This window comes from Mobula hypostoma, chromosome 7 (assembly GCF_963921235.1).
Source record: "Mobula hypostoma chromosome 7, sMobHyp1.1, whole genome shotgun sequence".
NCBI classification, from domain to species: domain Eukaryota; kingdom Metazoa; phylum Chordata; class Chondrichthyes; order Myliobatiformes; family Myliobatidae; genus Mobula; species Mobula hypostoma.
Genome location: NC_086103.1, coordinates 117,958,170 through 118,102,348, shown reverse-complemented (window position 1 = coordinate 118,102,348; position 144,179 = coordinate 117,958,170). Strand labels below are relative to the sequence as shown.

At 41.1% G+C, this 144,179-nt stretch overlaps 1 protein-coding gene across 1 annotated transcript; it reads left to right on the top strand.

Annotated features, from left to right (window-relative positions):
- Window positions 1–44,790: 44,790 nt before the first annotated feature.
- Window positions 44,791–123,901, top strand: LOC134349940 (melatonin receptor type 1B-like). The gene is made up of 3 exons (XM_063054894.1): window positions 44,791–44,890; window positions 45,749–45,865; window positions 123,054–123,901. Exons 1-3 carry the CDS (start codon window positions 44,791–44,793, stop codon window positions 123,899–123,901), a joined length of 1,065 nt encoding a protein of 354 aa, XP_062910964.1.
- Window positions 123,902–144,179: the final 20,278 nt, after the last annotated feature.

Genomic DNA, 144,179 nt, shown 5'->3' with positions numbered 1-144,179 from the left:
ATAGAGGAGCCAATTGTTTGCTCCTGATCCCTTTGGAAAACCTTTTTTTTTGGTATATGAAAGGGTGAAACTAGGGCAGAGTTCTGAAAGAATCACTCAGCATAGTGATATCAGGGTTTCACATACGCAATAGAAACCAACCTCAAGTTTAACTGGTTCTCACAGAAATCAGATTTCAAAGACCTTAAAGCAATGTAAACAATTTTAAATTTGAAAGGCTTCTTCATAAATACTCCTAGTTTTGTCACTATATTGATGAATACAGTGAACATAACATATGTGAGATTTATGGCAATAACTTGAGAACTGGCATCTGATAATTCTTTCTTCCCCCAGTTTTATTTCAGAAAGCTGTTGTGTTCAAAAGGATGTTAAAAGAGTGGAGACTGTTTCAAATCATTTGGTTTCCGGATGTGAACTGCAAAGCAAGAACTGAAACCTGATCTAATTGCCTCCTGTACTTTTGAAATGGAGAACTTCAAGCCAGCCAGCTATGAAAGCTGTCTTTGGTGCTACTTTTGATGTTTGAACTTTAGAGGAATAAACTCCAAGCCCACTCATTTTGATTGACTTTTTCGATCAGATCCTCATGTTCAACACGTTCTAATTCTGCTCATCACATTTTCCTGTACAGCATTTTCTCCTGCTAGGAGCCAACATAAAATAGAGCTTCCTCCTTCCTAGACATTAATGTGTGCTTGTATGTCTTTGCTATACCAAGTCTCAGAAGCGATAATCTATGTGGCCATTTCACTTAGTGATTATCCTGTGATATTATCCCAATTCACCTTCAGATATGAACAACATCAATCTTTTTCTTTAATTACAATTACAGTTAATTGCCTCAAACGATTTTTTGTATTTATTTCTCCAATGTTTGGTAGTACTAATTTTTGGTAGGACTAATCAAAATAGGACATACATGGTAAATGGTAGGGCATTGAAGAATGCAGTAGAACAGAGGGATCTAGGAATAATGGTGCATAGTTCCCTGAAGGTGGAATCTCATGTGGTGAAGAAAGCTTTTGGTATGCTGGCCTTTATAAATCAGAGCATTGAGTATAGGATTTGGGATGTAATGTTGAAATTGTATAAGGCATTGGTGAGGCCAAATTTGGAGTATTGTGTACAGTTCTGGTCACCAAATTATAGGTAAGATGTCAATAGAATTGAGAGAGTACAGAGGAGATTTACTAAAATGTTGCCTGGGTTTCATCTCCTAAGTTACAGAGAAAGGTTGAACAAGTTAGGTCTTTATTCTTTGGAGCGTAGAAGGTTGAGGGGGGACTTGATAGAAGTATTTAAAATTATGAGGGGGATAGATAGAGTGGACGTGGATAGGCTTTTTCCATTGAAAGTGGGGGACAAGAGGACATGAGTTGAGAGTTAAAGGCAAAAGGTTAGGGGTAACATGAGGGGAACTTCTTTACTCAGAGAGTGGTGGCTGTGTGGAACAAGCTTCCAGCAGAAGTGGTTGAGACAGGTTCGATGTTGTCATTTAAAGTTAAGTTGGATAGATATATGGACAGGAAAGGAATGGAGGGTTATGGGCTGATTGCAGGTTGGTGGGACTAGGTGAGAGTAAGAGTTCAGCATGGACTAGAAGGGCCGAGATGGCCTGTTTCCGTGCTGTAATTGTTATATGGTTATATGATTGACAGAAAGTGCCCAGGTTTGCTTAGAAAAAGAATTGAACTATTTATTTTGAAGGACAATGGTCTCAAAGCTTTTCCTTAAAAATCTTTCTCAACATGTTAGTTGCTGTGGAACTGATGCTACATGCGAAATCAGTTTAATACATTTTATTCAGCCATGATTGACAGTTCTGGGCTTCTATTTACCTGCTGTGTAATAGCCTCAGCTTTCATTTCACCTTGTGGTGCAGCTTCTTCATCAGAGGACATTGGACTTCCGTCCTTTCTCCTTTTAGTTCATTGTGGTGATTTATGGTTTTCTCTTTTCCCTTCCTCCAATCTAATAGAACTTGCAGGCTTCTAAGGACCCTGATATACATATATATATACTTCAGTCAATATCATTAAACTATTTAGCTTATTACTATCTAATTGCTTTTTGACTGCAAAGTATTTTGGAAATTTCAGATTTATGAAAGATTTTGTATAAAGATTTATGTTTATTTTCACAATTATGTTAATGTAAAGATTTGGTTTGAAACTATTTGCAAACATTTGCTTTATTGTTGTTCAACTAATTCAGGGTTGTTGTCTTTTAACCTTCATGCAGAAACATTGATTGAGATGATGACACCTGTGAACATGTTAAAAGTTTTAAGAAAGCAGTAACAATCAGGATTTTATTCAATCAAATGATGGAAGATTGCAATCTTTTAATAAATACCTTCATTCCATTTGTGTTATCTATTAGAAGTTTATTTATCTAGAGAAGAAAATCATGTCCTTCTCTCATCTCCTGGCATAATGAACTGTTTTGGAACACTTTATCTGTCTGTTAGTAAGAACAGGATACAGTGGAACCATGATGGAAAAGCATAGGCATGTGATGAGATAGATGTGAGATGAGATAAATGTGACTGATGGTTTAATACAGGCTGTTAGGATGAAATGCAAAGGAATCGTTGTTCGTGAATGCTGTGGAAAACTGCATACTTATTGTCATTCCAGTTGGATGAATTGATAGAGATTAGGGATAAACCATGATACTCAGATCATGTGGCTGAGCTACAGTACATATATAAACTCCCTGTGGGATTGAGGATGTTTTGTTAATCGATAAAATCAAATCTTTTGTAATTTATTTCTACCATATGCAAGCTACCACCCCCTTATCATAGAGGGGTTGTATTCCTAGAAAACCATCTATACTCCGATTTTTCTGTAACATAAAACGTTCACATGGATTCTCTTGAGCTCCTTCCAAAATTAATAAAAAGTGGGCAGAGATCACAGAGAAACAGCAAGGGATGTTCAACCTGTTCGATAGGGTTTTCCTTGATCTTCCATGAAAATTTTGCCAGGAAATTGGGGGATGCACAACAATATATAAAAATCACTCTGCTGCTGTATCTCCAAATAAAAACATGTTCAATACCATCCTGTTAGCATTAATGCTTAGTTTGTCTTAATGATAAAATCAATAATTTTTATCCCACAGTTAACTACTGAGTTGTTGTTTCTTGTGCTGTATTACAGACCAAGAACACCTCATGCTAACTCTAAATGTACTAATTGTTGCTAAATTAGCAAACTTCAATGACTATGGTAAACAAATTTTAATAGATTTTGGATAAGAGAAGTGAAGAAATACAACATGATTATTGGCTATGTGTTCTGCAGGAAAATGTAAGTTTATGGACATTGCACATGCTAGATTTTACACTGGATGTGATTTTTTTTTTAACCACAGACTAAAAGCATTTCTGGGTCACTGTGGTGCCTTTGTGTCTTGTTATGTATATAACTGCTACAGTCAGAGACAAAGTGATGTCATTAAAATGCAAGCACCTCGTGTTGGAGTTAGAACACTCACCAGTCTTCTACCGGTCAGGATGGCGGCAGTGAACAACAGTTCCACGGGCGACACCTTCCAGATAGTCAATCTTTTCAGTTTTTCTATGTCTTCTACTTATTCTCTTTATCTTAATTTTGTTTCTGAAACTGTTGGAGCCTGGACTTATATTCTGCAGTTCAATCTAGCATTCTGCTGTCCCCAAGAAAACTGCAGGAGAGAAACACAAGCACGGGCTACCACAAGGAGAAGCTCAGAGACAAGCCGAGGGGCCATGAGTGACCACATTTCTTGCCAATTAAGGTGTCAAGGAAGACTGAAATATTGAGGCAAATGCAGAGGAGAGCGAGCAGTTTTTGGAGAAGCCGCTGGGCTCAAGTCGCTGCTCTTGGAAAGGCCGCTGATTCATGTCGCTGCCCTCGGAGGGGTCACTGGTTTGCGTCACTTTGCTTGGAGGTGCCTCAGTTATATGCCACTGTCTTCAGGGGGGCCGCTGGTTTGAGTCACTGACCGAGGGGTCGCTGATTTGAGTCGCTGCCCTCAGTAGGGCCACTGGTTCATGTTTCTGCCCTCAGAGGGGCCACTGGATTGAGTTGCTGCCCTCTGCGGGGCTGCTGGTTCAAGTCACTGTCCTCAGAGGGGCCGCTGGTTTGAGTCGCTGCCCTCTGCGGGGCCATTGGTTTGAGTCGCTGCCCTCTGCGGGGCTGCTGGTTTGAATCGCTGCCCTCGGAGGGGCTGCTGTTTGGAGTCGTTCCCCTCAAAGGGCTACTGGTTCATGTTGCTGCCCCAGTGGGGCCACTGGTTTGAGTCCCTGCCCTCAAAGGGCTACCGGTTCGTGTTGCTGCCCCTGGTGGGGGCCACTGATTCAAGCTGCTGCTATCAGAGTCGATGCTCTTGGAGATATTATGGATTGAGCTGTAGTTCAAACTAACTGTTGTTCATATCGACCTCTTTCAGTTCTGTGCTTTTTTTTCGTGTTCTAGTCCATTCTATCCTGTTACCGATTGGTGGGCTGGGGGTTGGTGGTTTGATGTTTTTGTTGTTATTTCTCCATGTGGGCGATCTGTTAGTTTTTGTGCGAGGAAGGGGTTAGGGGAGTTTTGGGGTTTGCGAGTTTTTGTTTCTTTTTCTTTTCGTGGTGGGGGGGGTGTGGTTTGGAATTGATGCCTTTCTTTTAACTACTTACAGGGTTTTCCGGCTATGGCTACCTGGGGAAGACAAATCTCAGAGTTGTATTCTGCATACGTACTTTGATAATGAAGTGAACCTTTGAACATACCATTGAACGAAGTTGCTGCATTTGGTAATTGTTTTTTTAAGTAGAGTTCCACCAGTACCTGATGGGCAGCTAAAAATACTTTGCAGTTGACAATGAGGATCTAAAAAGAATCTGGAAAAGTAGTAGAAAGAAAGACAATGTTGTGCCTTTAAGATCAGCATGATTACATTGTGGATACTGTGAAAATGCTTATGTAAGGAAAATTGTGACAGTGGTCCAAAATAGACCCTGTATCTTTGATCTCAGTATCACACACACACAATGAATGCATTCTACATCTGTTTTGTAGTCAGATGAAAGAGAAACAGGAAGAGCTCCTGGCTATTGCTTTTGACAGTGCAAAAGAGGCCATTTGGCCCATCAAAATCTCGGCAGAACCTAGAGGAGTAATCTCATTGGTTCTGTTCCTCATCTTTTTATTTTACTATACCTCTGCAAAGTATTCTATTTCACAACACACAACCAGCAACTCATTGTAATGTGCTGTAGATTTCTATGTTCTATGTACCCCAGAAGATTACAAGGCATTAGAGAAATTGATGAATACAGTTTAGCAAGCAATACATCTTTGGACAAGAAACCTAACAAAATCTCTTGTTCTGCAAATTAGTGTTTTTCTAAATACCGCTGTAGTCATCTGCTATAAGGAGGGAGAAGAAACGCACGCCCCCATACACCATGCCTCACATAATTTCACCCCAACAGAATATAAATTTAGTGCTTTAGAATGAAGTCTTATTATGATATTGCATACACTTATTACAGCAAGACCACTGCAAGGGGACAAACCAATTATTATACAAACAGAGTTTGCGACTTTAAAAAACAATAGCAAGTTACCAACAAATGATTGAAGAGCTACCATAACTAGATATGCGAAATAGCAAATACTTCTACAAGACAACACATTAAAGCGGGAATATGTTCTTGAGAGCTATGACTTAAAATCCTTACCTGTCATGTAAGATGCAAAACCACCTTCTCTACCTCATATAGCACAATTCTCAAATATGGTACTGTGATGGATCAGCAATTAAAATCCAGAAAGATGGGTCCACTCAATTATAATTCCTGCTCCTGACTGTAAAAGGAATATTTTTATATATCAGAAACTGAATTTGAACCTTATGAATCACGCAGTTCAATTTGCAGAGACTAAAGCCCTTGGATTATGCCCAAAGCAGGTAAATATAATGGAACCAGTCTTGACATGTACTGACCCTAATTGTCTTCGGAATGTGGCAAAAAGTGATCTTCCCATCTGGCCAACTACCCATCTGCTGTTTCCTTGGCGTGGTAAACCAGCTGGGAAAATGCATTCTAGATTTGGCAGAGAAAGCAAAGCCACTACCTGACCTCCTCTCTCAGAGAAGCGTTGGACCTGGGACGCATTACAGGAGAAGTCATTCTCATCATTAAAAGCATTGGCATTCTTTGATCCAAAGCAACCAAGGTCTCAGCAGATGCCTCTTTCTTTGGCCTGGGGTGGGGGGAGGGGGTACACATGCAGTGGTGTATAGAAACTGGTGGTATATGCTTCAAGGACACTGACTCCAACTGAACATCATTACACCCAAATTGAAAAGGAGTCGCTGGCTCTTGTATGGGCTTGAGAACGCTTTGACTGCTACTTGATAGGCACTAAATTCCTACTTGAAGCAGACCACAAGCCACTAGTCAGCCTTCTTAGATTGAAACACTTGGATGACTTGTGTCGACATTCAGAATGAAGCTTATGCGATACAGTTATGACATTGAACATGTCCCCAGCAAATCATTCACAACACCGGACACTCTGTCGAGGATGCCATGCAAAAGTGAGTGGACAGAAGCTGACTCCAACTTCATGGAAGATACCAACACCTACTTAGCTCAGGTATGTGAAAGTTTTCTTGCATCACTGAGTAATCTGGACAAAATTCACGCTGAGTTGAAAAAGAACCAAATCTGCAGCAAGGTCATGCAATACTGTGAGCTTGGATGGCCAGTTGTTCCAAAATGAACTCATGAAAGCTTGAAAGCAGCATGCTCACCTTTCTTGATGATTTGCTGCTAAAGGGCTCCAGTCTCATCATTCCTGCTTCTATGCATGCAAAATCGTCAGTCAAATCCACCAAGGACATCAAGGCATCGAAAAATGTCACCTAAGTGTGAGACAATCTGTGGGGTGGCCTGGTCTGAGCATGCAGCTGGGAAATTATGTAAAGCAATTGAAACATGCAGAAAACTACGCAAGAATCATGCTGAACCGCTCTGTCCTGCAGAATTCCCAGAATTTCCATGGCAAATTACAGGAACAGACACCTTTGGGCTGAGAAGAAACAAGTAGCTTCTCACTGCGTAATACTACTGATGGATTGTTGAGGTGTCTGAGCTGTCCTCTACATCCTCAGCAGCAGTCACATAGCACCCAAAAACTGTATTCGCTCACCATGGAATACCAGTGACACCTAGGTCAAACAATAGTCCGCAATTCAGCTGATCAAAATTCAAATCTTTTGCTAGGGGCAATGAGTTCAAGCACCAGACAAGCAGTCCACAGTACCCACAGGCAAATGGAAAAGTGGAAAGAGCAGATAAGCTGTAAGAGTCTCTACTGAAAGAAAAAAACTCTACAAAACATTGCTAGCTTATCGCTCCATGCTTCTTGAAAATGTCTACTGCCCATCAGAGCTGTCCATGGATCAGAGACTGAGAACAAGACTGCCCGTTTCTCTATCCGTTCTCCACGCTCACTTACCGGAGTTAGACAAAGTAAGAAATTTTGAGACAACACAGCGTGTGAAAATGAAGAGCATGCACGATCTCAGACACAGAGCAAAACCTTTGTTGCCATTCAGGAGTGGTGAAACTGTTTGGGATTCAGGTGAGTTCATTTAAGGAGCAATAACCTGGCAGCATGCACCGCGGTCATCAGCATGCACCGCATTATAAGGTGAAATCAGGCAGAACAGGCATGCACTCGTGCGCCTTCAAAGTCCATGAAAGGGAGAGAAAGAAATAGAGTGGCCTGGTCCTTATGTCCAGGACCACTTTCCTGAGGTGGATGCACCTGTTCGAGAATTTCTATCCATTCCAGCACTTCCAGGAACCTATATCAGATCCTACCACAGACAAACACCATAGCCTAATAACTTAAGGTGAATGACTAAAGAGGCAGAATAATCCTTTCACTTTGCTACAGGAGTGTTCAGGTAGACTACCCTGACCTCCATTATGTTTATTGTTTTTTAAAAAGAGACCTGACATTGAAAACATTTCACAAAATAAGACTGTTCTTACAGAAGAGAATTGGTTGAAAAAAGGTGGAAAACAAAGACAGAGAGAGAGAGAGAGAGAGAGAGAGAGAGAGAGAGAGAGAGAGAGAGAGATACCATTAAAATCAAAGAGAAAGACGGTTATAATGTTGGCAATTCTTTTCTATGTTTATGTGAGGAGCATAATTTACGTGCTATGTGTAGAGTGAACTGAATCACTCAATTCTAGTGGCTATAATTTCAGTGCAGTTCTATGGATAAGAAGAACATAACTAGTTTTTCTTTTTTTTCCAAGAAGGGGACATGTGGTGGCAGTTAATAGTGCTACTCAGTTAACCAATCCCACCTGGGAGGAGTTCACATACTGTACAAGCAGGGTTATCAATAAAGTTCAGTTGAATATCATGCACCTTGGCATCCTGGTGTGCTCTGTACAGTCCCTCAATAACGAACACGTCAGACTGTTTCAATGACTCTCTACTTTTTGCTCACTTTTTGCCACTTACACAATTTTTTTTCTTTGTGCATTGGTTGTTTGATGTTTTCATTGAATGGGTTCCATGGTTTTCTATGTTTTGTGGCTGTCTGTGGGAAGGCAAATCTCAGGATGAATACTGCATATATGTTTTGATAATAAATGTACTTTGAATCCTTGAACTTAGTTTCTGGTGAATTGGTACTACATTAAATCAGGTTAGAGATGTTTTTGCAGTTTTGCAATGGAGAATTCCCTTGATTATTGGAATCATTGAATTTGTACTGCTCTTTTTGTTGAGACGTTGAAGTCTACAAGGATGGAAGTTTGGTGACTTCTGCTTTTTTGTTTAATGGCTTCACTCCAAAGTCTTTGTTAGCTTCCATACCTAACCTGCATTACCTTGGGTTATATCTCGTATGACTGTTTTACTATCACCTACCTTGTACTCACTTCTCTACCTATTCCTCTGGTTTGTCCTTATCCACGGAAGAGTGAGGAGCATGGACTGCCCTGATCAATTTATCCTTGTTCCTCTCCTTTTCCTAGTCCTGATTGCCAACACTGCATACAGGTATGCATGTTTCTTGCCTCATCTTGAGGGGGCTTGGGACATGTCTGTCACAAATAATTGGTCTAATATCGCAATCCCACAGAAAGATGATTGACAAGCATTATTTTTTACTTACCTATTTGGATGTTGAGTATTTACTTTTTAACATAGTTGGCTTTTTAGATATATGGTTCTTAAGACCTTTTAATAAAATATTTTGAAAATATGTTGTTTATTGCTATTACTGGTAATGCTCTGTCATGATTTATACCCTTGAGTTTAAAAACTATCTCTCTTACTATAAATCATGTTTTATGGTAAAGGACTTATCAGGAAGAGTAAGATAGCCACCTCTGACTGTGGAATGCTATACTGCTGATAACCTTTTTTACCTATTCTGTTGTGATATCTTCAGAAATGGGGATGTAAACCTCAGACCTCTGAGGTCTACTAAGCATTATATTGTTATTAGGTAGAACAGATTAAATGTGTTTTACTCACTAATTGAGTATAAGTACATTTTGCATATGTGGTACTCCTACAATACAACAAGTAGGACCACTGAACCTTCTATTACTTCTATTTGTGTTATATTTATTGTTACAAGAGTAAGTTTTATATGTTTTTGATAAAATACCACAGTTTTACAGAATAGAAGGAGTAGCCCTTGCTCAGTTAAAGTTTTCCAGGAAAACACAAAAGTTTGCAATTAGGTCCAATCCTTAACTAAGTTAAGAGGGAAGACCTGAACAATTATATACAGAGACCAGAATCACAAACATAGAAGCAACTTACACAGATTGTATGGTTGGTATTTGTTAAGTTGCAGCACATAGGTGTTCACTTCCATGGGGGGATCGAAATCAACTCTTATGTTGTGACATTCTTTTCTGGGAGCTTAGAATTAAAGGTGTTGACATAATTCTCAAAAGGAGAACTGTACTGTTCCTTACTTTAGTGAAATTTTAAATGTATATTATTATATTGTGAAGTCATGTAGCTGATTTTCTGTAATTAAAATGTGAGATTACTAATCTTTAGGCACAATCAGTACCTTCTTTAGAAGATTTGTTTTCAGAGAACCTGAGTGAAGTCGTGTACAACATTGAAAGTAATGGGAACACCCCAAACTATCTTCATCTTATTGAAAGACATTGCCAGCTGAGCTGATGAGCTAGCACCAACAAAGACAGTGATTAGAACTTGCATCAAGGAAATAGCAAGAACTGCTTGTGGGGAAGAAGATTTTAAAGATAGATTAATATGGGCATTGATGCATTGTGGCCACATGTTAGTCAAAAATATTAATGGTAACGTTCCTTTGATATTTGAAAGGTGTGCACAGTAGAGATTGAGGTAATGAATACTGTAAAGAGAAAAGCACACAGGATGCCCTACAATGGGAGTGCTTTGAGCATCAGAGTGAAGGGTTTAAGATAGCGCTGGTGAACCTCTGTGACTTCTGGCCAGTGGCTAACGAAACAAGGATAGCAACCAAGTACCTTGTTGACCATACTTTTACTGATAAATGATCATTGCAAGTAATAGTCTGTAATTTCCCTTTGGAGTTGGAAGCAATCGAGGCAAGGCGAAGCGGTGGACCTATCACCTTGAGCGTGGAAAAGCATGAAAAGTCAGGCATAGACCAAACAAAAGCTAGAGCGTATCAATGTGACTGAACATGATGATCGGACGGAGATTTACAGGCTGAATCAACGCAGTGAAGTCTGGCATTTCCAAGTGGCAGAACCCATTGTTCAGATGGAGAGCTAAGCGCCAGGCCAGATTGAAACGATCAGGGTATCAGAGCCCAAGGTGAAGTACAGGCCGGTGAAGATCACTGCTATATGACATTTACTCAGCTCTTCGCTAAACTATGGGACTCTACTGTGGACCTCAGTTCAGAAATGCTTTTTGCTTGCAGTTATTGTTTGCATGATTTTTTCTTCATTGCACATTGGGTGTTCAATGGTCTTTTTTATGGGTTATTTTATTCCTTTATTTCTTATGAGTTATTTTTTTATGGTCATGATATAGTTTTTTATTGTCTGCACACTGGGTGTAACAGTCTTCTATATATATTTTTTGGGGTGTCTTTGTTTTATGGCTGCCTGTTAGGAGAAGAACTTCAAGGTTGTATACTGTATTCATACTTGGATAATAAATGTACTTTGAACTTTGAATTTAGCCTTTTCTAGCACTGGCAACCTACTGGAATGGATGAGGAGTGATAGTTTGTTCCCAAGAGGATTCTTGGTAGGAGCCTTGATCTCAAAGCTGATATCAGTAGGAAAAAGCTAGGTTTGAAATCTTTGCTTAGCAAACAGGTACTGTGATATATATTCATGCTTTGGTTATTTGCTAACCTTGCTTTCTAAACACACCATCTTGTAAGACGAAACAATTGTAAGTAAACTACCAACTAACAGTTTAACTTCTCGATGTAAATGGAAGTCAGTCTTCAGTTCTTAAAATGTGAATGAAAAGCACTCTTCATAGAACAGCTTTGCAAATAGGCTCTGTATTTGGAAGACGCTCTGTCTGTAAAGGGTCACTGTACCTGCCTTATTATTGCTTAAGAGTAGAGTATAAGAGAATGGGTTGTTTCAAACAGACAAGCCGATTCTTAAGTTGCTTAGTTCGAGAACAGATGGATAATATCATTTAGTATATCAATAGCTGATATGTTTATAGTTTGAAATGTTTATGTATTGGAAGAAGTTAGCTTTACAGCGTTAATGTTAGCTAGTTAAGGTCTATATCTCCAAAAGCCATTTGTGTTAAAAGAATATCTGAGGAAATGTCACCTGCTTGTGAAGTCACTCAAGTAGCTGAAAAGGGTATAAATGTAGACAGCAGTTGAGGCTTATTAGGAATGGGGTAAGCTACATCAAGAGACCCAGAAGGTATAGAATCCATTCCTCTAGCTTTGGTTTCTGTGATGGACAACTTGTTTGTCTGCATTTTAGGTATGTATTTTTAGTTTATAGGAATGGTATTTTGGAAATCCTTTGTCCTTTTTGCTTTATACGTTATCCTTTGTGTTTAAGGAATGCTTAATGCTTTATGTTTTGGAAATGGTTTGTAATTTGGAAATGTTCTATAATGTTTCACAATTGAAGATAATGATTCAATGGTTCAAGATAAGATAGAAATCTTCTGTGAGTTTTAAATGTGCTTTATGAGTGTGTTTGAATTTAAATATGTATCACTGAAAATAAATATACTGTGTCTTAAGCTACTTTCTAAACTGTAAGTATCTTCTCCTTGGTAGGGAGAGGGGAACCACCACTTGAATATTGGGTATTGGCAGCTGAACTTGCCATAGGGAATAAAGAAGGGAGTTGACAAATCTTCAAAGATTGGATTGTTACAGAATAATCTCCCTTTATTGAGTGGACTCATGGCTATTTATATCCAATAGCATTTAAAGTCTCCATTTGATTTTTGAACTTCACAGTCAGCAAACCCAATACCATCACAGAAGAATACTTCAACCTGCAGCCATTTCAGAGAACAAAGAGCTTTAACTTCAGTGCACATATGACTGTAAACTGGAGGATGTTAAGTTTCCAACTATAATCTTCTTTCAGCCAATTTCAGTAATGGCCACAATGTCATACCTCTTAATCTCTAACTGTGCTATAAGATCATCTACCTTATTCTGTACACTGCGTGCATTCAAACACAACACCTTCAGTCCTGTATTCACCACCCTTTTTGGTTTTTCTCCCATGTTACACTTCACCTCATCTTTCTGACTGCAATTTTTCCCCATCATCTACTTATCCTTAAAGTCTTGCTTCACACTGCATCAACTTGCATACCAGCTGCCCCATCCTCAGCCCTATCACTCCAGTTCCCAAACCCTCACAACTTAGTTTAAACTCTCTCAAACATCTCTTGCAAACCCGCCTGCAAGAATTTTAGTCCCTCCTCAGGTTCAAGTGTAACTCATCCTTTTAGTACAGGTCATACCTTCCCCTGTGTTGATCCCAATAATCTAGAAATCTGAAATCCTGGCCCTCTGCTCCATTTCTGCAGTCATTCATTCATTTGTTCTATCATCTTATTCCTGCCCCGACCAGCACATGGCACTGGGAGTAATCCAAAGTTTACTACCTTGGAGATCCTGCTCTTCAGTCTTTTCCATAACTTCCTATAATCACTTTGCAGGACCTCTTACCCTGCTTTTCATACGCCCTTGGTTTCAATGTGAACCACAACCTTTGACTGCTGACCCTCCCTCTGGAGAACCTTCTGCAGCCACTCTGAGACATCCTGGACCCTAGCACTGGGCTGGCAACGTGCCCTCCTGGCTTCCCTTCAGCGACCACAGGGTCTGCTGTCCATCCCCAGAACTACCGAGTCTCCTATCACTATCGCTCTGCCTGGCTTTATCCTTCCCTGCTGAGCCTCAGAGCCGGTCACAGTACCACTGGCCTGGCTGCTGCTGCTGTGTCCTGATAGTTCCTACGTCCCAGAAGTATACTTGTCGCTGAGGGGGCTTGCTACAGGGGAATCTTGCAATGACTAATTACTCCCTTTCTTCTCCTGATGGTCACCCGTTTACTATCTGAAACCTACATTCTGGGTGTGACCACCTCAGCAGAAGTCTCAACTATGAAGTTTTCAGACTGCCAGGTGGTTCTGAGCGCATCCAGCTCCTGCTCCAGTTCCTTGATCTTGCAGTCAGCAGCTGAAATTCAGTACATTTCCTGAAGGTGGCATCATCAGGGAGACCATTAGGTACCCTGAAATCCCATAGTTCACAGGAATAGCATTCTGCTGTCTAAATTACCAACCTGCCTACACTTGTTATGGCTCTAACTTCTCAAACTTAAGTTCTAGCCTGCGACTGTTCTTGTCCAAGCCTGGTGAGCCAAAGACTGACCCAGTCTAACACTGGCCCATTCACACAATAGCCACCCTGCTTACATCTCTCTTCTTTTTAATTGATCATTGCGAAGTTACTATTAACCCAAGAACCTCTTGCCCAGGTGCTGGGGTCCAGGATGCCTGAGAGCAGCTGCAGAAGATTCTCAAGAGGGAAGGTCCCTGCAGGCCCAGCTTGCTTTTTAAATGTGGCAGGTAAAGTCAACAGGGAGCTTTCTCCAATTCATTGCGCTATCTCCTGCTCTTCAGCTGCTGTGTTGCTTATGAATGTGTCCTCACTAGCAACAGTCATGAAGGAATGGAGAACAGCATGTTTTGTACCTGTGTTCAGAAAAGGAAATAGGGTTAATGAAGGTAATTAAAATCAGTGAAGTTACTGGAGAGGATGCTGAGGGATGGCATTTTATGTGCATTAGGGATAGTCAGCATGGTTGTGCCTTACAAATTAGATTGAGTTTTTTGAGGGAGTAACAAAGGAACTAGATGAGGGTAAGGCAGTGGATGTTATCTACATGGACTTTAGTAAGGCATTTGATAAGTACCTTGTGATATGTTGATAGAGAAGATAAAGGTGCATGGAATACAGGGTGAATTGCATTTATCTTGGGTGGCATGATATTGTAGTGGTTAGCACAACGCTCTATAGTACCAGCGACCTGGGTTCAATTCCCATCACTGTCCGTAAGGAGTCTGTATGTTCTCCCTGTGACTGCGTGGGAGTTTCCTCCCACAATCTAGAGAAGTACAGGTTGGTAGGTTAATGCGTCATTGTAAATTTTCCCATGGTTAGGCTAGGGTTAAATCAGGGGTTGCTAAGCTCTGGGCAGCACCCATTCGGAGAGATCAGAAAGCTGAGAAGGTGAAGTTCACTCAGATTCACCGATTGAGTAGTAAAGGCAGCAACTTATGGCAGTTTGGAGCTTTGAGTAGTAGTCAATTAGTGTTCAGATTTGATTGGCAGGAACAAATTAAAGTAAGGCAGGAGCAAGCGGAGTGGCCAACATTGGAATGGATAGAATTAGAGTAGGGATTTTGAGGTTTCAGCGAGGGATGGCTTAAGTTAGAGAAAGCAAAAAAGCTGTAGTTAGAGTTTTTGTTTCCTTCCACATTTTATTGTTCTTCTTTATATTTGCTCAGTTAGAACAGGAGAGGTGCCAGGCAGATTAGTGGAATGCTCCTCTTGCGGGATATGGGAAAGCAGGTAGACTGCCAGTGTCCATGACGATTACTCCTGTGAGAAGTGCATCCAGCTGCTACTTATAACACGCTACATTAAGGAATTGGAGCTGGAACTGGATGAACTCTAGATCATTCAGGAGGCTGAGGGGGTGGTAGACAGGACATATAGAGAGGTAGTTACACCCAAGGTGCAGGACACAGAAAACTGTGTGACAGTCAGGAAGGGAAACGGGATTAAGTAAGCAATGCACAGTATTCCAGTGGCTACCCCCATCAATAACAGATATATCATTTTGGATACTGTTGGGGAGATGACCTATTCGAGGAAAGTCACAGCAGTCAGGTCTCTGGCACTGAGTCTGACTCTGCCACTCAGAAGGGAAGGGGGAAGAAGAGGCACAATGTGGTGATAAGGAATTCATTCGTTAGGGGAACAGAAAAGAGGTTCTGTGGACAAGAACAAGATTCCTGGATGGTATATTGCCTCCTGGGTCTGGGACATCTCGGATTGAGTCCTCTGCTGGGAGGGTGAACAGTCAGAGGTCATGGTCCGTGTAGATACCAATGACACAGATAGGATGAGTGAGAGGTTCTGCAAGTGAGTTCAGGGAGTTGGGTGGTAAGTTAAAGGGCAGGAACTGCCTAGTTGTGATCTCAGGATTGCTACCCATGCCATGTGCTAGTGAGGACAGAAATAGGAAGATTATACAGTTTAACACATGGCTAAGGAGTTGGTGTAGGAGGGAGGGCATAAGATTTTTGCCTCATTGGGCTCTCTTCCAGGGAAGGTGGGACCTGTACAGAAGAGACGGTTTGCATCTGAACTGGAAGGGGACTATTATCCTAGCTGAACGTTTGCTAGTGCTGCATGGTGGGGTTTAAACTAGAGTTGCAGGGAGTTGGGAACCAGAGTGCCTGAACAGATAGTGGAGAGGTTGCGGAGACAGATGTTGGTAAGATCTCAAACAGAGTCAGGAATCAAAAAGTTGAGCATTGTGCGACTAGAGTCCTGAGCTGCTTATATTTCAATGCAGGAAGTATCATAGGAAAGGCAGATGAGCTCACGGCTTGGATCAACACCCGGAATTATGATATTGTAGCCATTAGTGAGACTTGGTTGCAGAAGGGGCGGGACTGGGAGATCAATATTCTGGGGTTCCGTTGTTTTAGTTGCAACAAAGTGGGAGGGATTAAAGGAGAATGGGTGGCATTACTAATCAGGCAAAATGCCATGGTGGTGTTCAGTTAGGACAGACAGGAGAACTTGTCCAGTGAGGTACTATGGGTGGAAATGAGAAATAAGAAAGGTATGACCATGTTAATGGAGCTATATTACAGACCACCCAACGGTCCCAGAGATTTAGAAGAACAAATTTACAGAGAGGTAGCAAGAAACATAAGGTTGTTAATAGTAGGCGATTTTAACTTTCCGCATATTGACTGGGACACCCAAACTGTAAAAGAACTAGATGGGATATAGCTTGTCAAATGTGTTCAGGGAAGTTTCCTTACTCAGTCTGTAGAAGTCAAAATGACAGAGTGTGCGATACTGGATCTGTTATCAGGGAATGAAATAGGGCAGCAATGTTCCCTCTAATTTGTAATGACCAGTGTGTGCAAAAATTTTGTGCTGTGCAGCCAGTGACAACTACATGTGTGCACGGAATTTTAGAGGTATTCATTTCAACAGCTAACAAAATGCTATCAATAGGAACTTTGATCTCCTCTGGGTTTGATCGTTTTTTTTGCTCTTGTTCATCTGCACTCATAAAACATATGTAGCAGGCCTATAGTGGGTAATGAAGGATCTTCTTGTCAGAACCTTTCCTCCCCATCCATTTGTGATTTGCTTGCTAAATGACGCTTTAAAATGTCAAGTTTCCTAATATCACTTCACTTCTTCTCACTTGCAAATTCTCCAGCAACTTTTGCATCACGAAAATACACACAGATAACATCAGTTTCTGCATTGTACATAAATATTGCTCGTAGCTACACATTCCTGACATCATGAGTTTTTAGTGTAGCAGTTTCTACTGTTTCATTAAGCCATTCTGCTTTTAATTAACCAGCAGTTCTTTTGCCCGTTGCTTCTTTGAAATTCAACATAGTGAATCAATAACTTCTTCAATAAAACCAGTATAAATAAGCTTTTCTAAAATCTGCTGACAAATCATTGCAAACTCCATGTTGTCAATACTATCCCCATCAGAAACTGGAAAAGGAAATGTGATTGTGCATGATCATGAAATATATTTAACATACTAACAAGGTGGAGAGCACAGTTTAAATTCTTTTGTGCGCTGGTAGCAGAAGATGTGTGCATGCGCACACGCAGACACCTTGGAGGGAATAGTGCAGGGCAGGTGACACAAGTTTGTGTAGAGGAACACATGCATCCAGTGATCACAATGCCATTAGTTTCAAAGTAAATATGCGAAGAGATAGACCTGGTCCGTGGGTTGAGATTCTAAGTTGGAGAAAGGCCAATCTTGATAGTATCAGAAAGGATCTGGCAAGTGTGGATTGGGATTGACAGGTGGTTTCTCCACGTTAACATGAGGAAATCTGCAGATGCTGGAATTTCAAGCAACACACATCAAAGTTGCTGGTGAACGCAGCAGGCCAGGCAGCATCTCTAGGCAGAGGTACGGTCGACGTTTCGGGCCGAATCCCTTGGTCAGGACTAACTGAAAGAAGAGCTAGTAAGAGATTTGAAAGTGGGAGGGGGAGGGGGAGATCCCAGATGATAGGAGAAGACAGGAGGGGGAGGGATGGAGCCAAGAGCTGGACAGTTGATTGGCAAAAGGGATATGAGAGGATCATGGGACAGGATGCCCAGGGAGAAGGAAAAAGTGGGAGGGGGGGAAAACCCAGAGGATGGGCAAGAGGTATAGTGAGAAGGACAGAGGAAGAAAAAGGAAAGAGAGAAAAAAGAATGTGTGTATATAAATAAATAATTAATGGATGGGGTACGAGGGGGAGGTGGGGCATTAGCGGAAGTTTGAGAAGTCAATGTTCATGCCATCAGGTAGGTTTCCTGGTTTTTCCATTGGACCCTTTAAGGGTCTGATTGATTTATTTTAGCTTGTAGCCATTAGGCAGTCCCACAAACCACAAAAACTAACAATGAAGAGAAACGGGTCACTAATGCCTGTCTTCCCTATATTTCTACAATTTCTGGAAGGATGCTGAAGAAATACCAGAGTTACAAAGTACACATGGACTAAGATGTTAACTGTCCTGTGCTATCACCAGTGGGATCATCAGTTGATCTGCCACCTGTCTTCAGGAGTTTCGGCCCGCTTATGATCAAGACTCCCTCGAGGTGGTGGGCCAGCAGTGCTAAAGCACCACCTCCCACTGGTGAGCTTAAAAACTTGGCATCTGCCTCTATCAGAGTTGTTGGTCACTTCCATCCAGCAGATAGTCTGCCCTTCAGGTGTCTATGCAACTACTGAAGGGTTTGCAAGCTATGTATACACTGTCTGACTATCTGCCCCTCTGGACATACTTGGTCCACACCCATGCTGACCCTTTCTCTGCTGCCTCAGCTACAGCCCTGCTGGTTGACTTGATCTCCCTTCTAGTGAAGCCAAGGTCACGCAGCCACTTCTGGAGAGTGAATGCAATGAACCCACCGCAGCCTACTTCGAATGGATAGCATGAGACCTTCCACGCTCTGTCTCTGCACTCTGATCTTATCTCTGCATATTTGGTTAACTTGCGCTCATGGGCTTCATCGATGTTGTCTTCCCAGGGTACTGTGAGTTCAACAATAACCGCTTCTCTACTGCTGTCGGACCATACGATTATATCTGGACGCAATATTGTGAAAGCTATTTGCTCCGGGAAACTGCCTTTCCCGTCCAGGTCAGCCTTGACACACCAATCATTGGCTGAAGAAAGTATGCTTGATCGTGAGCCTGTGCTGTACACCCTTGACTTGGAGCCTTCTTTCACAAATGATATGCGATGTTCTGTGCAGCATGGGGCATGAGATAAGTTGTGCTGCAGTACTCTCTGCTCAACTGCTTCTGTTACAACTTTGAGAACGTTGTTATGTCTCCAAGTGTACATGCCGCTGGAAAGATTGACTCTGCATGCACTCAAAATATGTTGAAGTGTTCCCTTCTCGCCACAAGCAGCACACCTGTCTGTCTTATCTTCATACCAGGTGCTGAGGTTGGCAGGTGTTGGGAGCAGATCGTACGCTGCTCTGCATAAAAAAGAAATGCGGAGCGGTTCCATCTGCCACAGAACATTCCAAGATAGGTGTCGTTGTCAAAACTTTCCCACCGGGTCCAAGCCCCTTTTTTGGCCAGGCCAGCTGTTTTAGTTAACCTCTTCTCCTCTTCTACCACTCGTATTTCTTGTGTTACAAGCTCACGGCGCTCCTTACCTGTAGAAAATGACCACCACTTGTGGGTTGTCCATCCAAGTCCCTGGTGGCCTAGCTGGATAGTCCTAACCGTCTCCTTGTGCTTCAATCTGGACTCTGCCTCATCAACTGCTACACGGGCTGACCACTTCCTGCCTGATCTCACATCTGGCTGGGTGTTCTTGATGACAGGGTCTTTTGAGTCTCGAAGCATCAAGAATGATCTTACGTTGGCTACCTTGAACTCCTCAATAAGGGATTGCACTGGGATTGTAAGCTTTGTCTGGCTACTGTGGATTGCAACATTGGTGAGACTGCTCGGTACTCCAAGCCACTTCTTCACATACTTGTTGATCTTCTGTTCCATTGCCTCAACATGGGACATTGCCACTTCATAGACAGTTAGTGGCCACATTATCCGTGGCATCAGTCCGTACTGCAAGCACCACAACTTCAACTTGCCAGGCAAGCCACACTTGTCAACAGACATCAGACCTCTGCTGATCTGTTCTGTTGTCTCTTGAACTCTCTTGGTGTCTCTCAGCTCCTCTGTGTACCATCGCCCGAGGCTCTTAACTGGTTAGTCCTGAATGGATGGAATCTCCTCTCCACAAAGGGTAAAATGAAAGTCAGCCATCCTTCCCCTCCTAAGAACAAGGCTCCTTGACTTCTTGGTCTTGAACTTCATTCTTCCCCAATCCATTAGCTCCTCGAGTCAACAGATTAATACCATCCACAAACCCGTAAGGAAGCTCAAATCACAGCTTATGCAGGTCAAAGATAACCTGGGACTCAGGATGGCTGGTGTTTACAGGATTCTCTGTGAATGTGGAGATATATTGGCCAAACAGGACACATGGTGGAAACCCACATCAAGGAGCACAGGAGGTATATCTGCTTGGGTTACTCAGAGAAATCATCGGTACCAGAACATTAAATTCACAATGGCCATAGGGTTGACTTCAACGGCACAAAACTATTGTGCTGCACTTCTGGGACTGCCTGGTGAAGGAAGCCATTGAAATAAAAACTAAAGATAAAGAATTTTAACAAAGAGTTCTGACTCTAAGTAAGAACTGGAATTTCATTGTAAACAAGGTGGGACAGCAGAAACCTGATTAGATGAGGACTAACCAATCAAGAAGGACAGATGACAATGATAGAGTAGAGGGATAGGTAAATATGGGTATAGACTAACAACAATGATCAACTAGTGATCAATTACCTTATGAGTACCTTATGTTACTGTTGCTGGTCAAGTCAGAAAGAAACCCTACCCAGCAACAGGTGACGTACTAGACATTGTTCTCTGAAAATGCTAGAACATCTCAAGGTATAACTAAATATGGGAAGGATAGCATAGGGGACAGAACGTTTGAGAGAAAGGGGAAGGTGTCAATATAAAGAACTGATGTTGTATCCAGACTAGCTTTGGCAGAAAATAATTATAACTAACCAATGTTGATTTTCATCTAATAGTATATTAGCATATGATCGAAACTATTAACATGTGATCGAAACTATTCTAAAACTGTCTTAACTCACATAATTGTAAGATTTCCTGTGTACGTGATGATCAATGTTATAAATTGTGAGGAATTGTGATTCAGCGGAAGGTAGTGTCCGGACTGGCTCTTTGGGAGATCAAATGGATCTTTGGGAGAGCATGCTATGAATAAAGAGTAAAGTTTGATAAAGTATTGCTTGTTTTATTGGGTTCGTGGAATTTGCGCCCTTGCATTGGGTCGATCCAGCTTGACAACAGGGGTATACATACCACTGGACTAGACATGTCTGGGCAGCATCCCTGATGAAGATGGCAAAGTTTGTCATCGAAACATCGGTTAAAATCAATACCTGTAACTGGCTGGAAGCCTGAGAAGAGCTTATTTGTCATATACACCAGGAAAGCACTTTTAAACACCTTTCTAAAATCTGTTTCCATTGAGCAGGAGGAGAAGATGGCAGTGCGACGCAGCGTGCGCAGCTCTCCGGTGAATGATATTGGTATTTGTAAGTAGGATGCCGTGCACAATTCTGATTTGATGGAGACAGACGTGAGAAGCACAGAGGAACACCTGGAGAAACTTCTGAAATGTCCGGTTCACTGCCACTGCTACTGTGCAATCAAGAATCTCTGGAGGGAAGGCCCCAAAATCCCCAGCTTTGCCTGCTGCTGGCGACCGAGGCTGAGATCAAAGCATTCGACAGAGATGGTGCTCAGTACTTGGTGTCGGAGGGCTGATTGGAGCTCGAAGTTTTCAGACGACTCAGAGTCAGACTGTGGTCAGGCATGGCAGGAAGAGTTTTCTTCCTTCTCCCGTCTGCAGGAGATGTGGGACTTTCGAGAGACTTTGAACTTTTTTACTGTGCCATGGACTGTTCTTCATCAAGTTATGGTATTGTTGCACTGTTGTAACTATAGGTTATAATTATGTGGTTTTTGTTAGTTTTTCAGTCTTGGTCTGTCCTGTGTTCCTGATATCACACTGGAGGAATATTGTATCATTTCTTAATGCATGCATTACTAAATGACAATAAAAGAGGACTGCGTGTCCTCATAATCTGATCTAATCTGAGGTTGCCTGACCTGCTGAGCATTTCTAGCATGTTCTGTTTTTATTTTAGATCTCTAGCATTTGCAGTTTTGTGATCTTCAGGGTTGTATTGGAGCTATAGCCAAATAACCAAACCTTCCTGGTTCTTGATCTTGCCCTGCCTTATGGGCTTGTGATAACTAGGGCTGAGAGCTCAGAGCTAGTGTGAGGCTGCTTAGAGGTGGGTGTGGGAGGGTCATGGATTGCATGTAGGGAGACCTATGGTTTGGGCAGCAGTCCAATAGTGAGGTTACCTGGCAGCTGTGCTTGCTCGTTGTACCTCAAGGAAGGAGCCAGGTGAGTGCAAGTGTGAGCACTTTCTTCACTGAGTACGATAAAGGTGGAGGCATCATTGATCTCCTTCCACATGGTGGACAGGCATTCATCACGCCTTCTGTTCAGTTGCTCAGCGATACTAACTTCCACTGCTCACAATACCTAGGACCATACTCCAGGTAAGGTTATGCTCCACTGGCCCTCTGATATCCACTTTCCCATCATCAGAACAAGGTGAGGAGGGTGTGGCAGAGAGTGGCCATCTCCCAGGATAGCAGACTTAAAGCTTTGTTGAGCACATAACTAGTTGCTCTCATATTTAGTTTGTCCATGCCTCTCTGCAAACTGTCCTCGAACATACTCGTCTTAACCCTGCAATATCTCCAGGTACTTCAGCCCTTCTACTGAGACACTATTCAGTCGCCTGCTCAGATTGCTGGGGATGCTCTGCTAAGATGATGGATTCTCCGTCGGTCAGCCTCGAATATAAATATTGCGTTCTAGCTATCTAGATACACAAGCCAGGGCACAATGATACGGAGAGCACGCTGTTGCCCATGGAGTAAGCTCCCCCTCTCCATGCATTATATGTACACAAAGGAACGGCAGAGGCCAATACAGTTTGGTACCAGCAGTGTCACAGGAGTTGCCTGTCGGCGTTGAACTCAGCTTAGGACTGCTTTACGGAACTCCAGCTCCAGAATTTTCCCTCTGGATTTACTCTTGAAGCCTTCCCCATGAGTGAGTATAGCCACAAGGCAGCAGAGGTTTGGGATCAGAGTTTTCCTTCTCCTAGATGAGCTGCCAACCACAGCTGATGAAGCCCATCTTCCTGAAGCAACTAGTTTTAAGGCGCTAGTAACCCACCTTTGCCCTTTCTCCTGTCAGTAGTAATGGTTCCAATGTGCTTAGTAGCTAAGCCAGAGGTGAAGGCCAGGAGTTGGACTTGGTTGTGGGAGGCTATTTGAGCCGCATACTATTGGGACCATTATCGTGGGGTTTAACCCCACTACCACTCCCGGTTATGACAACCTTAAGGAACAAAGAGGTGCTGAGGAAACCCAGCAGGTCGTCAAGCCACTCACTTCACCTAACCATTGCATCTTTCTTTACACTGAGGCTCCTGCCGACCAGCTATCTGGCCATTTCTTCAAATTCTAATAAGCCTTTAGAGATGGGCACTGTCACTATTGCTCTCTGAGCTGGTGGCTCAGCTGATCGTAGATAAACACAGAGAAGAGTAGCCTGTTCACATGGATTCTGACAACAAAGTACAGAAAGTAGGAAATCAATCACTAAGCATTAAGATTCATTCACCAAAGACAGTGATCTTTAAAAAACAATTGGGTGACAGTATAGGATATCCAATGGCAACATAGATGTATGACCCCAGTAGATCAGAATCAGAATCAGGTTTTATATCACTGACATATGTCATAAAATTTGCTGTTTTGCAGCAGCTCTACAGTATAATACATAAAGAACTATAAATTACAATAAGGAATATAGTAAAAAAAATTAAATAGTGCAAAAAGAGAGCACAAATTAGAGTTCATGCATTAGTTCGTTGTTCAGAAATCTGATGGCAGATGGGAAGAAGCTGCTCCCGGAACATTGAGTGTGTGTGCTCAGTCTCCTATACTTCCTCTTTAACGGTGGTAAGAAGAAGTGAGCGTGTCCTGGGTGATGGAGGGCCATTAATGATGGATGTCACCTTTTTGAAGCATTACCATTTGAGGATGTTCTCAATGATTGGATTTGGATCTGACTAGGTTCTCAGAATTCTGGCTACAGACCCTAGATAAGCAAATTGTTGGCCTTTCACTTCAACAATGAAGGTGTGAAGAGATCACAGCTCCTGAATGTTGAACCAGAGTACAAACACTGGCAGCAGATGTTAATTCATTTGTCTTCTTGGGGTGTTGCACAGAGCTGCTTGACCTAACAACTGTTACAACTTCTTTCAATGCAAACACTTCTGTTTTTCACATACCCCAAGGTCTTGTTTTTCTCAACTCACACAGTTTCAGCAGCAGATTCACATCCTCATCAATACAAACAAAATGCTAGAGGAACTCAGCAGGCCAGGCAGTATCTATGGATAAGAGTAGTGTCAACGTTTCGTCCGAGACACTGCTGCAGGTCAGCTATACTCTTTTCCATCGATGCTAACTGACCTGCTGAGCTCCTCCAGCATTTTGTGTGTGGTGCTTGGATTTCCAGCATCTGCAATTTTTCTCTTGTTTGTGATTGGGTCACATCCTCATCATTTAGGTAGAAAGTTTCAAAAGTCCGAGGGTTCATTTATTATCAAAGTATACAACTCTGAAATTCTTCAATTCTCCATGTAGCCATGAAACTAAGAAAAGAAAAAAAGGCAGCACAATGAACCACCAAAATCCCACCTCCTGCAAAAAAACAACAAAGGCAGAACAGGCACATCGACCCCCAACTCCCTCCTCCCACACAAAAAAGGAGCAAAAAGGCTCAAGCACATCGACCTCCAAATCCCTCTTCCCGCACAAAAAAACTCAGCAAACAAAATAGATCAAGCACATTAACCCCAAATTGCTCCTCCTGCAGAAAAAAACCTGAACAAAATGGATCAGGCACATCGACCCACAAATGTTCTCTTCCCGCACAAAAAAATGAACAAAACTGATTATGCACATCAACTCCCAAATCCCTCCTCCTGCACAAAACAGAATAAATTGTAGTTGAGTCCAATTCTGCTGCTGCTGATGGCCCACAGAACCTCACAGATGCCCAGTCTTGGGCTGCTTGATCCGTTCAAAGTCTATTCCATTTAGCACAGTAGTAGTGTCACACAATGCAGTGGATGGTTTCTTCAATGTGGAAGCAGGATCTAGTCTCCACAAGTACTGTGTGGAGGTCTCTTCTACCAGTGCTGTCATGGACAGATGCTTCCATGGAAAGCAAGTTGGCATGAATGAGGTGAGGTGTGTTTTTCCCTCTTGTTGGTTCCCTCACCACCTGCTGTAGTCCCAGTCTAGTAGCTATGTCCAGTAGGATCCAACCAGCTGGGTCTGTTGGTACTACCAAGCCACTCTTGGTGATGGACATTGAAGTCCTCCATCCCGAGTACATTCTGTGCCTTTTCCACCCTCAGTGCCTCCTCCAAGTGCTGCTCAACATGGAGAAGTCCTGGTTCATCAGCTAAGGGAGGCCGGTACGTGGTAATCAGCAGGAATTTTCCCTGCCCATGTTTAACCTGGTGCCATGAGACTTCATGGGGTCCAAAGTCGATATTGAGAGTTGCCAGGGCAACTCCCTCTCTACTGTATGCCATTGTGCTACCACCTCTGCTAGGTCTGTCCTGCCAATGAGACAGTACATTCCGGTGGAGTCCGGAATGTTAACTGTAAGGTGTGATTCTGTCAGTACAAGTATGTCAGGCTGTTGCTTGACTAGTCTGTGAGACAGCTCTCCCAACTTCGGCGCAAGTCCCCAGATGTTAGTAAGAAGGACTTTGCAGGGTCGACAGGGCTGGTTTTGCCATTGTCATTTCCAGTGTCTAGATCAATGCCAGGTAAGCATCTGGGATCCTTCCTTATTATTTTCTTTTTAATGGTTGGATACAACTGAATGTCTTGCTAGGCCATTTCAGAGGGCAGTTAAGAGTCAACCAGCTTGCTGTGGGTCTGGAGTCACACATAGGCCAGACCAGGTAAAGACGGCAGGATTCCTCCCCTAAAGGACATTTGTGAATCAGACGGGTTTTTATGACAATCGACAAAGCAATGCAACACTTCAGTTAAGCAAAATTTTTAATAAACGTGTTGTCACTCCTAAGTTTCTATCAGCAATAGAGAGAACTTTTTGAAGTCATAACCTAAGTGAAACTGTGAGTCCGTTCTGGAAAGCAACACATCCATTTTAAGCAGGACATGCAGCTATTTGCCTTAAATGGAGGGATGATAACTCCAACCAGGAAGCAGTAATGAAAGAAGCATATTGGTAAATATTTCCTTATGTTTATGTCACTGTAATCCAAGAAGCAACTGTTTTAATAGAAATGGCAGAGGTTCAAAGTATTTGCATGCATTCTCATTCTCCCTGAGCTCCATAATATCCAACAAGCGATGCAATAAATGCACATGTCACCTAGTACATATGCTGTATATTAGGCGGGATCTTTCTACTTGCATACTTTTAGAGTCACTGTGGACTCTATATTTACCTCCCACAGAACTCTGCTGCTGGATTGCGAAGTACTTGAATAACAAAGCACACTGATAAATAAAGCACAATCTATCCGTGAAGTCATACCAAACTTACATTATTTAATATAAAAGGTAAATTTCCTCCCCTTTGGCACATTGGGTGGCAACCTTGCTGTTTATTGCTTGTCCGTTTTACGAGGCCAAGTTGCTAGCTCGATGCTCAACCCAGCATGGATGGAAAGTGTGCAAGGAGCCAGCCAGATTCGAACCCAGGACTTCTTGTTTCTAAGTCGGGGTGTGGATACTACTACATCACTGGCACAGACACCTTTTAATATTCTTACTGTAAAACTAATTGTGCGTTGACATCACAGGCCATTTGTAAAATGCAAATCTAGGTGATAATGAGATATGCAGTGTTATTAATCACCAGTATTTGTTGAGTGATTTCCAATTCATCACCAGTTGGTTTGCATAAAAGCTTATTTTGAAGAACAGACTAATTGCTCTTTAAAGCTCAACACATAATGTAGTGTGACGATTAAGAGTGTAACAACCTTTAAAAAACATAATTGTCAATCCAATAACAATCAGCCTCCCTCATCCTGAAGTTTACAAACCGGAAAAACAACATGTCATAACATCAGATGGGAAGTTGTTATTAGGATTTTAAGGACTGTCATTCTTTTTCAAATTAAAAGTACTTTACTTTTTTTGCATTTTTTGTTTGGTTTCTCCCTTAATCCAAATTCATTTATTTTATCTTTGCATTGCAACTGACAGTATTCTGTGTCATTACTAAATGGATTGTACTTCACAAGTTGAAAAGCCAAACCAAATTTGAGGCTATCCACTTTGGAAGCAGAAGAGGACAACAGAAAGATTTCGTTCTTAAATGGTGAGAGATTGAAAAGCACTAGCATTCAGAGAGCAATGGGTATCCTTGTACACAAATCATTTAAAGTTAACTTGCAGGTATAGCAAGCAGTTTGGAAACCAAACAAAATGCATGCTTTTATTGCAAGAGGATTTAGGTATGAACATAAAATCATCTTTCTGATCTGAAGAGACCACAACAAGAATATTGTGTACATGCTGATCTCACTTCTTAGCAAAGGTCTACCCAAATAATAACCCAGCTGATCACTGGAATGGAGAGATTGCCCTATGACAGGAGATTAAGCAGTCTGGACCTATGCTCTTCTGAAGCTTAGAAAAGTGGAAGTTATTATATTAAAATATGAAAATATTCTGATAAGTACATACAGAGATGACTTCCCTAGCTGTGGTGTCTAGTACCAGATCCCACATACACAAGGGATGGGCAATTCAGGACTGACAGGAAGAAAAAATATTTACTTGCGAATAATGCATTTATCAAATTCTTTATCCAGGAAGGTCTTGGATGCTATTTGAGCCAGAGATTAATAGAATTCTGCATATTAAAAGAATCAAAGGATATGGGATTAGTGGAGTAACATGATGCTGAGATTAGGCATGATTTTATTGAATGGGACAGCAGGGAGCAATTGGTTAAATGGTTTTATCCAGCTTCTATTTCCTATGTTGTATGTTGCATGTTCTAAGGATGGTACAGAAATGTTGGATAATGGGTGCCAAAAGATACAAGGAAACACGCTTACTGGCTAGGTTATCAGCCAATGCTGGCTGATAAGAGAAAGTTCTGAAGACTTATTGTCAATTTACTGGTGTTTGTCAAGAGTTACTGGTGCCAATGCAAGAAGTAGAAGTTTGAAACCGCTGACTGATTATTATTGAATACAAAATATATTTCACCAGCATTTTTTGTGTGTGTTGCTTGAATTACCAGCATCTGCAGATTTCCTTGTGCCCGTACACTATACTTTTATCAGGTTGGATTTCTTGCTGTTCTCCTTACTTGGCATTTATTTGGTCACCCAGCAGTTTTCAGCTCTATTATGAAGGCTATCCAGGGCCTCCATGAAATAGAGAAATTCTACAAATTGGATGAGAAACTTTGGCCAGTGGACACAAAGTGGAACCTGATCAGTTGGGTGATTCACTGAGGAAATACTGAGTAATATTGCAAAAAATATCATGGTGTCACAAGAGAGTTACACAATGATTTTAACCAGGACCAAAGAAGTAAAATCTGATCCGGCATATTTCAAGTTGATATTAGTAAAGTTTGAGAACTAATGTAAAACAGAAATACACCAGTCATTAAAACCCAATTTCCATCTCCTCACCTCAGAAACCTGCTTTGTCAGTGGTTGCACTATATTTTTCCATGTATGTGGATGCTGGTCCATGGCTACTAGTGAATTAGTCAGGAATTCTGTTCTATTCCACATGATGCAATAAAGCAGGAAGAGAGAGCCTATATTCTTCTGAGTGGTTGGTTTTCTGCAAGAGCAACAAATCAATACAGCCATAGATTCACAGAGAAAAAACAGCACAGATACAGGCCTTTCAGCCCACCAAGTCTGTGCTGGTCTCATTGTCTACCTGTCTAGTCCCATTTTTTGTATTTAGACCGTATTCCCCCAGGTCTCTCCCCTCCATTTACCAGTCCAAGTATTTCTTAAATGATACTACTGTATGGCCTCAATAATTTCTTCTGGCAGCTATTCCATTTATTCACAGTCCTCTTTCCACAGATGCTGCTTGACTTGTTGAGTTATTTCAGCATTTCCGAATCTGCACTCCTTAGGCATTTGCAGCTGCGAATAATAGTAGAAACTTCTGTTGATTAGCTTTAGACTGCTGATAAATTCTCCTGCAAATCCCTTTGCTGTGTTAGGGTTTGAACATTGAGATGGTACAATCAGAAAGGAAGTTTGTATTCCCCAAATTATCAGGTGTGATATTGATAATGTGGGCACATGGCCAAGGCATTGGTCTAGCGACCTGAAGGTTGTGAGTTCAAGCCCCAGCCGAGGGAACGTGTTGTGTCCTTGAGCAAGGCACTTAATCACACATTGCTCTGCGACGACACTGGTGCCAAGCTGTATGGGTCCTAATGCCCTTCCCTTGGACAACATTGGTGTCATGAAGAGGGGAGATTTGCAGCATGGGCAACTGCTGGTCTTCCATACAATCTTCCATACAACCTTGCCCAGGCCTGCGCCCTGGAGAGTGAAGACTTTTCAGGTGCAGATCCATGGTCTCGCAAGACTAACGAATGCCTTTACTTTTATAAGAGTACTAAAAGAGAAAGAGGGGTGATGTTGCAGTGAAGGGTTAAAATTTTGTAGGAGACATCTTGAAAGGAGTTAGAGTTTGATCTGTTACTTTTATCAAGTGCTTTTCATGTATTCCCTAAACCTCTTATTACCGTGACCTCCACTTACGCCTGATGAGAACTATCCATTTCTAAATGGCTTTATCTCCATGCAAGGAAGCTTTCAGATTTCTGAGCAGGACAAATTGAGTCTTTGATGACACAGACATTACTCTTCTGGGTTGAAAATCCCAATTAGCTTCTGTAAAGCTTGGTATTAGAATACCCTTCTTGGAATATGGCCGTGCCGAGGTTATGTAATGGTTCCTGGTCCTGAGAACTGTCTGAAAGTTGATTTCTCCGTCTGTCAAAAATGTGAATTTCCTACAGCTACTCAAATCGTGTAAATCTACATATGCTTGCTACAGGTCTTTCATTTCATTGAATAATAAGTCTAATGCTAGCCAAAATTAAAATAACGGAATATATAATATTTTAGTCGTAAATGTCAAAAATGTTATTATTGTTACTAGCTTGAGAAATTATTTTTAAAATATATTGGATAATATGTATGAAGTCAGATTTCTATAAATACATATATGTCACCATATACCACTCTGAGATTCATTTTCTTACACACATTCACAGTAAATACAAAGCAACACAATAAAATCACTGAAGAACTGCATACAACAACGAGGGACAAGCAACCAATGTACGAAGACATCAAATTGTGCAAATAGAAAAAATAAAATAAAATAATAATTAAAAAGTAATTAAGTAATAAATAGAGAGAACAGGAGTTGTAGAGTCCTTGAAAGTGAGTTAATTGTCATGGAATCAGCTCAGTGATGGGGTGAGTGAAGTCATCCACTCTGGTTCAGGAGTCTGATGGTTGAGGGGTAATAACTGTTCTTGAACCTGGTGGTGTGAGTCCTTAGGCTGCTCTACCTCCTTCCTCATAGCGGCAGTGAGAAGAGAGCATGGCCTGGATGGTGGGGGTACTTGATGATGGATGCTGCTTTCCTGCGACAATACTCCATGTAGATATGCTAACTGGTGAGGAGGGTGTTACCTATGATGGACTGGGCTCTATCCGCTACTTTTTGTGGGCTTTTCTGTTGAAGAACATTGGTGTTTCCTTACCAGTCTATGATGCAACCAGTCAGTATACTCTTCACTGTGCATTTATAGAAGTTTCTTGAAGTTTTATATATGCCAGATCTTTGCAAACTTATACGAAAGTAAAGGTGCTGCCTTGCCTTCTTTGTAATGGCACATACATGCTAGACCCAGGGCAGATCCTCTGAAATGAGAACACCAAGGAATTTATAACCCCCTGCACCTCTGATTCCCTGATGAGGACTGGCTCATGGACCTCTAGTTTCATAATCCAGGTGTGCCTGTTAAAATATATATTTTTATTAACTTTAGTTTTCTCACAGATGGTGATGAATCTCGGGAGCTTTCTTTTTTAGATCATTGGGTGTACTTAAAGAGGTATTCACTAATTTTCTGCCAAATCAGGCAGTTGAAAACTGTGAGGAACTGGCATAGAAGAGGAGATGAAGTCCAGGACAAATCAGCTATGGTCACATTGAATGTGAAATCCAGGTTGGAGGAAGCGGGGTGAATGACACATACTGCTTCTATTTTCTCATGTCTGAATTTGAGCATAACCTGGAGAACACATCACGTCATGCTGAGATATGCAGAATAAGTCTTGCGAAATCCCAGTCTATGGTGTGTTGAATCAGTAGTATGACATGTGTCACCAGGGTTACAGAAATTTGCAGGATGTATAGCAACACACATATTAAAACACATCTCAAATCTGGATAAAGCTGTTTTAGTAAATAAACTGGACTATGAATATAATGTATTTTGCTCTGAAACTTTTATTAAAGATAAACATCCTTTATCAGTGCTGCATAAATGAAACGGTAAGAATTTTCCAAGAAGGGAACAAACATTTGCTTTTTATATCACTCAACAATTTCCATATAACCACAAAGCATTTACTCTCTAGTGGCACAGTGTGTCTCTGCAGTAGTTCACCACTCCACTGAGTGGCAGAGGGCAGCATATCCTTTATTATTTCTTTAATGATGTTTTCGTAGTTCAGAAGGGCCAAGTCGGGCAAATTTGATATCAGCTTAATCTGTAATGTTCTTATGCATTTGTTCAGAGCAGTGGAGCTGAGGATGTGCGGTATCGACCTCGTGTTTGTTGGGGCCCTAAACCAATTGCAAGCGTGTGGTGAGCAATGAATGAAACCAACAGGCTAAAAATTGCTTGTATTTTAACTTCTGTTATATTCTGTTTCTGTTAGGGAACAGAAGCAATTTAACAGATTTTAACAGATTTTGATCAATTTTGAGAAGAAAGACTTCTAAATAAATCTTTTTGTATCTAAAAGATATTAACATGATGCATGTGCATGGGATCCACAGTGACCTGGCCATTTGGATTCAGAATAGAATAAAAATGCCAATAGAAGACAGAGAGTAGTGATGGCCTTATTCCATATGGAGGTTGTTGACTGGTAATGTTCCATAGGGATCTGTACTAAGAAGTCTGCTGTTAGTGATATATAAATGACTTGGAAGACAACATGGGTGGGTGGGTTAGTAAGCTTTCGGATGACACAAAGATTGGCAGTATTGTGTAGTAGACTGTAGGCAGATAAATGCGATCTGGATCAATTGCAGATATGGGCGGAGAAAAGGCTCATGGAGTTTAATCCGGCTAAGCATGAGGTGATGGGAAATCAAATATAAATAGAAAGTACACTATTAATGGCAGATTCCTTAATAGTCTTGATTTACAGAGGGATCCTGGGGTCCAAGACCATAGCTCCCTGAAAACCTGGTGGTAAAAAGGTGTAGAGCATGTTTGCCTTTGCTACTTGAGGCAATGAATCAGGAAGTTATGTTGCAGATTTATAAAACTCTGGTTAGACCACATCTGCAGGGTTACATTGAGTTATATTGAGTCCCGTGATAAAAAAGATGTAGAGCCTTTGGAGACAGTACAGAAGGGGTTTACCAGAATGCTGCCTGGAATAAAGGGCATGCGCTATATAAAAAAGAGGTTGGACAAACTAGACATGTTTTCTACTGAGTGGGAGAGGCTGAGCAGAGACCATATAGAAGTTTAGAAAACGATGGTAGAGTAGACAGCTGGTATCCTTATCCCAGGATCAGTAAGTCTAATACTAGAGGGTGGGTATCTAATGTGTGAGGAGGAAAGTTCAATGGAGATATGTGAGGCAAGTTTTTTTACACAGAGATTGGTGGGTGCCTGGAATTCACTGCCAAGGATGATGGTGGAAGCAGGTAGGATAGAGACATTTAAGAGGCTTTTAGATAGACACATGAATGTGCAGAGAATAGAGGGGTAAGAACCATTTGCAGGGGGAAGAGTTTACTGTAATGATGCATCCTTCGCTTAGTTAGTTCAGCACGCCAAGGTGGGCTGAAGGGCCTTTTCCTGAGCTGTACTGTTCTGTGTTCCATGATCATTGACATTTCATGAAATTTGTTGTTTTGCGGCAGCAGTACAGGGCAAAACATTAAAAAATTACTACAAGTTACAGCAAGAAATCTAACCAAGTAAATAAGTAGTGCAAAAAAGAGAGCAAGAAGAGAGATAGTGTTTGTAGGTTTATGGTCTGTTAAGAAATCTATTAGCAGAAGAGGAGGAGCTGTCCTTAAAATGCCTCGTAGGAAGTAATGACCTGTAAGCCCTTCCATAGCTGACTTGTATTCGATTCCATCTCTAACTGCACCTGAAATTACTTTCTCACTCTTAAACTAGACTTTTGTTGGTTGTACTGAGACTTCTTGTAGAGTACTGGATCACTGATCTTGAGTGCCACATCCTAGCCTTCAGCAGACTGTGAATCTCCTGATTCATCCACAACTTCCGGTTTGGGTGTGGCCGGTTTGGTCTTGAAGGCATACACCCATCCACACAGGTCTTGATGAAGTTGATAACAACTAAGGCATATCCATTCAGATCTGAGGACGTATCGCTGAATGTGGCCCAGATCACCAATACAAAGCAGTCCTATAACTGCTCCTCTTCCTTCTACCTTGACCATACCTTTGTGATATAAGTCTGTCGAGTGTCGGCCAGCTCTCATCAGAAGCTCATTCCTTCCTGCACTTACATCCCTGTAACCTCTGCTCTTTCACATGATCATCAATTTCAACCAAACTGTCCTACTATCCACCCACACAATAGACAACCAGCTACCCTGAGTTTAGGAGGTAGGGGATAAACAACACACCCATGTGAAACCACCAACAAAGTGCAAAGTAAATGTTATTATCAAAGTACGTATATGTCGCTATATGCAACCCTGAGATTCACTTTCCTGCATGCATACTCAGCAATTCTATAGAATAGTAACTATCAGGATCAATAAAGGATCAACTAGAGTGCAGAAGACAACAAGCTATGCAAATGCAAATATAAATAAATAGAAATAAATAATGGAACATGAGATAACAGGATAAAGAGTCCTTAAAGTGACATCATTGGATGTGGAAACATCTCAATGGATGGGCGAGTGAGTGTAGTTATCCACTTTTATGCAAGAACCTGATGATAGTAGCTGTTCTTGAACCTGGTGGTGGGAGTCCTGAGGCTCTTGTACCTCCTACCTGATGGCAGCATCAAGAAAAGGCCTAGGTGGGTGGGGGTCTCTGATGATGGATGCTGCTTTCCTACAATAGCATTTAATGTAGATATGTTCAGTGATTGGAAGGGCTTTACCCATGATGTACTGGGTCAAATCTACTACATTTTGTTGGATTTTTCATTCAAAGGCATTGGTGTTCCCATACCAGACTATGATGCTGCCAGTCAATACACTCTCCTCTACACATCTATAGAAGTTTGTCAAAGGTTTAGATGTTATCTCCACAGACTCCTATGGAAGTAAAGGCACTGTTGAGCTTTCTTCCCAATTGCACTCATGTGCTGGGTCCAGGACTGATCTTCTGAAATAGTAACGGCCAGGAATTTAAAGTTGCTGATTTGCTCCACCTCTGATGGTCTGAAGAAGACTGGCTCATGAATCTCTGGTTTCCCTCTCCTGAAATTTTCAATCAGTTCATGGGCACAAGGAGAACACAATCAAACCGAGGTCACAGGAGCTGTGAGGCAGCAGCACCACGTTCTTTGCTGCTCTGCAGCCCTGCCTCGGGTTACTATAACGTGTGGCTTTTCCATCCCTTGGCAATGATATAAATGCAACAGTCACTTTTTGAAGGTGCATACCTCATCTGAGAGGTTGTAGTAACTGCCTTAGCTGACCTCTGTATTTGAGAAGTGTTTGGGGAAAAGAAATATTGCTGCAAAATTGGTTCCTTTGCAAATAACTTTACCCAGGAAATTGATATGATGCTAGACTGACTCTCTTTTATTTTTCCACTGTTCCATGAATTGCGTGGCATCTCACACAGAGCTATTCTGGACATTTATTACATCAAAACCACCTCACAATATAGCATATTTCTTGTAATGATGAATTACTCATAAAACAATAACCTGACGTGATCCACTATTAGAAAACAACATTTTATTTATTCATGAATTGGCAAAGTTCACAGCTATTGCCCATCCCAAATTATTCTTGAAATGGTGATGCCGATCCATAGGAAACTTTGAGATGACCATATTTCCAGTATGTTGCCGGGGAGAGAGTTCAGCAATTTTGACTCAGGAGTCATGAACTTAAATGTGTTTCCACATCAAAATGTTGTGTGATTTGAAGGGGAGCTGGGAAGTAATGGTGCTCGCATAAACCTGCTGCCTTTCAGGTTTGGGAGGTTCTGACAAAAAACACCTTGGCTATTTTTTGTAGTACAGCTTGTATGTGGCATTCACTGCAACCACAGTGCTTAAGCAGAGGACTGAGTGAATGTTTAAAGTTGTGAATTGATTACCAATTAAACTGGCAGCTTTGGCAACAATTTATTAAGTGTTGTTATTATATTTATCCAGGCAAATGAGAGCTAATTTATGGCATTCCTGACTTGCAACTTTTCAAAAGGTGTTTGAGACACTTGTCTCTTGTCTCCTGTTTTTGTAGTCACAATATTCAAGTGCCTGTTCCAATTCAATTTTTGGAAAGTGATAGCTCCAGTCTTATGGCTGCTTTGGGATTGTGTATCATGCAGTTAGTTAGTTACTTATTCGTTGGAGATAGTTATTGACTGACACCTTTGTGTGTGATTGTTACTTGCCATTATGAGCGCAAGTCCAAATGTGATCCAGGCCTTATTGTCTGTAGACATGGATGATTTCACTATTTGAGAAGTTGATGGAGGGTAAGAGACTGATGAAATGTCTGTAGGTTTTTGGATCATGGACACTAAGGAACTCTGACTGAAATGGTTCAGAACTAAGTTGTTTCAGAACTAAACAGCAACAGTCATAATTATCTTCTTTTGTGCTTAAACACATTACAGTTAGTGGAGAGACTCACTCACAGGACATTCAGACCAATTCTATTTTTGATCAAATGACGCTTTAATGTCGAAGAGAGTCACTCTCCTCTCCCCTCTGGAATTCACCTCCTTAGTGAATATTCTGACCAAACGCAAATGTAACTGAGCAAATATTATCAATATGTAATGCAAACAAGATACATGATCGATCCCATGTCTCTGATTATTTGGAAATGACTCCAATTCTTTCCATACATTATCATCTCCTATGATCCCCTCAAAGCTAAACAACACTTTCATGTACTCAAAACTAGTCAATAGGCTCCAAGATCTAGACCTTGATACTTCCTTGTGGAACTGGATCCTTGATTTCTTCACTTGCAGACTCCAGGCAGTTTGGATTTATAACAACATCTCGTCCACAATCAACAGCACCACAGGCTGTGTGTTTAGGTTCCTGTTCTACTCACTCTATACTGTGAGGTTAAAGACAGCTCCAATGTCATATTCAAGTTTGCTGATGTTGTTGGTCATGTCAAGTGTGGTGATGAATCAGCATGAAGAAGGTAGATAGAAAATCTGGTTGAATGGTTCCTCACTCAACAGCAGCAAAACCAAACAGCTGATTACTCACTACAGGAAGAGAGAACCAGAGATCCATGTGCCAGTTCTTATCAGGGGATCAAAGATGGAGAGGGTCCGTAACTATAAATTCATTGGCGTTATCATTTGCACAGATTTGGCATGTCATCTAAAATTTTGACAAACTTCTATAAATTCACAGTGAAAAGTATCCTGACAGGTTGCATCACATCCTAGTATGGAAACACTGATGTCCATGAATAAAAAAGCCTGAAAAAAGTAATCGATACAGCCCAGTCCATCACAGGAAAAGCCTGCCCCCCGCCCAGCTACTATTACTACGTCGACTCAGGCCTAGGGGGCCGGCATCGGGCAACCGTAGAGCCTATCTATCAGGAGACCTGCCACAAGAAAGCAGCATCCATAATGAAAGACCCCCACCATCCAGACCATGCTTTCTTCTCCCTACTACCATAAGGAAATAGGTACAGGAACCTTAGGTCCCACACTAACAGGTTCAAGAACAATTATTACCCTTCAACCATCAGGTGCCTGAACCAGCATGGATAATTTCACTCACCTTGACACAGAATTGATTCCATAACTTAGGGACTTACTTTCAAAGACTTTACAACACATATTCTCAATATTAATTAATTAATTGGGTATTTATTTATTTATTTATTTATTATTTTGCATTTGAATAGTTTGTCTTCATTTGCACATTGGTTGTCTATTTGTCTTTGTGTGTAGTGATTCTATTGTATTTCTTTGCATCTACTGTGAATGCCCACAAGAAAATGAATTGCAGGGTAGCATATATGTTGACATATATATATTTTGATAATAATTTTACTTTGAACTTTGAACATTCGTATTGAAGCTGCAATGATAGTAATTTAGATTGTTTGTCTTTAAAATGAGAAGGTGCAAAGCCAATACTTGACAATGTAACTTGTCATTTTTTTAATAATTTGTCACAATTTATGTAATTCTTTGCACAGATGGCACACTTTGTTGGTTTTAATAATATTCAACATACCCATAGTATCAGATTTAAAATGTTGTATTTTTACAATGGCTATATATATTTTGTAATATTTCCATTTTTTCCAATAATTTTTAGTATTAGGGTGACTTATCGAAGTGTACATAATGCTATTAGTCAGCATTATGAGCTCTACTGTTAATTCTATCATACTGTGGTTAGATACTTGTAATATTATATTCTTATCATCAATTATTCCACCCAGCTTGTGGTGCCATCCTCCAAACATTACTTTTCTTAAACTTTCTTTAAATTGTCTAAACTGTTGCTAGTCTTCAATATCTTTTAATGATAGCAGATTTCATTCTTTTCTGTGAATTAGAAGATATTTGGCAATGCCAAACACCTTGATTATTACCAGAAGATCACATCTTCTCCATAGAGCTAGTATACCAGCACTGGGCTAAGTGTATACTAGCAATGGGCTAAGTGTATACTAGTGTATACCAGCACCAGGCTGAGTTTATACTAGTGTATACCAGCACCGAGCTAAGTGTATACTAGTGTATACCAGCACCGAGCTAAGTGTATAATAGTGTATACCAGCACCGGGCTGAGTTTATACTAGTGTATACCAGCACTGAGCTAAGTGTACACTAGTATATACCAGCACTGGGCTAAGTGTATACTAGCAGTGGACTAAGTGTATACTAGTGTATACGAGCACCAGGCTGAGTTTATACTAGTGTATACCAGCACCGAGCTAAGTGTATACTAGTGTATACCAGCACCAGGCTAATTGTATACTAGTGTATACCAGCACCAGGCTGAGTGTATACTAGTGTATACCAGCACCGAGCTAAGTGTATAATAGTGTATACCAGCACCGAGCTGAGTTTATACTAGTGTATACCAGCACTGAGCTAAGTGTACACTAGTATATACCAGCACTGGGCTAAGTGTATACTAGCAGTGGACTAAGTGTATACTAGTGTATACCAGCACCAGGCTGAGTTTATACTAGTGTATACCAGCACCGAGCTAAGTGTATACTAGTGTATACCAGCACCAGGCTAATTGTATACTAGTGTATACCAGCACCAGGCTGAGTGTATACTAACTAGTGTATACCAGCACTGAGCTAAGTGTACACTAGTATATACCAGCACTGGGCTAAGTGTATACTAGCAGTGGACTAAGTGTATACTAGTGTATACCAGCACCAGGCTGAGTTTATACTAGTGTATACCAGCACCGAGCTAAGTGTATACTAGTGTATACCAGCACCAGGCTAATTGTATACTAGTGTATACCAGCACCAGGCTGAGTGTATACTAGTGTATACCAGCACCGAGCTAAGTGTATAATAGTGTATACCAGCACCGGGCTGAGTTTATACTAGTGTATACCAGCACCGAGCTAAGTGTATACTAGTGTATACCAGCACCAGGCTAATTGTATACTAGTGTATACCAGCACCAGGCTGAGTGTATACTAACTAGTGTATACCAGCACTGAGCTAAGTGTACACTAGTATATACCAGCACTGGGCTAAGTGTATACTAGCAGTGGACTAAGTGTATACTAGTGTATACCAGCACCAGGCTGAGTTTATACTAGTGTATACCAGCACCGAGCTAAGTGTATACTAGTGTATACCAGCACCAGGCTAATTGTATACTAGTGTATACCAGCACCAGGCTGAGTGTATACTAGTGTATACCAGCACCGAGCTAAGTGTATAATAGTGTATAACAGCACCGAGCTAAGTGTATACTAGTGTATACCAGCACCAGGCTAATTGTATACTAGTGTATACCAGCACCAGGCTGAGTGTATACTAACTAGTGTATACCAGCACTGAGCTAAGTGTATACTAGTGTATACCAGCACTGGGCTACGCTCCGTGGGAAAACATGTCTGAGCCTTTCCAACTCAGTTTCTCTGAGACTTTCAATGACAAAGTGACACAACGACATCCAAATTTACCCTTGCCAAATCTATGTGCTAGAACAAGCAACTATTGACTCTGAAATGTAAGCAGCTTTTATTGAAGTTGATGCTGATCGGTCAGAGCATCAAAGGATATGGCAAGAAGGTAGGTGTATGAAGTTGAATAGGATCTGGGATCAGCCACGATGAAATGGTGGAGCAGACTCGATGGGCTGAGTGGCATAATTCTGCTCTCATGTCTTATGCTCTTATGGTCTTTTATTCTCATGTCTAGTACGACACTTGTAAATTGGAAGGAAAATAGCGAAGATGCCAAAAATCTGAGGCTAAATGCTGGAAACAATCACCATGTTAAGAAATGTTTGTGAATCAACATTCCAGTTTGATGATTATTTCTTCAGCTCTCTCAGGTCCACCTTTACAGAAATTGTCGATTCCATTGTGAACAATGAAATTGCCTTGTCTGTAAAATACAGGAACGGACTTTTTTTTTGTTTGCATGCTTATTGCAAAGTAATTGGGGACTGGGAGTTGAAGTATTAACGTCATCCTGTCTCAAACAAGCTTCTCGTTGTGCTAATTAACCAGGGAATCCCATGGCATACAATGCATACTGATTTCTACATCCAAATTCATCAAGTATATTGCAAATTCACCTTCAAGAGTGATTTATCAGAATATTTACAGTGTAATTCAATAAATTCCCTTTTGTTCTATTTTCATTTTTCATCAAACTTTGTATCCAAAGCATTCAGCGGAATCCAAACAGAGGGAGGGATTTAAAAATAAAATTCAAGGTCATAAATTATAGGAAATAATGGTATTTTACTTCTTCCTCCCATCTCCAAGTTTTGACTGCATATATGTTGACATATACATACTTTGCAAAACTGACGAAAGGATGGCAAAGTAATATCAGGATGACACTGACGGCTTAGCAAAAAATTATCCCTGAAATTCAAGTTGCCCTGAATTTTGTTTGAGTCAGGTACACTGGCAGCAAGAGTTTTCCAATGAGGCCTGCAGTTATCTGATACAACCATGAAGATGCTGGTGGAGAAAGGTCCAGGTATAAAGGAGGACCTCTTCACCGCTGTTACTTGGTGTAATGTGGAAGGTGACAAGACATGCACATGAGATCGGCAATGATCTTCAAGAATTGAGATACCATGTTAAAATTATCAGTTCATCTGGAGTGTCCATAATTTGTGAGTTTAATGGCACTGAACAATTCATCAAACATACACAACTAATTCTGAAGAACCTAAGAGGCTGATTTGTTCAAGGATTAGCTTTTATCTTCAAGCTGTCAACATTAGGACACATAATTTTAAAATAGTTTGGTAAATGGTTAATTGTTGCAACATGATATGTCATCATGCCAGCTGCCATGGAAATGGGTGGTACCTGATCAGTGATCTGTGGCTAGAAATCATGAGTTACACAACAATATTTGCCTTTCATGAGACTGGCCTGTCAATTTGAAAAGGAAATCTCACGCATGTAAACAATGGTGTCCTGACTAACAAAATGCATGTGACCTGTTTGAACTCCGGAGCTTTATTCTGCTTTGACGTCTCCCATAAAATCTTTATCTTCATTGTCAGTTCTGAAGATTTTCCAGTGATCTGGTAAAACTAAATAATAAACATTTTATTGTATCTGTATATTCCTCAATGGGCTGAATGGCCTAATTCTGCTCTCATGTCTTATGCTCTTATGGTCTTTTATTCTCATGCCTAGTACAACACTTGTAAATTGGAAGGAAATTACCAAAGATGCCAAAAATCTGAGGCTAAATGCTGGAAACAATCACCATGTTTCACAAAAAAAAGGTCCATTCCTGTATTTTACAGACAAGGCAATTTCATTGTTCACAATGGAATCGACAATTTCAGTAAAGGTGTATGGGGTGTCAGGGAGGGGTAGCACCTCTGGTGGGGGAAAATGTCGCGTCCTTTTCAGGGTGGTTAGTCCACCTTTGGTCCCCACCTGGCACTCAGCTCTTACCTGTGGCTCCTCGTAGCTGTTTACATGCGACAGTGGCCACACCCCGGGCAACGGCTTTGACAAGCCGGCTAAACCAGGTGAGGGTAGCCAACGGGTCTCAAACCCTCGGTGTGATAGGGAGTTGTCTATCCCAGCATGTGAAGACAGACTCCGGCGGATTGAGCGGACGAGACCTATGGAAGGTCCAACGGTCAAGAAGGCAGTCTCTGCAAGCGTCATGGAACGTGTAGAGCAGGACAAGACAGAGAAGACGTCCTGGTCATCCACTGCACCTAGTCCCATCTCCAGCCGTCTAGACTCTGTCTTGCCACTGGATCCAGATGGGAATTGGGAAGAGAGAGTGAGGCTGATGCTGCGCAACTCTCCCTCACTTAAATCCAAATCACGCGCTAGTCTCGACACCATCATAATAGTGTCGAGGTCCTCATCGACTTCAACGATGGACAAACAACCAACCAACCATATTCCTACAATGAAACAATGCATTGCCTTTGGGAGTTGTGTGAGGAGAAATAATCATGTAATTTAAGCTGAATGATGTCATCCAGTCTTAAAGCCACAATTTGTGTGAAGCCTTCACTGTTGGGAAAATACACCTTTTGGATTTATGGCTGAATTTAAACATTTAATGTAGGGAGTCATGCACAAATTTTGATTCCAAGTTCTCACCTCTGGCCAACCACAATGAATCTGTCAAATTTTTGCAATCTCTATGTGAAAATTGGTGGACATTGTAACTAACAACTTCCTATTCAGCACTCACAACACGCTGGAGGAACTCAGCAGGTCAGGCAGCATCCGTGAAAAAGATCGGTTGACGTTTCAGGCCGGAACCTGATGAAGGGTTCCGGCCTGAAACGTCGACCGATCTTCTCCATGGATGCTGCCCGACCTGCTGAGTTCCTCCAGCCTGTTGTGAGTATTGCTTTGACCCCAGCATCTGCAGATTATTTTGTGTTAACTTCCTATTCAGAATTCCTTTTTGAACCTGGTGTTTCAAGGATTTAAAAATACTCTTCAAAATGGGATAGCAATGCATTCAAGATCCACAAATGGACATAGTTACTTTGAGATCATTGTTATCAACTAATATGCTCCAGTTTGATTTAGAAGAATTGCTGCTGGAAGAATTGACACTAGATAGCTGGACATGCCACATCTCCCAAAATATGACTGTTTCATCCAGTTAAGCCTATTGTTGGATTTTCAGATCTGGGAAATTGGACCCAACACCAGCATTGGTTGAAGGGATGTGCTAATATTTTATTCTTGTAATAAATAGTTATTTCAATTTATATCAATAGTGCTGCGGTTGAGAGGATTGATATTGATAGCTTCAAGTTCCTAGGTGTGAATATCATCAAACTCCTGTTCTGATCCAAACATGTTGATACCATGGCTAATACAGCCTACCAGCACCTTTATTTTCTCAGGAGGCTAAAAAAAAACGGTATGTTCCAGTCGACTCTTATCCATTTTTTCCATGCACCATAGGGAAGCATTCTGTCTGGATGCATAGTGGTCTGGGATGGCAACTGCTCTGCATGTGGCCGCAAGAAATTGTAGAGCTGTCTCCAGCACAGCACATCGGAGGAGTCAGCCTTCTCTCTATAAACTCTGTCTATTCTTCTGGCTGCCTCAGTAAACCATCTCCGGAGTTCAGATTACATATATTCCATTAGTACGTGGGCACCACTGTTTGCACTCAGGAGACATCCTTTTCATATTGAGAAGCTAGCGCCACACACACCCCGGACGTCCTCCTTTCTGCCGCCTCCCATCAAAAGCCTGAAAGTATGTACCATCAGGCTCAAGGTCAGCTTCTGTCCCAGTGTTATCAAACTCTTCAACAGACCTCTTGTACGATTAGATGAACTCTTGGCTCACGATCTAACTCGCCGTGATCGTGCACTTAACCGTTTCCTGTACTGCACCTTCCGTAGCTACACTTTGTTCTGCTTTATTAATGCTCAATGCACTGTGTAAAGATTTGATCTGTATAAACAGTCTGCAGGAGAAGCTTTTCACTTTATCTTGGTTCATATGACAATAAACCAATACCAATAAATCAATACCAGTACTAAATAATCTTGCACGGGATTATCTATTAAAGTACGAACTTTAATTGCTAGCTAAATAGATTTCCCACTGGACTGAGTTTCCTATAAAATATATTTCATAACTGGTTGCTTCCGGTAATCCAGTCGGATTGACTTTTCTAAAGCACGGCACAGGAGACGTGCAGTAGATCCTCATACTTTGGTTTGCTTTGTTAACTATGGTTCAATTGGAGTGTTTCTTAATGTTCGCCCGCGGCACAGTCATAGCGACAACTTTATTCAACAGATGTAATCAGAACAGCACTGGTCTATTTGTTCAATGCACAAAATTAAAAAATACTTTCACCTTTCGTGCAGAAGGTAGTTTATTTTGAAATATATAGGACCAAGCACAAGGCATATATATTAACTGTACACTTTGGTCGAGAAAGTTCATTCGAGCACTGACATCCAGCAGCTTTGGACAACCTGTGAGGAACTATTCTCCAGTTACTTTCCAGTGACACCCCTCGGGGAATTTTTCTGCCTTTATTGGTTCTACCGAAATACAGGTACTCATCGCTGCGTTCAACAATTTGTGGCTAGAAAATGCCGTACAAGACAATATATCCCGAGGAGTTTCAGAAGTATCAGCAGAACAAAGTTTGTTGCCGAAACATCCTAAAGAGGCAAATCGTTGATCGAAGTGCCAAGTCTTAATGAATATCTTTAAAAGAAGGATTTCGAGGTAGCGATTTGAAAACCCATTCAAAAGCTACCCAGCATTATTTCCCGACAGTTCAGGCTAATTATTTATTGTTCTAAATCACCGCTCTCAAACCCGACAAATAACTTTAAACCTCTTTAAAACATTAGCCACAGCGACCTTATTTTCATTTCGGGTAGAGTATATTTCACTGGTTTATATCCCCCGCAGTGTCAGGCGGTCCAGCCAGTAGTATTCACACTGGAGCAATAAAACACACATTATGCATGGTTTCTGCTTCGTCAAAGAGCGCCGCAAGCCAGAGAGAATGTTTGGGGGAGCCGAGAGTGACCGTAGTATCTGTACCGGTGCTGGCGCAAGACAAACTGGGTAAGCAGCTAGACAGGTCATTGCTTTAAATCACTCACACACAATTGCATCTGTCAAACCTCCCCTCTTCTGTGGGGAAAAATATTTGCATCCAGTGACAGTTTCGGAGGTGAATATTTATATTCGTGAGTACTGCGTTTAGTTTTTAAATTTAAGGGCATTCCGCGCAGTGTGACGTTGACGCTGTGGGAAGAAGTGGTGTGTACATCACTCCCTGCCTTTCTCCACTCATTCTCCGTTCCGTTCACCCTGTCCCAAGCTCGAGGATAACTTGCTTCCTCTCCAGCATCCGGAGATGTGGACAATGCCCACGCGTGAATTTTTTCATAACTATCTGAATTGATCGGAGAGTATGGTTTAGAGATCGGAGCTCGCATCCTAATGTTTAGTACTGATAGAGTCGCTGCCACATCGCTTTAGACGAGCCCATAGACGGTCAGTCAAGAGTGACATCTCCAGAGGATTCTTGCTGGCGATCTGCGGCCAAGTTGCTGCCTTTAATTCACCCTTTCGGCGTGCAGAGAACAGATAGACAGGCATCCAGGGAAATAAGAGGTAGGCAGTCACGCCCTATTTCGAATTCATCAATATTGAATACATAACTAGCTGGCGTAACAGCCCTCCACACATTTAACACCTTCGCCTCTCCAGCGAGGTCAGTCCCTTCCAAATGGCAACAAGGCAGAAAACGTTTTGCTATACTTAGAAGTTTTCTTTCGTCACCCCCACCCCACCCCACCCGGTCAAAGCTGTGGGTGTGTGGCACAAACTTCCAGACATGCCAAAGAATGTCTCGCTGAGGAATTACTCGGCTTTCGCCTGGGCTCCCACGTTGGAAGGGCCTCCTCGCGCCGCCTGGGCTGTCACTGCGCTGTCCAGCGTGCTGATCTTCACCACGGCGGTGGACATTCTGGGCAACTTCCTCGTTATCGTGGCCGTCTTCAGAAATAAAAAACTCAGAAACACGGGTAAGTTGGATAATGCTTCGCACCACAGCGGCTTTACAGTCGATTCTCTTTGCAAACTTGTAAAATACTAAGCTCAATAGTCGCGCGACCCTGATTAGATAATTTTAAACTTTGCATTAAAACGGAACCCGATGACAGTGTGAATTTAGACCTAATGTGAATTTTGTATCTGTTATAGACCTAAGCCGCTTTCCCTGAAATAGAAATACGCACAGTTCTTTTAAAATATTACTCACTCCTGATTACAACATCTGCAACGAATAAGTGCGAGCAAATACTACACAGTGGATAAATAGTTGTATACAAAAGTATCATGACTGAAACTATCTATACAAGCAGGGTTCAGATAGAAAGAGGGGAAAAGTGCACATACAAATATTGAAGGGGGCCCGTTAAGTGCTGCAGACTGATCTCCTCCACGCCTCTTAGCTGTGGCAACGACTGCGGACAGTCCTGAGGGGCCCTCCGCCCTTGCCTTCCTGGAGCTAGTTTTACTAAACAGTTACAGAACACTGAAAACCAGTATTGCGGGCTATTGAATCTACATGCCTTGTTCTTGACTAGCGGAGAAAGTGTAAAAAACAAAATATATTTATAAGAGGGTGGGTGTGGGGTAGAGAGAATGGTATAATAAATTGCAATTTTCTTTACTAAAATCATGTATTTCTAAAATACAATCCAAGAGCCAAAGTTTTACTGTTCAGCAACCGTTGTTACTTAAATCTTTGTGACACCAGCAGCTTTTGGATTTTTAGTAATGTAACTCATTAGTTTTCATTATTTATCGCTAGTTTGGAAAAGATCCAAAATACTTTTCCTCTCTTTGTGTTGCTCTGATAATTATAGTAGTTACGTAACAGTCTTACAATCATCAGTGACATCTGTCATCAGTACTGCTCTGTTCCAGGTTGTACCATGAAGATAGAATAATACAGAAAGTAATTTACCATATATAAAAATAATCTATATACAAGGAAAATAGTAATCATAAAGAAGATTAATTATGTGAGTAAATGGGCTTAACTTGAAGGCTGAATGAAAAAATTGTAATAAATAGAAACACCCATCTGAAGTCACACCAAAGCCATCATAGAAGTGGACAATTACCCAGTTGCCTCAAAATATGTAAGCATTTTGTTTTATTATTGCTCACCATCTGCATTCTTATAATGTCATCAGTTAAAAATTAATTTCCAGTTATTTTGTCTTATTTGTATATTGTATGCAATATGCAGTACTAATATTTAATCAGTGTCCATGCATACAATGATGTGTTCAAATAAGGCATGTTGTATTCCACAAACACACATCGAGAAGTACATGTAATTCTGATGAATACTCTTCTCGAGCTTACAGCCTGGTACAGCTATCAATTTTAACCAATGTTTCAATGAGAAACTCTGCTATCTTTACCAGGGATGATGCCTGGGCATGTCTAGTCCAGTGGTATTTAGACCCCTGTGTCCATCCCTCCTTTTTGGTTAGTCCTCATCCGATCAGGTTTCCACTGACCCACATTATCTATAATCAAATTCCAGTCTTTGAGAAGATGGCAGAGTTTGTCATCGAAATATCTGTTAAGGTCAATACTTGCACCCACCCAGAAGCCCAAGAAGAGTTTATTTATCACATACACTGAAAAAGAACTAGATCCCTCTTCACATGTAATTTTGCTTTATTTTAATACTATTGTGCAGTACTTTGTTATGCATGGGACTGTGTTTCCAGCAATTCTATATCTTTGTAGGTATTCTTAAGTATATAAAAATACTAGATTCTTCCATCTCATGTTGTAGAATAATCTTTGTGGATGAGCTTTGCAAGAGAAGACTGCATGGCATGAACTTGTGAACTCACATAGAAGAAGGAACTATCTACAGTATATCAGTTGACTCATACACCAAAGTTGTTCCAACTATTATAGATTGAAAGGCCATGAAAGTAGTAAAAGATGCCCTCATAATCTCCTTCTATCGTGCAGAAGTATACGCATTCTGAAAGCAAGCAAGATCACCAATGTGATAACTTCAGAAGTAATAACAGGTTCAGGGACTGGGCCATTTCAAAATCCAGTTCAGACAATAAAGACATAGAAACATAGAAAACCCACAACACAATACAGGCCCTTCAGCCCACAAAGCTGTGCTGAACATGTCCTTACCCATGGGTTACCCATAGCCCTCTATTTTTCTGAGCTCTATGTACCTGTCCAGGAGTCTCTTAAAAGACCCTATCATATTCACCTCCACCACCATCACCGGCAGCCCATTCTACGCACTCACCACTCTCTGCGTAAAAAACTTACCCCTGACATCTCTTCTGTACCTACTTCCAAGCACCTTAAAACTGTGCCCTCTCATGCTAGCTATTTCAGCCCTGGAAAAAAGCCTTTGACTATCCATATGATCAATGCCTCTCATCATCTTATACACTTCTATCAGGTCATCTCTCATCCTCTGTCGCTCCAAGGATAAAAGGCAGAGTTCACTCAACTTATTCCCATAAGGCATGCCCCCCAGCCCAGGCAACAATCTGAGAGACAATGCAATCCAACAGCCTTCAAGAACAGTTACTAGACCATGTATTAGACAAATAATTAAACTACAGCATATTCTCCTGTGGTTGCAAAGCACCCAGGTAAGTTGCAAAACACATGTCACACAAGTGAAAGCTAGAGAATGCCAAACCCTGTACTGAAATGTGCTCAAGACCACTGCATTAGGATGGACTGAAATTTATATGTGCTGGGAGAAGTTCCATAAGATTTTGATTAATACATATCACGATCAGGATCAAGAAAACTGACGAAGAATGAATGAATGAATGAATGAACATTCCTACATCAACAGGATACATTGTTTATTTGTTATGTAATAAGCCTATTTACACTATATTTAAAAGAAACTGTACAAAGCTGTATCATTTAAATATATCACAAAATATTTTTGAGTATTTTATTTGGTTTTGAATATTACATTTTAAAGCACTCCGTGATTCCACTGTTTTGGCCAGACTGGTGATATGAATCATAGTTCGAGAGAAAAGCTAAGCAAAAGTAAAATAGTTAATCAAGACACCATGACTTTTCGCAAAGCCTATATGTCTTGCTCATTTTAGATGGTTTGGGAAAGATTGAGTATTTAGAAAAGATTTTTTAGCAGTTGTATCTTCGATTATATTCATTAGCCTTCTTACAACTTTACCTCTTAACCCCTGTTTATTGCTGCCTTCTTTGAGTTCTCTATATTGGTGACGCCTTGGATGGTGCAAGTATGGTGCATGCACAAGTCTCGATCAAGCAGGACTCTGGGACACCTAAGGTGTAGCCTTAAAGGAATTTTGAAACTTAAGCTCAAGACTACAGCAGCCAGTAGGGACTCAAAACCTGATAATGATGTGAAACTGAGAGCTGCTCTGCCATTCCATCGTGGCTGATCTTGCATCCCACTCAACCCCATACACCTGCCTTCTCACCATATCCTTAGATGCCCTGACTTATCAGGAAATGATCAAAGATATGCATGGATTTGGCCTCCACCACAGTCTATGGCAGAGCATTCCACAGATTCACTACTCTCTGGCTAAAACAAAATTCCTCCCTACCTCTGTTCTAAAGATTCTCCCCTCAATTTTGAGGCTGTGCCTTTTAGTTCTGGATACCCCCACCATGGGAAAAATCCTCTCCACATCTACCTCATCTAGTCCTTTCAACATTCGGCAAGTTTCAATGAGATCTCCCTGCAATCTTCGAAATTCCATTGAGTATAAGCCCAAAGCTGCCAAACGTTCCTCATATGTTAGCCCTTTCTATCCTGATATCATTCTTGTGAACCTCCTCTGGACTCTATCCAATGACAACATCCTGTCTGAGATGTGGGGCCCAGAACTGTTGACAATAACCCACGTGCTGCCTGACTAATGCCTTACGAAGGCTCAGCACTGTCTCTTTGCTTGTACATCATATTCCCCTCGAAATAAATGCCAGCATTGTCTTTGCCTTCTTTACCACAGACTCAACCTGTAAATTAACATTCTGCGAGTCTTAAACAAGGACTCCCAAGTCTCTCTTCACGTTTAAAGTTTAAACCCTTCTCTCTATTTAGATGTTAGTCTGCAGTATTTTTCCTTTTACCAAAGTACATTACAGTATCATCCATTTCCCAATACTGTATTCCATCTGCCACTTTTTTGTCCATTCTTTCAATTTGTCTAAGTCCTGCTGCAATTGCATTGCTTCCTCAGCGCTACCTCCTACCCCTTCAACTATCTTCGTATAATCCACAAATTTTGCCACAAAGCCATTAATTCCATTATCTAAATCATTGACTAACAATGTAAAAAGCAGCGATCCCAATACTGACCCCTGAGGAACACCACTAGTCACTGGCAGCCAACCAGAAAAGATGAGGAGGAACTGCTTTTCCCAGAGAGTGGTGAATCCATAGAATTCTCTGCCCAATGAAGCAGTGGAGGCCACCTCTGTAAACATATTTAAGATAAGGTTGGATAAATCTTTGCAAATTAGGGGAATTAAGGGTTATGCAGAAGATCAGCCAAGATCTTATTGAATGGCAGAGCAGGCTTGACGAGCCAGATGGCCCACTCCTGCTCCTATTTCTTATGTTCTTATGGATGTGACCTTAAGAAATAGTGTCTCATCTTCAGACTAGGTGAGAAACAGGAGTGAGTGCTGAATTCAACAATTTAGAATAACTAATATTTTCCACTTGTATCAGAATGGGCCAGGTTTGATAAATGGTCATCAACATGTAACAGTAATTACATTATTACATTTTCCTCTCTTTATTGTTGCCGCCTGGCCTGATGATATCTCCAATATTGTCTTTTAGTTCAGATTTCCAAATTAGTTTATTATACGCAAACCATTTTAATTTCACATTGTGGACTGAATAATAACTGTGGTCCATATATTTCGGTCCTTATCCTTTCTTATGTTTCACACTTCCTTTTTTAGGCTCATTCATGTCCATCTCCAGTTCAACTGCAATCTTGAATCTTGAAGTTCACGTTGGCACCTACCACTTGTGTACTTGTGTCATACAATCTCTCCTGATTTCCACCCCTTCATGACCATTCACTTTGTTTTCTCCATCCTTCCGATTTTTCTCTGCAAAATAAAACATGTTTGATTTCGAAGTTTCCTAGTTCGGGTTTTCGGTCATTAACCTGAAGTATTAGGTATTGCCTGATCTTCAAAGCCAAACTTCAAAACCTGGGCCTCCGTACCTCCCTTTGCTAGTGGATTGTTAACTTCCTGCACTGACTGGGAGACCACAGTCATTGCATATCAGTTATAATATCTCTTCCTTGTTGACAATTAACACAAGCACATCTCAAGCATGCACTCTTAGCCCACTGTTCTACTGATGCAACAGCCCTGACTGTGTGGCTATGCATAACTCAAACAATGGCAGCACTGTTGTTTGTAGAATCTCAAATGGCAACAAGATGGTGAATAAGAAGTAAGCTGTATCAGATGGTTAAGTAGTGTTACAAAAACAAGCTCAGACTCATCGTCAGCAAGACCAAGGAATTGGACTTCAGGGAGAAGATGTTGAGAGAGCCCACACCAGTCCTCATTGAGGGGTCAGCCATGAAATAAGTGAGCAGCTTCAAGTTTTTGGCTGTCAGTATCTTGGAGCATCTATCCTGAGCTCAGCACATTGGTGCAAAGCTCGACTTTGTTAGGAGTCTGAAGAGGTTCAGTAGGTCACCAAAGCCTCTTACAAATTGCTAGTGATACACAGATTCTGGATGGTTGCTCCACCATTTCATGTTGAGTCTCCATTGCACAAGATCACAATATGTTGTGAAGGTTGGAAATCCAGCCGGATGCATCAGGGGCACAACCTTCACAACATCGAGCACATCTTCAGGAAGTGGTGCCCCAAGAAGCTGCTTCTATCACCCTCACCATGTCCTCTTCTCATTACTAACATTAGGGAAGAGAAGCAGGAGCTGGCTAGTCACGCACAATAATTCAGAAATAACTTCTTCTCCTTTGCCAAATGATTTCCAAACAGTCCATAAGTTCATGAACACTACCTCATAATTTCTTCTTTTCTGCACGATTTATTTTTATTATTTATAATCTTTGCACTGTTATGCTGCAGATTTCACATAATAAATCCTGATTTCGATTCTGATCGGCTGAGTACTTGTAATTTTTTATTTTGTTTTCACTGTGTTTTTTCAGCATCTGTATTTTGAGACAAATATGTGTGCTGCTTAATGCTGCTTAAAGAGAATGACGAATAAGGTACATGAAAAGCAATTGAGTTACAATTTTCTGAGGTGAAAGTGATCCCCAAATTGTGTGTGATCAGTGGATTTTTCCACTAACAATGAACATTTAATGCCTTTGTATCTTGGTGCACCATTTGAAATGTATAGTAAAGTTTGTATTCTGTTTGAAATCTCCAATGCCCTTTAATAACACGAGGAAATGACCTATTATTTTCAGCACACAAGAATAAATCTTCACCTCTGCTTTGTGATTCATTTTGTCGAAATATAATGCTTATATGACAGGTACTACAAGCAGAAGTTGCAAATTTGTTACTCCAAATGTTAGTGTTTAATTTTTATGACTAAATTAAATATTATCAGTGCATACACCTGTCAATATGTATCCATCCTGGCTACTGAATCATCGCTATATCCCTAGGATAACTAAGCAGTGGGTAGGACCATTGAAGGAAAAAAGAGGGAACATGCAATTGGAGGTGGAGGATGTGGGTGAGGTCTGAAATGAACATTGTGCATTAGAAATTACTAAGGAGGAGGACGTGGAAGATGGTGAGATCAGTGTGGAGCATACACACTGTTAGGGCATTTTGAGATAGATGGGAGGTAGTGCGGGGTTTCTTAAAGAACATTAAGGTGGATTTGTCCCCAGGGCTTGATGGGATATATCCTAGGTTATTGAGCGAGGCAAGAAATGAGATACTGTGTCAGTGTTACAGTTGAACAAAGGGGACTATGGAGCCATGAGGGAGGAGCTGGCCAAAGTTGACTGGAAAGATACCCTAGCAGGGATGACAGTGGGACAACAATGGCAGGTATTTCTGGGAATAATACAGAAGGCACAGGATCAGTTCATTCCAAAGAGGAAGAAAGGTTCTAAGGGGAATAAGGGGTGACCGTGGATGACAAGGGAAGTCAAGGACAGTATAACAATTAAAAAGAGGAAGTACAATGGAGCAAAGATGAGTGGGAAGCCAGAGGAGTGGGAAACTTTTAAAGAGCAACAAAGGATAACTAATAAGGCAATACGGGGAGAAAAGATGAGATATGAAGTCAAGCTAGCCAAGAATATAAAGGAGGATAGTAAAAGCTTCTTTAGGTATGTGAAGAGGAAAAAATTAATTAGGACCAAAGTTGGGCCCTTGAAGACAGAAACGGGTGAATTTATTATGGGGAACAAGGAAATGGCAGACGAGTTAAACAGGTACTTTGGATCTGTCTTCACTAGGGAAGACACAAACAATCTCTCAGATGTAATAGTGGCCGGAGGAGCTAGGGTAATGGAGGAACTGAAGGAGATTCACGTTAGGCAGAAAATGGTGTTGGATAGACTGATGGGATTGAAGGCTGATAGATCCCCAGGGCCTGATGGTCTGCACCCCAGGGTACTTAAGGAGGTAGCTCTAAAAATTGTGGATGCATTGGTAATCATTTTCCGATGCTCTATAGATTCAGGATCAGTTCCTGAGGTCTGGAGGGTAGCTAATGTTATCCCACGTTTTAAGAAAGGAGGGAGAGAGAAAACAGGGAATTATAGATCAGTTAGCCTGATTTCAGTGATGGGGAAGATGCTGGAGTCAATTATAAAGGATGAAATAGCGGCACATTTGGATAGCAGTAACAGGATTAGTTCAAGTCAGCATGGATTTACGAAGGGGAAATCATGCTTGACTAATCTGGAATTTTTTGAGGATGTAACTATGAAAATGGACAAGGGAGAGCCAGTGAATGTAGTGTACCTGGACTTCCAGAAAGCCTTTGATAAGGTCCCACATAGGAGATTCGTGGGCAAAATTAGAGCACATGGTATTGAGGGTAGGGTACTGACATGGATAGAAAATTGGTTGGCAGACAGGAAACAAAGAGTAGGAATTAACAGGTCCCTTTCGGAATAGCAGGCAGTGACTAGTGGGATACCGCAAGGCTCAGTGCTGGGACTGCAGCTATTTACAATATACATTAATGATATAGATGAAGGGATGAAAAGTAACATTAGCAAATTTGCAGATGACACAAAGCTGGGTGGCAGTGTGAAATGTGTGGAGGATGTTGTGATAATGCAGGATGACTTGGACAGGTTGAGTGAGTGGGCAGATGCATGGCAGATGCAGTTTAATATGGATAAATGTGAGGTTATCCACTTTGGTGGCAAGAACAGGAAGGCAGATTACTATTTGAATAGTGTCAAGTTAGGAAAAGGGGAAGTACAATGAGATCTAGGTGTCCCTGTTCATCAGTCACTGAAAGTAAGCATGCAGGTACAGCAGGCAGTGAAGAAAGCTAATGGCATGTTAGCCTTCATAACAAGGGGAGTTGAGTATAGGAGCAAAGAGGTCCTTCTGCAGTTGCATAGGGCACTGGTGAGACCACACCTGGAGTATTGTGTACAGTTTTGGTCTCCAAATTTGAGGAAGGACATTCTAGCTATTGAGGGAGTGCAGTGTAGGTTCATGAGGTTAATTCACGGGATGGCAGGACTGTCATATGTTGAAAAATTGGAGCGATTGGGTTTATATACACTGGAACTTAGAAGGATGAGAGGGGATCTGATCGAAACATATAAGATTATTATGGGATTGGACACGCTAGAGGCAGGAAACATGTTCCCGATGTTGGGGGAGTCCAGAACCAGAGGTCACAATTTGAGAATAAGGGGTAGGCCATTTAGAACGGAGTTGAGGAAAAACTTTTTTCATCCAGAGAGTTGTGAATCTGTGGAATGCTCTGCCTCAGAAGGCAGTGGAGGCCAATTCTCTGGATGCTTTCAAGAAAGAGTTAGATAGAGCTCTTAATGATAGCGGAGTCAAGGAATATAGGGAGAACGCAGGAACGGGGTACTGATTATGGATGATCAGCCATGATCACAGTGAATGGCAGTGCTGGCTCAAAGAGCCGAATGGACTACTCCTGCACTTACCGTCTATTGTCTATTGAGATTGCTGGGGTCATGTCCTCTTGAGCCACAAATGACATCTTAGAGCACTGGAGAAAAGCTAATGCTTTTTTCAGTATTCAAGAAGGGAAATATGGATAATGCTGGAAGCTATAGACTGGTGAGTATCATGTCAGTGGTAGGGAAGTTACCCAGGAGGATTCTTATGGATAAGGTAAGTCATGTCTTACTAATGATTGAATTTTTTAAGGACGTGATAAAAATGATTGATGAAGGTTGAGCTGTGGATATTATCTACATGGATTTTAGTAAGCCATGAGACAGGTCCCTTTATGGGATGTTCATCCAGAAGATTAAGATGCCATCTATGGTAAATTAGCCATCTGGATTCAGAATTGGCTTGTCTATAGAAGACAGAGGGTAATTGTCAATAGGACTTATTCTGGCTTTGATTACTAATGCAATTAGATCAACACAGCATCATCAGCTGGAGAGCCTGTTCCTGTGCTGTACTATTTTCCATGTTCTTTGACTCTAAAGTATCTTTGTAAGCATTGTACAGTTATTGTGCTTCGTCTTATTACATATAGAACATTACATTAGGAAAAAAATGTTGTTTGCTTATCAAATCACCCAAAAGAGCTGTCTTTAGTCCCAAGGGTCTTTATGATGCTTGGTTAAACTTGTAAAGCCTGTTCTAAACACCACAAACTTGTCATTGAGACAACAGCTATCCTTTAAAGTTCTCCACCAGTAAATGCTTCAAATGCTGGATATCTCCTACAAAAATGAAATTAATGAATTACTCAGCATGTCAGGCAGCAAGTGTGGATGGAGAAAATACAATAAGTAGACTGGATCATGCTAATTAGTAGTGCTACAGAGAACTGCTTGTTAGTTGCAATGTGAATATTGGTGCTTTCTGGATTTCCATGCTGGTATACCTCAGTACAAAAGTATAAAGTGTGCTAGAGTTCAGACACGACGCACTTAACCTCTTGTTCTGTCCAATTACTACTATATTCTCAACCTGCTGGGCCAAGGAATTGAATATTCTTCTTCTGTATTCCTCAGCGTTACCTTACCACGGCTGGTACATCTAAGCATGACCCTTTTCTATTTCATGGGATTTCTGACCTCCAGTAATATGTGGTTTGCTTCTTCTGAATTGTTTTAACTAATGTTAATATTTTTCTAATTATCAGCAGAAACTTTGGAAACAGTGGGAAAGGCCTTCTGGCGTTATGAATCACTAAAAGGCTATCAGGGCAGTTAAGGGGCAGGGCTTTGTGATACTGACAATATGCTGCAAACTGTACATCTCAGACAGGAGATTGTGACTGTGAAGATAGGATGTGGGTGCGTGGAACAGTAACTGTCAGGTAATGTGCAGTGTGAATCCAATATACCGTTAAGTATCAAGCCATGATCTTTTGCTGAGGTCTGTGGTAAAAATTATATATGTATTCATACATTTTCAGAAATTATGTTTTATCTTTTATTGTAGTAGTAACCATACAGAAGATTCTCAATGTAATATTTCTATTTCTTTCTCTACTAAGCAGTTTACCTTTTACATCAGTAACTATGATCCAATTGGAAAATTATCATGTATTTCTAAATAAAATCATCTACATTTTAACTCAAGTTTTATTTCTCATGGCTGGAATATTCTTGTTCATATTTTTATTGAGTACTTTAGATATGTGGAATTTCAGTAATGCTGATAAACATTGAAACCTTGCAATGACTTATTCATTGTAAAATTGTCTCTGCATTTCTGTCCACTCGCTTTGATTTCTATGCAGGTGATTGAATAATATGGTGTTCCTGTAGTCTTCACACAAGATTAACAGCAGATTACTCACAGCTGAGTCAAAGCAGTTCCTGAACATATTTTTACTCCTATGTTCTTTGGCTGGTTCTGCAAATATCAAACAAAATGCACCAGTGTCAACTGCACATCCAAATACTTTTCTCTCCTGTTGTGGGCAGCTCTGCCTTGAAGTTCAAGCAATAACTTTAGTAGAGACCAGATAATGTCATGGTCCTGTCCCTGAAGTCTGCATTCTGGTTCACAGTCCGCTTCATCAATCCTTATTCCAGGTTTTCCGGTTTTCCCATGTCCTGTTGTGTGCCTTAATTGAGGCACATGATTCTCATTTTGGGCTGACTACATAAACAACTCCTGGCTTCAACTTCAGTTGCTGGACTGTTCCCTTCCCTTCCCATTCCTTCTGAAGCCTTGCCCGTAACCTCTGTCTGAAGCCTTGGCCTGAAGACTTGCCTGCAACCTCCCCTGTATCGCTGTCAGGTTCTACTGCCGGAGCAAGACCAGAGCCTTGCTGTGTCTTGATAAGGAACTGTCTTTCATTGTTTGGAACTGTCTCTTTGTGTCCTCGCCTTCGCTAGGTAGGTCCGGCCGTTTGCCGCCACCTTGAGTTGGGAACTGTCTCTGTGTCCACACCTTCGCTAGGTAGATCCGGCCGTTTGCCGCTACCTTGAGTGGAGATCTGTCTCTCAGTGTTCTGTGTATGAGTCCCGGCCCTACGTCCCCCTCCCTAGGAGGGGTCCTGACTCTGTGTAGAGCCCCGGCCCCAAGTTCTGTTCCCAAGGAGGGGTCCTGGCTCTGTGTTCCATGTTCCTGTTCTCCCTTGACCAAGGCTCTGCATTCCTGTTCTCCCTTGACCAAGGCTCTGCATTCCTGTTCTCCCTTGACCAAGGCTCTGTGTTCCTGTTCTCCCTCGACCAAGGCTCTGCGTTCCTGTTCTCCCTCGACCAAGGCTCTGTGTTCCTGTTCTCCCTCAACCAAGGCTCTGTGTTCCTTTTCTCCCTTGACCAAGTCTGAGCTTCGTGTCCTCATCCAGTTCTGGTGCCTTGTCCTGCCCAGGAGTCTCACGTCCAGTCCTGTTGCCTTGCCACGTCTTGTCCTTGGCTAGATCAGGAGTCCGAGCCTGAGTCAAGACCTAGGTTCCAGGTCCCTGTCCAGTCTCTGGCTCGGAGTCCTTGTCCAGGTTCCAAGTCCCTAGTTCCTCGTCCAGCTCCCGCTTTCCTAGTCTAGTCCTAGCCCAGGCCCTGTATCCTAGTCTCATCCAGGGCCTGTGTCTTGTCCAGCATTGTTTCTTCCCCACTTCCCTGCTTTCTTGACCCACCTAGTCCTGTTCCTAGTACATCAGTGTCTGTGTCTTGCATTTGGGTCCACCACCAACACCCCCCGTTATGACAGAAAACTTGTCACCTGCACATAAAGTTTAGAATCATATTTTTGCTTCAATTTCTTTTTGAAAAAGGGATGGATATTTGTACCTTGGCCAATTTTCTTCTTTGCTTGAACTCCTACCCATCCTGTTCATGTTGCTTCAAATATCATTTGATTATTTATCTGTTTGATAATCCCAGCAGTAGCTTGAATGAAATGCAGCTTGTTATACTTCACATCTACAAAGCAACATGCTGAGTCAAGTATTCTGTATAGGTCATGCTTTTAATCTGGAGAATATTAAAGTACTTCTCAGCTTCAAAACAGTTCTTTAAACTTGCATGTTTAGAGGCAGTTGCAAGCGTGAATTTCGACAGGCTGTTTTCCGGCAAAAGTGTACTTAGTAAGTGGGAGGCAGCCAAAAGTGAAATTTTGAGAGTATAAAGTTGCATATGCTTGTCAGAATAAAAGGTAAAAATAACGGGTTTAGAGAGCCTTGGTTTTCAAAGGATATTGATATCCTGGTTAGGAAAAAAAGGAGCAGTATAGCAGGTATAGGCATATAGGAACAAATAAGGTGCTTATGGAGTATAGGAAATGCAAGAGAACACTTAAGAATGAAATCAGGAGGGCCAGAAGAAGGCATGAGGTTGCCTTAGCAGACAAGGTGAAGGAGAATCCTAAGGGATTATACAGATATGTTAAAAGCAAAACAATTGCAAGGGACAAAACTGGTTCTCTGGAAGATCAGAATGATAATCTATGCGTGAAACCAAGAGATGGGCTATTTTTTTTGCATCTGTTTTTACTCAGGAGAAAGATACAGAGTCTATACAAGTGAAGCAAAGCTGGATCAACTTCGTGGACCCTATACAGATTATAGAGGAGGAGGTGTTTGCTGTCTTGAGGCAAATTAGGGTGGATAGATCCCCAGGGCATGACAAAGTGTTCTCTTAGACCCTGCGGGAGGCAATTGTAGAAAATTGTCGGGGCTCTAGAAAAGAAATTTAAAACATCTTTAGCAACAGGTGAGGTGCAGAGGATTGAAGGGTAGCCAATGTTGTTCCACTGTTTTAGAAAGGCTCTAAAAATAAACCAGGAAATTATAGGCTGACATCAAGATTGAGCATTTGGATAGACATGGACTAATCAGGGAAAGTCAGCATGGCTTTATGCATGGTGGACGATGTCTGACCAATCTTATAGAGTTTTTTTGAGGGAGTTACTAGGAAAGTTGATGAAGGCAAAGCAGTGGATGTTGTCTACATGGACTTTAGCAAGGCAGTTGACAAGTTCCCACATGGAAGGTTGGTCAATGTTCAGTTATCAGCTTTCAAGATGAGGTAGTAAATTGGATTCAACATTGCCTACACAGGAGAAGCCAGAGAGTGGTAGTAGGTGGTTGCCTCTCTGTCTGGAGGCCTGTGACTAGTGGAGTGCTGCAGGGATCAGTGCTGGGTCCATTGTTGTTTGTCTTCTATATCAACAGTCATGATAATAATGTGGTTAACTAGATCAGCAAGTTTGCTGATGACACCAAGACTGGGGGTGTAGAGGACAGGAAAGGAGACTCTCATGACTACCAGTGGGATTTGGGCCAGTGAGAAAAATGGGCTGAAAAATGGCAGATGGAATTTAATACAGACAAGTGCAAGCTATTATATTTCAGTACAACCAACCAAAGTAGATCTTACACAGTGAACAGTAGGGCACTGAAGAGTGCCATAGAGCAAAAGGATCTGGGAATATACATCCATAATTCATTGAAAGTGGAGTCACAGGTAGAGAGGGTCATAAAGAAAGCTTTTGGCATATTGGCCTTCATAAATCAATGTAGTGAGTACAGGAGATGGGATGTTATGCTGAAGCTGTATAACACATTGGTGAAGGATAATTTTAATTATAGTGTGCAGTCTTGGTCACCTACCTACAGGAAAGATGTAAATAAGGTTGAAAGAGTACAGAGAAAATTTACAAGGATTTTGCTGGGTCTGGAGGACCTGAGTTATATGGGAAGATTGAATACGTTAGGAAATTATTGCTTGGAATACCGAAGACTGAGAGGAGATTTGATGGAGGTATACAAAATTATGAGGTGTGTAGATAGGATAAATGCAAGCAGGCTTTTACCACTGAGGTTGGGTGGGACTTTAACCAGAGGTCATGGGTTAAGGGTGAAAGGTGAAAAGTTTAAGGGGAACATGAGGGGAATCTTCTCTCAGAGGGTTGTGAGAATATGGAGTGAGCTGCCGGTACAAGTAGTGCATGTGAGCTCAATTTGGATAGGTATATGGATGGTAGGGGTATGGAGGGCTATGATCCCGGTGAAGGTCAATGGGAGTAGGCAGTTTAAATGGTTCAGTATGGACTAGATGGGCTGAAGGGTCTGTTTCTGTGCTGAACGTTTTCTATGACTCCATGTGCACCAACTTTCCTCTGTGATCAATGTAAGCGGTGTTCAATGCACTGTTCCTCCTTGCTCAAATTCATGTTCACTGCTTTGATCTAATGTTGTTATATTGATTATTGTTTGATCAAATCATTAAAGTTTTGCAGACACAATTCTTGAAAATCAAAAGCCTTGTGGTTCGGGGAATGCTAGCAAATGAGATTTAAGGGAAAATGAAGTTTTACAAGTTATTTGATGGACTCCAATGGTGATTAAAGAAATAACTTTCCATGATGAGTTTGCTGTTCAAAGCTATTAGTTATATTTTTTGAGATTATTGACTAGCAGATAATTATATTTTAATTTCCTTGAATTGTAGCAAAGACCGTATGGCCCAATCGCTTTCATCCAGCACTATCAGCTCTTCTTTCTAAGCAGTTAATTATCAACTGGATGTATAATTAATTCACTTATATCTCTGCTCTCACATAAAATTCAAAACTTGAAACACTTTCTCTATGGTAACCTTATTAATTTCAATGGTCCCTTAGCTAATCATTGACAAGTGGGTGAAACATGTAGCTTCTGCTCAGAATGTGAGAGATCGGGGCACGAGTAGGCCTTGCAGCCCATTCAGCCTGTCCTGACATTCAATACAATGATGACTGATCTGGCAGGGGAATCAGTTCCACCTACCTGCATTTTCCCCGTAACCCTTAATTCCACTGCTATGCAAAAATCTATCAAACCGTGTCTTAAATATATTTAATGTGGCAACGTCTACTGCTTCCCTGGGCAGAGAATTCCACAGTAATGCACACAAGATGCTGGAGGAACTCAGCAGGCCAGGCAGTATGTATGGAAAAGAGTAAACAGCTGACGTTTTGGGCTGAGACCCTTCATCAGGACTCACAGATTCAGTACTTCCTTGGAAAAGCAGTTTCTGCTAATCTGTGTTCCCAATCTATTCCCCTGAATCTTGAGGTTTATGTCCGCTAGTTTTAATCTCATGTGCCTATGGAAACAACTTGCCTGGCTAGATCCTATCTACCTCTTTCATGACTTTATATATTTCTATAAGATCCCCTCTCATTATTCTGAATTCCTGTGAACATATTTCCAAATGACACAATCACTCCTCGTAGGTTACCACCCTCATCTCTGGAATCAACCTCTTGAACTTCCTCTGCATGGCCTTCAAAGCCAGTATGCCTTTCCTCAAGTAAGGAGACCACAACTGCACTCAGTATTCCAGATGTGGCTTCACCAGTACCCTGTACAGATGCAAATAAGACCATAAGATACAGGTGTCCCCTGCTTTTCGAACTTTCGCTTTACGAAACCTCGCTATTACGAAAGACCTACATTAGTTACATGTTTTCGCTAACAGAAGGTGTTTTCACTGTTATGAAAAAAGGCAGCGCACGGAAAAAACAGCGTGTGATAAAAGGCAGCGTGCGCCCTGAGCAGCCAAGCTCCGCCTCCGGAACTGCAATCTCGCCAGTATTGCTTAAACACGTACCTGTGAGCAACCGTTCGCAAGATGAGTTCTAAGGTATCGGAAAAGCCTAAAAGAGCTCGTAAGGATGTTACACTTAGCGTAAAACTAGATATAATTAAGCATTTTGATCGTGGTGAACAAAGTAAGGACAAAGTGAGTTTGGCTTGTGGAAGTTGACGAAGATCATGTTGAAGAGGTTTTGGCATCCCATGACCAAGAGCTGATAGATGAAGAGCTGATGCAATTGGAAGAGGAAAGGATAACAATCGAAACCGAATGCAGTAGCGAACAGACCGAAAGTGAAGCCGTCCAGGAACTGAATGTGAAGCAACTGCGTGAGATTTTCGTTGCAATTGACAACAATGATTGCAGAAAAGTACGACTTTAGTTTTGAAAGGGTATATAGGTTTAGGGCATATTTGCAGGATGGTTTGAGTGCTTACAAAGAACTGTATGATAGAAAAATGGCGTGGCTAAGCAGTCAAGCATACTGTAGTTTTTCAAGCCTTCCACAGCAGACGATGAACCTCGACCTTCGACATCGAGGCAGGCAGACATAGAAGAAGATGACCTGCCTGCCCTGATGGAAACAGACGACGATGAGATGACATCCCAGTGTCCCACCACCCCAATCCCCGGGCTGTGGACCGATACATTGCCGTGGAGAACGCAGCAGTAGCTGGGACGCACCAAACACATCTTTAAGAAAAAAAGCTGAAATAAACAAGCTAATTAATTAGGTGCCACCCGGCATGTAAATGTTGGCCCAGATCAGAGGCAATTGCCGATTGTGTCGCCTCTGATCTGGGCCGACATTTACCTGCCGAGCGGAACCAAATTAATTAGCTTGTTTATTTTGTTTCTTTTCTCAAAGATGTACTGGGTGTGTCCCGGCTACCGCTATACCACTGCATTCTTCGCGGATCGGTATCAGTTGGTGGCCCAAAGGGTGGGAGCCTCTGCACCACCTCAACCTCCAACGACCCAGCCTAACACACCATCATCAGTGTGCTCGGCGTTGTCTTCCCAATTCCGGTAAGTGATACTACACTGTACATACATTATTTCTACTTTATATAGGCTGTATATCTTTATGCATTACTTGGTATGATTTGGCAGCTTCATAGCTTAATGGTTGCTGGAGAGAGTGTTTCTGCCGAGAGCGCTTGCGTGAGATTTTCGCTACAGAGAACAGTGCGGCAATGATTGTAGAAAAGTATTTCTACTTTATATAGGCTGTGTATTTATCATATCATTCCTGCTTTTACTATATGTTACTGTTATTTTAGGTTTTATGTGTTATTTGGCATGATTTGTTAGGTTATTTTTTGGGTCTGCAAACGCTCACAAATTTTTCTCATATAAATAAATGGTAATTGCTTCTTCGCTTTATGACATTCCAGCTTACAAACCATTTCATAGGAACGCTTTACCTTCGGATGGCGGGGGAAACCTGTATAGGAGCAGAATTAGGCCATTTGGTCCATTGAGCCAGTTCATCATGGTTGATCCAATCTCCTGCCTTCTCCCTGTATCCCTTCATGCCCTGACCAATCAAGAATCTATCAACCTCTGCCCTACATATACATAAAGACTTGGCCTCCACAACTGCCTGTGCAAAGACTTCCACAGATTCACCACCCTCTGGCTAGAGAAATTCTTCCTCATCGCTGTTCTAACAGGACACCCCTTTATTCTGAAGCTATGTACTCTAGTCCTAGACTCTCCCATCATAGGAAACATCCTCTCCACAACCACTCTATCAATGCCTTTCACCATTCAATAAGTTTCAATGAAGTTATCCCTCATCCTTCTGAACGCTTGTGAGTACAGGCCCAGGGCCATCAAAAGCTCTTCACATGTTCAGTCCTGGAATCATTTTCATGAAGCTCCTTTGAATCCTCTCCAGTTTCAGCACATTCTTTCTTAGATAAGGGGCCCAAAACTGCTCAAAATACTTCAAGTGAGGCCTCACTAGTGCTTTATAAAGTTTAGCGTTACATCCTTGCTTTTATATTCTCATCTTCTTCAAATGAATGCCAACATCACATTTGCCTTCCTCACTGGAGACTTAATCTACAATTTAACCTTTAGAGAGTCCTGCATAGGGAGTCCCAAGCTGCTTTGCACCTCAGCTTTTTGTATTTTCTCTACATTTAGAAAATAGTCAACTCTTTCATTTCTTCTACCAAAGTGCTTGACCATATATTTCCCAACATTTCCTTCTGCCATTTCTTTGCCCATTCTCTTAATCTGTCTAAGTCCATCTGTAGCCTCTCTATTTCTTCAAAACTACCTGCCCTCCACTTATCTTCATACTGTTTGAAACTTTGTAATAGAGCTATTAATTCTATCATCCAAATCATTGACATATAACATAAAAAAAAATCAGTTCCAACACAGACCCCTGTGGAATACTACTAGTCACTGGCAGCCAATAAGAAAATGCTCTCTTTATTCCCACTCTTTGCCTCCTGCCAATTAGCCACTGCTTTACCCATGCCAGAATCTTTCCTGTAATACCATATGTTTGTAGCTTGTTACATGTGTGGCACATTGTCAAAGGCCTTCTGACAATCCAAGGGCACAATATCAACCAATTCCCCTTTATCTACCCTGCTTGTTATTTCTTCAAAGAATTCCAATAGATTTGCCAGGCAAGATTTTTCCCTTGAGGAAACCATGCTGATTACGACCTATTTTATCATATACCTCCAAATACTCTGAGACTTCATCCTTAATAATTGACTCCAACATCTTCCTAACCTCTGAGGTCAGACTAACTGGCCTATATGCTTTCTTCTGCCTCTTTCCCTACTTGAAGAGTGGAGTGGAATTTGCAATTTTCCAATCTTCTGGACCATTCCAGAATCTAGATCATTACTAACACTGCCACAATCTCTTCAGCCACCTCTTTCAGAACCCTGGGGTGTGCACCATTTGGTCTCCCTAGTAGTGGTAATTTCACACATTTCACTACCTCTGTTGCCTGGAACTTCCACCATACTGCTGGTGTCTTTCACAGTAAAGAATGATGCAAAATACTCAATCAGTTTGTCTGCTATTTCCTCGTTCCCCCATTACTACCTCTCCAGCATTGTTTTCCAACTGTCCAATACCCACTCTCGCCTCTCTTTTACACTTTATGAATCTGAAGAAACCTTTGGTATCCTCTTTAATACTATTGGCTAGCTTACTTTCAGATTCCATCTTTACCTTCTTAATGACCTTTTTATTTACCTTCTGTTGGTTTTTAAAGGCTTCCCAATCCTTCAACTTCCCACTAATTTTTCCTCTATTATATGTCTTCTCTTTATCTTTTATGTTGGCTTTGACTTCTCTTGTCAGCCATGGCTGTGTCATCTTACCTTTAGAATACTTTTTCCTCTTTGGGAAGTATATATCCTGTGCCTTCTGAATTGCTTCCAGAAATTCCAGGCATTGCTGTTTTGCTGTCATCCCTGCCAGTGTTTTTTTTTGCAATCAATTCTGGCCAACTTCTCTCTTATGCCTCTGGAATTCCCTTTACTCCACTGTAGTACTGATACATCTGACTTTAGCTTCTCCTTCTCAGATTTTAGGGTGAATTTGATCATATTAGCATCATGTTTCCCTAAGGATTCTTTTACCTTAGCTTCTCTAATCAATTTTGGTTCATTGCACAACACCCAATCGAGAATAGATAATCCCCTAGTCAGTTCAACCATGAGCTCCTCTAAAAAGCCACCTCATAGGCATTCTAGAATTTCCCCCTCTTGGAACCCAGCACCAGCATGATTTTCCCAATTTACCTGCATATTGAAATCCCCCTTGACTGCTGTAACTTTGCCCTTGGTGTGTCTTCTTTGTCTCCTGTAGTAATTTGTAGACCACATCCTTACTACTGTTTGGGGGTCTGTATACAACTCCCATCAGCGTCTTTTTACCCTTGCAGTTCCTTAGCTCCATCCACAATGATTCGATGCCTTCCGACCCAATGCCACCTCTTTCCAATAATTTGGTTTCATTTTTTATCGACAGAGCAACGCCGTCACCTCTGCCTTCCTGCCTGTCATTTCGAGACAATGTGTATCCTTGGACTTTAAGCTCCCCCCTATAATCTTCTTTCAGCCTTGATTCAGTGATGCCTACAACATCATACCTGCCAATCTGTAACTGTGTTACAAGTTCATCTACCTTATTTCACATACTGCACGCATTCAGATATAACATCTTCAGTCCCGTATACACCCTTCTTGATTTTGTCCGCCTTTTACATTGCAACTCATCCTTTTGACTGCAATTTTGCCCAGTCTCCTCACTATATCACCTCTTTTGTAAACTAGCTGCCTCATCTTTAGCACTATCATCTGCCTTTCCTACGAATCTTCTTGCATTGAAATATATGCAGCTCAGGACACTAGTCGCACCATGCTCAACCTTTTGATTCCTAACCTTGTCTGAGGTCTTACCAACATCTGCCTGCACAATCTCTCCACTAACTGTTCTGGCATTCTGGTTCCCATCTCCCTGCAACTCTAATTTAAAACCCTCCAGAGAGCATTAGCAAACCTTCCAGCTGAGATATTAGTCCCTGCCCAGTTCAGGTGCAAACCGTCCATTCTGTACAGGTCCCACCTTCCCTGGAAGAGAGCCCAATGATCCAAAAAATCTTATGCCCTCCCACCTGCACCAGTTCCTTAGCCACATATTAAACTGTGTGATCTTCCTAGGTCTGGCCTCCCTAGCACATGACATGGGTAGTAATCCTGCGATCACAACCCTGCAGGTCCTGCCCCTTAACCTAGCACCTATTTCACTGAGTTCCCTATGTAGAACCTTGTCACTCATCCTACCCATTTCATTGGTACTTACATGGACCACGATGTCTGCCTGTTCACCATCTCACTTGGGAATGCTGACGACTTGATTTGAGATATCCCAGACCCTGGCACCCAGGAGGCAACATAACATATGGGAATTTTATTCTCGCCCACAGAACCTCCTGTTCGTCCCCTAACTAACAAATCCCCTATCAGCATGGCTTTCCTCTTCTGCCGCATTCCATTCTGAGTCACAGAGCCTTTCTGCTCTTAAATTCAATCCTTCTAATAATGAAGGTAAGCATTCCATTTGCTTTCTTGATAACCTGTTGCACCTGCAAATTCACCCTTTGATAGATAGATAGATATACATTATTGATCCCGAGGGAAATTGGGTTTCGTTACAGCCGCACCAACCAAGAAAAGAGCATAAATATAGCAATACAAAAACCACAAACAATCAAACAACAAAATGCAAACTATGCCAGATGGAAATAAGTCCAGGACCAGCCTATTGGCTCAGGGTGTCTGACCCTCCACGGGAGGAGCTGCAACGTTCGATGGCCACAGGCAGGAACAACCTCCCGTGACGCCCAGTGTTGTATCTCGGTGGAATATGGCCGGAGTCCAACAGCAAAAAGTTCAATATCCGGTCTACAAACACGTTCCTCAATCGTAATATGACCCGGATTGCACCATCCGTTGTTAACCAGAACAGTAAGCACCCAACTCCTTTACGCTTACCGCTCTCAGTGCACTTCCAGTCAGCCCGAACGGTCTGGAAGCCGTCTATGGAAAAGATTTGATCGGGTATGTCCTCGTGCAGCCCCGTTCCAGTAAAACACATAACACTGCACTCCTGAAATGTTCTCTGACTCCTGGCTAGCGCCGTCAACTCATCCATTTTATTACCCACTGAACTCCTCTTCTCCATAAGTCTCTGTTGTCTCGACCCGGTCCTCTTTCCTCGCCTTTGTGATCCCCCTCTGCATCCTCTGTGTGTTTTCCTCCAGATTTCAGCCGGGGTGTCCGCCGCTCTGCTTGCTAAACCGGCTGACATAAGCGCAATCAGCTGGTCCCTGGAATAAACAATGCGACCATGCTTCTGCCCCGCTAATGAGACATGTCGGAATGTAACTATTTCCAGCGCTAAAAACCCAAATACAACTCTCTCTACCAGCATGTTAGAGAGAGTGCAGCTTCAACGTGTTACCGTGAAAAAAAAATACAAAAAGTAACGTAAGTTAAAAAGTAAGAAGAAAAAAGTAAAAATACTCATCGGAATGGCTGTAACAGGCTGCATGCACGACCGGCGCATGCGCACTAAAGATTTGCACTCCCAAATCTCTCTGCACAACAGCACATTGCAATCTTTCACCATTTAAGAAATAACCTGCTCTTCTAGCTTTGCTTGCTAAGTGAATGAATGAACTTTAATATCATTTAATATCATTGTACTCCATCGACCAGACCCTTGCTCACTCACTTATTCTATTTATGTCACTCTGCAGACTCTCCACATCCTCTGCACAATTTGCTTTTATACTCAATTTAATGTCATCATCAAACTTAGACACACTGTACTTGATTCCCTGTTCCAAATTATTAACGTATAGTATATCGTGAACTTTTGTGGATCCAGCACTGACCACTGCAGTACTCTGCTCTCCGTTGACTGCCAACCAGAAAAATAGCTATTATCTAAACTTGAGAAAATCTACAGATGCTGGCAATCCAAGCAACACACACAAAATGCTGGAGGAACTCAGCAGGTCAGGCAACATCTATGGAAAAGAGTAAACAGTCAGTGTTTTGGGCCGAGACCCTTCATTAGGACAGGGAAGGAAGGGAGAAGTCAGAGTAAGAAGGTGGGGAAGGGGAGGAAGAAGTACAAGTAGTCAGGTGATAGGTGAAACAGGGTGAGGTGAAGGGGTGAGTTCAAGAGCTGGGAAGTTGATTGGTGAATGAGGTAAAGGTCTGGAGAAGGGGGAATCTTACAGGAGAGGGTAGAAGATCATGGAAGAAATGGAAGGGGGAGGAGCACAGAGGGAGGTGATGGGCAGGTAAGGAGATAAGGTGAGAAAGGGAAACAGGAATGGGGGAATGGTGAAGGAGGGTGGCCGTCTGGAAATTCGAGAAATCGATGTTCATGCTGTCAGGTTGGAGGTTATGCAGACAGAATTTAAAGCGAAGCTCCTCCAGCCTGAATGTACCCTCGTTGCAGCAGTAGAGGAGGCCATAGACCAGCCTTTCTCAATATTTTTGGCCTGGAAGAACCCTTGAAATAATTTTCAGGTCTCAAGGAACCCTTGTGTAAAAATTATTATATCTACAGCTCACAGAATGTTAGCATGATCAATAAGTTGTAGATATAATAATCCAAAAATATTTGCCAATGCTCTATAGTAGTGGTCACCAACCCTTTTAAGCCCAAGATCCCCTACCTCGACCTCAGTGAAAGGCAAGATCTACCTACTAAATCGTTTAGAGAAAAAAACAGCTCAGATTGTACTTCCAATTTGAGGCCTTTTATTTGGGCAAATTGTATTTGAATTATACAAAATACTTTTGTCAAACTTTCAAATTAATTCAAACAAGAAAACACTGTAACTAGCATATCAAACAGGCCATAGCTGTCTTTCTTTAAGAATATTACAGTACTTCACACCTTTAATTCTAAGTTTCATTATTTAATTTTATTTCAACATGAAAAATAAATGAATAAAAATTGACTGTTGCACTCAGTGTGATGACTGGGGCTGAATACTTTCTGCTAGTTCCCTGAAATTTGGCTCACAACTACAGACAGCCAGTCTGAGACAGTCTGTGAGGTGTAGGGTTGCCAGCTGTCCCATATTTTCCCCGCTAAGGTAGAACGTTCCTATGAAACCTTTTGTGCCGAAATGCTTTACGCCGAAGAAGCAATTATCATTAATTTATATGGAAAAAAATTTTGATCGTTCCCAGACCCAAAAAAATAACCTACCAAATCATACCAAATAACACTTAAAACCTAAAATAACACTAATATATAGTAAAAGCAGGAATGATATGATAAATACATAGTCTATATAAAGTAGAAATAATGAAAATTAAGCCAAAACCGATTGGTGGGGTAAAGAAATGAAATCAGCATGTACGCGCATGTGCACACAGGTGCCCGCGCAAGACTTCATGGTCATGGTAGTCTTTCTCGGGGTAAACACAAATATCCCGGGATTTGACTGCTAATTTTGTCCGTTATTTGGGAGTGAGAAAGTTGGCAACCCTACAGAGGTGTCTGTCAGTAAGTGAGCTCCTGTACTTAGATTTAATAATTTTCATCTGTGAAAATACAATTTCACATAGATGTTGACCCGAAGTAGGCACTGAATTAGTGGTATAAAACCAACGTGCACACCGTGCAGTGCTTGTCCCCATCAGTAGTAATTGCCACCAGTTTATGAATGGGGATGTCATTTTCACGGACATTTTTTTAAACTCATTGTAAACATCCTCACCTCTCGTTCTTTCCTTTAATTGCAAACGAGTGAGGAAGTCCTCCTTTGTTGTAAAATCCTGGAAAGCCATTCTGACAAATACAACAAGCTGAGCTGTTTGCATTACATCCAAGGATTCATTGAACTGTAGTGAAAAATATTCACGTCCTCTGACGGTGACTCTATGCTCCTTGTCACTGTTGCAGGGCCAAGCGGTATATTACGTATTGCAGTTGTGATGCCGTTTTTGTTTTTAAAGTCATTAAAAACAGTCTCTGCGGTAATGACCATTGCTTCCTCGAATAAATCGCCATCTGTAAAAGGCTTCTTGTGTTCAGCCAAAAGGTGACTTACACGAAATGATGCTTCAATAGCAGCCTTATTTTGAGCAGCATGTTTTGTAAAAAATGATTGCTGGGCTTTCAACCCCGATTTCAGCTCAACTTTCCAGGCACGAGTTGCGCTCTTTGGGGGGTAGGTGTCTTTAAATTCCTGGTGGTTGGTGTTGTGGTGCTGCTCCAGATTCCCTCTTTTAGTCAGTGCTTGTGTTTGGTGGCTCAACATACATACGCACTTGTCTTTCACCAAGGTAAATAGAAATTCCTCTTCCCATTCTGGATGGAATTTGTATCTTTTCGCCTTCTTTCGTGGAGCCTCCACCATGCTATCAGGATATCACGAGCGATTGCCGATTGCGTCGCCTCTGATCTGAGCCGACATTTACGTGCCGGGCAGCACCTAATTAATTAGCCTGTTTATTTCGGCTTTTTTTCTTAAAAATGTGCTGTGTGCATCTCGACTACCGCTGCACCACTGCCTGCATCGTGGCCCGGAGGTTGGGGACACTGCTGTATATTGATGCTTGCGACAGTCAGTACTCTTATCTAATCTGATTGGTCACTTTGGTGCAGCACAGGCTACGTTGAAAACGCAGTGCATGGTGGGGGAACTACACACATGCGCACTGGGCAAAAAGAACGGAACTAAACCCCCGCCACCCGGAAACAATCTCTCTTTACAAACAGCTTTTTAGCGAAAATATTGCGGTATTACCATTATCCTAATTAGTATTACTTACTTTTATAATGCTCATATTACAACAGTATTTGTGTATTTATTTTTGATTTTTCTTTGGGATCTACTGGGAAAGTCTGAAGATCGACTGGTTGGCGACCCCTACTCTATAGAGTAGAGAGTGATATTTTAAAATCTCTTTCTTTCCTTTTTATGAATTTTTGAAACTCAAAGGCAAACATAATACATTTTCGTTAAATAAATGGCTTAAGTCTAAATGAGATTTAATTTTTCTAAAGGTAGGCTTAGTGGATATAATTTAAATAAGGGTTGTATATTGAATTTAATTATTGCTAATTACAACACGAAAATTTATTGACAGCGTTGAATAGTCAAGTTACTAAAAGCCGCAAGCCAAAGCAATATGAATAAAAATATAGCCTAAGACACAATTTTTTTAGACAAGACTTTGAAAGTATTTTCTTACTAAGTGACATGATCAGTTTCAAATATAGGCTTAGCATGTCAAACCTGTGCTTGTTGTTTGTCAGAGACAAGGCACATTGGAATAGGACAAGATGGATCACCAGTCCATGTAAAACCCATTGATAAGTAGCTTTCAGAAACAGAATCAGGTTTATTATAACCGACATGTGTTGTGAAATTTGTTAACTTAGTAAAGATGGACTTTTTTGTGTATATTGTTGCACTAGAGCAATGAAATGACTCAGAAGATTGTAATTCTTCATCATTAACCTTATCAGAGTTGTCCATAGGCCTAGGCCTACAACTCTCCTCTTCCATCTCACACCTCGTCTTCAAAAATCGCCACACTGGACCGTCTTTAGAATGAAAATTTCCCTCCAATTTTCAACTATACCAGTAGAGTTTGTTCACTCCCATATGTCAGTTGCGGCGCATAAGGGGAAATTGGGGAAGATAATTTGGGAGGGAAAGGCTGAGGTCACAGCCCAAGTTGGGTGAATCCATTCAATGCTTGGAAAACACACTTCACGCTCCTCATCAGCCTAGCGTCCTCCCCTCCGTGCAATACAGCGCTCACCAATTGTCAACGGCTTCCATTATCTCGCATCAAAAAATGAAAATGGACTATATCAAATAAACACAGTCCTACTGCACACTGCATATTGGGCTGAAATTGCTAATGGGGCTGCTCGATCACTGCCCACCACTGTGGGTGCTGGCATCACTTATTGTGCAAAGTTCAAAAAATGATGTTTATTTTTTTAATCACGATCTTTCACAGAGCCCTAGAGCTCCACGGAACCTCAGCAGAGAAACGCTGCTATAAACTGAAGGTCAGAATGGGAATGGGAAGTAGAATTGAAATGGGTGGCCACTGGGAGATCCCGTTTTTTCTGGTGGACAGAGCATAGGTGCTCAGCGAAGTGGTCTTACAATCTATGTTGGGTCTCACCAATATACAGGAGGCCACACTGGGAGCACTGGATACAGTAGATGACCCCAACACACTCAAGATGAATTGTCGCCTCACCTGGAATGACTGTTTGGGGTGCTGAATGATAGTGAGGGAGGAGGTGCAGGGGTAGATGTGGCACTTGTTCTGCTTTCAAGGGTAAATGCCAGGAGGGAGATCAATGGGGAGGGATGAACAGGCAAGGAAGTTGTGAAGCGAGTGAGCTCTGCCAAAAGCAAAAAATTGAGGGAGTGGTGGGTGGGGAAGATATGCTTGGTGGGGAGATCCCATTGGAGATGGTGGAACTTATGGAGAATTATGTGCTGGATGCAGAGGCTGGTGGGATGGTACGTGGACAAGAGGAATCCTATCCCTGGTGGGATGGTGGAGGGATGGGGTGAGGGCAGATATGCATGAAATGGAAGAGATGCAGTTGAGGGCAGCATTGATGGTGGAAGAAGGGAAGCACTTTCTTTTGTAAAAGGAAAACATTTCCTTTGTTCTGGAATGAAAAGTTTCATCCTAAGTGAGACAGAGGAATTAAGAGAGGATGGCACTTTTACAAGTGGCAGGGTGAGAAGATGTACAGTCCAGGTAGTTGTGAGCATCAGTGGATTTAAAAAAGATATCAGTAGATAGACTGTCTCCAGAGTTAGGGCCTTAGAGATCATGAAAGGGGAGGGAGATGTCGGAAATGGATAGATAAATTTGAGGACAGGGTGGAAGTTAGAGGCAAAGTTGATGAATTCAACAAATTCAGCATGGATGCAGGAAACAGCACCAATTCAGCTGTTGATGTAGCATTGGAAAAGTTGGGGAGTAATAATGGTGTAGGCTTGGAACATAGATTGTTCCACATTGCCAACAAAAAGGCAGGCATAGCTGGGACCCATATGAGTGCCCATGGCTACACCGTTGGAAGAAAGTGGGAGGAGCTGAATAAGGAACTATTAAGAGTGAGGACCAGTTCTACCAGGTGGAGGAGAGTGGTGGTGGAGGGAAACAGGTTGGGTCTGTTGTCTAGAAAGAAGTAAAGAGCTTTACAGCCCTCCTGGTGGGGGATGAAGGTGTACCGAGACTGGACATCCATGGTGAAAATGAGACGATCAGGGCCAGGGAAATTGAAGTCATTGAAAAGATCTAGAGTGTGTGAAGTGTCATTGATGTAGGTAGGAAATGACTGAACCAGGGGGATGAAACAGAGTTGAGGTATGCAGATGTAAGTTCAGTGGAGCAGGAACAAGCAGAAACAACAAGTCTGCCTGGACATGCAGGTTTGTGGATCTTAGGTAGGAGGTAGAAATGGGAGTTGCAGGGTAAGGAAACAGTGAGGCTGATGGCAGTGAATGGGGGATCCCCAGAATTAATGTCAGTGATATTGTGGGTGACAATGGCCTGATGCTCCTGTTTGAGGGGTAAGTAAGAGGAGGGGTCTGAGAAATTATCCAATCTCTCTGCCTTCTAGTGGTTAACCAGCCCTACCATTGTATTCATAGCGTCTCATTTTGGCATGTTAAATGAGTTCTCCAATTTGAAGACAGACACAAAATAGTCTTTCAAGGCCTCGACCATTTCAATGTTACCCAATATTAATTCCCCTTTTCCTTCTTCTAAGGGACCTATATTCACTTTAGCTACCTTTTTTAACTTTATAGAATTATAACAAAAATACTATCTGCTTTTATATTTCATGCTAGTTTACTTTTATAATTTAACTTCCCTTTCCTTACTGGTTGCTTTGTGGTTCTTTGTTGCACTTTACGATTTTTAAAGTAAGCCAGCTCTTCAAATTACTTTAAGGTTGGTAATCCTCTACTGCAGAAAAAAAACACAATAATAGCAACAAATCCACAACCCCTCCCCAGCATTCATGACTGTGTGGCCAGAGTCTGCTCTAACTTCATTTAAAAGTTTGCAGATGATACCACTGTAATTGGCCACATCTCAAATAACAATAAGTTGGACTACAGGAAGGACTACAGGTTGAGTACGGGTTGAAATCCTGAACAATTTCATCCATCCCAGTCTTACTGTAAGATGGATGTAAAGTAAAATTAAACACGGATTGAAAGGCAAGGTAAGTGCTGTATATTCTAATTAATTATGATTTATTATATCAATAATATCAAAAATAGAATCCTGCATTGGTTATTGTTATTGTCTATCTCTGAGGAACTGTTTTGAAATGGCAGATTTAATTTCATGTAATTTTGATGAGGAAGTTATTAGTCAAAATGGAAGGTGCTGTGTGATTAACATGACAGAGATGATCAATAGATGAGAAATCAGTTTGTTTAACAGTCTGACAATTAAAGGATAGTTTGTAAGGAAGTATGAGAATAAAGAAAAGTGTCTGATCATTTAAGGTGAGTAGCAGGTCATGTACAGCATGAAAAATAATTTATTGTGCATAATTTTAAATTTTTAGTTAATGAGCTTTTCACACCTCATTAGCTATTTAATATATTTTGCTTCCTCAAAAAAAAAGAACAACTTTGAATGAGACACATTTACCCTCACTCTGCATGTTTTTAGTGTTACAGCACACAGTTCCATACTTTTTGGATGTTCTACAACTTTTTATAATTTCTGTGCCCAGTTTAAAGGTCTATAATTATTGAAGTATTTCTGTAGCCACTTAAATAATGAAATGCATTGACAAATGGAAAATTGCTTCTCTATCCAGAAAGTCTATCATATGTACTGCCATTTATTATTATACTTCAAATAGTGCAAGGGAAGGAAATTAGGGAGCACTGTGGGCTTCAAGATGCATTAGTCACTGCAACAAATTGATTGAATGGTTTAAGAGGTGTTTTTCATTTGAATCCACTTTGGAGAATGTTCAGTATTAAGCTATCATGGACAACTACCTTTGCTCTCCCTGGTTTGGTGAACTGCAGATATCGAAAATTAAAAATGAGCACATTCAGCTCCACTGCCTCAAGGATTGTTACAGAAAATCTATCCTACCAAATGCAATAAGCATATACAACAGTTTATCCCTGTGCGACAGGAGAACACACATCATAGTACAATAGTCTCTGGTTTATTATTTCATACACTATTATTACACATTGGTACATTATTATTGTGTATATTACTATTCTGTACTTTATTATTAGTAAATAATAATAACTGCTAAGTGTGTTTTTGAATGTTGCTGCTTAATGAAAGAATTTCCCACTCGGGATCAATAAAGTACTTAATATTATTAAATACTGGAATATAGAGCATACAGCACACTACAGGCTTTTTAAACCATGATGTTGTGTCAACCTTTAAATCTACTCTAAGGTTAATCAAACCCTTCCCTTCCACAAAGCCCTCCATTTTCTTTTCATCCATGTGTCTATCTAAGAATCTCTTTAAAAATCCCGAATGTATCTGCTTCTGTCGTTACTCCTGGCAGTGTATTCCATGCATCTATGACTCCCTGTGTAAAAAGAAAACATAATAATAAAAAACCTGCCTTTGACATCCCCTTTTCACTTCCCTCGAAACGCTTCAAATTTATGCCTCTATTAGCCATGTCCACCTTGGGAAAAAGTTTCTGGCTGTCCACTCTTAGCTATGTCACTTACCATCATGTCAATTTTCATCCTCCTTCAATCCAAATAGCCCTTGCTCACTCAACCAGTCCTCATGAGACATGCTCTCTAGTCTGAGATTAGACAGTGGTTTGGGTAATCAGTGGGGAATTGAAGCCAGGTTCTAGAGGGATTGTGAATATGAGAGCAGGTGATGGGGATATTGTTCAGAGTGCAAATTGGGATTGGTGGTGCAATCAGTGCAATGCAGGACTGAGCCAACAAATAAAGATTAATGAGCGACTTACCTGGGATGGAGACGGTTGGAGGGAGTCATTGTGAAGCATTGTGTTATCCTGGAGCACTGTGTTCAGGGTGGGTTGCTCTGGCGTTGCATGCACTGGGGCACCACACATAAACTCTTCAGGGCACACGGCTGATTCATACCCAGGATGATCGCTCAGATTTCCGGAGCGATGCTAAATAAACTATAAAAGGTTATTTCTGCATGTCACACTGGAACATCGTGTGATCACCAACATCAGATAGAATTTTTGGAATTTTTTGTTAAACTCATGTCTTGTTGGCGTAGGAATTATTAGAAGTAAACACTAAAATGGCACAATGTGTACCGTTCCACCACTTTCTTGGCAAACTGTTTGGGAGCAATATGTTTATGTGCACTATGTGCAAGATTTCAAGTGCATAGACATCACAACACTGGCACTTCAACATAGTAATGACACAGTGATTCAGCGTTACATGAGAGGAACAAACAAGTATACAGATACCATTGTGGGTATGCTTAGAGAGGCTGTTCACTAAGGGGCAGTTGATTCCTTCTGTAAGGTTGATTTGGGACAATTTTTGTTTCAGGTGCTGTCTAGGGGTGCTTGCATCATGTTGATGGTGGGAAGCAGAGTTTTCCATGTTGTCTCAGGTGGGATACCACAATATTGTTCAGCATTGTCAGATCCCTCTCTCTGACATGCCACATCACTCTGCTTCCCAGGCAAAAAGTAGGGAGATCTTTCTCAAGCATTGGAGACAAGATTTTATTATCACCATTAGTGACTGAATTACTGACAGTGGTTCAAGTTAGAAGAGGTCCTTTAGTTTACTTGAGTAGGTTTCTGCCTCTATTGTTATCACAGCCCACAATTTCTTAGACACAGGTGTGTGGTTAAGTATTGTAATTTGACATTAAAAATGTGTTACAAAATCAGTTATTGTGACTACACCAGTTTCAGGGACAGCTTTGTACAATGCCATGGAGTTAGCCAATTTAGTTAAAACCTATCACAGTTATCATAGGTATCTAACCAGGAAGTCATGAGGGTCTGTTTGTTAGGAAGGTTTTGATGAAATAGTGATCCATTCATTTTCTTTGCTGTCAGATTTTGGACTTAGCAATTGAAAAACTCCTAGAATTATTGCTTATCATTATACTTACTATATATAGGACTACCTAGTCTATGTACTGAGAGAATTTTGTAATTCTCTTGCGTATAAGGCCACGTGTCCAAGTTTTCATCGAGTATCATTTACTCAATAGAACAGAACATAGAGCATATACAGTACTGCACAGTACAAACCTTAGACCCACAATGTTGTGAGGACCTTTTATCCTCCTCTAAGATCAATCTAACCCTTCTCTCCTATGGAGCCATCCAACTTCTTTTCATCTACTGAATGTACCTGTCTAAGAGTCTTTAATAGACATATGAGGAGCATTGAAAGATAGGCTAACAGCCATGCACTCTGGAAGTTTTAATTTGAGTAATGTATACTACCAGTTTGTGGCTCTTGAATGTTGGCTATTATTCGTAATTGTTACTTTAAGATAGGGTGGAATGTATGATGTGATTAAATATTAGAGAAGGACGGAGTGTGGGCTGCTGCTGGAAGCTGGCTGTGTTTTGCTTGATGCGTGAGTGTGTTTTGGAACCTGTTGAGGGAAAGAGAGTGGGGAAGGAACGGAAATTGCTGGGAGGGGGTCGTGTGGGTCCGGTAATGGCGGACAAGATAAGAGGCGGGGTTGAGGGAAAGAAAGTGGAGAAGGAGAGGGATAGAGACTTGGGACCAGAGGTAGGCAGCTGGGGAGAGGTGGATTATTGTGAAGGGAGAAATAAAGGGAATGAGGAGGTAGTGAGGGGTTGGATGAATAAAAACCAAGACAAAGGGAATAAAAGAATAAGAAATGATAGTGGAGAAAGCTCTGAAAGTGAGGAAGATGAACAAGCTCAGAGAGGAGGTGTTGTCATAATTAGGTTTAATGAGAAGGCTCAGGGACATATGAAGAAAATTAACCCGTTTGTGCTAACAACAACTCTGACAAGTAAGATAGGGGAAATAGTATTTGCAAAAGTCCTTAATGATGGCAACTTATTGGTAAGATGTGCGAATGAGGAACAACTTGAGAAAGCACTCAAGCTAAAAGAGATAGGAAAATGCAAGGTGGAATACACTGGGAGGGTGGGAGCACAAAACAGTGGTTGTAAAGGAGTGATCACGGGGATACCAATGAGTATAAATATGGAGGAGATAAAGAGAAATATCAAAGGAGGGAAAGTAATGAATGTTCAAAGACTGAAAACAACAAAGGAGGGAGTGAAAAAGGAAAGTGAATCAGTATTGATTGAATTTGAAGAAGAAAGAGTGCCAAGGAAGGTGTTCCTGGGTTTCATGAGTTACCCAGTAAGGGTGTATGTGCCAAAGCCATTGAGGTGCTATAATTGTCAAAGGTTTGGACACGTGACTAAAAACTGTAAAAGGCAGAGGAGATGTGCTAGATGTGGGGGTGATCATGAATATGGAAAGTGCGGAACAGGAGTTCAACCAAAATGCTGCAATTGTGGAGGAGCTCATAATGTTGCATATAGTGGGTGTGAGGTTGTGAGACGGGAGACTAAAATTCAAGAAATAAGAGTGAAAAGAAAGATCACTAATGCAGAAGCTGTAAGAATGTCAAGAGAACAGAATAATGCTCCTAATGAACAGGGAGCAATAGGGATATGAGAGATGCAACAAAGAACAAATGACAGGATTTATGTAGACAAAAAGGCTCTAGTAACATTCATTGCAGGAGTGATTAATAGTACTGCTGAGGTAAAGTCAAAAAGTGACAAAATTCTGCTGGTGGTAAAAGCAGCAGTAAACCATTTAGGGTTAGTAGGACTGACATGGTTTGAAGTGAGGGAGAACCTCAGTAATCAGTCAAGCCAGGAAGTGTCATGTGTTGATTAATACTAATTATGGTGATTCTTTTACAATGGAATGCAAGGAGCTTACTGGCCAATAGCCAGGAATTCAAGCACTTTATTAAAGAAATGGTTGTAAAACCAGATGTAGTGTGTATTCAGGAAACTTGGTTGAAACCAACTTTAGACTTTGTGGTATATGGGTATACAATGATAAGGAAAGATAGAAATCTAGGGGGAGGAGGGGGTTGTGCTATGTTAATCAGGCAAGGTATACCATATAGGGTACTGGAGAAAGGAGATGATCAGGAATACATAGTGGTGGAAGTGTGGGAGAGAGGGAAGGGAGTGGTTATAATTAACTACTACAATCCATGTAAAAGGTTGGATTTGGACAGCCTATTAAAGATACAAGGACAAAACAGACATAAAGTAGTGTGGTGTGCAGATTTCAATGCTCATAGCACAATATGGGGGGATCAGATTACAGATCCAAATGGAAAGGTAATTGAAGATTTGATGGAAGAAAGGGATTTGGTGTGTATGAATGATGGTAGCGGCACAAGGATAGATATAACAACAGGAACTGAGTCAGTGTTAGATATTACGTTAGTGTCTAATACCTTGGCTGGCATTAGTAACTGGGGAGTTTGGACTGCTTCAACAGTAGGCAGTGATCACTACCCAGTTTTGTGTTCAGTGGGTGAAAGAGTTGAAGTAAGACCAGGTGGCAGAACCCCAAAGTGGGTGTTTGAAAAAGCTGATTGGGGTAAGTTCCAGAAGTTGAGTGAAGAAGGGTTGACAAAGATTGATATTTCTGGAAATGTAGATGAATTAAACCGTCAGGTGACTTCAGCAATTATCATGGCAGCAGAAGGATCTATACCTAGGAGTAAAAATAGGATGAATAGAAAACTGGTACCATGGTGGACAGAGGAATGTTGTCAGGCTGTAAAAAACAGAAATAGAGCATTCAGGCTAGTTAAAAGAACCCATAATATGCAGCATTTGGTTCAATATAAGAAAGCACAGGCAGTGGTGAGAAGAACTATACGTCAAGCTAAAAGGGCAAGTTGGAGGAGTTTTTGCGACAAGGTAGGAAGAACAACACCTGTGGGAGAGATATGGGGAATGATTAAGAGGATGGGAGGAGATAGAAGGGAATGGGAATATCCAGTAATGATATCTGAGGAGGAAACTGCAGTCTCCAGTAAGGATAAGGCTGAGGTCATGGCCAAGTCATTTGTACTGATACACAGTTCAGAAAATTTGTCTGAAGAAGGGAGAAGAAGAAGGGAAAGAATAATGAGCCAACACCCAGGTGTGTTAAGCAGGAGGGAAGGAACAGATGATATAATTGATGATCCATTTACATTAGCAGAAATGGTGAGAGCAATAAAGAGATCGAGACCAACCTCCCCAGGGAAAGATCTGATATGCTCTGTGATGCTAAAAAATCTAGGAGAAGGAGCGCTCTTGAAGTTGCTGCATTCTTATAACAGAGTGTGGGAGGAGGGAAGATTACCAAGTGCATGGAAAGAAGCAGTAGTAATTCCAATAAGGAAGCCTGGCAAGGATCTGTCAAAACCCACTAGCTACAGACCAATTGCATTAACATCAAGTATATGTAAGATAATGGAAAGGATGATAACAGAAAGGTTATCATATGAGCTTGAGAAAAGGGGAATGCTGGCAAGTTATCAGAGTGGTTTTAGAAAGGGAAGGAATTCCATGGACTCAGTGATTATGTTAGAGACTGAAATAAGGAAGGCCCAGGCAAATAGAGAGTCAGCAGTGGCAGTGTTCTTTGACATTGAAAAAGCCTATGATATGATGTGGAAGGAAGGATTATTAATTAAACTGCACAAGATGGGGGTTGGTGGGAGAGTTTTTAATTGGATTAAAGATTTTTTGTTTGGTAGAAAAATTCAAGTTCGGATTGGATCAGAATTATCAAAACAGTACATAGTGGAAAACGGCACACCTCAAGGTAGTGTGATTAGCCCATTACTTTTCATGATTATGATCAATGATGTCTTCACAAAGGTACCAGTGGATATAGGTAGGTCACTGTTTGCAGATGATGGGGCCTTGTGGAAAAGAGGCAGGAACATGGACTATATAATCAGGAAACTACAAGAAGCAATTGATGAAATGGTGGAGTGGGGTTATGATTGGGGATGTAGATTTTCAGTAGATAAAACTCAAACTGTATTTTTTACCAGGAAAAGGGTTGAGGTAGGGAAGAAGTTAAGGATGTATGGGGTTGAATTAGAAAGGGTTGCATCATTTAAATTTCTGGGAGTTATATTTGATTCACGATTAACATGGGCAGACCATATCAGGAAAGTTGAGGAGAAATGTAAAAAAGTAATAAATGTGATGAGATGTTTGACTGGTAGGGAATGGGGAGCAAGTTGTTCAGCTTTGAAGAGAATGTATGTGGCTTTAGTAAGATCTGTATTGGATTATGGAAATATAGTATATGGATCAGCAGCTAGGTCTCTTATAAGGAAACTGGATGTGATTCAGGCTCAGGCCTTGAGAGTGTGCAGTGGGGCTTTTAAAACGTCACCAGTGTCAGCCCTACAGGTAGAAATGGGAATAATGCCTTTGGAACTAAGAAGGATGCAACTGATGGCAAACTACTGGGCTAACTTGCAGGGGCACAATGATTCTCACCCTACTAAAGGAGTGTTGCAGGAGTGCTGGGAAAATGGGAGGTTTCAGAGGGATACCTTTAGTCGGGTGGGGAATGATATCACGAAAGAATGTGGAGTGTTTGATCTGAGGATAAGTCCTTCAGTAGTTTATCCGGTTGTAGCTCTATGGAAACTTGTATGGCCTGACATAGACTGGCATTTGTTAGAGGTAAAAAGGAAAGAAAGATATAAAACAGATTTGGTAAATGCATTTAACTGTCATGTGATGGAAAAGTATAGTGAAAAGTATACTCACATTTATACAGATGGTGCGAAGGAACCTGAAACAGGAGTGACAGGGTTTGGGGTGGTAATACAAGCAAAAGAAATTGGAATCAGCAGAAGAACATCTAATAAGTTAGGGGTGTTTACAGTGGAGATGCTGGCAGTGTTGGTTGCGTTGCAATGGGTGCAGAAAGTCAGACCATCCAAAGCATTGATATGTTCAGATTCATCCTCAGTTCTAGCAAGTTTAAGGTCTTTTCACACAAACAGTCGGCAAGATGTACTTTATGAAGTCCTTCAGTTAGTTACAAGAATTGCAAATCAGGGAGGTCAGGTAAAATTTCTATGGGTTCCAGCACATGTAGGGGTGAAGGGGAATGAGAGGGTGGATGAGTTGGCAAAGAGGGTGTTAAATAAAGAAAATGTGGAAATGCACATTAGTATCAGTAAAGCAGAGGTTAAGTGTGTAATCTGGGAAAAAGTCAACCGAATGTGGCAAGAAAGATGGGACAGGGAGGGGAAAGGGAGGCATCTATATCAAATACAAAAGAGTGTTGCAGTTACTAGGGTAAGTAATGGAAACAGAAGAGAGGAGACTGTGTGGACTAGGTTAAGGCTGGGACACTGTGCATTAAACAAAACATTGAAAATGATAGGGAAACACCAGACAGGATTGTGTGAGGAATGTCAGGAAGAGGAGTCAGTAGAACATGTAGTTCTGAGTTGCAGGAAGTATGGAATACAGAGAGAGATGATGAGAGTTAAACTAAGGGAGTTGAGGATGCAGGAATTCACATTAAAAGGGTTGCTGGGCATGGGTGAGAGAGCACAAGTCCGGGTATTTTTAGCGTTTTTAAGGGGTACAGGGGTTTTTTATAGAATATGACGAATAAACAGGAATAGGATACTAGGATGGTCAAAGATGGGAGGGTGAAGTGTAGGTTTGTGTGTGTGTGTGTGTGATTGGGTGAAGGGATTTAGAATGTATGTCTAGTGCACATTCTGGAGCAGAGGGTGGCGGTAATGCACCATTAAGCTGGATGCCAACCGCCGTAAAACAAGATACAGACAGACAGACAGAAATATTAGAGAACTAAACAAATCCTGATTCAGGTTCAGTTGAGTATCAATGGTTAAAATAAATTGACATGCTACCTTGATTATTTTTGTCTAAATTAATGATGTAGTACTCAACAACATGAGTACATGAAAATTAATACATTAGAAGCAACAATTGTGATGTCTTTTTGTATTATTAATACCCAAGGGAGAATTTTATCTGAATAAACATTGCACTTGGAATGAAAGAATTTCTGCTCGAAGGTATGATTTTAAAAAATAAGTAAACGCAAAAATTATCCGTTTACGGTTGAATGCAGATTTTTTGAAAAACCAAGAAAAGCAGTAATGCAAATGTGTCAAGTTTAATTGACGGAGGAGGCATTTCTTAAACTCTCTGCCAGTTCCCAGCATCAGGATTGGTGTGTTAATGTCTTGGGTTGAACAAGCCGATAGGCTAGAGGAGCTGGAATAACTAGAAGGGGGTAAATAAGGTAAGTGTGCAGCTGGGGGAAGTCGGGAAATGAGAAAGTATGAGTGTGTTACCCTTTGATCCCTTGAGTACACCTGTTTGAACATGTGTACCCCTCAAAGATCAAGTCTTCCCATGATCTCTTCTCCATGATGATGAGATTCCACCAACAATCCAAGCTGGATTTCACTTCTGGGAAATCTACAATGGATTAGATTAGATTAGATTATGAGGACACTCAGTCCTCGTTTATTGTCATTTAGAAATGCATGCATTAAAAAATGATACAATACTCCTCCAGTATGATATCACAGCAACACAGGACAGACCAAGACTAAAACTGACAAAAACCACATAATTATAACATATAGTTACAACAGTGCAAAGCAATACCATAATTTGATAAGAGCAGACCATGGGCACGGTAAAAAAAAGTCTCAAAGTCCTGATAGCCCCAACATCTCACGCAGATGGTAGAAGGGAGAAACTCTCCCTGCCATGAGCCTCCAGCACCGCAAACTTGCTGATGCAGCATCCTGGAAGCACCCGATCACAGCCGACTCTGAGTCCATCCGAAAACTTCAAGCCTCCGACCAGCCCTCCGACACCGAGCACCATCTCTGCCGAGCGCTTCGACCCCACCCCAGCTGCCAAGCAACAAGCAAAGCTGAGGATTCAGGGCCTTCCGCTCTGGAGATTTCGGAGAACGCAGTAACAGCGGCAGCGAAACAGGAATTTCAGAAGTTTCACCAGATGTTCCTCCGTGCGCTCATGTCTGCCTCCATCAAATCAGAATTGTGCACGGCACCCTACTTGACAAATAACAGATATTCATCACTGGAGTGGCCGCGCGTGCGCTGCGGATATTAATAATTTTGATGGATTCCACAACAATCAGACTCTTATTTACATAGCAAAAACCAAAAAAGTAAGAATTAAATTAAACATGCAGATATTAACCAATCAAACAGATGAATAAAACTGCAGAAGTTGAGATTTGATCCAGTTAACTGTAACATCATTCATTCTTTACATTATTAGAGAAGAACAAATCAAATCAAGTTTAATTGTCATACATGGATACAGCCAAATGTGATGAAATGTGATGGTGTTCCTCTGGGGCCAAAACATACATGTGCATTCAAAATAATGAGAAAGGGGAAAGAAAGAACATAGTCGTGTAACAAAACAAATTCCTGAGTGACAAGTCCCACAAATTGATGGTCCCTGGCAGTCCAGCCTGTAATTCTACCAATTCACCACTGGAGAGCAGCACCGAGGAGAGAGGCCACCCCCAACCGAGCCGGGACGTCACGCTACAATGCAAGCCCAAGGACTGAGGCCTAGTCCTAGCTACAATGGAGGCGACACTGCTGCCTCGCTGCCTGTCTCACCACCAAACAAGGGAAGCAGACTAGCAGCAATCAATGTCCAACAGGGTCTTGCGAATGTAAAAAAACGTGTAAGATGGTTACTCACAGTTTCACTGCATGCTGCGTTCGTGCCAACTGGAAGGCACAAACTCTGGTACCTCTGAGTAGCATGCAGCAGCGCGGACTCCACCCAGGTCAGCTCTTCCGAGCCCAATCCGCCCGACTCGAATCCCCCCGGCCTGACAGCCAGGCTCGAATCCCCTGGTCTGACGGCCCAGCTCAAATCCCCTGGTCTGATAGCCCGATTCAACAATCAAGGCCTTTCACCATTTAATAGGTTGCAAGGCACTCATCCCTCATTCTTCTGAATTCTCGTGAATACAGGCCCAGAGCCATCAAATGCTTTTCATATGACAAGCCATTCAATCCTAGAATCATTTTCATGGACCTCCTTTGAATGTTGTCCAGTTGCAGCGCACTCTTTCTAAGAGGCCCAAACCTGTTCTCAGTACTCCAAGTGAGCCTCACCAGTGCTTTATAAAGTTTCAATATTACATCCTTGCTTTTATATTCTAATCCTCTTTAAATGAATGCTAACATTGCATTTGTCTTCCTCACCACAGACTCAATCTGCAATTTAACTTTTAGGGAAACCTGCACAAGGACTCCCAAGTCCCTTTGCACCTCAGTTTTTTGTATTTTCTCTCCATTTAGAAAATAATCATCCCTTTCCTTCCTTCTACCAAAGTACATGACCGTACATTTTCCATCAATATTCCATCTGCCATCCCTTTGCCCATTCTCCGGATCTGTCTAAGTTCTTCTGTAGCCTCTCTACTTCCTCAAACCTACCTGCCCCTTTACCTAGCTTCATATTGTCTGCAAACTTTGCAACAAAGCCATCAATTCCATCATCCAAATCATTGACAAATAACACAAAAAGAATTAGTCTCAACACAGACCCCTGTGGAATACAACTAGTCACTGGCAGCCAACCAGAAAAGGTTCCCTTTATTCCCACTCCTTGCCTCCTGCCGATCAGACACTGCTTTATCGATGCTAGGAACTTTCTGGTAATACCATGGGCTTGTAGCTTGTTAAGCAGCCTCATGTGTGGCATCTTATAAAAGACCTTCTGAAAATCCAAATGCACATCATCCAATTCCCCTTTGTCTATCCAGCTTGTTATTTCTTCAAAGCATTGCAACAGATTTGTCAGGCAAGATTTTTCCTTGAGGAAATGATGCTGACTATGACCTATTTTTCATTTACGTCCAAGTTTCCTGAGACCTCATCCTTAGTAATCGACTCCAACATCTTCCTGACCACTGAGGTCAGACTAACTGGCTTATAGTTTCCTTTATTCTGCCTCTCTCCCTTGTTGAAGAGTGGAGTGACATTAGCAATTTTCCAGTTTTCTGGAATCTTTCCAGAATCTAGTGATTCTTAAAAGATCATTACTAATGCCTCTATGATCTCTTCAGCCACCTCTTTCAGAACTGTAGGGTGTACACCATCTGGTCCAGGTAACTTACAGTATCTACCTTCAGACTTTTCAGTTTCCCAATAACCTCCTCTCTAGTTATGGTAACTTCACACACTTCATGAGCCCTGACACCTGGAAGTTCCACCCTACTACTAGTGTCTTCCACCGTGAAGACTGATGCAAAATACTTATTCAGTTTGTCTGCCATTTCCTTGACCCCCATTACTTCCTCTCCAACATTGTTTTCCAGTAGTCCAATACCCACTCTTGCCTCCCTTTTACACTTTATGTATCTGGACAAACTTGTGGTATCCTCTTTAATACTATCGGCTAGCTTACCAGTGTTGTTTTCCAATCAATTCTGGCCAACTCCTCTCTCATGCCCCCGTAATTCCCTTTACTCCACTGTAATAGACTTTAGCTTTTCCTTCTCAACTTTCAGGGTGAATTGGATCGTATTATGATCACTTTCCCCTATAGGTTCTTTTACCTTAATCAATTCTGGTTCACTGCAAAACACCAAAGAGATACCGTAAAAAGGGATGGAACATTTGTTACAATTACGCAAACCTCTGGCGGATCATACTAAGCAATTTTGGGCACATATCTTCAGAAGGACTTCCTCAGCTTGAAGCAAGTGTGGTGTATTTTATCAGAATGATAAGTGAACAAGAATCACACAAATGTCACAAATTACAAAGATTGTTTAGTTCAGAGTTTTGAATGTTAAAGGATGATTTTATTGAAGTTTGAAGATACAAAGGGTAACATGAGTTAGATAAAGAGAAGCTAGTCCTGCTGGTTAAAAATATGTACAATGATCTGAAACTGTGGTTAAGAAGTACTTCTATATTTAGAAATAGTAGAAATTGCAGTTTGTCCTAAGTGATTTGTTAATTTTAACTCAGATTGATAGGTCATTGTTAACTATGGTAAAGGTGACTTTATGAAGTTAAAGTACAAATCAAGCATTAGTTCACTGAACATTTTGAACAGGGGTCATTACCTTTCAACAAAATAGGGTTATGCTGGGGTGCCCGTTAAGGTTGGCTTAAAGCTGAGGAGCCAGATATTGCCAGGGGCTCTCCAGGCAGCCAAGAGTGCTTGAGGGATCTGCCAGCTAGTGTTGATCATATTCCAGCTGAGTTAAGAAAGTATGCCGTTAATTTGTGATTTAATTGTTCAATACACCTGGCTGAGATCAGTTAGGGTGTAGCTGAAATGAAGTTACACAAATTAACATTAGATCACCTTGACTTCCTTATGTAGGCCAGGCAACATTTTCAGTACTCTATAAGAATTAAATACTCTTTGAATGAGTCATTTAAAGCATTATATTAATCAATTTGCATAGTGCATAATCACAGGAAATTTTGTTAACTTTCAAAACTAAATGACAAATGATTAAAACACAGGAAAACAAATAATTCTAATACTTTTCTCGTAAGGTAATTGTATTTAAAAATAAAATTAATTATAATTTTTGGATGCATTAACAGTGGTTGCTATTGCATTGTTGCTGTCAAGTAAATTATTTTTGATGCATCAGAATGATTCAACCATCCAGTGATGTGTGTTGTGCTCTGTCAAAAAGGAATACCTAAAATCCAATACAAATTACAACGAGTTAACTCACCAAATTTATTGCAAGCTTCTTTGAAACTGTTCCGCATTTAACCCTCAATGCATTCTAAACCTAATGCTTTCTGGAGAATACATAGAGACAAACAAGAGAAAATCTGCAGATACTGAAGATCCAAGAAACATGCACAAAATGCTTGAGGAGTTCAGCAGACCAGGCAGCATCTATGGAAAATAAGTACAGTCGACGTTTTGGGCTAAGACCCTTCGGCAGGATATCTAGTAACATGGTAGCACAGTGGTTAGCACAATGCTTTACAGTACAGGCGACCTGGGTTCAGTTCTCACCGCTGCCCTGTAAGGAGTTTGTACGTTCTCCCCTGACTGTGTGGGCTTCCCCGGGTGCTTTGGTTTCCTCTCACAGTCCAAAATTCCACTTCCCTGAAATGCAGTTTTCCAATTACGCTGCAGAATTGATTGTAAAAATCTTATGATAGGAGATTCTCCCAGATCAAAATTTGATACCTCACAGAACTTTATGAACAAGAGAGTCTGAATAGTCTATGAAAATGTATGTATGTATGTATACCAAAACAGGTTAGGTCCAAGAAAAGTTAATCAAACCTCTTAAAATTATTGTAATTGTAATGTTATCAGAGTAGAACATACATAGGGTAGGTGAAAATAAAAATTAGATATGATTTACTCACTCTTACATGAAATGATGAGGAAAGAGTAGTAATTCATTAATATAATACATAAGGTTGTGGAAACTATCAGAAAGAACAGAGCCAGATTAGAAATCCTAAATGCAATTATAGTCCTGTGTATCCAGCATAGCGTTTTTCTTATCTTCCATTGAAATTGTGGCTGGATTCTAGTTGGCTGGCAAGAAAATTCAGCTGAGGGTTCCCTTGATCTTACACATCAGCATAAATTTCTAAATTGTTCAAAGTTTTATGCAAGACTCCTACCCTTGCATCAGATAAAACCAATGTATAATAATATAATCCATCAAAATCTTATATGAAAAGATGAAAAAAATGAAATTGTGAAACATCTACAGATTTGCACTTCAATGAAGAAGCCGTTATTGAAAAGTTAAGGCTGGGTCTTCAGACTCCTTTACCTCCTCCATCTAGTACCTACATCCAGTTGTCAAGGAGATGTAGCAGAGCTACAGAAGCCTCCTGTACAGCTTCTTCCTCTCCGTTTTTTTCTGAATGGTCCATGAGCATTATCTTGCTATTCCATTCTTGCACTACTTATTGATTTGTAACTTATAGTATTTTTATGTCTTGCTGCAAAACAACAAAATTCATACATTGGTGATAATAAATTATAGTCTGATTTTGATTCTAATTCTAAACATCAGTGATGGCTGCTCAAGAAATACCCCTAAATGTGAATGGGAATGACAGAAAGACAGTAAACACACAATTACTGTATTTGTTGTTTCAAATTAAATCTCCTATTGCCTCTAACTAAAATATCTTATGTAATTTCTTTTTAATTGTTGTTTAAGTGTTTAGTAAATTTCAACCATCTATTATGCCTATTACCTAATTTTTATTTCTGTTAAAACTTCCTGTAAAAATTGGGGCTCTGTTGGATTTGAGAATCTCTTGCATGGCCCACCTCTGGCCAATGAAACAGGAGGTCCTGTTATCACACAGTGCAAAGTCTCCCTCAGTCTATCCAGAGAAGCACAGGTGATGCCTGCATTGTTCCTTGAAATGAGACAGGAGAATTCACATTGTTAAGGAACACTCTAGGTGGAGCTCTTTGCAGACATCCACATTTGCTCACTTCTGCTTCTCCTGTTCTTCACCCTTGTAAAATAAGGGAAGTCTGAATGATAAGTATGGCCATAATGACCTGGCAGCTTGAAGCTCTGCCAGCAAACTAAGCAGGAAAAGTCCTGTGATCCGGGGAGCAGCGGTGGATAGCGCCTTTTATTTCAAATCAACTCCCTAACTTAGGGCCCTACATCTGGTGGTAAACCAGATCCAATCGTACACGTGCCAGCTCTGGAAATAAGGGGCACATCTTCACTCTTAGGTTAAAATGTAGTGATGCTGTGTACGGGAGCAAAAGCCTACCTACTTGAAAATATGAATATCCTAGTAGTCTGCGGAACTGATGCACAATACATTATCACATTTTTAGAAGAGTGTGCAACTGTAAGCTTGGAATTTTGAAAGAAGTTGAAGCAAATATTTCTTCATAAGAAAAGGGAACTAATCAAGCAATTAGAAGAACTTAGTAGGCAATGGAACACTAATAAAATAACTGAAAAAGATTCAGCAAGCATATAACTACAGTTATAAAGTAAATTAGAAAAATCAAAAGGATAGCATGTTATATTTTAGTCATGCCTGATATTCTGTCCTCATTCACGTTTATTGGTGATTGTCACAGAAGCTACTGAGCAAGTCTCCAGATGGTTATGGGTCAAGAGTTGTGACCCCTGGACTATTGCTGTTGGGACACAAGCCAGGGGCTGATCAACCCTGGCTGCGTTGCCTAAGCAAGAGTGTCTGATGTTGAAAGACCCGAAACACCGAACGACCCCAGGTTACACTAATGATGTGTCCCGGCGCATCGGAGGATGTATCTTCTCATCACTGGTGGTATGCATGTAATATAGAGATGGATAAATTTCTGCGTCATTACACCAGGCAAAAATTGTCAATCCAAACCTAATACTGTTATCTCAAATGAGATTCTAAAGCCCCAACTACTTGGTTCCTGCTGAGCACAATTACATATAATTAGCTCCTTGATGTTTTACCTGGGCATCTTGATGCAAAATAAATTGTTTAAAGAAAATATTAGAGGCAAACATTGAAAATGTTGAAAAAAATGAATAGATCAGAGTACATCTGTGGAGTGAAAACAGAGTTAGTTTTACAATTTAATAGGAAGATAAGAAATAGGAGCAGGAGTAGGCCATCTGACCCGTCAAGCCTACTCCATCATTCAATGAGATCACCGCTGATCTGGCCATGGGTTCATCTGCACCCACCTGCCTTTAACTCCCCTACCATGCAAAAATCTATCCAACCTTGTCTTAAATATATTTACCGAGGTAGCCTCCACTGCTTCATTGGACAGAGAGTTCCACAGATTCACCATCTTCTGGGAAAAGCAGCTCTTCTTCCTCATCTCCATCCTAAATCTACTCCTCCGAATCTTGAGGTTATGTCCCATAGTTCTAGTCTCACCTATCAGTGAAAACAACTTTCCGGTTTCTATCTTATCTATCCCTTACATAATTTCATATGCTTCTATAAGACTTCCTCTCATTCTTCTGAATTCCAGTGAGTACAGTCCCAGGCAACTCAATCTTCCCTCAGCTCTGGAATCAACCTGGTGAAGGTCCTCTGTACTGCCTGCAAAGCCAGTATATCCTTCCTCAAGTAAGGAGACCAGAACTCCACACAGTATTCCAGATGCAGCCTAATCCTGTACATTTGCAGCATAATCTCCCTGCTCTTAAATTCAGTCCCTCTAATAATGAAGGCCAACATTCCATTTGCCTCCTTGATAGCCTACTGCACCTGCAAACTAACCTCTTGCGATTCATACACAAGCACTCCCAAGTCCTTCTGCAGAGCAGCATGCTGCAATCTTTTACCATTTAAATAACAATCCATTTTCCATTTTTCCTTCCAAAGTGGATGACCTCACATTTACCAACATTGTACTCCATCTGCCAGACCCTTGCCCACTCACTTAACCTATCTATATCTCTTTGCAGACTCTCCGTATCTTCTGCACAATTTAGTATCGTCAGCAAACTCAGATACACTGTATTTGGTTTCCTCTTCAATCACAGCTAATAAGTTGCAGAGGAGGGTTGTGGGAACAGGACTGGGAAATACAGGCCTGTGATAGGGGAAGACAAAGAGACTGAAAGATAGAAGTGTTAATGGTGCCAACTGAGAGAGGGGATGAAGGCTTGTTAATGACTGCTGATCTGCCCAGAGGAGAAGATAGAAAGTGATTAAAAAAAAGGCAGAGGAGAAAGTGAAAAACAATACAAGTTATATTGATGCAAATGTAGTTCTTAGAGATCGAATGTAACAGAGAATGCTGGAAATACTGAGCAGGTCAGACGGCATCTGTGGGCAGAGGAAAATTCAGTTAATGTTGCAGGTTGATATAATGAGACACCTAGATTATATAAATTGTGCCGTCACCTACTGTAAACTATCAAAAGTAAATCAACCAAGTACAGTAGATAAAGTTTTTTCTAGAGGTAGTTGTCATCTTATTTAAGCAGACCTGCATATAAAAAGATACTTTGGCTATTATGTAACATTGTAACAATGTTTGTTCAAGAACTAGTCAACAGGAGTATTTATGGAAATTACTCATAGTAATTAAACCAAGTTAAATAATTATTCTTTCAGATTATTTCAAATGATTGTTACACAATGTGCCTATTATTAAGCTTGTAAAATGGTTTTAAGTACAGTGTCTGCATTTATTCATGAATGATGAAGTTGTGGATGTCATGGTAAGGCAAGGATAGCCTGGGGCAGTTGTAGTCAAGCGAGACCTTTGAAGTGAGACGACCCAAGACATCTCTGCTTACCACAAACAAAATAATGTGTACTCATGTCAAATGAGTCAGGCTTCGGTAGTAAATTTTTTCCAGATAGTGGGGGACCAGAGACAGATGGGATAACAGAAAGAAGATTATTACCAATTTGGGCATGTGTTATCAAAAAGATTCATCACCCCTGTCCTAAGGCATATGCCACCTTTCAATGTGATGGGTGATAAACTTCAGTACTATTCTACTCTTCAGAAGTTTAAAGGGTCATGAATAATTAAGCTACAACATAGGTGTTTTGTTAACATAATATATTCTCTTTATACCATCAATTCCAGTAGAAGTTACCATAATTTAGGGAATTAAGATAGTATTTGGGGTTGCTTTATGGAATTTCACCACACTCTTGTTCTGAACAGGGAGGTAACTTTGTCCGTCCATTTCTTATTGATAAGATTAGCAATAGGAACTGGAAAACTCTTTCAGGGCCTTACCCAGCTGTTCCATTCTGGAATTATGTTTCATGTCATGTTTGATGAACCATTTCCTAAAACTGTATGCCTTGCTGAAATTGATGTGCAATAACTTATATTATGGAAATATAGACCTTGACTGACCTGAGAAGTTAAATGTCAACTTCCACATGGTTTAAGCTTCTATTTCCAAGTTCTATCATAAATTGACAAATCATACAACACAACCTTTTTCTGCAAAGTCAACTCCTTTGATGAATATCTTCAATAGCTGTTCAAAATACAAAATAAATTTATTATCAAAGTACGTATATATCACCATATATAACCGAGCGGTTCATTTGCTTGCAGGCATACTCAATAAGTTCAATAACCATAACAGAACTAGTGAAAGACTACATCAACCGGATGGACGACCAATGTGCAAAAGATAACAAACTGCAAACAAACAAACAAACAAACAAATAAATAAACAAACAAACAAGCGAGCAAGCAATAAATATCGAGAACATGAGATGAAGAGACCTTAAAAGTGAGTGCAGAGGTTGTGGAAAGAGTTCACTGATGGGGAAAGTGATGTTGAGTGAAGTCATCCCCTCTGGTTCAAGATCCTGATGGTTGAGGGGTAATAGTCTTTCCTGAATCTGGTGGTGTGAGTTCTGAGGCTCCTGTACCTGCTTTCTGATGGCAACAGTGAGAAGAAAGCATGATCTGGGGTGTTGAGGTCCCGATGATGGATACTCCTTCCTGAGACAGCCCTCCATGTAGATGTGCTCAGTGGTGGGGAGGGGATACCTGTGATGGACTGGACCATATCCACTATTTTGTAAGATTTTCCATTCAAAGGCATTGGTGCTTCCATACCAGGCTGTGAGGCAGCCAGTCATATACTCTTCACCACAAACCTAAAGATGTTTATCAAAGTTTTAGATGTCATGCCAAATCTTTGCAGACTCCTAAAGAAGTAGAGGTGATACTGCGCTTTGGTCATAATTGCACTTACGTGCTGGACCCACGACAGGTCCTCCTAAATAACACCGAGGCATTTAAAGTTGCTAACCCTCTTCACCTCTGATCCTTTGATGAGGACTAGCTCATGGACATCTGGTTTCCTCCTCCTGAAGTCAATAATCAGCTCCTTGGTTTTGCTGACATTGAGTAAGAGGTATTGGTTGTGGTACCACTCAGCCAGATTTTTAATCTCCGCTCCATGTGCTGATATGTCACAAACTTTGATTTGGCCAATGACAGTGGTGTCATTAGCAAACTTAAATATGGATTGGAACTGTGCTTAGCTACACAGTCATAAGTGTAAAGTGGGCCAAGCACACAGCCTGGTGGTGCACATGTGCCAATGGAGACTGTGGAGGAGATATTGTTGCCAATCCAAACTGACTGGGGTCTGCAAGTGAGGAAATTAAGAAAGAATTGCACAAGGAGGTATTGAGACCAATATCTTGAAGCTTATTGATTAATTTTGAGGGGATGATAGTATTGAATGCCAAACTGTAGAAAATAAAGAGCATCTTGATATATGTATTATTGCTGTCCATTTGTTCCAGGTTTGAATGAAGAAACAATGACATGACATTTGCTGTGAACTTGTTGTGCCATTAGACAAATCAAAGTGGATCTGAGTCACTTTTCAGTCAGAAGTTGGTATGTTTCATCACCAACCTCTCAAAACACCTCATCACTGTGGATGTAAGTGCCACTGGATGGTAGTCACTGAGGCAGGTTACCTGTTCTTCTTAGGCAGTGATACAATTGAAGCCTGTTTGAAGCAAATGGGTATTTCAGACTGCCAAAGTGAGAGGGTACAGATCTCAGTGAACACTCCAGCCTGATGATCAGCACAGGTCTTTAGTACTTGGCCAGATATCCCATCTGGGCAGAAGCTTTCCATTTTCCATTGGTTCTGCCTCCTGAAGGATGCTCTCACGTTGGCAGCAAAGACTGAAAACACAGAACCATCAGGGGCTGAGCAAGCTCATGATGGCTCCTCCATGTTTTGATGGTCAGAGCATGTATAGAAGGCATTAAGCTCATTGGGAAGTAAAGTTCCGCTGTCGCCAAATGAAGCTTCCTCAGCTCTTTAAACCTGTCAATATGATTATGGCTGATGTGACCCAAGTTTCAAATATTTAGTGCCCGTTCCCAAAAGCCTTTAATTTCTTAAGTTTAAAAAAAATTCAAAACTTTTCTTTAAGTAACGCAATGCTTTATCCCCCACAGTGCTACTGGGTGGAGAATTCCAGAAATACACTGCCCTCTGCAAATACTTCCTACACATCTTTTACGATCACGTTCCCTCATTTAAGATTCTTCCACTAAAGGAAGCATCTCCAGACCAATCTTGTAAGTTTCATTGAGATTACCCCTTGCTTTTCTAAGCCTGAAAGGACTATTTTGTTATCTGCTTGTGATAGAACAACTGTCTCATACCAGGAAGTAGTCTAGAACTAGAAAGGGAATAAAGAAAATATATACAATATAAAGGGTATAAAGGTAAGGAAAATGCAAGAACAGAGAGACCTGCATGTTGTGCGGCAAGTATCAGTGTTGAACCATTACAAACTAACAGTTCAATCAAAATAAGAATATTGTATTCAGTTCTGGTCACTGCATTAAAGGAAGGAGGTTAGTAAGTTTGAGAAGTGAATTGATAGCAGACTTCAAAATCATTAGGTGGTTGGACGGAATAATGAGAAACTTTTGCCAGGGAAGAAGGACCACAAACAGAACATAAATTTAAGTTGACCACTATTAAAAGAACTGGTGGTGAAATGGAAAGTAATGGACCACTGCTTGATAGGGTCATTGTCATGGGTTTAATCATTACTTTCAAAGGGAGTTGGATAGATACTTGAAAGAGAAAAAAAAAGTTGCAGAATTACAGATAAAGAGCTAGAGAACTGACTGGATTCAGATTTAATAGATTTTCAAAGATATACCATTCCTTCAATATTATACTCAAATAAGTAAAACCAGAATTACCTTTGGGATTTTTTAGGAACTCCAACAACCAGAAGTTACCCATTTGGGGCTCCTCTGTCAGCAAGTTATTTGCCATCATTCAGCTGAGTATCAAAATGCCATTTCTGTAGCAGAGGAGTAAGTGCTGTCAAAGCAATACTTCTCAGCCTCTGTGTTACCTAGTGTATTGTTTCTTGTTCCATATTTAGTTCGAATTCTAGCTTGCCTTCCTTGAAAATAAATAATTAACTAATATAGGCATCAAAAATTTTGATTGATTTCTGACATAAATGCACTCCGATAATTAGGGAAAGGATTATTCATCTCAGAGTTTGGTAGAACAACTCAGTAACTGCAATACTGCAAACTCCTATTAGTGAAGAACATAGAACATAGAAATCTACAGCACTCCACAGGCCCTTCGGCCCACAATGTTCTGCTGACCATGCAACCTACTCTAGAAACTACTTAGAGTTTCCCTACTGCATGGTCCTCTATTTTTCTAAGCTCCATGTACCTATGTAAGAATCTTTTAATAGACCTTATTGTATCTTCCTCCACCACCTTCACTGGCAGTGCATTCCACACACTCACCACTCTCTGTGTGAAACACTTACCTCTGACATCCCCTCTGTACCTCCTTCCAAGCACCTTAAAACAATTCCCCTTTTTGTTAGCCATTTTAGCCCTGGGAAAAAGGCTCTGGCCATCTACATGATCAATGCCTCTCATTATCTTATACACCTCTATCAAGTCACCTTCCATCCTCAATCACTGAAGGAGATAGGGCAGGTGACAGAAGAGTGTGTAGGAGAATATTTTGGATCCAGTGAACATAATTCAATTAGTTTCAATATAGTTATGAAGAAGGATAGGTCTGGTCCTTAGGTTGAGCTTCCAAATTGGAGAAAGGACAATTTTGATGGCATTGGAAAGGATCTGGCAGGTGTGGATTAGGATAGGTTGTTTTCTGGCAGAGGAATGCCTGGTAAGTGAGAAGCCTTGAAATATTGAGTGCACAGAGTTTGTATGTTCCTGTTACAATATAAGGCAAAGCTAACAGATTTAGGGAACTTTGATTTTGAGGAGTATTGAGGCTCTGATAGAGAAGAAGAAGGTGCATAACAAGATAGGCTGCAAAGAACAAATAAAGCACTCGAGGAGCATAAGAAATGCAAGAGAACACTTAAGAAGGAAATCAGGAGGGCTAAAAGAAGGCATGAATTTTCTCTGGTGCACAAGATGAAGGAGGATTCTAAGGGCTACTATAGACAGAGTACATTATGAGTAAAGGAAAGCAAGGGACAAAATTGGTCCACTTGAAGAACAATGTACTCATCACTGCATGAAGCTGAAAGAGATGGGGGAGATCTTAAATGGATTTTTTTTGCATCTATATTTACTATATTTACATAGAACTGACACAAAACAGCAGTGCAGTCATGAACCATATTCTGATTACAGAAGAGGAAGTGCTTGTGGTGTTGAGGCAAATTAGGGTGGATAAATCTGAGGGGCATGACAAGGTGTTCCCTCAGACCTTATAGTATCCTAGTGCAGAAAATGCAGGGGCCAGGGCAGAGATAATTAAAACATCCTCAACCATAGGTGAGGTGCCAAAGGGCAGGAGGATAGTTAATGGTGGTCTGTTGATTAAGAAATGCTCTAACAATAAGGCAGGAAATTATAGGCCAGTAAGTCTAATGTCAGTAGTGAGTATTACAGGAAGGTACTCTAAGGGAAAGGATATATATGTATTTGGATGAACTGTGTGTGATTATGGATAGCTAGCATGGATCTGGGTGTGCCAGATCAGGTCTAATTAATTTTGGAGAGGTTTTTTTTCCCAAGGAGGTTACCTGAAAAGTTGATGAAGTAAAGGCAGTGGATGCTGTCTACAATAACTTCAGCAAGATCTTTGACAAAATGGGAGGGTAGTTGTTTCAGTTGTTTGGCATTCAGGATGAAGATGTAAGTTGCGTCCAACATTCAACAAGATTACGAAGATAGTGGACAGCATGGAAGGCTATCAAAGCTGGCAGTGGAAGCTGGACCAACTGTAAAAATGGACTGAAAAATGGCAAATGAAATTTAATTCAGAAAAATGAGGCATTGCACTGCTGGAGGACAAACCAAGGGTAGGACAATCACAGAGAAAGTTAGAGTGATGAGGAGTCTGGGAATACAGATCCATTATTCCTTGAACGTGGCAACACAGGTAAATAGGGTCATAAAGAGAGATTTTGGCTTTAATAAATCAGCCTATCAAGTGCAGGACTTGAAATACAAGTTGTTATACAAGATTTTTGTGAGGCCAAATATGGAGCATTGTGTACAGTTCTGTTCACCTACCCACAGAAAAGTTATCAATAAGATGTAATGATTACAGATTATGATTACAAGGATGTTTCCAGAGGTTGAGGATCTGAGTTATAGAGAAAAGTTGAATATGTAACACCTATGCAGCACCGGTCTGATTGCGTGTGACTAGTCACCGCACTCTTTGAGAAAATCAAATTATACTATGTTCTAGTAGATCATCAGAAGATTCTAGGTATCGGAAGGAGGCAGTGAATAGAAACCACACACTTCTGAAAATAAGGTTTTGTTTATAAGAAAAAAAACAATATGTACAAAATATTTACATGAGCAAGAACAATTCAAACTTCCAACATTCTGGTTAGGTTCCAAATCTTAGATATCCAACCAAAACAAATTAATTTTTAATTAGTATTAGTGAGATTCCTTTATTACTCTAATCTCTCTAACTAATTAAATCTCGTGTTATGTCCTATTTAAAAGTTTACAAACTAAACTCTCCTTATTACTTATCTGTAGTTAGTTAGAAAAGCAAATATATTTCCTATTCTCAAGTATTATAGTTAACTTCAGTTTCAGTTCCAGGCAGCATATCTACAAGTTTAAATTCAAATTCAAAAATTATATATACACAGTTTAACTCCTTTCATGACAATTTTCCAACATCACAACTTTTACACAAAGTAAATCTCATTCAATAACTTATCAAAGTTTTTGCAAAAACAATCAGTGCTTGCAGAAAATCAGATTTGGATTCTTCTAATGAAAATAAGCTTATAAATCCAACCGTATTAAATCCTCCATGTTATTACACGTTTTGTTCCCGCACTGGTTCTTCAGCTTGGGTGGCTCGCCAACTTGCTTCTTGGTTCATTGGAATGAAATAGTTTATCATCCACAGTAAGTCAGTTCACAAACGTACAAAAACTTGACCAAATGCCTTGGCACGATTTTACAGTACTAATTCCTGACTACACGGTAGGGATTTTGAACTCTGGTCTCTGTCGATATTGTCTCATTAAAGCTGCTGCATGTTATAGCTGTAGCTTCAATTAATCTTTTATCGCTATTGTCTCTCCTCCAGGGGTTTCACTCTGAAGGTTTCAAGTTAGTAGGGTAAAGATACTCACTACTAATTTCACTCTTAACTGTTCCTGCCTTCAGCTTCTAATTGATGCTGCGTTTCTTTCCTAGTCCGTCCTGTGTCTAGCCCGACCCACCCTTGCATAGCCTTTTTTTCAAATTCTCTTCATTTTCACCTCTCCACAGGTAGAACTTTCTAACATTACAACTTTGGGTTTAATTAATCTGAGTTACAAATAGGTTAGGACATTATTCCCTGGAATTTAGGAGAATGGTGGGAGATTGCTAGATGCATACAAAACTGTGAGGGGTATAGATAGAGTACATGCAATCAGGCTTTTTTCTCTGAGATTGTGTGAGACAAGGACTGGTTAAGGGTGAAAGCTGAAATTTTTAAGGAGAACCTCAAGTGGAATATCTTCACTCGGAGGGTAGTGTGAATGAGTGTGGAACAAGCTGCCATCAGAAGTGGTGGATTGCAGTATCTAACAGAAGTTTGGATAAATATGGGAGGGCCATGGAGGGCCATGGGCAAGGTGCAGGATGATGGGACTAGGCAGAATAACTTTTTGGCACCATCTAAATCAAAAAATAAATTGCTTAAAATATTGCCTTTAATAGTGAGAATGTCAAAATATCTAGGAATATCTCTTATACTCCTGTCCGGCTCCCCTTCATCTCTTCTTTTCACCTACCTATCACCTTCCGCTGGTCCTTTCTCTCCCATGGTCTACTCTCCTCTCCTTTCAGATTCCCTTCTCTCCAGCCCTTAAGCTCTTCCACCTATCACCTCCCAGTTTCTTACTTCATCTCCCCTCCCCACTCACCTGGCTTCACTTTTCACCTTCCAGTTTGGACTCTTTCCCCTCCCCTACCTTCTTATTCTGGCTTCTCCCCCACTGCACCCCCACCTACTTTCCGGTCCTGATGAAGGGTCCCAGCCAGTAGAATCAAGTGTTTACTCATTTCCATAGATGCTACCTGTTCTGCTGAGTTCCTTTCGTATGTGTTGACTCTATAAGTTTTATCTCCTCACTTTCGACAAAAATCACTAGAAACAGACAAGGGCCAAAAAACTGCAAATGCTGCAAATACAAAATGAAAACAAAAAATACTGAAAATAATTCACAAGTCAGGCCACATTTGTGCAAACAAAAACAGTTTAATTTCAGGTCAAAATCCATTTGTTAGAACTGGGAAGAAATTTATAGTTTATAGTCACCCTGATTTTAACCTGTTAGAAACATCTCCCTCAGTGCAGTTTAACGAATAATCTGAGAAAGGGTGTTCAAGCTGAAATGTTAATACTAAGACTTGATTCTGAACATACTGAAGAAAACAGGAAATGGACATCTGTGAGCCAGGGTCTGAAATGATGATAATGCAGTCTGATCACAGCAAACTGGAACACAATTGTCTATCCAGCCCCCCAAAAAGCCCACTGAATTGGAGAAGTCAAACATTGCTATGTTCTCACAATATTCACATTTTCCTCACACCGCTGGCTTTTGGGTTCCATTCTCAAGCACGATCCATAGCCAGCAATCCCAGGCAGCACCTTCGACAGGCAAAGAGTGACAGTCTGGAAGTGTACCTTCAAGCTCGTACATAGGTTCTCCATGGTTGTCCACCTACAGAGGCTCTGTAGAAGGCTTCCAGGGAAAGGGAGGGTCTCAGTGGACTACCAAATTATAGTGATAGGACATCAAAGCTAATCTTATGGTAGTTAAATTAAATTTATTATCAAAGTATATACAGTGCAAAAAAAAATTCACTTTCCTTGGAAATTTCACGTTTTATTGTTTTGCAACATTAAATCACAGTGATTTAGCTTTTTTGACACTGATCAACAGAAAAAGACTCTTTCATGTCAAAGTGAAAACAGATCCTTAAAATGTGATCTAAATTAATTAAAAATATAAAACAAATTTCTACATATTGTTCTAAATTTATTACAATCATTAAACACAAAAATAATTGATTGCATAATTGCTCATCCCCTTCAAGTCAGTATTTAGTAGATGCACTTTTGGCAGCAATTACAGCTGAATCTGTGTGGATGGGTCTCTGTCAGCTTTGCACAGCTGGACACTGCAATTTTTCCCCATTCTTTTTTACAAAACTGATCAAGCATTGTCAGATTGCATGGGGATTGTGAGTGAACAGCTCTTTTCAAGTCCAGCCACAAATTCTCAATTAGATTGAGGTCCGGACTCTGACTTGGCCACTCCAGGACGTTAACTTTGTTGTTTTTAAGCCATTCCTGGGTAGCTTTGGCATTATGCTCAGAGTCATTGTCTTTCTGGAAGACAAATCTTCTTCCAAGTCACAGTTCTCTTGCAGACTGCATCAGGTTTTCCTCCAGGATATCCTGGTGCTTTGCTGCATTCATTTTATCCTCTGTCTTCACAAGCCTTCCAGGGCCTGCTGCAGTGAAGCATCCCCACAGCATGATGCAGTCACCACCATGCTTCACGGTAGGGATGGTGTGTTTTTGATGATGTGCCAAAATATAACAGTTAGAGTGATGGCCAAAAAACTCAATTTTGGTTTCATCATACCATAGAACCTTCTTCTAGCTGACTTCAGAGTCTCCCACATGCCTTCTGGCAAACTATAACTGAGATTTCATGTGAGTTTTTTTCAACAGTAGCTTTCTCTTTGCCACTTTCAAATAAAGCTGTGACTGGCGAAGCACCCAGGCAACAGTTGTTGTTTGTGCAGTCTCTCACATCTCAGCCACTGAAGCTTGTAACTCTTCACAAGTTGCCAAAGGTCTCTTGATGGCCTTCCTCACCAGCCCCCTCCTTTCATGGTCAGTTTCTGAGGACGGCCTGCTCTAGGCAGATTTACAGCTGTGCTATATTCTTTCCATTTCTTGATGATTGACTTAACTGTATTCCAAGGGATATTCAGTAACTTGGAAATTTTCTTGTATCCATCTCCTGACTCATGCTTTTCAATAACCTTTTCACAGATTTGCTTGGAGTGTTCTTTTGTCTTCATGGTGTAGTTTTTGCCAGGATACTGACTTACTGACTCACCATCAGCTGGACCTTCTAGATACAAGTGTATTTTTTACTATAATCAATGGAAACACCTTGACTGCACACAGGTCTCCAAAAATAGATCTCCATTTAGCTAATTATGTGACTTCTAAAACCAAATGGCTGCACCAGTAATGATCTGGTGTATCATATTAAAAGAGATAAGTACTTATGCAATCAATTATTTCGTGTTTTATATTTGTAATTAATTTAGATCATTTTTTAGAGGTCTGTTTTTACTTTGACGTGAAAGAGTATTTTTCTGTTGATCAGCGTCAAAAAAAAGCCAAATTAAATCCACTGTGATTCAATGTTGTAAAACAATAAAACATGAAAACTTCCAAGGGGAGTGAATACTTTTTATAGGCACTGTATATATGCACCGTATATTACCTTGAAATACATTTTCTTGCTGAAAAATTAAAAAAATCCAATAGATTTTTATGGAAAAACTATACATAAACAAAGACTGACAAACAACCAATGTGCAAAAGACACCAGGGAAAGTCAGCTAGGAAGTTAAAAAGAAAAATATTCTGCATTATGTCATTGTTAACCTTTTAATTTCTTTGTTTATATTTTCAATTCACTTGTAATTTTTTTTGAATATATGTTACAAAGGAAGATTTATTCTGTAGATTCATATGATCCTCCAACATCTATCACTAGGACACAGAGTTGCAGCTTCATAACTATGGATCATCCTAAGCCAGCCCATCTCACATGGAGAGACATATTCACTTTAAAGTATCGATGTGAGGATATAAAGAAAGGATGAGCTAGCATTGGGGAGGGTCCAAAGGAGGTTCATGAGAATGATCCTGGGAATGAAATCGTTAACATATGAAGAGCGTTTGATGGCTTTGGGCCTTTACGTGCTGGAGTTTAGAAAGAGGGGAGATCTCAATGAAACCTATTGAATATTGAAAGGCCAAGATAGAGCAGACATGAAAAGAATGTTTCCTACAGTGGGAAGTCTAGGACCAGAGGGCAGAGCCCAAGATTACAAGAATGTCCCTTTAGAACAGAGAAGAAGAGGAATTTTGTTAGCCAGAGGGTGGTGAATCTGTGGAATTCATTTCTACAGATGGCTGTGGAAGCCAAGTGTTTGCGTATATTTAAGGCAAAAGTTGAGAGATTTTTGTTTAGGTGTCAAAGGTTACAAGAAAGGAGGAGGGGGATAATCAATCAGCCATCATGAATTAGTGGTGTCGACTCGATGGGCCAAATGGCATAATTCTGCTACTGTGTCTTATGGTCTTATTGTCTAATGTATGCACTTCCACATTTAAAATGAATTCAGATTACTTCTTTGCTCTTGATAGTAATCAATTTTTATTCTTTCTTTAACATAATGTCCTTTCTATTCATGAGGATTTGGGGTTTGTCAACAGAGTTCACATGAATGCAGATTTGTGGGTTGTCATCAGGGCTCATGTGAGTGAAGCCGAGAATGTGGGAAACTTGTAAGGTTGGCAGATCTGTGTGAATATGATGTCACCTCCTCATCATTGAACCAAAGCATGTGGACTGTTTCTCCTTCATTATAAAACTTAAGTGACCTTGAAAACTGTGGGTTGCAGCAAAATGATTGCCTGAAACTAAGAAACTAGCAATTACTATGACCTTAATAGTTGCAGTGAGAGCTGTCCTGGCATGTTTGTAGCAGGAGATCCTCTCATAGATTGTCACACATCTCACTGATGACTACTGTGAATAACTGCAGTCTGTTACTCATCAGAGAGGTCAGAGCAAGATATGAAATCTCTCTGTAGATAGGGTCTTCTCATGTTTGCAATTCTGTGCCTCCTTCCGTAGGGCCCACTTCCTTGCCTTAATTGCCTGCCATACCTAGCTTAAAGGCCTCCTCAAAAACTGCAATGTGTCGCATTTAATTAATAAGGTCTTTACACATCCAAAAATTACTTGATGTTAGATTTAGCAAACAGTTAGTACTTTTAACATATCCAAGACATCTCCGATGATGATTGGAGCTTCTTCTGAAGTCTCCTATTGATTACTGAGTGGCCCTTTAAACTGCGTCTGAAAGCAGAGTTCAGTGGAGACCGGCTTTTTGCTGTGAAGGTTATTTCATAGGCTCTGGGTTCCAATTTATGTTGACATTGGAAGAAAATTACATTGCACAACCACTAGGATTATTCCATGTACATGTCCAATAATAAGGGCATGTAGGAAATGTGAATCCAAAGCCCAGTCCAGTTTCGTGATTGGTGTCATTTGATCTGGATTTGGTTGCCTACAAGGTTAAGTTGATAATCAAATGGAAAAGAAAGAAATAGAAAATGTACAAACCGGTTTTCAGATAATATTCAACTATTCAGGAAATATTTGAAGTAATTTCATTAATTCACCTTTTGTTTTGAAGGAGCAGCAATCTGCTGCAGGAACTCAGTGGTGGAAGAGGAACTGTTGGTGATTTGGGTTGAAGATCCTACATTGGTCCTGATGCTGCTTGATCCATTGAGTTCCTCCAGCAGACAGCTTGTTACTTCAGGTTCTGGCATCTGCAGACTTTTGTGTCACTGCTTTCTTCTTGAAGATCTCATTGACAAATGCTCATTATTGGTGTGTTATTATTTGTGCGACCCGGCTGGTGATGTAGTGGCATCAGTGTTGGTCTTCGGGATGAAAGGTCCTGAGTTCGAATCCAGCCGACTCCCCTGCATGCTTTCCATCCGTGCTGGGTTATGAGCTGGTGATCTCTTTGGAAACTCACCCGGCAGAAGGCAGTGGCAAACCACTGCTGTAACTCGCCTCGTACGTGGTTCCCCACTATGTCAGAGAGGCTTGGAGGGAAATCGTCCACTATCTGGAGAAATACCGGATGCGACGTACCTTTCCTATTATGTGTGTACATAATAAAGAACAAGCATAACATGGTGTCAGAAGCTGGTGTGAAGTCTAAATGTGAAGCATAACCAAAAACTGCGAGCAGCTAAGATTCCAACGAAGAGGAGCTGCCTACAAGAGAGCATTTTGTCTCAAAGTTCACTAAGAAATTGAGGTAAGAGCCAAAAAGTCCCCTAAGTCCTCCTGCTGAGAATCAAGCTGATAATTCGAAAAGCTTCAAACAGCAATTCAATATGTATTTAACAGTGAGTGGAGTCGGCAAGGTAGAGGAAAATTCTTTCTGCACGTAATTGGCGAAGATGCTTTGGACATCCACAGCAGCTTTTAAATTGATGAGACAAACTTTAAATTGAACACTCTGATGACAAAATTTAAGGAGTATTTTTTCCCAAGTAAAAACATCATGTTTGAGAGTTATAAATTCTTCTGTGACCAGAAACAAGATGTGAGCTTTAACCAATACTTTGTGGAACTTCTTACACTGAGTAGGTCATGTAAGTTTGGAGATTTGAGAGAAAGAAGAGTAGTTTGTGGAATCCCAGATAACTTTCACAGAGAAAGCTTGCTCCATGAAGAAAGATATAATTCTAGGAAAGGCTGTGAGTATGTGTAGGGCAGTGGAGACCACACGAGCACAAGCTGAGGAGCTGCACAGAACAGAAACAACAGTGGATGCTGTGAGAAAAGAGCCGCAGAGCACAAGGCTCTCCCCAAAGGAACAGCATAGTAAAGAAATAAGATCAAACAGCAAATGTGGAGGTAGGTACATTCCAAAGAAGTGTCCTGCTGATGGGAAGTTCTGAAATAGTTATGGGAAGAGGAATCATTTTGTAAAGCTACCAATAGTGCAACACACAATAGTGCAATTGTGCAACACACAAAAAAATAGTGGAGGAACTCAGCAGGCCAGGCAGCATCGATGGAAAAAAATACCATCGCCATTTTGGGCCAAGACCTGCCGAAAGGCCTCAACTGAAACTTTGACTATACTTTTTTCCATAGATGCTGACTGGCCTACTGAGTTCCTCCAGCATTTTGTGTGTGTTGCTTGGATTTCCAGCATCTGCAGATTCTTTTTGCATTGTAAGAGGAAGGTGCACACTGTTGACGAGGAAATTCAGGAAGTCATTGTGGATTCTCTGCAGACTGCTGGTGCTGGTAAAACAGAATGGATTATTCCAGTGACTGCGATGGGACAGTAACTCAGTTCAAGCTTGACACTGGAGCCCAGGTGAATCTGTTGTCTATGGATCATTACAAGACTCTCAAAGTACAGAGAAAGACATACCCAGTGAAGTTAAATGTGACTGGTTATCCAGGAGAGAACGTACCAGTAAAAGGGGGTTGCATTGAGACCTTCAAGCACAAGGGACAACACCTAAAGGCACAGCTACTGGTTGTTGAAAAGCGAGCACAGGCAACATTAGGTCTGACCGCCTGTGAAAAGCTCAACCTATTGAAAAAAAGTTTTCTTAGTGACTTCACAGACCAAAGGTGACCAGGCAACACTCAATAAAGAGTACGCAGATGACTTTGAGGGGCTTGGATGCTTACTTGATGTAATTCGAGAAACTTGTAACATCATCCGTGAGAAATCCAGACAAGTTATGCAAGAGAAGCACAAGCACTCCACCTTCCATAGACATTTGTACCAGCTACACCAACGTGGCAGTCAGGATGCCAGTGCTGAACAGAGTGATCATGATGAAGAAGCCAGTCTGGCTTCCACATCATGCAGCTGTGGTTCAAAATCTCTCTCTCATCACCTTCCAGTTAAGGACTGGAAGTCAAAAATATCTCCACGATCCTCCCTGAAGTTGAAGAGGAAAAAATAAAAAGGAAGATGGGGAGACAACAAAATCCCCAAGGTCAGAAAACAGCAACAGTTCAAAATAAATGAACAGGAGTTTTTACACACACACAAATTTCTGGAGGAACTCAGCAGGCCAGGCAGCATCTATGGAAAAGAGTACAGTCGACATTTCAGACTGAAACCCTTCAACAGATGAGAAAAAAAACTGAAGAGAGGATTTAAAAGGTGGGGGGAGAGGGGAGAGGAGAGAGAAACACCAGATGACAGGTGAAACCTGGAAGGGGTGGGATGAAGTTAAGAGCTAGGAAGTTGATTGGTGAAAGAGATACTGGGCTGAAGAAGGGGGAGGAAAGAAAAGGGGGGAGGACCACTAGAGGGAGGTGATGGACAGGCCAGGAGATAAGGTGAGAGAGGGAAAAGGGGATGAGGAATGGTGAAGGAGGGGTGGGTGCATTACCGGAAGTTCAAGAAATTGATGTTCATGCCATTAGTTTGGAGGCTACCCAAACAGAATATAAGGTGTTGTTCTTCCAGCCTGAATATGAGTTTATAATAGATATCAGGGTAGATAGAGATGTAGCTGACGAACAGGCAGGCGTAGCTGGGACCCATGCGAGTGCCCATGGATACCCCTTTTGTCTGAGAGAATTGGGAGGAGCCAAAGGAGAAATTACTTAGAGTAAGTTAGGCAGAGGAGAGTGGTGGTGGAGGGGAACGTGGACTAGTTTATGTTCCAAGCCTACAATGGTGACTGTCCCACACTTTCCCTGTGCTACATCAACAACTGCATTGGAGATGCTTCCTGCATCCATGCTGAGCTCATTGACTTCATCCACTTTGCCTCCAACTTCCACCCCGCTCTCAAATTCACCAGATCCATTTCCGATACTTCCCTTTCCTTTCTTGATCTCACTGTCTCTATCTCCAGAGACAGCTTATCCACCGATATCTATTACAAACCCATGGACCCTCACAGCTGCCTGGACTATACCTCGTTGCACCTTGCCACTTGTAAAAATGCCATCACATTCTCTCAGTTCCTCCTTCTCCACTGCATCTGCTCTCAGCATGAGGCTTTTCCATAAGACCACAAGACATAGGAGCAGAATTAGGCCATCCAGCCCATCGAGTCTGCTCCACCATTCAATCATGGCTGATCCTTGTTTATTTCCTCCTCAACCGCAGTTCCTGGCCTTCTCCCTGTAACCTTTGTTGCCATATCCAATCAAGAAACTATCGATCTCTGCCTTAAGTACACCCAATGACCTGACCTCCACAGCTGCATGTAGCAACAAATTCCACAAATTCACCACCCTCTGGCTAAAGAAATTTCTCTGCATCTCTGTTTTGAATCAACGTCCCTCCATCCCGAGGCTGTGCCCTCTTGTCCTAGCCTTTGCCACCATGGAAAACATCCTTTCCACATCTACTCCGTGTAAGCCTTTCAACATTCAAAAGGTTTCAATGGAAACCCTCCTCATCCTCCTAAATTCCAGTGAGTACAGACCCAGAGTCATCAAACGTTCATCGTATGATGACCCTTTCATTCCTAGAATCATCTTTGTGAACCTCCTCTGGACCCCCTCCAATGCCAGCACATCTCTTCTCAGATGAGGGGCCCAAAACTGTTCACAATACTCAAGGTGAAGCCTCACCATCCGTTAGTCTTGCAAGACCATGGATCTGCGCCTGGAAAGTCTTCACTCTCTAGGGCGCAGGCCTGGGCAAGGTTGTATGGAAGACACTAATGTTGTCCAAGGGAAGGGCATTAGGACCCATACAGCTTGGCACCAATGTCGTTGCAGAGCAATGTGTGATTAAGTGCCTTGCTCAAGGACACAACATGTTGCCTCAGCTGGGGCTCAAACTCCCAACCTTCAGGTTGCCGGTCCAATGCCTTAACCACTTGGCCATGTGCCCACATGAAGCCTCACCAGTGCCTTATAAAACCTCAGCATCACATCCTTGCTCTTGTATACTAGACCTCTTGAAATGAATGCTAACATCGCATTTGCTTTCCTCACCACTGACTCAACCTGCAAGTTAACCTTCAGGGTGTTCTGCACAAGGACTCCCAAGTCCCTCTGCATCTCAGATTCCTGGATTTACTCACCATTTAGAAAATAGTCCACACATTTATTTCTACTACCAAAGTGCATGACCATTTTCATTCTAGAACGAAGGCGATGTCCCCCTTTTTCAAAGAAAGGAGCTTCTCTTTCTCCAACGTCAACGCTGCCCTCAACTGCGTCTCTTCCATTTCATGCACATCTGCTCTTACCCCATCCTCCTGCTGCCCTACCAGGGATAGGGTTCCTCTTGTCCTCACTTACCACCCCATCAGTCTCTGTGTCCAGCACATAATTCTCCGAAACATCTGCCACCTCCGACGGGATACCACCACCAAGCACATCTTTTCCTCTTCCCCACTTTCTGCTTTCCACAGGGATCGACTCCCTTGTCCATTCGTCCTTCCCCAATGATCTCTCTCCTAGCACTTATCCTTGCAAACGGAACAAGTGCTACACCTGCCCCTACACCTTCTCCTTTACTACCATTTAGGGCCCCAAACAGTCCTTCCATGTGAGGTGACACATCACCTGTGAGTCTGTTGGGGTCATCTATTGTGTTCAGTGCTCCCACTGTGACCTCCTGTATATCAGTGAGACCCGACGTGGATTGGGAGACTGCTTCACTGAGCATCTACACTCCGTCCGCCAGAACAAGCAGGATCTCCCAGTGGCCATACATTTTAATTCCACTTCCCATTCCCATTCCAATATGTCCATCCATGGCCTCCGCCACCATTGTGATGAGGCCACACTAAGGTTGGAGGAACAACACCTTATCTTCTGTTTGGGTAGCCTCCAACCTGATGGCATGAACATCAATTTCACAACCTTGCGTTAATGCCCCCCACTGTCCCTCCTTTACTATTTCCCATCCCCTTATCCCACCCTTATCTTATCTCCTTCCCTGCCCATTTCCTCATTCTGGTTCTCCCCCATCTTTTTTTCTTCCATGGTCATCCGTCGCTTTGACCAATCGACCTCCCAGCTCTTCATCCCTCCATCTCCAGGTTTCACCTATCACCTGGTGTTTCTCTCTCCCCACTACCACCTTTTAAATCTACTCCTCAGCTTTATTTCTCCAGTCTTGTTGAAGGGTTTCAGTTTGAAATGTCGACTGTATCTTTTTCCATAGATGCTGTCTGGTCTGCCGAGCTCCTCCAGCATTTTGTGTGTGCTGCTTGGATTTCCAGCATCAGCGGGTATGCTCTTGTTTAGGATGAGTTTTTATCCATGATATACAGCAACCAGAAGGAGCTCTGTGAATTGAGACAGAATCAGTTGGAACTTGTGGAAAGACTCACTGATCATATGGGTGTAGTCCAGGGCTCCATTATGAGGCAGTGGAGTGAATAAAGGTTACACAGCAAGAACAAGAACAGAGACTGAACAAAGCGAATGAAAGCAATACATCAGTGGAAAGAAAATAGCAGACTGAAAGGGATTGTTAAACCACCACAGAAGCAGATTGAAAATAGATGAGTGAATAAGGGACTGTATTTGTTTATTACAATTAAGGTTAATGTAAATATCTTTGCTGGAAAGCATTATTGTGTCTTGCAGGTTTATGAGGATGTAATATTTTGTTTGTTTTCGATAAGGGGGGAAGATGCATTATTATGTCTGTACGTAATAGAGACCTTCAGTTCCCAGTTCACCTGGAACTGGAAGTGATGTTGATGAACACACATACACACACACATACATACATACAATCTTGGTGGGCTGAAGGTCCCGAGTAAAATGTAGTTGAGCTGAAGATATTCTGTAAATCTGTAAATAAAATAGTTCTAGTGTTTTTATCCACACAAATTTGTCTTCGTTAAAGAACAAATATAACAAATATAGTTTTCATACATGCTTCGTAGTTTTCTTCAGTAGTCTATGAACTTAAGTAATATGTTCAACCATTCAGCTGTTGCAATTCTAAGAAAATCAGATTTCGTTGTAATGTAGAACATTTGTGCATACAAACATGCAAATTACCTGGATCTTGAAGAATTAAGCACACAATAGATTTAATATATACATAACTGAAAAAAGAAGATAATTTACCCTTTGAGTGAAGCATCTCTGTTATGTTTTGTAACTCCAAAACATAAAACTTATTGGAAGGAAAACAAGGGGAGACTGGGAGAGCTTGCATTTTTCATTTTTACTTTAAGCGTCGCACTCACTTATGACATGGTGGCGTGATGACATATGCCATTCATATACTTCATACATATAAAAAACCAGAATGAATTATTTAAACAAAGAATGCTTAATCAACAATATACTTACTCAAGTATTACTGAAACATTGAATGCACAACACTCCTCCCTGCTTAGCTAATATAAACTCCAACTTAATATAGAAATCAACTCGACACACACACTTCTTTCTTCTTCTGTTGTCCATCGAAATCCAATGACGACGTCCTCTCCTTTAACAGTGAGATCTTTGGTGACTATACAGTCCTATCCTGGACCCACAAGCTCTATTGCAGGTGGTACATGTATATGTGGTAGTGGTAGTAGTAGTAGTGGTGGCAACCATGGCTGCATTTCTCCTGGCTCTCTTCTGCTGTCTTCTGGTTGTTCTTTCCATCTCCAGAATATGAACCCCATCCTTACACAGCTGTTGCCAAGTGGTACGGTCAGCAGCAACATCCTCCAGGTCCTCGGGTCTGATCTTGCACTTCCTTAAGGCATTCTTCATCTGATCCTTATAGCGCTTCTTCGGCCCTCCAGCTGAACGTCGACCATGATGTAGCTGGCCGTACAACACTCTGCGTGGTATGCGACATGGGGGCATACACACACACACACACATATATATTTATTTATATGGCAGTTGAAAACTTGTGGCTGTGAAATAATCTCTGGCCATCTTTCTTCTCTAATAGTTGACTCTGCTCTTCACAACGATTGGTATGTAATATCCAGGTGATCTCCATTGTGTAGGACAATAGTTCAGTTCTGTCCTTAGTCTACCCACTTTTGATCACCTCTGTAGTCCCTCGCCACAACTGCTTGTTCAGGAGATAAACATCAAACCTCTTTATTTGTCTCAGCTGTTTGTCCTGCATGCACAGCTGAGATTGGGTTTGAGGAGATCCAAGCATGAACACAAAGGATGACCCAGGAACAACATAGCTAGTGAGTTGTTGGTTGTGGCAGGGCTGCATTGTGATATGCAAGGAGAACATTGGAAAGCTTCTGATTCAGTGTCATTGTCGTGTGTTCTGCTGACATGCTTGCAGTGTATTCTTTAGACTCTACCTTCTGCAGAGCCATTTTAAGCTGGATGGTATGATGCAAATTTAATATGTCATACTCTATTCATTTTCAGGAATGATAGAAACTGTTCTACAACAAACTGTGGTCCATTGCCACTGACTAAAGGTTCTGGAACACCAGTCCTTGAGAAGAGACTTCTCAACACATCAAAAATGTATGAGGCTGCTGGGAAGGATATTGGGAAGACTTCTGGCCACTTTGCAGTTACATCCACTCCTACCAACAAATTTATGTCGATGAACGATCCAGCAAAGTCTTCTGCCAGGGCAATGCAGGCCATTACCGGGCATGGGGAGGCACTGCTCTTCGCATCTTCTGGATGTGTTGGCATCTTGAACAGTGCAGGGCAAGCCGGCCGATCTATCCCAGGCCAGCTTTCATTTTGACCACACCTAGATGACTGGCATGTAGCTCCTCCAGCACTTTAGCTCTCAGCTTGGATGGTGTAATAACTCTCGATCCCCACAAAAGGCAACCACCATCAAGGACAAGCTTATCCCAGAGCTGGTAAAAATGGGGGAATTGGAGTTTCTGCTGCACATTCCAGCCATTTTTACCTGAGACAGTGTGGGATCTTTTCTGGTTTCTCTTTGGATCATTTCTGCCATAATAGGGAGACTTTCGATTTGCATTAGCAAGAATACACGAAGGATTCTTTTCTTTTGTAAATTCTTCAGGAATTTCTTTTTCCAAGGGAAAATGGGGCAATCCATATGTATTTCCATAGTTAGTTTGATCCTGTAATCGTCCCTCCAAGAAACAAAGCCTATCTCTGCATTCACGCTGTTGCTGATAGTGGAACAGCCTTATGTGGATTGAAAATGGACACCAGTAGTTGATGATCAGTAAAGAGGATAAACTCTGTTATGTAGGTACTGATTAAAATGTTTTACACTCCAAAGCAAACTCAAGGCCTCTCTATCACTCTGCGAATTTTTTCTCTGCAGCAGTAAGGGAATATGATGCAAAGGTCTTTCATCACATGTGGCATGACTGCACCTGTACCATAAGGGGAGATGTCACTCACAAGTGTCACTGGATGATGTGGATCATACTGTATGAGTACAATGTCTGCTGTCACCATTTCCTTTGCCTTTTGGAAAGCCAGCACACATGGTTTTGTCCATTGCCATTTCTTCCCGGTCTGTAGTAATGTGGTCAAAGGGTGGAGCACAGTAGCCAGGATTGGCAGGAACCTATAATAGCTGACAAATCCAAAAAAGGACTGCAACTATGGCAAATGAGAGAATCTGCAGATTCTGGAAAGCCAAGCAACACACACAAGATGCTGGAGGAACTCAGCAGGCCAGGCAGCATCTAAGACAAAAAGTACAGTTGATGTTTCGGGTCAAACAGCAGGATTCACAGTCGAGGTCTTAGCCTAAAACGTCGACTGTCTTTTTTCCGTTGATGTTGCCTGTCCTGCTGAGTTCCTCCAGCATTTTGTGTGTCTTTTGGCCTTGGACATCCAGCACTGCTTGAATTTTCTCAGCACACTTGTATAATGCTTGTGCATCAATAGAGTGACAGAAAGAATTCACACTTGTTGTGTCATGCTCTGAGCCCAGAATCTTTTAATTTTTTTAACACTTCATTGAGGTTTTGGAGGTGTTTCTTGTCATCCTCACTAGTAACAATTATGTCATCCAGGTAACAGTGAGTGCCTGGGCAGGCTTGTAGCACCTGGTCTATAGCTTTCTGCCAGAGTGCAGGTACAGATGCTACTCCAGAAATAAGCCCTTTGTCGTGATAGCACCCTATGTGAGTGTTTATGGTGAGAAACACTTTGGACTCTTCTTCCATCTCCCTCTGTAGGTAGGCCTCAGTGAAGTCCATTTTGCTGAAGTGTTTCCCTACAGAAAGGTTTGCAATGATATCCTCTGCCCTGGGTAGAGAGTATTAATCTCATCTCAGTACTGGATTGATGTCACATTGAAGTCACCACAGGTCCTGACAGACCCATTCTTCTTGGTTACTGGAACCAATGGTGTTGCCCATGGGCCCGACTTCAACCTTCCACCTCCATTCGATCTAGCCAATGGTTACTTTATCACAGATGGTATAAGGAACTAGATGGGCTTTGCAAAACTTGGATGTGGCATTTTGATTTAACTCTATTTTACCCTTGATGTATTTGGGTTTCCCAATGCTATCCTTGAACACTGCTGTGGTATCACCCAGTATCTTTTCAAATTCACTTTCAATTGGTTTCATTGCAGGGGATGTGGAATGCAAATGGTGGCTAGATCTCCCATTAACCCATCTCAGCTGCTTTGGAGCCCATGATGCTGGCCCTCCTGTTTTTACCACATGCAAGTCTAAATTGGCTTGTTGGTTATTGTATCATACTGTCATATATGTCATTCCCACAGGAATTATCTTTCCTCCAGTATAAGTTCTTCTTTGAATACCTGCAGTATCTTTGAAAATTTATGAAAATATTTTTATGGAACATCTAAAACAGCCAAGCCAGTGTCCAATTTCATTTTAATTAATTTGTTATTTACTTCTGGTGTAATCCATATTGCTTGTTTATTGCTTGCTTTCATATTATAAATCTCAAGTCCTGTGTCATTTTTATCATTATCAGATGTTTCATCAACAGCATGCAGATTAGTGCTCTTTTTGAAACTGCAGCTTGGCATTTTATATTTTCTCTTTCATTTATTTTTGTCTGCCCGGCATGGTTTGTGTCCTACTTTGCTGCATTTTCTGCAAGTTTTGCCTTGAAATCTGCATTGGGGGTTTATCTGCGCCCCTGCCACAATGGTAACACAATTTGTTCTGCCAGCCAGGTTTCTGTTTAGACATTGCAATTTTGTTCATGCTCACTTTCAATTGCTGTAACTCAGTTGCTTCTCTGCTGCTCTTGCCATTGATACAGCTATTTCAAATGCTCTTTTAAATATATGGCATGCTTCTGTTAGAGATGTTATGGATGCAATGGGAGGTGAGGACCTCGATACATTAGATATCACTAAAAAGGTAGAGATGAGCAAACTTGTGGGCCTGAAGATAGACAAGTCCCCTGGTCCTGATGGAATGCATCCCAGGGTACTGAAAGAAATGGCAGAGACTATAATGGAGGCTTTGCTGATAATTTACCAAAATTCTCTGGACTCTGGGCAGGTTCCTGTGGTTTGGGAGATGGCGAGTGTCACATCATTGTTCAAAAAGGATATAAGCAAAAGGCAGATAACTATAGGCCAGTTAGTTTAACATCAGTAGTTGGGAAAATGCTTGAAGCTATCATTAAAGAAGAAATAGTGAGGCATCTGGAAAGAAATGGATCCATCAGGCAGATGCAGCATGGATAAAGCAAAGGCAGGTCCTGTTTGACAAACTTACTGGAGTTCTTTGAGGATATACTGAGCGCAGTGGATAGAGGGGAACAGATGGACATTATTTACTTGTATTTCCAGAAGGAGTTCGATAAGGTGCCACATAAAAGACTTATCCATAAGATAAGGATACATAGAGTTGAAGGTGATGTATTAGCACAGATAGAGGATTGATAAACTAATAGAAAGCAGAGAGTTGGAATATACGGGTGTTACTGTGGTTGGCAATCAGTGTGAGCGGTGTGCTGCAGGGGTCACTGCAGGTCTCACAACTGTTCACGATACACATTAACGATTTGAAAGAGGGGACTGAGTGTAGTGTATCTAAGTTTGCTGATGCTACTAAATTGAATAGAAAAGCAAATTGTGCAGAAGATACGGAGAGCCCGCAGAGAGATATAGATAGGTTAAGTGAGTTGGCAAGGGTCTGGCAGATGCATTACAATGTGGATAAATGCTAGGCTATCCATTTTGGAAAGAAAAATGAAAGAGCAGATTATTATTTAAATGGTAAAAAATTCCAGCATACTGTTGTGCAGAGGGACTTGGGAGTGCTTGTGCATGAATCACAAAAGGTCGTTTGCAGGTACAGCAAGCTATCAAGAAGGCAAATGGAATGCTGGCTTCATTGCTAGAGGAAATGAATTAAAGAGCAGGGAGGTTATGCTGCAACTGTACAGGGTACTGGTGAGGCCACACCTGGAATACTGCATGCAGTTCTGGTCTTCTTACTTGAGGAAGAATATACTGGCTTTGGAGGTGGTGCAGTAGAGTGTCACCAGGTTGATTCCAGAGATGAGGAGGAACTACTTTTCCCAGAGAGTGATGAATCTGTGCAATTCTTTGCCCAATGAAGCAGTGGAAGCTACCTCGGTAAATATATTTAAGACAAGGTTGGATAGATTTTTACATAGTAGGAACATTAAGGGTTATGGGGAAAAGGCAGGTAGGTGGAGATACGTCCATGGTGGATGATTCTAGGATATATTGAATGGTGAAGCAGGCTTGATGGGCCAGATGGCCTACTCCTGCTCCTATTTCATATGTTCTTATGTTCTTATGAGCAATTTTTGAATGCTAGCTTGTAAGATTCCACAAGCTAAACATGCTGCATTAAGCCCATCATTGTACTGACAATACTCAGACAATTTTTTTCAGTTCGCTGAAATGGATCCTCCTTCCTTGTGATTCTACTTATGAAACGTACAGCATTCTGTAATCAAAAATATCTTTGATTCTAAATGTTCCTGCATTACTTTCATGATATCAGCAAATCTCTTTTCAGTTGCTTTGGTTGGAGCTGTCAAACTTATAAGCAAACTGTATTCGTTTCCATGGGTTACAGAGAACAGAACTGATACTATCTTCTCATTGGATATTCTATTCAGTTTGTTCCATATACAATATCCAACAATGTGTTGTGTAATTGAACGTGTCAATCTTTCTGATGTAGCCAGCCATTTCTACTTTCTTATTTATGATTATTGCCATTTCCTGTTTATGAACGCATGGACTTGTCTGTTTTCTGCCATTTTTAACTTGACTGTGTCTTCCTTTCTGAAGAACATGTGCTGCAATTACTTTTTAACTCAAACATCCCACTGCATTTCAACAGGTAAGTAGCCATCTTGGGTTCATTTTAAAACTTACTCATCACCACTGTTATGGTTTTGACTCCAAAACATAAAACTAATTGGCAGAAAAACAAGGGGAGATTGGGAGAATTTGTACGCTTTGTTTTTATTTTAAACAAGGCATTCATTTATGGACGCAGTGGCATGATGACATTTGCCATTCATGTACTTCATACATATAACCATATTGAATTACTTAAATAAGCAAAGAATACTTCATCAAACAATCTATTTACAATGTTACACAAATAATATTGAAATATTAAATATACAACCATGTCCACTGAGTCTTTTAATTCTAGGATATATTGATTACATTACTGCTGCCAAAGTGAGCTAATTTTTTTTAGTGAATCTTTGGTAATGTAAGATAATGGATGGAAATAATTTTTAAAAACATACTTTTGTGGATTGTAATCCCCCATAAAAATTTGAAAATGTGACCCACAAGAGAATGGGACTGTAAATAATGTGTTTTGCGTGCAAATCCTAGTACATTCAGGATCTGATGTTAATAAGACACCACATTAGCGTAATGCTGTCACCGTGCCAGCTGTAAGATCGGGGTTCAGTTCCTGCTGCTGTCTGAAAGGAGTTTGTACTTCCTCCCTGATTTCCTCCTGGTTCTTCAGTTTCCTCCCAAAGACATACAGTTAGGTATAGCGAGTACGTGGGCATGCTATGTTGGCGCTAGAGGCGTGGTGTCACTTGCTGTCTGCCCAGCACAATGCTTGCAGATTTGATTTGATGCAAATGACACATTTTACTGTATGTTTTGATGTACATGTGACAATAAAGCTAATCTTTCTTTATCTGTACGTAATGGTAGATGGAGGGGTGCGATGAGGTGAGGCAGGGGACTCTAAACATTTTCTCTGTGTTCTCTTTTAAGGAAAATCATTGTTCCTCTTCTCTAAGTGTAAAACTACACATTTCTCCACCATTACTTTTGATGTTCTTTTCAAACTAAATCTATTACTTCAATGAATTATTTTAAACAATAATGAAAATGAAATATATATATTTTTCATAAGTACCCATTTGCTTCAGGCAAGAACACAGGGAACCTATTTTGGGGCCCGCTCAATTGAAATAGCCAGAGTTAAGCTGATTTAACTGTTAAAAGGAGTTAGGGTCTTTTCTTTCCATTTTCATTTGCCTGCCATCAGATTTACACTAACATCATGCACGGTGGAGGGTGAGTGCTCCCACTAACTCATAGAAACATATAGAATAGAACAATTCTGTGAGTATACTAAGTTTTTGGCAACCATCCAACATCCATTTACAGAAGAGACATAAGAAACTGCAGATGCTGGAATTTGGAGAACATTTTACTGGAGAAACTCAGGAGGGTGACCTGCATTAGTAGGGAGAAAAGAACTGTCAATAATTTGGGTTGAAACTCTGCAGATGACCCAAAATGTTGACACTCCATTTCCATCCACAGTTGCTTCTTGAACCATTGAGTCTCTCTAGTATCTTGTTGATTGCTTCAGATTTAGCAGTTTCTTTGGTCTCCACGTTTATCCCTATCCCCTTTTCCCTTCTAGTACCCAAGAAATACAACCTGGCTAAAAACTGGTGGAGTACAAAGGAAAGAGATGATGGAGGTTCATCATCACTTGATTTCACACATATTTCACACAGATAAACAAAATATTGTCAATGCACAAGGTTAGAATAGTTGTTGGAATGCCCATGCGGTGAACAACTATGGACATATCTTCTTCCTTCATGCATTGGAATCCAAGATAAATATTGTCAAGAAGTGCAGCCGTAGACAAGGTTATTACAAGCCCTGCAGTACTAGAGTGCGTTTTGGAGATGAATTATATGTTCTCTCTTATGTACTACTCCAGAGAAGTAGGATAATTGTTTGGCACAGTGAAATACAAGATACATTAGGAAGCCTGCCTGAGATCATGTAGTTAGCATTAAGGTGCATGTAGGAAGCTAACACCAACATTGCTATGTGCAGAGATCAGAGCCCGTGCTTTCCAGCCCTGAAGCCCATCTCAGACTGCACACGTGGACTGTACAATGACATAATATACAGTTGCACCTTCTCCAATACATCTAAATGCTACAGTGGAAGGTGACGTTGAAGTTCTGCAGACTGAGTTTGCTGCCCTGTTCAGAGGTTGGGTAAATTACACCGGTTTCCATTCACTTTATTTTGTGCGATCAAGTAAGTATGGGTCTCGTTCTCTTTGACTTCCTACCTTCGGTCAGGAGGTACCATAGCATTAGATCATGGACTATTAGGATGGGAAACAGCTTCTTCTTCCAGGACATAACATTACTGAGCTCCTGCTACTGCCCAGATCTCATCATGTTTGAAGAACCAGTAGCCTTATGACATTCTGACATGTCACACATTTTAATTCCACATCCCATTCCCATTCTGACATGTCACACATTTTAATTCCACATCCCATTCCCATTCTGACATGTCTATCCACGGCCTCCTCTACTGTAAAGATGAAGCCACACTCAGGTTGGAGGAACAACACCTTATATTCCGTCTGGGTAGCCTCCAACCTGATGGCATGAACATCGACTTCTCTAACTTCCGCTAAGGCCCCACCTCCCCCTCGTACTCATTTTTATGCACACATTCTTTCTCTCACTCTCCTTTTTCTCCCTCTGTCCCTCTGAATATACCTCTTGCCCATCCTCTGGGTCACCCCCCCCCTTGTCTTTCTTCCCGGACCTCCTGTCCCATGATCCTCTAGTATCCCCTTTTGCCTATCACCTGTCCAGCTCTCGGCTCTATCCCTCCCCCTCCTGTCTTCTCCTATCATTTTGGATCTCCCCTTCCCCTTCCAACTTTCAAATCCCTTACTCACTCTTCCTTCAGTTAGTCCTGACGAAGGGTCTCGGCCTGAAACGTCGACTGCACCTCTTCCTACAGATGCTGCTTGGCCTGCTGCGTTCACCAGCAACTTTGATATATGTAGCCTTATACTGTTCAATTTGTGATTTGTGTCATAAATGCACCTTATGCTAACTGTCAACCTTCTGGAATATATTTTATTATTATTTGTTAATAAACTTGAACTTGACTTTTTTGTTTTGTCTCTGCAGAGTTTTCCACTTTGTGGAATGCCCATGGGCTCACACTGAATAAGTTATGTGTTTAACCTTTCTTTTTCTTTTACAGCTGACACTCTATACTCTGCTTGATGATCCTACATTATTAACATTTGTGTAATATTTTGTATATTAATTTGTTACTGCCTTTTGTTGAAGCACACAGTTACTTATACAATGGGGATTCCAGCAAATAATCTCTTCAAAATGGTATCTGCACCAGTTAGAGGCAAAGCTTTCAGTGTTTGTAAATGCTATTAGGAAATATGTGAAAGGGTCCAATGTTAAGACAATTAGAAACATAGAAACATAGAAAACCTACAGTACAATATAGGTCCTTCGGCCCACAAAGCTGTGCTGAACATGCCCTTACCTTCTAAATTACCTAGGGTTACCCATGGCCCACCATTTCTCTAAGCTCCAAGTACCTATCCAGGAGTCTCTTAAAAGACCCTGTCGTATCCCCCTCCACCACCAGTGCTGGCAGCCCATTCCACACACTCACCTCTCTCTGCATAAAAAAATTACCCCGACATCTCCTCTGTACCTGCTTCCAAGCACCTTAAAACTATGCCCTCTCGTGTTGGCCATTTCAGCCCTGGGAAAAAGCCTCTGACTGTCCACACGATCAATGCCCCTCATCATCTTATACACCTCTATCAGGTCACCTCTCATCCTCAGTCGCTCCAGGGAGAAAAGGCCGAGTTCACTCACCTATTCTCATAAGTCATGCTCCCCAATCCATTCCCAGTGCCTTACTTTGTTTAACAACAGAACACTGTAAGGAACAAGATACCAGATTCAGTGTGATGATTTGCTGTCCTGTTCATTGCAGTCCTGTTTTTTCTGCCTTGGCTGAAAAAGTCAAGGGCATTCGAAATCTGGTCACTGACCTTTATTGTTAATTCCTTAATCAATATTCCTGCATAAAGTTATATGAAATGTAGCCTAATATACCGCAGGAAGTTAAATGTCATAATGTCTCAGCTGTTTGAGAGCTCATCTGAAAATGTGACAATGTGCTGCATGCAATTTTCTAACCACTGACTCAAACATTTGTAGTGCTATGCATAGTGAAGGCTTGAAGGAATTTAAATAAGTGTATTTTCCGCTTTGATTTATAAACCTATCAAGTCAGTATTCAAGGAATGAATTCATTGTATGATGTACTGGGCTCAAGTAACATTCAAATATTCTAAGACCTGTTTAGTCAGTTACTTTTAAATTAAAGACATCCAAACACATTGTTCACATAGATAAATAATGAGCAATTGTAGATAATTTGGATACATAATTAAAAATAACATTGCATTTGTTAAACATTTGTCATATCATTTCCAAATGTTTCTATTGATTATCTGGTTTTGTGTGAATTAATTGAATTACATTAAAGTGGTTTACAGAATTTTCACATATTTAAGGTATTATTATAAATGATAAATACAAATCAAACTCTATTGTGGATATACTTTTGGAATTCATATTTATTTGGTCAGATCAAACCCCAGTTCAGTTTATAACTGCATAATTTCCCTGACCCACTAGCTACTGATTTGAATTCACATTTAAAGACAGTGGTATAGTTAAATTTTTGTTAGATTTTGATGAGATGACTCCATCTCTTAGTGCTGTTTCGATATTCTGAACTCACCTATTTTCCTTTTGCCAGATGGTTTTGTTCACGGTTGTATCATCATTATGACACAGATTGTAATCTTAATTGAGGTGTTAAAAATTGCCTGTATTGAACAGAATCCTTTTCTGTCTTTCGATTTGATCTGAAAGGAGAATTATGGGTTGCTAACATAGATTAATAACTCATTCCTGGCTGTTTCTCCTACCATATCAAAATTGCTGCTGGTGCCTATTCAGAATATACAATCATGTAAAATGCATACTTGAGGGTGTAGTTAGAATACTTTTCAGTTTAAAATTATTGTAAGCACCAGTCTATTAGGGATAGATGTTGCTTGAATTTAATTTAATAGATATGTCTCTTATTCTTTTGCAGGTAATGTGTTTGTTGTAAGCTTGGCATTTGCTGACCTTGTCGTGGCCGTGTATCCATATCCACTAGTGCTGTTTGCAATTTTTCACAATGGATGGTTCCTTGGTGACATTCACTGTAAATTGAGTGGCTTTCTGATGGGTCTAAGTGTAATAGGGTCAATTTTCAACATCATGGCGATTGCAATAAACAGATATTGCTACATCTGTCACAGTCTGACTTATGACAAATTATATAGCTTTAGAAACACAATGATCTTTGTGTTTCTGATTTGGACATTAACTGTACTTGCAATTATACCAAATTTCTTTGTTGGATCTTTACAATACGATGCACGAGTCTATTCCTGTACATTTGCTCAGACAGTTAGTTCTTCTTATACCATTGCTGTGGTAATTGTTCATTTCCTAGTTCCTATCACAGTTGTGTCATTCTGTTACTTGCAAATCTGGATTTTGGTTATCCAAGTAAGAAGGCGTGTGAAAACAGACATACGACCAAAACTGAAGCAGAGTGACTTCAGAAACTTTCTGACTATGTTTGTAGTATTTGTGTTATTTGCATTTTGCTGGGCACCCCTAAACTTCATTGGTCTGGCCGTGGCTATTAATCCACAGAAGATTGCACCAAAAATTCCAGAATGGTTGTTTGTCTTCAGTTACTTCATGGCCTACTTTAACAGTTGCCTTAATGCAATTATATATGGTCTGATGAACCAAAACTTCAGAAAGGAATATAAAAGAATCATAATGTCCTTGAGGACACCACGCCTTTTGTTTCAAGATACATCAAGAGGAGGAACTGAAGCACTGAAGTCTAAGCCATCCCCTGCAATGAATAATAATGAATAGGTTAAACCAATCACTTTGCAAAATCAAGGGACTGCAGTTATAGGTTATTTCTTAGAAGTTCTATCTTTTGATGAAAAAAATGTATTCTTTCACTGTATATTTTTGGTGAAAGTACCGTGAGACAGTTATATTTCTACTGCTGTTTACTGAAGCGATGAATGGAGGTTCTTACAGTAGCTGCATGGCATGACAATTACCTACTAAAGTTAGATGGCTCATTATATTTCAATAAATAAACAATAAAATCTATACACTGGCCATTCAAACTTTCCCACAATCTAGCCAAAATATTTCTCAGCTTAATGGACACAATAGCATAATATATATTTACTCCAACACTTTTTATGTTGAAATATTGTACTGTATAAACCATATACTTGCACATTTAGTAACAGTGTCTGTGGAATTTAAACAGTGAAGTTGATGAATGCCTGGGATTATTCAAACCCAAAGTTTATAATTATAAGACCATAAGAAATAGGAGCAGAATTAGTCCATTTGGCCCATTGAGTCTGCTCCGCCATTCCATCATGGCTGAGTTACTATCCCTCTCAACACCATCCTTCTGCCTTCTCCCTGTAACCTTTGAGACCGTGAGTAATCAAGAACCTATCAACCTCTGCTTTAAATAAACTCAGTGACTTGGTCTCCACAGTCGTCCATAGCAATGAATTCCACAGATTCTCCACTTTGGCTAGAGAAATTGCTCCTCACCTCTGTTCCAAATGAATGTCCCTCTATTCTGAGTCTCTTCCCTCTGGTCCTAGACTCACCCACTAGAGGAAACATCCACTCTATCTCAGCCTTTCAATATTCGATAGGTTTCAATGAGATCCCTCTTCATTCTTCTAAATTCGAGTACAGGCCCAGAGCCATTAAATGCTCCTCATGCATTAAACCATTCATTCCCAGGATCATTCTTATGAACCTCATCTGGATCCTCTCCAAGCACAGCTTTTCTTAGATAAGATCCCAAAACTACTCACAATACTCCAAGTGCAGTCTGACCAATGCCTCATAAAACTTCAGCATTGCTTCCTTGCGCTTTTATTCTGGTCCTCTTGAAATAAATCCTAATCGTTGACTTCGCTTTCCTTACCACCAACTCAATCAGCAAGTTATTCTTTAGGGAATTCTTCATGGGGAACCCCAAGTCCCTTTGCATGTCTGATTTTGAAAATCGTCCCTTTTTAGAAAATAGTCTAAGCCTTTATTCTTTCTACCTAAGTACATGGCCATACACTTCCCTACACTATTTCCATCTGCCACTTCTTTGCCTATTCTCCCAATCTGTCTCAGTCCTTCTGCAGGATCCCTGCTTCCTCAACTCTACCTGCCCTTCCGCCTATCTTTCTATCATCTGAAACTTGGCCACAAAACCCATCAATTCCATTATCCATATCATTGACAAACAATGTGAAAAGAAACTGTCCCAATACTGACCCCTGCGGAACACCACTAGTCACTAACAGACAACCTGAAAAGGCCCCCTTATTCCCACTCTTTGACTTCTGGCAGTCAACCAGCCTTCCATCAATGCTAGCACCTTTCCTGTGATACCATGGGCTCTTATCTGGTTAAGCAGCCTAATGTGTAACACCTCATGAAAGCCTGGTGGAAATCCAAGTAAACAACATCCACTGACTCCCTTTTGTCTATCCTGTAAGTCATTTCCTCAAAGAATTCAAAAAGATTCGTCAGGCAAGATTTTCCCTTAAGGAAGCCATGCTTTGGCCTACTTTATCATGTGCCACGAAACCTCATCCTTAACAATCAATTCCAACATCTTCCCAAGCGTTGAGGTCAGGTTAACTGGCCTATAATTTTCTTTCTTCTGCCTTCCTCTGTTCTTGAAGAGTGGAAAGACATTTGCAATTTTCCAGTCCTCCAGAACCGTTCTAAAACCTAGTGATTCTTGAAAGATCATTACTAATACCTCCACAATCTCTTCAGTTATTTCTTTTAGAATCCTGGGGTGTAGTCCATCTGGTCCACATGACTTATCTACCTTCAGATCTTTTAGCTTCTCAAGGACCTTCTCCTTAGAAATAGTGACAAAACTTACTCTTGACATTCTTGAATTTCTGCTATCCTACTACAATCTTTTACAGTGAAGACTGATGCAAAATACTTACTAAGTATTTTCTTTCTCCTCCATTACTATCTATCCAGCATCATATTCCAGTGGTCCAATATCAACTCTTGCCTCTCTTTTACTCTTTGGTATCCTCTTTTATATTATTGGCTTGCTTACTTCATATTTCAACTTTTCACTCCTTTTGGCTATTTTTATTTTTTTATGTTGATTTTTAAAAGCTTCCCAATCCTCTAACTTCCCACTAATTTTTGCTATATTTTATGCCCTGTTCTTTTCTTTTATGCTGTCATTTACTTCCCTTGTCAGCCATGGCTACCTCATGCTCCCTTTAGGATACTTCATCATCTTTGGAATGTATCTATCTCTCCTGCCTTCTGAATTGCTTCCAGAAGCTCCAGCCATTGCTGTTCTGCCATTATCCCTGCTCATGTCACCTTCCAATCAACCTTGGTCAGCTCCTTTCTCATTCCTCTGTAATTTTCCTTTATTCCATAGTAATGCTGATACATTTGACTTTATCTTCTCTTTCGAACTGCAGGGTGAATTTTATCATATTATGATCACTGCTTCCTAACAGTCCCTTTACCTTAAGCTACTTAATAAAAACTGGTTCATTACACAGCACCCAATCTAGAATTGCCTTTTCCCTAGTGGGCTCAACCACAACCTGCTTTAAAAAGCCATCTTGCAAGCATTCCACAAATTCTCTCTCTTGGGATCCAGCATCAGCCTGATTTTCCCAATCTACTTGCATATTGAAATCCTCCTTGACTATCATAGCATTGCCCTATTACCTGCTTTTTCTATCCCCAATTATAATTTACGGCCCACATCCTGGCTACTGTTTGGAAGCCTGTATATGACTCCCGTCAGGGTCTTTTTACCTTTGCAGTTTCTTAACTCTACCCACAAGGATTCTAAATCTTCCAATCCTATGTCACCTATTTCTAAGGATTTAATCTCATTTTTTTACCAACAGACCCACCTCACTCCCTCTACCTACGTGCCTGACCTTTTCATACAAATATATCCTTTGAGGTTAAACTCCTAACTATGATCTTCTTTCAGCCACGACTTAATGATTCCCACACTATCATACCTGCCAATCTCTAACTGCACTACATTATCATCTGCCTTATTCTGTATACCATGTGCATTCAAGTGCACAACTTTCTGTCCTGTATTCATCATCCTTTTGGATCTTGCCCCTTGGTACACTTCAACTCATCCCACTGACTGCAATTTTTCCCAATCATCTGCCTGTCCTTCCTCAAGGACACACTACATACTGTATCTAGTAGTAAACCAACTGCCCCACCATCAATCCTATCACTCCAGTTCCCAGCTCCCTGCCAAATTAATTAAACCATCCCCAACAGCTCCAGCAAACCTGTCTGCAAGGATATTGGTACCGCTCAGGTTCAGGTGTAACCTGTCCTTTTTGTATTGGTCATACCTTCCCTAATGATCCAGAACTCTGAAATCCTGCCCTCCTCACCACTCCCTCAGCCACTTATTCATCTGTACTATCATCCTATTTCTGTCCTGACCATACCGTGGTACTGGGAATAATCGAGAGATTGCTACCTTGGAGGTCCTGTGCTTCAGTCTCTTCCCTAGCACCCCATACTCACCGTGGAGAACCCTTACCCCTTTCTACCTCTGTCAATGGTGGCAATGTGCACCACAACCTCTGGCGGCTCCTCCTCCCTCTTGAGAATCGTCTGGAGCTGCTCTGAGACATCCTGGACCCCAGCACCAGGGAAGCAATACACCATCCTGGCTTCTCTTTACCGGCCGCCGAGTCTGCAGTCCATCCCCCTAACTGTCGATTCCCCTAACTCGATTGCTCTGCCTGACTTTATCCTTCTCGTCTGAGCCTCAGAACCTCCCACAGTGTCACTGGCCTGACTGCTGCAGCTGTGCCCTGATAGATTTCCCCCCCTCACCGGCAATATCCTCAGGGGTATACTTGTTGCTGAGGGGAATGGCCGCAGGGGAAACCTGCCCTGACTGCTTACTCCCCTTACTTCTCCTGGTGGTCACCCATCTATTATCTGAACCCTGCACTCTGGGTGTGAGCACCTCAGTAAAAGTTTTCAGCCTCTCAGAGGGTCCTGAGTGCATCCAGCTCCAGCGGCAGAACCTTGACCTTGTCAGTTGGATGCACTTCTCACAGGCGTAGTCATCAGGGAGACCGTCAGGTACCCTGAAATCTCGTATCTCACAGCAGGAGCATTCCACTGCCTGAACGCCCAGCCTGCCTGTTTGTCACGTGTACATCGAAGCATTCAGTAAGACCCGTCATTTTGATTCAACGGCAAACACGGTCTGAAGATTGCGCTGAGGGTAGCCCGCAAGTGTCGCCATGGTTTCAGCACCAACAGAGAATGCCCGCAAGTTCTAAATTCCTCCTCACTCAGAAACAGAAGCTCTAACTGAACTCCATATCTTTTCAAATGTTCCTTTGTGCAAATACCCATTTTCACGTTGCTGTTGTGTTAAGGCTTTTAAAGGTTACGTAATTGATAAATTGTCCGCATGCAGTTGTGTACACTAGAGCTTCCTTAAGTTCTTCTGTGATGAAACATTGCATGTAAGGGATGTAGATTAAAAAAAAATACATGCTGTTGTACAATACCAGTAAATCATGTACTGACATGATCTTGAGTTTTAAAATTCACTGGATTTCTCCATCATCAACAGAACTTGATACACTGAGGACAATGTTCATAGAGCAAAAATTGGATAAGCATTCCCTGAAAGAGTTGGAGTTTTCTTGGGTTTTCATTTAGAACACTAGTGGATTCATTGAATTTGAGAATACTGATGTGATTGATCTATATATTGGCTAGTACCAAACTGCTACTGTTGCAAAATGTTCCAATGTAACTTTCATTGCTGACCAAATCCAGCTGCTGTGTTAAGTGTACTGTACCGTAATAAATTCTGCCACCATTGTTATTACATCACAGCTGTCATTTTCTAGCAGATGGAAAACTTGTCACATTGTACTAGCTATTAAAATATGACATACTGTGCTGTATTTAAAACATTGCTTTATTGAAAATATTTTACCAAAAATAAAATGGTTAAATAAAATACTGTCACGTTTGATAATATCTCTGAAATAGTGCTGGCTCTGATGAAAGAGAATTGAGGACATACAGCCACCTAGCAGGTAAGTCTGGGACTTACGATGACCGAGCCATGCTGTGTGACAGATATTGGCACTTCATTACTTTGGGCAATTCTTGGCCTTTTACGGGAGATGTTTGATGGAGAATCCACCTCTTCAATCCCAGGCCTGGAGGTTAAGATGAAAAAATGTATGTTTTACTTTTTTATTTTAACATTTAAAATTATTCCTTTGTATTTTACATCATTCCTTTTGCTTTCTCTTTATTCTATATATTCTTATAGGTATCCGTTAGTCTCATGAGACCATGGATTTGTGCCTTGGAAGGTTTCCAGGGCGCAGGCCTGGGCAAGGTTGTATGGAAGACCAGCAGTTGCCCATGCTACAAGTCTCCCCTCTCCATGCCACCGATGTTGTCCAAGGGAAGGGCATTAGGACCCAAACAGCTTGGCACCAGTGTCGTCGCAATGTATCGTCAAGGACTGTATCAACCAGAGATACTTGTTTCATTGGGCACTTAATAAGAACTTGACAAGGTGGATGGAGTGGATTTGTGCATCAGCAATTTCCTTGAAAAACCCGAGACGCATGGAGAGAATTTTGACAATTATTTAAACTGAGCCCTGACATTCTGATCCTTCAAGGTAATTGAAATTTATTTTCTCCAAGTGATGTCTCATTTGGTTGAAGACAGACTCACACTTTAAGGTATATACCAATTATTTAAATATACCGGGTATTTAAAGTATATATTTCTAAGTCAGATTTCAAATTTTCATTGCAGAACATATCAATTTTTTTGTGTAACTATATAACTTATTTGAACTGGGTCTGACTCACCAACAGCACTTACATGGGCCAATGTATTAGTGTATATGCAGTCTTACACTTCCAACAGTCAGACTCTGACCACAGAGCAATGTGTGGTTAAGTGCCTTGCTCAAGGACACAACACGCTGCCTCAGCCAAGGCCCGAACTAGTGATCTTCAAATCACTAGACTGACGCCTTAACTACTTGGCCATGCGCCAACAAATATGTGTTGTGTTTTAATTAATTATATTATCTCTTTATTTTATCGTATTCTAATGAAGTATTTACACCACTGTAATACTTCCCAAATGACTTCAATGTTAAACATATTAAAAACTTATAAATTACACAGTCAAATCTTAAGAGTGACAATGATTAGCTCCTGGCTTTAGACCTTGTTTGAGGAGCTGGGGTCACCATCTCAGCATTCACACTGCAAGGACTTCTCATTGTCTGAGGCCTACTCAGTGCCAAAACCTTTCTGCAGCCTTCGTCAGAGTCTGACTGTTGGAAGTGTAAGACTGCATATACACTAATACATTGGCCCATGTAAGTGCTGTTGGTGAGTCAGACCCAGTTCAAATAAGTTATATAGTTACACAAAAAAATTGATATGTTCTGCAATGAAAATTTGAAATCTGACTTAGAAATATATACTTTAAATACCCGGTATATTTAAATAATTGGTATATACCTTAAAGTGTGAGTCTGTCTTCAACCAAATGAGACATCACTTGGAGAAAATAAATTTCAATTACCTTGAAGGATCAGAATGTCAGGGCTCAGTTTAAATAATTGTCAAAATTCTCTCCATGCGTCTCGGGTTTTTCAAGGAAATTGCTGATGCACAAATCCACTCCATCCACCTTGTCAAGTTCTTATTAAGTGCCCAATGAAACAAGTATCTCTGGTTGATACAGTCCTTGAAAGGAATAAAGTTGGAAGAGGATTAGAAATTTCTGTGAGCCTTAATATAGCAGAAAAATTACTACCATCTGTGGTATAAATTGTGTTTTGACTCAACTATCTTCAAACTTTGTGAGGGTCCATAATGTGTAGAAAACAAATACAAACGGTAATAACCAAATTAGAAATGGCATCAGTTTGTGTTAAAACACTGGAATTAGTTTACTACACAGGAGGTACAATAGTACTGGCAATCAGAGTGGCTTTGGCCATCTACGCTGATGGCATTTTTGCCATCATATTTACCTACCACTGACACTTTCACTATAGCACTGCAATGAAAACAAAGTCAGAGCCCTCAGACCATATAAAATCATTTAAAATGTGTCACTTAAGTAAATGCAGGACAGGAGCTGTCAGCTGACAGAGTCCTTGCTCTTCTTTGCTGAAGCGGGGAGCATCTTTTCACTTTGTCTCCTGGGTATTGTTTGGAATTCTAACTGTATTCCCTTGGAACAGCCTGATGAACCACTGCAAACTCTCAGTGCCATTACTCCTCCCCTGTCGGCTGGTGGGGCTGCCATCACCTTCAGCCTGTGGGGCCACAGGAAGAATGTCAGGAAGGGCCCCTTCACAAGAGCAGCTGAACTCAGAGCAGACACAGCCCAACAGGAAGTCTGGGGAATGGTGCCAAATGTTGAGTGAGTAGAGGCAGAAAACTGGAGATGATCTAGTCAGTCAGTCATAATTGAGACGGAGCACCTGGTGCCTGGAAGCACAGATCCTGGGTTAGAGGGTTTAGAGAGTTGGAACATAAAATGGGAAATCTGAATCCAGGCGAAACTAGTCTGGATTCGCAGGTGGGTTATTCAGAGCTAGGGACAGGAAATATGGATAGGGAACCTGAGAGCCACAATATTGAGTCAGATAATATGGAAGAGGGAGACAAAGGAAAGAAACATGGAATTAGTTCACAGGAACGGCCAGATGGAAAGCCAGGTCCCGAGCCAGCTCTCAAGAACCTTGGCTGGCCCAAAGATAATCCAAGGCGAAAACTGGGATATCTGGGATAAGAATGTGAGAGATAAAAGCAACAATGAAGGAAGTGTTGCAGAGGGAAGAGTGAAAAATGAAAGTAAAGACAATATAATTGTCAGAGAAGAGAAAGTGAGGTGAAATTGAGGATCACGGAATGGGCAGCAAAAAGCAGGTGCAGAACGATGAAGAAAGCCCGGGGTGTGGGTCACGTGCTCATGGATGATGGAAGAGTGCCGTTGAGTAGAAGAATGCAATTGGGCAGAAAGATTCTGTAAGTAAAGCAAAGATTCTGCAGTTAGCTTTGTCATCCTTTTTGAAGAATGTGACAATCAGGGCAACTTTGAATTCATCTGGAATCTTCTCCTGGTCCCAGATCTTAACAAGCAGATGATGAATGTGATTTAAAAGTTCCGTGCCACCTTCCTTGAGGATTTCTGTTGGAATTCCATCAGGCCCAGTGTGCCTTGTTGTCCACCAATGTCTTGCAAGCCGTCTGCACCTCTTTGATATTAGGAGGCTTATTCATATCTTTCTTCGTGGGTCAATGTGGAATCTGGCTGATGACTTCAATGTAAACAGTGGTGTCACGGTTAGGTAGCTCCTGAAAATGTTCCTGCCGTCAAGAACTGATGGCATCATTGCCCTTCAGCAGCCTTTGTCCATCTTTGGAGCGAAGGGGGTTTAGGCCACAATGGTGGCAACAAAGAAACCCTGATATCACTAGAGTCAGCAGCACACTTGCAGAGTCAGAAACTACACTGGAGTTGATGTTGCCAACACCTTCCTTCCCAAATGTGCCTTTCCAGGAGTCACTGTCCCTGCCAACTCAAGCATTGAAATCTCTGAGAAGAATGACCTTATCTTCCTTGGGAATATCTAATAGCATGCAGACTCAGTCAGCATAAAAGTTCTCCTTCACATCATTTGGTGGGTCGAGAGTCTAGGGTTGGAGCATAGGCACTCACAGCTGTAGCCATTTGGTTGTTAGCAAGCTGAAGGTGCGTGGTCATGAGGCATTCATTGATGCCAAGTGGCAATTCAGAGAGGCGATTGATGATGCTGTTCCTTATGGTGATCCAGCTCCGTGGATTCTGGGTTAAGCTGCTGATATCCCCTTCCAGAAAATGGTATATCCACCCTTCTGCTCCTTCAATTGCCCTTCCTCGGCCAATTGTGTTTCAGAGAGAAGGCAGCGTCCATTATTAAGGACCTCCAGCACCCAGGCCATGCCCTTTTCTCACTGTTACCATCAGGTAGGTGATACAGAAGCCTGAAGGCACACACTCAGTGATTCAGGAACAGCTTCTTCCCCTCTGCCATCTGATTCCTAAATGGACATTGAACCCGTGAACACTACCTCACTTTCTTTAACATATATTATTTCTGTTTTTTGCACGATTTTTCCAGAAGCTTCACTATGCTTCCAGCACCAACTTAGCATGCTCTCAATTTACTAACCCTAACCTGTCTGTGTTTGGAATGTGGGAGGAAACCAGAGCACCTGGAGGAAATGTGCATGGTCACAGGAAGAGCATACAAATTACTTACAGACAGTTTTGGGATTTGAACCCACATCGATGATCGCTGGCACTATGAAGTGATTGCACTAACCAGAGAAATCCAGGTGTCTGGTGCAAAATAAAGGTAAATTCATGGACAAGTCCCGTTTCTCCTTGGATGGTATTTGATATCCCAAAGGGTTACCGTATGAGGAATGTCTGGCATTTCCTGGAGTTCAGGAGAATGAGGGGGGAGCTCATAGAAACATTCCGAATGTTAAAAGGTCTGAACAGATTAGATATGGCGTAGTTATTTCCCATGTTAGGGATTCTAGGACAAGAGGCCATGACTTCAGGATTGAAGGATGTCCTTTTAGTATTGAGATGTAGAGAAATTACTTCAGTCACAAGGTGGTAAGTCTGTGGGATTTGTTGCCATGAGCGGCTGTGGAGGCCAAGTCATTGGGTGTACTTAAGGCAGAGATAGATAGGTTCTTGATTAGCCAGGGCATCAAAGGGTATGGGGAGAAGGCAGGGCAGCGGGGATGACTGGAAGCAACGGATCAGCCTATGATTGAATGGCAGAGCAGACTGAATGGGCCAAATGACCAACTTCTGTTCCTATATCTTGTGGTCTGATGGTCTTAAACGCTGCCCTAAAAACACCCTGCCTCCGTACTCCTGACTGGGTTACCATGTCCAGGGGGATCTCCAAACTTTGGTCTGAAACAAAAGCATAAGCACCGTGGAAACTGAAATGTGCGGACACTTACGGAGGGCGAAACCGGCAATTGTCCTGAAAGCCAACATCTCAAGAGAACTGAGAAGTTTCCAAATTGACCTTGTCTTTCTGAGACACCGCTCCTTGAAGATGTTCTGAGCACTTTGTCATCTAGTACCCAAGATGGAGCCAACTAAATTTACAACCCTCTGCAGCTTCTTTCAGTCCTGTGCAGTAGCCCCCTACATCCCACCCCCCCATAACAGAGAGTGATGCAGCTTGTCAGAATGCCCTCCACGGTACATTTATAGAAGTGTTCAGAAGTCTCACAGTCTTGGGGAAGAAGCTGTTACCCAGCTTAAAGTAAGATCACTGGTAGACTGAAAGGAATTTGGCCCTCTGGTATTCATCAGTAAGTCACTGAATACAAAGTTTGTGACATTATGTTTCAATGGTGGTGAGGCTGCACATGGGTATTGTGTTCAATTTTAGTCACCTTGCTGAAGGAATAATGGAATTAAATTGGAAAAAATGCAGAGGAGATTTACCAGGATGTTCTCAGGACTCATGTGTTTGAGGTATAGGTTGAACAAACTGGGACCTTTTTTCCTTGTAAGACAGGAAAATGAAGGGTGATCCTGTGGAGATGTGTAAATTCATGAGGACCGTAGTTAGGGTGAATGCACACAGTCTTTTCCCGAGTGTTCAGAAATCAAGAACTCAAGGACATGGGTTCAAGTTGAGGGTGCAGAGATTTCATGTGAACCCAAGGGGCACAATTTTGACCTTGATTTTGGTCTGGATATGGAATGAGCTGATAATGGAAGTGCTGAAGTAGATATAGGACATAAACCATACTTTAAGACACTTGCAGAGCAGAGCGTCAGATAGGAAAGCTTTCGGGGGATATGGATCAAACAATGGCAAATGGGACAAGATTAGATTGCAGTCATGGCTAGCATGGACCAGTTGGGCCAAATGGTTTACTTCTTTGCGGTATAACTCTATAACTCTATAAAAAAGTCACTTTTAGAATCAGGTTTAATATCATTGCCATATGTATGCAATGAATTTTATTATTTTGTGGCAGCAGTACTGTGCAATACATAAAATACTACAAATTACAATTAATATCAATTATCAATGTTTGTAACTCTGATGACAATATGCCTGTTCTGTGGTACTTATTGTGCCTTCATTTAAGAAGGCAATATGGACATGTGTGGGCACGTGGCCAAGTGGTTAAGGCATTCGACTAGTGATCTGAAGGTCGTGAGTTCGAGCCCCAGCTGAGGCAGCATGTTGTGTCTTTAAGCAAGGCACTTAATCACACAGTGCTCTGCGACGACAGTGGTGCCAAGCTGTATGGGTCCTAATGCCCTTCCCTTGGACAACATCAGTGTCATGGAGAGGGGAGACTTGCCCAGGCCTGCACCCTGGAGAGTGAAGACTCTCGCAAGACTAATGGATGCCTTAATAAGGACATATCAGTGGTGTAAAGTTACTTGAAGGGATTTGGAGGGTTAGAATCTTCAGAAAGGTAAGGTTTGATTACATTTGTCAATATAGCTTTGTTCCTTTATATAGAGGAGGCAGTATTGGCAGTCTTGAAGTACATAGTATGGGTAACTCCCCAGGGTCTGACCAGATGCAGTCTATGACATGGGATTGCTGTGCCAGTGAGGTGCCACAAGATTGGGTATTGGCTCATGTTGTGCCTTTATTTAAGAAGGGCTGCAATGACAATTAAGGGGACAATAGGCCCGTGAGCTTTGCTGTGCTGGACTAAGTCTAAACCGCACAGAGCTGTAACTGGGAAATATAAAAATCTTTATTCACACAACAAACCTCCAGGACAGAGAGTCTAAGTCAGAGAATCTAAGAGAATCTCACTCTCCTGACACAATATTTTATACTTCTTCAACACAAAATAATAATAAACAATTAACAGTAACTTAAAATGAACAAATAGGTACAGTTTCAATAGCTATAATCAAATTTCAAAGTAATGTTATTATCAGAGTACATATATGCCATCTAATAGAACCCTAAGATTCATTTTCGTGCAGGCAATCACGGTAAATACAAGAAACACTATAAGATCAATAGAAGACCGCTCCCAACAGGACAGATGGAAATCAATATGCAAAACAACAAACTGTGGAAATACAGAAAGAAAGAGTAAAAAGAAACAATACTAATGATATTAGTCAAAAAAAGTTTGGTGCATACAAAGCCAGACTAAATAAATACATGAAATGCAGCAGATGAGGAAACAGAATTATCTGTTCAGAAACAATGAAAAAGGTTTATATGGGACATGCTAAATTCGACACACCAAGATGTCACCAACCCCAGCACAGAATTACCAACAAACACAGAGATGATGAACTTTTGGTCTAATATTTAGTCAAACAGGGTGACACACAATCAAAAGGCAAGTTGAATTAGGGAGGAAAAAGAATGCACACACACAATTGAAGAAATGTAAACATCAGAAGTTACAATGGATATGCTGTTATATTACTACCAAAAAGCATTTGATTCTGTCCCACAGTCATGATTAATAGAAGTTCTTAATATATATTTAAATGACACCCAATACTTGTGAAATTCCTTTAACATCTGATGAAGCATTGAAGTACAGTACTGTAATCACCCTATCTATTAACGACCAAAAAAGAACAACCACTGTTTTCAAAATAAATGAAGGCATTTTCCAGGGCAACTCTCTAAGCCCGCTATGGTTTTGTCTAGCTTTAAACCCACTCGCTAAGTTACTTAATCGGATGAAAATTGGGTATCAAATCAGAAACAAACAAATTATACCTTGACACACCTTTTATACATGGATGATTTAAAATTGCATACTCCATCAATAAAAGTAAAGCAATTAATTCAAATAGTAGAACTATTTTCAAAAAGTATGAACATGAAACTTTGGTCTAGTTAAGGCAGAACATTAAACATAAAGAAAGGTACAATAGAGCGAATTAAATATAAAACAGAGCAGCAGGATACAATACAACTGATGGATGAATATGAAACATAGAGGTATCTGGGATATCAACAAGCATAGAAAACAGATCATAAAGCAAAATTTCAATAGAACTTACTTCAAGGCTGAAGAAAATCTGGCAAAGGGAGCTCAATGGTAAAAATACAACAAAAGAAATAAACACATTCGCTATACTCATGTTAACATATTTTTGGAACAATATCTTGGTCCAAAACTTATCAAAAAATTATAAAGAAAAGTAAGAACTGAAATGTCAAAATTTTAGCACTCTGTACAGTCAAATGCACTTAGATTAACACCACCTAGGACAGAAGGAGGAAGAGGAATAACAGACATAAAAAATTTATACAACAGTCTGATAAAACTTCTAAGGATATATTTTCATTCAATTAAAATAGGATTTAACACTCCTCACAAGCATATGCAATTCTGATGAGCAATACACACCACTAAACTTAAATGAAAGCACAATCCAGAAAAATGAAGACATTATCACTATAAAAGAAAAAGTTAACCAATAGAAAAGCATGATCCTCCATGGACGACATCCCCATTATCTGAACAGACCAGATGTTGACAAGAAAGTGTCGAACGCCGGGTTCAGAATTGGAGACCTCTTCACAGAAGGGGTTCCTTGTGGCAATAGAGGAGCAGGTTGTTAACACAAAAAATTATCGAAAATATATAACAAAAGACCAACAAATTCAAGATGATAAATTTAGAAAATGCCAAGAGAAACCAGAAACAATCCAATTACTTACAGGATCCTGCAGCAGTTTAACTCAATCTGATTACTTACACAGGCACTATGAAGTGGCAAACATCATTCATCAAAATCTTGCTTTAAAATACAAACTCAGAAAAGAAACCATACCTTACAAGAAATACAAGACTGACCCAATTTTAGAGTTTTACAAATTATGTTACAACCAATCTATTATTACAGATTAGACAATCCATGATAACTGTCCAGATATAATAATACAGGACAAACAAGCAAGAACACTCATAACATACACAAATCAAGAAGTGAAAAACACTATATAGATGCTGAATTAAAAGAGGAAATTGGAAGACTATGAAACATGAACAGGGTGTACATTATCCCAATACAAATATCTACTACTGGTGTCATCCCAAAGTCACTACACAATAGCATTAGATAATTAGGGCTACACAACAATATTTATGTAAATCTCCAGAAAGACACAATACTAAACACCAATAGAATAGTCTAAAAGTTCCTGGCAGTTGAGAAATGAGTGTGTTTGATTATGCCCATACCTTAGGTCTTACCAGCGAGAGAGAAAATAAATAAATAATGATAATAAATCAATAAGCAATAAGTATTGAGAAGATGAGATGAGGAGTCCTTGAAAGTGAGCTCATAGGTTGTGAGAATAATTCAGTCATGGGGTATGCGAAGTTTCCCCTCTGGTTCAAGAGCCTGATGGTTGAAGGGTAATAACTGTTCCCGAACCTAGTGGTGTGAGTCCTGAGGATTCTGTACCTTCTTCCTCTTGGCAGCAGTGAGAAGAGAGTATGACCAGGATGGTGGGGGTCCTTGATGATGGATGTTGTGACAGTGATCCTTTTAGATGCGCTCTGTGGTGGGGAGGGTTTTACCTGTGATGGACTGGGCCATATCCATTATCCACTACTTACCATTAATATTTTGAATATAATCAGGTACTTTTATAGAATTAAATATTTGCATTGGTAGCACATCACAACTAGAAGACCCCATATGAATATTCAATACTGGTATCTCTTCCAAGAGCCTCTGAGTCCACAGTCCAAGCACCCAAAATAGGCCTTTTTCCTTACAGTGTTGAAAGATGACATGAATATACAAGGTTAAGTGACAAAACAGGTCTATCGTGAACTCTGCTTAACTGGCAGGGATAGCAGTAACTTTCAACTATTCATCTTCCCCTATGTAGTTTCAGTGGAAGAAAATCATAATATCCCACACAGAAGCCACAAAGTATCAGCTGGTATTTAACTTCTGTACAGATTTTATTTCCTGAAGACCAGTTCTTACGTTAGTTAATCCATAATTATGCTTACCATAATTTCATAACTTCAGAATAGTCCCTAACAAGACTTACATTAGTGCTGGGAAAGTTGCTGGAAAGATTTATTTGCATTTCGAAAGGCAAAGTCTGATTTGACACATGGTTTTGCTCGTAGGAGATCATGCCTCTAAAATTTGATAGAGAATTTTGAAGAGGTGAACAAGAGGACTGACAAGGGCAGGATGTTGGACATTGGCTACATGGACTTCAGCTATGCCTATGACAAGGTCCAGCATGATATGCTGGTACAGAAGAGTGAAGGAACATGAAATCCAGGATCAGCTAGGAAATTGGTTACAAAATCTCCTCCGTGAAGGTAGCAGATGATGGTAGTGGAAGGTTGCTCTTCAGCTTAGAAACCTGTCCTTGACCTTTGATCCTTTATGATTTGGAGGTGAATGTAGGTCGCAAGATCAGTAGATTTGCCAATGACATCAATTTTCATGCCATAGTGGGCAACATTGAAGGTTTTCTGAAGTGATAACATGATTTAGAGAGAATGGCATGTGAAATTTAACTCAAATATGTGCAAGGTAATGCAGTTTGGAAGCTCACCGGGCCAGCATATACACAATGAATGGCAGAGCCCTGGAGAGTGTTACTGAACGTGACACATTGAAGTACGTGCATATTTCCCTGAGGGTCCAGTACAGAAAAGTCATACAGTGCTGGTCTGAGGAAATAGGTGAGATTCTACATAATTGCTTTGAGTTGGTAGACTGGTCCATGTTCAAAGACTCAGCAGCTAATCTAGATGAGCATCACAAACTTTTTCAACAGTTGTTAAGAACTGTGTACCAAAAAGGACAATCCTAAACTGCACTGTTCAATTCAGGTGAGCCTGACATTTATAAAACATTGAGATGCAACTTCCATAAAGCTATCAGGAATGCTCAGAGACAATACCAGTCCAAAATCAAGTTTCAGACCAGCTGCCAGTTGAGGCTAGACTTACATGCTATAATTGGCTACACAACAAAGTCAGGCAGCATTGCAAACAACAGTGCATCCTTCCTGATCAGCTCAATGCATTCTATGCATGTTTTGAAGAGAAGTGGATTAGAATGTCACCACCCACTCTGACAGCTTCCAGACACATGAATACAGAGTCACCATTGCCGACGTAAGATCAGGCTTCTGGTGAATGAATCCAGTCTGTTAGTCAGAAATTCAAGGATCCAGACACAAAGGATAAACACAGGAGATTCTGCAGATGCTTGAAATCTAGCGTGATACATACCAAATGCTGAAGGGACTTGACAAGTCAGGCAGCATCTATGGAAATGAATAAACAGTTGACCTTTCGGGCTGACACCCTTCATAAGAAATGGAAAGGAAGGGGGAAGAAGCCAGATAAGAAGGTTGGGGTAGAGTGGGAAGAAAGAATACAAGCTAGAAGGTGAAAGGTGAAGCCAGATGGCTGGGGCAGGGGGACAAGGTAAGGAGCTAGGAGGTGATAGGTTAAGGGCTGAGGATGAAGGAATCTGATAGGAGACATGAGTGGACCATGGGAGAAAGTGAAAGAAGAGGGGCACCAGAGGGGAGGTGATGGGCAGGTGAGGAGAAGGAAAAAGTTAAGAGGGGAGACAGAGTGTGGAATATAAGGGGGAGTGGGAGGGGGAAAATTACCAGAAGTTAGAGAAATTGAGTTGGAAATGCACCTCCCCTCCACTCTCTGCTTTCCGCAGGGATCGCTCCCTCCATGACTCCCTTGTGCATTCATCCCTACCTACTTATCTCCCTCCTGGCACTTATTCCCACAAGCAAAAGAAGTGCTATTCCTGCCCATTCACCTCCGTCCTCAACCCACACAGTAGCTCCAGATGAGGCAATACTTCACCTGTTGGGGTCATCTGCTGCATCCAGTGCCCCTGATGTGGCCTCTCTACAATGATGAGACCTGATGTAGGTTAGGGAACTGCTTTGTCAAACACCTTCGCTCCATCCACAACAAGATTCCAATCCCCATTCCCATTCTGGTATATAGGTCCATGGCTTCCTCTACTGCCATGATGAGGTCACTCTCAGGTTGGAGGAGCAACAACTCATATTCCATCTACAGCACAGAAACAGGCCCTTCAGCCCATTTAGTCCATGCTGAACTATTAATCTGCCTAGTCCCGTTGACCTCCACCCAGGTCATAATCCTCCATACCCCTCCTATCCATGTACCTATCCAAATATCTCTTAAACCCTGAAATTGAATCCACATCTATCACTTCCACTGGCAGCTCATTCCAAACTCTCACCACTTTCTGAGTGAAGAAGCTCTCCCTCATGCTCCCCTTAAACATTTCAGCTTTCACCCTTAACATATGACCTCTAGTTCTACTCTCACCCAGCCTCAGTGAAATAATCCTGGTTGCATTTATCCTATCTCTACCCCTCATAATTTTGATTATTGCTATCAAATATTCTCTCATTCCCCTATGCCCAAGGAAATAGCATCCGAAACTATTCAGTCTTTCCCTATAACTCAGATTCTCAAGTCCTGGCAACATTGTTGTAACTTTTCTCTGCATTCTTTCTATCATATTGACATCTTCCCTGTTAGTAGGTGAGAAAAACTGCACACAATACACCATATTAGGCCTTGCCAAGGTTTTATACAACTTCAGCATAATATTCCAGCTACTGTACTCAGTACTTTGATTTATGAAGGCCAATATGCCACAAGTTTTCTTTATGACCTCATCTACCCATGGCTCCACTTCCAAGGAATTATACATCTGTATTCTCAGATCCCTCTCTTCTACCACACTCCTCAGTGCCCTACTGCTCACCATGTAAGATGTACCCTAGTTGGTCTTCCCACAGTACAACACTTGTCTGCATTAAATTCCATCTGCCATTTTTCAGTCCTTATTTCCGGTTTTTCCAGATCCTGCTGCAAGTTTTGATAGTTTTCCTTGCTGTTCACTACTCCCCAATCTTGGTGTTTCTGTAAATTTACTGATCCTGTTACTACATTATCATTATGATTGCTAATATGGATGAAAAACAACAATGTACCCGCACCAATCCCTGCAATATGCCAGTAGTCACACTCTAGTCAGAGAGGCCATCATCTACTTCCACTCTCTGGCTTCTTCTGTGAAGCAAATGTCTAATCCAATTTACTACCTCATCTTGAATGCCAAGCAACTGAACCTTCTTGACCAACATCTCATATGTGATCTCGTCAAAGGCATCGCTACTGTCCATGTAGACAACATCCACTTCCTTACCTTCACCAACTTTTCTGACAACTTCTTCAAAAAACCTCTACAAAATTGCGTAGACTTGACCTTACATGCACAAAGCAATGCTGATGATCCCTAATCAGTCCCCATTTATCCAAATACTTATTTATTCAGTTCCTTAGAATAACTTCCAATAATTTATCCACTATGTCAGATTCACTGGCCTATAATTTCGCAGTTTATTTCTTAGAGCCTTTCTTAAACAACAGAACAACACTAGCTATAATCCAATCCTCCTGCACCTCACCGTGACTAAAGATGTTTTAAATATCTCTTCAAGGGCCCCTGCAATTTCTGCACTAGCCTCCCACAGAGACCGTGGAAACGCCTTGTCAGGTCCTGGGGATTTGTCCACCCTCATACTCCTTCTCCTTCCATTTTTCCCATGGTCCACTCTTCTTTCCTATCATATTTCTTTTTCGTCCCCCTTTATATTTCCACCTATCACCTTCCAGCTTCTTACTTCTTTCTCGCTCCCCCATCCGCCTAGCTTCACCTGTCACCTTCTGGTTTGTATTCCTCCCCTTTCCCCCACTTTCTTATTCTTGCTCCTTCCCCATTCCTTCCAGGATTGAAGTAGGGTCTTGCCTGAAATGTGATTTGTTTATTCATTTCCATAGATGCTGCCTGACCTAATGAGTCTCTCCAGCATTTTGTATGTGTTATTCCAGTTGTAAAGGGATGTGTTGAGTCTCAGGTCTAGAAGCCTGGAGATGACCTTTCTAGGAATAATAGCATTGAAGGTGGAGCTGTAATCAATAAAAAAATAGTCTAACATAGGTCACAAACAAGAGAAAATCTGCAGATTCTGGAAATCCAAGCAACAGACACAAAATGCTGGAGGAACTCAGCAGGCCAGGCAGCATCTATGGAAAAGAGTACAGTCTACATTTTGGGCTGTGAATCTTCAGCAGGACTGGAGAAAAAAGATGCGGAGTGGATTTAAAAGGTGAGGAAGGGGAGAGAGAAACACAAGGTGATAGGTGAAACTGGGAGGGGGAGAGATGAAGTAAAGAGCTGGGAAGTTGATTGGTGAAAGAGATACAGGGCTGGAGAAGGGAGTGTCCAGTAGGAGAGAACAGAAGGCCATGGAAGAAAGAAAGGGAGAAGGAACACTAGACGGAGGCAATGGGAGGGCAAGGAGATAAGGTGAGAGAGGGAAGTGGAAATGGGGTATGGTGAAGATGGGGTGGGTGGTGATTATTTCCAGAAGTTTGAGAAATTGATGTTCATGCCATCAGGTTGGATGCTACCCAGAAGGAATATAAGGTGTTGTTTCTCCAACTTGAGTGTGGCCTCATCGCAACAGTAGAGGAGGCCATGGATTAACATATAGGAATGGGAATGGGAAGTGGAATTAAAATGGGTGGCCACTGGGAGATCCCGCTTCTTCTAGCAGACGGAGCATAGGTGTTCGGCAAAATGGTCTCCCAATCTATGTCGGGCCTCACCGATATACTGGAGGCTACACCTGGAACACTGAACACAGTATATGACCCCAACAGACTCACCGGTGAAGTGTCGCCTCACCTGGAAGGACTGTTTGGGGCCCTGAATGGCAGTGAGGGAGGAGGTGTAGGGGAAGGTGTAGCACTTGTTTTACTTGCAAGGGTAAGTGCCAGGAGGGAGATCAGTGGGGAGGGATGAATGAACCAGGGAGTCACGTAGGGAGCGATCCCAGTGGAAAGCAGAAAGTGGGTGGGAGGGAAAGATGTGTTTGGTGGTG

Coding starts and splice junctions, on each gene's coding strand:
- LOC134349940 (XM_063054894.1), top strand. CDS start 44,791: ATGCATGGTTTCTGCTTCGTCAAAGAGCGCCGCAAGCCAGAGAGAATG. Junction 44,891..45,748: donor TACCGGTGCTGGCGCAAGAC/AAACTGGGTAAG, acceptor GGCCTCCTCGCG/CCGCCTGGGCTGTCACTGCG. Junction 45,866..123,053: donor TAAAAAACTCAGAAACACGG/GTAAGTTGGATA, acceptor ATTCTTTTGCAG/GTAATGTGTTTGTTGTAAGC.